Source organism: Thrips palmi, unplaced genomic scaffold (assembly GCF_012932325.1).
Source record: "Thrips palmi isolate BJ-2018 unplaced genomic scaffold, TpBJ-2018v1 HiC_scaffold_19, whole genome shotgun sequence".
Lineage (NCBI taxonomy): Eukaryota > Metazoa > Arthropoda > Insecta > Thysanoptera > Thripidae > Thrips > Thrips palmi.
The window spans coordinates 9,995,310-10,116,261 of record NW_023144628.1 but is presented as its reverse complement, the minus strand read 5'-3'; the positions used below and the strand labels follow the sequence as shown (position 1 = coordinate 10,116,261).

Below are 120,952 nucleotides of genomic sequence, written 5' to 3'. Positions count from 1 at the left end.
CCCGGTTATATTCGGCTCCAGTGTTCCAGGAGTTCTGGCGGGGAGAGGTGGAGTGTCGGTGTCTGCCGGGCTTGCCTACCCGCGCCGCCACAGGGGCGCCCCTCTGCGCGTCTGGATGCTGGCCCTGCTGGCCGTGCTGGCCTCGATGGTGGCGCGGGAGAGCAGCGCCGACGTGGCCTGGCACGGCCAGGCAAGGCCGCCAGTTCTATCCATTAACCTACAAACTGAAACTGAGCGACGCAGAAAGTTGCCCTCTGAGTTGGAGCTTCGCGCCGCCCAGTGCTGCAGCGGTGCCGCCCTCTCGGAGGCGGAGAGAGGCGAGAGGCGGCCTTGGCGGAGAGCGGGGCGCGCCGCCGCCGCCGTCGTGGAGGCCGGCCCGGACTCCATAAATACTGCACGGCTGTCTGAGGGCACCGGGAGAACCTGACCCAATGGAGTCAGTCCGTCGTCCCGCTCGGTGTTTTGCACCAGTGCAGGGAGGCGACAGGGCGACCGCGTCGCTGTTGGAGCGCTGGGGCGTTGGGCCAAGGGCAAGGACGCAGTGCTCACCGCGACACGCTGTTCCACAAAAATAAAATGAATAGAGCCACGGGATATTGATGAACGGCCCGGCGGCGTCGATACTCCGCGCTGAAAAGGGCGCGCCTGGCTGCGCCCCAGCGAGCGCGGTGTATCGCCGCCGGGTCGTTTCCGCTGCTCGTTCTTGTGCGCGCGCTCGTTGCGCGGGTCGTCTGCTCAAGGTGAGCGCGGCACGCCGGGGCACGCCGGGGCGGTAACGGCGGCAAAGGCGGCCAAGGAAGGAGCTTGTTTGGCCGCACCCAGCCCCACCCAGTAGCGAAGAAATAGAGTCGAGTGTGGCGCGACCACCGCGCTCCGGACGCCGCGGGGAGGGGAGGGGGAGGGGCCATAAACGTGGAGGCGCCGCGCTCGCGTCGAGTACAAAAGGAGCGTCGTGCTTTCTTTGCCACTGACTGCTTCAATTTATAGGGGCGGTTCGGTATTTACCGGTCGAGGATGTGTTGGCGGGGCGAGGGTCTCCAGGTGCTGGGGGTGGGGGTGCATTTACAAGTTCGATCAGCCTCGTCGACAACAAAAGAACGACGATAACATCGCTAAATTTTGGACAACTGCAACTAAGGCCGTCAGAAAGGTCCTGGAGATTCGATGGAATTTTGACCATTTTTGCGAGGCCACTGCTCTCCAACTAGCTGCGGTCAAAGCCTTTCCGAGGCAGGGCATTGAGAGAGTAGTGTCTTAAGAACATTAGAGCGTTTAGGGGGGCCTTTGACCGCAGCTAGATTGGACGCAAAGGCCACCCAAAGTCAGCAAAAACGGCTGCTTTGGAGATTCATTCACTTTTTGACCATTTTTGTGAGACCAGTGCTCCCGAACTAGTTGCGGTCAAAGCCTTCCCGAGGCGGGGCATTAAAGAGAAGTGTCTTAAGAACATTAGAGCGTTGAGGGGGGCCTTTGACCGCACCTAGATTGGACGCAGAGGCCGCCCAAAGTCAGCAAAAACGGCTACTTTTAGAGATTCAGTGATTTTTTTGACCATCTTTGCGAGGCTATTGCTCCCAAACTAGCTGCGGTCAAAGCCTTTTCTAGGCGAAATCTCCAATAATCGGTGGCTTATATAATAATCAAATAATCAAAAGTAGTCACATGTAATCAATATATTCAGTAGTCAGCGTTACATGAAAGTCTGGAGTGGGCTCACTGGTAAAACTAAAGCGTAGTATTACCCACTGTTTTCAAGCGTAATTAGTTTACGCTTGAAATCAAGCGTAACAGGCTCATTCGCCAAGATTTCCCCTATCTAAATGCAAGGGGGAATTTCCAGACTATGCTTGATTTCAAGCGTAACGTCTTCAAGCGTAACTTTATGCTTGACTCAAGCATAGAGTTACGCTTTAGTTTTACCAGTGCTACCCCTCGTGCAGTAGCTTCGTGCCTAAACCCTTCTCCGTCCCTTGCAGGCGCGACCCCTGCGCGACGGGGCTGCCCCGGTCGTCGTCCATCGACAGCATGGTGGAGGCCGTGTGGGTGGAGGCGCCGGGGGCCGCGGGTGCGCGCGGCTCGCTGTCGGGGCCCGGCATGCGGCGCGCCCCCTCGCCGCTGCTGCAGCGCGCCGACCGCGCCGCCGCCGCCGTGGCCGGGTCGCCCTCCGCCGCCAGACGACTCAAGGGCGAGCGCGCGCAAACAGGTAAGCGTCACTTTCCCTCGCAGGTCTCGCAGGCGGAGTCGGAGGTCGGCAACCCTAGGTCCGACCCAAGGTCGCCAGTCGGAACCCCTAACTTGAACTGCAAGGGTCCCAGGACCCGAGCCGAGGAGGGACCTGGGGAGACTCTGCGGCTCCGGTTCGCTTTCACCCGCTTTGGCCGCACCGAACCGGCCACTCCGCCCCCAGGATGAGGCGATGAGGACGGGTAGCGAGGTGAGGCGCCGTGGCACACCGTGGGACGCCGTGGCACACCGTGGGACACCGTGGCACACCGTGGGACGCCGTGGCACACCGTGGGACGCCGTGGGACACGCCGCCGCGCTGGAGCGCCGGAGCGCTGGAGAGCTCAAGGCTCCAGAAGATGGATGGCGCAGCGAGATTAGAACACACCACACCCCTCTCACGGCGAATGTGACATTTCTCTTTTTGGGTGTAGCACGTACACTGTAAGTGCACTTTCCTACTGGGTTCCTCCACTCTGGCGTGAATTTTGAGGCCGCCTCGCCGATTCGGCGCGAAGAACCTCATTTCCCTCCGCGGCGCCGCGGCGCTGAGGCGCCGAGGGTGGCATGCAGCGGCGTAATGAACAAAGTTTGCTTGCGCTCCAGCACGGTCGTCACGGTCGCCACGGCGGCCAGGACGGCGACGACGCGACGGCGGCCTGGTTGCCGTCACGGCGGCGTCAAGCAGAGCCTCCTCGGTGGCGGCGGGGATGCCCGCCCCGCGCGCCGTGGCGGTGCCGCCCGAGGTGACCGCCAACACATTCCGCGGCCGCGGGGCGACAGCCTGCGACAGCCCTCCCCCTCGCTGGAGTCTGGCCAGCGCGTGCCAGGTGGCAAGGGGTGGGGGAGGGGGAGGGGTGATTCTTCGCCGCGGTCTTCGGTCCTCGCCAAGGGCATCCCTGCCCGCCAGCTCGCAAGCAAGTCTTGTGCTGCTGGGCAAGCCCAGGCAAGCCCTTCCGCAGGTCTCTTCTGGATCGGACGGGCCAGGCGAGGCCGCGAGGCTCCGTCGCTCTGATGGGGCGGTTGGGGCGTTCCGCAGGGGTGCGAGGGAGACAGTGACGATCGTTCGGACTCGCTCGGTAGGTTCCAGCAGGTTGGCGGTCACGCCCTGCGAGACGCTGCCCGTCGTCTCCGCTGCTCCGCGCTCCGCTCCCCGGGAGGCGGCAGGGCAGGCGGCAGGCCGGACGGAGGCCGAACTGGGGGCGCCGGGAGCGCCGCTGCGGGCCACCAGGCGGCCGGCCCTGGCGGACGGGGTGCCTACGCTGCGGCTGGCAGGCGCTCGCCGCTCGCCTCGCCTCGCCGCTAGCCATGCCGCCGGGCTCGCCGGGGGGGGGGGGTTTCAGTCTCTGTCGCGGTGCTGCGGTGTCGCGGTCAGGGATCGGGTGGCGGCTTTGGGGCTGGGGCTTGGGGCTCCGACTCGGACATGACAGGAGAATCGTCGTCGCAGTGCCATTCGGAATCGGAGAGGAGGAGGGGGGAGGGCTGAGACAATACAAGCAAGGCAAGACGCTCAAAGGGACCCGCCAAACGTTCCATCAGTCGGGCCGACCGGGCTCAGGACTCGGAGGGACTCGCATCGCCTCCAGCGGGCTGTGTGGTGTGGCGCAAACGCTTGGAGGCGGCTGAAAGGGAGAAGGGAGGGGGAGGGGGGAAGAATTGCGGTGTGCCGGATTCCTCATCCCTCGCAATGATGGCAAAGGGATCAGTCCGCCTGACTCGATGTGATGAATTAGGGCTGGGGAGGGGGGGGGGGCACCGCGACAGGGAGACCGACCGTCCTGCAGGGACGGCGGGAAGCAGGGCTAGCAGGGCCAATCATGCCTCGGGGCAATAAGGGTGCCGAGGGAGGGGGAGGGGAGGGGCGGCGTTTTGCAAGTTTGCGATGTGACAGCGATAGCTGGGTAGGCTTGGCCCCGGCCACCCGGCCGGCCCCGGTGGAGGAGAGGAGTGTTCCATTCGCGCTGCCACTCCACAGAGTGGCCCGCCGCCCCGCCCCGCCCCGCTACGCCACGCCACGCCACGATAAGCGATGATTGCACTCGGGAAAGAGTGCTGGAATTGGCTGCATAAAAATGTTGAGCAAAGCGGGGCAGGCGGCACGCGGCGCGTCGATGTTCGCGATGAATGCGAGTCGGGGGTCGTGCGGCTCGCTGCATCTGGAGTCCTGGAGCCATGCTGGAGCCGGATCTGGGGCAGGAAACTCTGACAGAAAGGGCGGGGCATTTACACACCAGGCCACTGGGGAGGAGTATGCCGTGGAAAAACGTTTTAGTGTGCAAAGTCGCGGCAGTGCCACTGTGCCACACTGCAAGTGGCAACGGGGCTAATCCCTTTCGGCGAGTCGCTGCCCAGTGCACAGTGTGCCCGCGGGGACGGCGAGGGCCGGGGAGGGCCCAGGGCCGAAGGGGCAAGGGCCGCCGCGGGGCCCGCTGCATAGCCCAGTGTTTTATGAGGTGCGAGCGAGACGACAAACTTTTCCAATTATGGCGACGAGTCCGACAGTCCGAGGCACTGCACTGGCAGGGCCGTGGCAGTCCGGACTCGAGTCGTCATCGGGCTTTGGCCTCACTTTGACAACGAACGACGCGCCGCCGCGCCGACGCGCCCCTCGCACGCAGATTCCAGTGCAGAGCGCATTCCTGCAGTCGCTCTGTCTCTCTCTCTCCCGAGAGCGAGAGAGGAACCTCCGCTCGAACTGTTTGCTTCGCGGTGGAGGCTGGAGTGGCCAGGAGGATGAGTTTGCAGTTTGATTCCGAACAGGCCCGCTCGTCGCTCTGTCTCTCTCGCACTCGCAAGGGCATCCGGGCTGATCCGGCGCGGGCATGCCCGCGTCCATAATTACAACTATTGCCATCAGTCGGATAACGACCGAGCACGCGCGACGCGATGCGCGAAGCAGCCGGCTGGCGGCTAAGGGCCCCGGCACCCCGGGCCCGGACGCCCGCCCGCCCCCGGTCCCCCACCGGGGGACCGACCCGCCACCCCCGGGGCCAACCTCCATGGGGCCGCCATGGGGCCGCCATGGGGCCGCCATGGGGCCGCCATGGGGCCGCCATGGGGCCGCCATGGGGCTGCCATGAGGCCGCCATGGGGCCGCCATTAGCGCCCGTCGCGGCCCGGCGCGGCGTCGTTCTAATGGCTTCTCCATGGTGGCGAGCAAAGAGGAAAGTAGTCTGATCAGCTTTCCCGCCGAGTCGCTCTCGAGACGAGCACCCCTTCTTGGCGGGGCTGGGGGGGGGGGGGGAGCGACTTTGCCCGCGGAAGGGGACAGCGGGGGCCTAATCCGTCATTCCGCATTCCTCATGCAATATGCCTTATCTTCCCTTGTCCCCAAACTTCCCGACTGGCGTCGTCCCCGCCCACGTCCCAAATTATTCAACACGTTTTCGCGAGTTTTTCCCGGTTTTCCCTGTCCTGCCGCTACTTGGCCGCGGCGGCGCGGGGCGGGGCCAAGGCATGCGTGCTCTTCCCCCTGCGCCCTGCGCCTGCATTGTACCGCGGTGGACCGTCCACGGACGCGGACGCCGGCCACTTTTCAATTTGCTGCCCGCCCTCCCGTTTCGATATTAATGCGACAAGTTTTGAGCGGCGTTTTGGGGGTCTAAGTTTGTCCCTGGCTGCATGTATAAGTAATCCCCTCCGAATGGCGTCCTGCCCCTCCCGGGCCCCTCCGGATCTCTTTGGTCCTTTGGTTCGCCCGTCAGTGAAAATCGCCCTTCCGCCAGCAGCGCTCCTCGCTCCGTCTCTCTCTACGGGGCGCCCCGTGAGTGCGAGAGAGCGACTGAAACGCCTTTCGGAATCAGCCTGCAGGGTAGGCTGCAGGCCGCAGGCAGGCCCAAAAGCACTTTTACCGCTTTGGGGTGGGGAGGGCCTGGCTGCTGGCTCGGGCTGAAGCTTCGCGGGCCGGGTCCACTTTAGAGTGTCGTGCCTCGTGCCTCGGCCACGAAGAGTGTTGGTTGTCGGAACAGATCACTTCCGAGCTTTGGACTCGGAAGCTGGAGTCACGTAGAGCCCCGCTGTGTAGCGCCGCGCGCAGCCCTAGCGCAGCACCGCCCGCGGACTGCCAATAGCGATTTAACTCTTCGCTTTACTGCCAATAATGCGGCTACTGCCCACTACTACTCCCTTGATGGGGCATTCAGGCGTTCCGCTGGCGCGACCGCGTGGCGCTGTCCAGTACTGTCCCCATCAGCGGCTTCGTCGCTCCGTCTCTCTTGCACTCACGGCGCGCGCCGAAGGGGTCGAAGGGGTGCGAGAGAGACCGACCGCTGCCCCACCCTCTCCCCGTGACAGGACTCGCAGTGTGGTGCGCTCGGTCCAGCCGGGTCCAGCTCGGCCCTGCACTGCCGGTGTAGCGGTCGGGCAAGCGCCGCGGCCCAAGTCGCGACGCGACCCGACCCTCCGACCCGACCCTTGTCCGCCGGCTGTGTCTGTGTGAGTGTGTGTCTGTCGCGGCCAACGACCCGCGCCCTTCCCCCTCCCCCTCCCCCTCCCCACTCCCTTGCGCGTCGCCGGACAGACACTACAATGGCGACTCTGCGGAGCCTGGAGCCGGCGGGGAGCCTGGACCGGCGTGCTGGCAGGTGGCCGTAGAGGCCGTGGTCGGGCCGGCCGGCCGGTCGGGCCACATAGCGATTCGCGCGCGGGCCTGGAGGCAACACTGTAAGCTAGAGCCGCGGCGCTGGGTAAGGCTAAGGCTGTGGACTGGGGTAAGGCCCGTCGTGTCCGTCCGTAGTGACTGGAGCGCACGAGCCGGCCGTAGTGCGCCCAACGCCCAACCGATCCCCGCGCGAGGCTAGAGCTGGCCGCGCTGGCCGACGGTGTGCCTACGCCCTACCTGGCCAGCCGCCGCGCCAGCCAGCCGCCCAGCCGCGCCATGCCCAACACACACGGGCTGCGGGCTGCGTCCGCGCCGAAGGTCTCCTTGTTCTCCAGCCGGCGTGGCCGCCCACCAGTGCGAAAGAGAAGGGAGAGTCTCCAACGAGAGTCCCTGCGCTCCGGTCAGAGAAGTCAGAAATGTAGGTGTTCTTCTTCTTCTTCTTCTTCTTCTTCTTCTTCTTCTCCTTTGTACTCTTGTTGTGTTTTCTCTTTCTCTTCGTCTCCCCTGCGTCCACGACCGCGTTGGCCTAGCGACCCTCCTGTAAGAGGGCGCAAGCTCGAGCTTTGGTGGTCGCGGGGGAGTTGGCACCTGCGCGAGGCTAGGGTATAAAAAGATAGTCGGTCGGTTTATTGTCGCGCGTGCTCGGGCCAATTAAAATTTGTCAGGAGGAAGAATGCGGGTGGACGACGCCGGCCAGTCAGGAGCTAAAGTAATTTATTTCCGATTCAGTGCACTGCTTGGATCTGAAAATCAAGGCCAAGGAAACCTTCGCCAAATACAAAAAGTGTGCACCAAACCTCAACTCCACAAAGTTTCCGCCAGTTCTGAGCTGCAGTTATTGTTGTTTACCGCGGCAAAGGTTCCTCTCGGGGTAAATACAATTTTTATTTTAAAAATTTTGACGTTAGTTGCACGTCTTCACCAGCAAATTAAACTTTGTTTGGCGTCTTTGTGAAAAAAGCGTGTCGGCAACGCGGGCGTCTGCATTCGGGCGACTACTGTTTTCATACCCCAGCCTCACACAGGTCGTTTTTCGGTTCCCCGAGGCCCAGGGCCCAAACCCCCAAAAAACCAGGAGGCCGGATTCGGGCTCGGCTTGCGCATCTCTTAAAGGAGGGTCGCTACGTTGGCCCCTGCCCCCTCCTCTCTCCCTCGCCGTCCTTTCCCACTCGTTCTGCTTGTGAGCAGGTCTGCGGCTCGGCTGCGGTGCTGCGGCTGTGCGGCTGGAGTGGGGGAGGGCCCGTGTGTAGTTGTGTAGTAGTGTATGTGGGGGGGGGGGACGCGGACAGGGGAGAAGGAGGAGAATAACAGAAACAAGTGGCAAAGCAAAAGCCAAGAGTCAGTCTCCAGCCGCACCGGCCCCTAAGCGCACCGGTGTGCCGCTGCTGCGTGCGCGGTGCCCGGCCAGTGCAGTGCCTTATCGTCAACCGGTTCGCGTCCTCGGGGCGTGCGCGTGAGTGCGTGTGCGTGCGTGCAGGGAGACTGCTGGGTCGTGTCGGAGGCGCCACCGGGACCACCAGGACGCCGACGTCGCCGGGAGCGGAGTCGAGGCCGAGCGTCGCGCCGTGTCCAAAGGACCAAACTCCCAAAAAAAGGAAGACCTCTCCGACTCTCCGGGCCCGGCTCCGGCTGCCCAGGCAGGACGATGCGGCGCGGCTGGCGCGGCCGCTGGAAGGCTCCAGCGTCTTCTCCAGCGCCTGCTCCAGCACAGGGGCTTTAGCAGCCTTGGCTGCGAAGCGCGACCAGCGCGACCCGGTGCAGTGCGCCAGTGCATCGTAGTGGGCGTGGGTGTGCGAGTGTGTGTGCGCGCGCTGTCGCCGCTGTCGACCTGGCTCCCTCTGGCTTCACGCCCACCAAGGCCCTGTCGCTGGGCCTGCCCCTGGGCCTGCCGGGCCTGCCCTGCGCCGCCAGCGCCGCGACCATCTTCTCCTCGCAGGGAGTCCGCTGCCACCGCGTCTTCAAGTACAAAGGTAACGGAACGGCTCGGCCCGAGGCTGAGCCAGCCCACTGGACTTGATCACCCACATGTGCGCGACCAGTGTGGCACACTGTGGGACGGAAACCCGCGTCCCCGGAATGGGCGTTGTGGCGTTGACGTGTTTTGGACACTGCATTGCTGCGCATACACTCGGGCGACTATGAACACCTTTTCCACGAGTCGTGTGCACACGGTGCGTTTTATTTGCCAGCTGCATTAGAGCGTTCGGTTTGCAGTAGTATAGTTTGTTCAGAGTACTGCCCGCTCGTACCCCTGCAATGTAAGCCCGATGCCCACACCGGATTTCGGCCTTCGGGTGTGCATACTGCGCCTCGCTTCCAGGCACGGTCCAGGGTTCCTCCTGGAGGCCGTGGTGGGTCTCGGGCAGCTCTGGGAATAGCGCGTTCGTTTTTCATTTTTCGTTGTTCTTCTTTGGGCGCTGTCCCGTTAAGCCTCGGCAAGTTCATGGAGCGCACGTCCCGGCCCTACCCTACCCGGTGGGCGGCCCGGGCGGCCCGACACGGCCCGACGATGCGACCAGGATGGCCAACCGGCACGTCCGCGTCGGCCAGGCACGGCAGGGCAGGGCAGGGCAGGCTGACCTCAGTGCGCTCTGCAAGCTCTGCACCACACCGTGCGTCCAGCCTTCCTTCCTTCCACCTTTCCAGCTCCAGCTAGCGCCCAGGCGTGCCCAAGCCGTCGGCCGGCCGCGTGGCCGCGTACCTGGCCGCGTACCTGGCCGCTGGCCGGACCGCGCGCCGGCTTTTACAACCCACCTTGACAGGTCACCCTGGGGAGGGGGAGGGAGATGGGCACGCGGGCCAACGCGGGCAGGGGGCGTACTGGAGCACTGGAGCGGTGCAGCAGCGACGCAGCGACGGAACACGCACGCGCGCTTCGCTGGCTTCGGCTTGGCTCCTCAGCGACCGCCGCCCCGCCCCGCCCCGCCCCGCCGCGGTCCCGTTCCGCCGGGCGGACACCCTACCCTCCCTCCCCCGCCCCAGTGGCCCCAGTGGCCCCAGTAGCGGCGTGGCAGCGGTCTCCAGACTTGGCTCGGCTCCGATTTGTCCAGACAACGGCAGGGGGAGTGAGGGGAAGGCTACCCGACCACTTGACACTCCTGATGCAGCAGCAGCGCCGTCGTCCCGTCTGTGCTCGGCCGGCTGGGCCTGTGCCTGATGCCTGGGCCTGGGCCCCTCCCCATACGTGTTGGGCCGTTCGCTGTCCGTTGGGCCCCGGGCCTGGGCCCCGACTCGCCGGGCCGGGCTGGCCGTCGGCGTGCGGGAGGCAGGAGATGCATCGGTGCCCCATGCTCATGTTCCCCCTTCCTGTGCGTGCCTTGCATTCTGTATTGCGGGCGGGGGGGGGGGGGCGACCTTGCGCAACCCGGCACACTTTATCAGCCTTTCTGGAAATGCGGACTAGACCTCCCTGTTCATTTCGCTGGTGTAGCGCAAAAGATGGATGCGGCAGTCTTGGCTGAGATTGAGCAGCGCTGTGCCGCCCTGCAGCGCGTCGGGACGTGGGCGTGGCGGGAAGGGGGGGGGTGCTTTTTCTTCATCGTTTGGCGGACGCCCAGCCGGATGCTGGAGGGCCGTGACGCCGGCAGCCGGCCCAGCTGGCCCTCCCTGGAAGCTGCGAGGGCTGCGAGGGCTGAAAGCCACATCTGGAAACAGTTTGCCACGACGGAAGGGGTGGCCAGGATGCGGAAAAGGGGGTGGGGGCACAGTGGGCCAGAAGACCGGTGGAGGCGGCCAAAACTCTAGACGCGTTTTGAGCTCCAGAGTCGCTAACCAGGACTCGAACGGAACGTGTGACCCCATCAATGGATTCCTCGTTCGAAGGGCAATCCGTTGGAGGGGTCACACGTTCGGGTCGAGTCTCATTCAGCTACTCTGGAGCTCAAAACGCGTCTAGAGTTTTGGCCGCCCCACCGGTCTTCTGGCCCACTGTGTGTGTGTGTGTGGTGGGGGGGGGAGGAGGCAGCCCCGCCGCTGCACCCCTTCAAAGAGACTGGCTGAGTAAGCGGCGTCGGTCAGGGCGAAGCTTAATCTCACTGTACAGTTTCCTCCCTCGCGTGCACACGTCGAGCACCTGCGTCCGTATGCACGACACACGCTCAGAAAAACAACCCTCGCCCGCCGAGATTTTCCTCTTTCGGACCCTTTTTCCGCAAAGGCCATTTCCGGGCCGCAATTTGTAGTACTTCCTCGGCGCCCCGCAGGGAAGGGGACTTGTTGTGTATGAAATCGCGATCGGCAAGATCGGAGGATTGGGGCCTGGCCGGCCTGGCTGGCCTGGCTGGCAGTGTAGTCGTCGTCGATACGAATCAATGCCTGGCGGTAATTGCTGTGATCGGGTCGGGGCCGAGAGTGGAGGCGCACCGCGCGCGATGGAGTCCGCGATGACGGGGCGGCCGCGACGGGGCGGCCGGGACGGGCACGCGAATGACGCCACCAGGATGTAACGTGCAATGGCCTGGCGGCCAGGCAATGCCGCGCGGTGCCGCAACAGCAATCCATAGCGTTCCCACGCCGTGCCGTGCCGTGGCGTGCCGTGCCGTGCCCTCCACGCACCGTGCATCCCCGACCACCCCAACACGACAAAGGCTGGGCAGCGTGCGAGCGGCGGTGCGCGCGGGTCGTCTTGAACACGGCCTGCCTTTGTAAGAGTGATTCCGAGAGTCGTTTTCGTCGCGCTGTCTCCCTCGCACATTCGCGGGACGCTCCGCGGGTGCGAGAGAGACAGAGCGACTCTCGGAATCCGCTGCTGGAGGAGCTCGGGAAGACCGAGAGACGCATGCAAACGGGAGAAACGTCCGCTTTCGCCGCGCGTCGGGACAAAACGCACGCCGCGGCGCCGCGGCGCTGGGAAAGAAGACCCAGCGGCCATTCGGCCATTCGGCTATTCACAGCGCCACGCGTAACGCCGTACTGTCCATTCCCTCAACCCTGAGCCAGCGGCGACCAAAGGAAAAGTTAAACAGCCGAACCCCACCGGGGGCCTCATTGTCGGAGTGCTGTTCCGGTGCGTTATAAGGGTTCGGTCCTTTGTTTCGCTCGTTGTTCCGAGGCTGTTTGCCACACTCATGATGGCACCAAGAAAAGGCCTGCATAGCAAAGGGTCGCCGCTGGCTCAGGGTTGAGGGAATGTACAGTATAACGCGCACAGCACAATGCCACGGCGCCACGCCCTAGCGCCTCGCGCGTGGTTTTGCACTCCGCAGATCCGCGACGCGCCCGACGCTCCCAGACGTGTGCGGCCCGACATAAGCGGTTTGCGTCGTTGGGTGGAGTTTGCGGAGTATTCTGGGCGCCAAGGATACTGCTTTGGCATTGCAAAACACTATGTGATAAGTACGTCAAGTGCATTTCTTCGGCCCAAGAGCATTTTCCCGCCAAGTGCATCTCTTCGGCCCGAGAGCTGGGAGTGCTCGGACGCAGTCACAGACTGGTCGGGCGCATCCGCGCACAGTGGGCCAGAAGACCGGTGGAGCGGCCAAAATTCGAGACGCGTTTTGAGCTCCAGAGTCGCCAAGAGGGACACCAACCGAACGTGTGACCCCACCAATGGATTCCTCGTTCGGAGAGCAATCCATTGGTGGGGTCACACGTTCGGTTCGAGTCCCATTTAGCGACTCTGGAGCTCAAAACGCGTCTATAATTTTGGCCGCTCCACCGGTCTTCTGGCCCACTGTGCCGCGTCTGCCGAGCGATTCAGCCGAGTCGCTTCCAAAGGGGTATAACTCCATGCTACGAAAGACGGCCTCCTAATCGTGACGTCAGCGCCCCCAAGTCAGTGGTACCAACGTAAAGAACAGAAACTGCGGTAAAAGCGGTCTGCCCGGGTGGGTGTCGAACCCGCATCCCCCAAGCGATGTGCGGCCACGCTAACCATTGCGCTACTGAAAACGTGTCAGGCTGGCGGTCCAGCGCAGCTTCTTGGCGGACCACGCTGGGTCAGCTCCCACTTTTCGGTTCAGATGTTGGCACCTCTGCTGCCGGTGCGCTGCGCAGACGGGCCACGCGCACCCATAAGAGATATCCCCCTTTGGTCGCTTCGTCGCTCTGTCTCTGTCGCACTCATGGGGTTCTCCATAAGGGTTCGAGAGAGACAGAGCGAATCACGCGGTTGATCCTCGGAGCGTCGGTCCTCGGGTCGCGGCACTTTCGCCGCATCCCGCCGCGTGGCGCGTCGGCGCGTGTCTCGTGACGGTCGCGGCTCCGCCAGCCAGCGCCAGCCAGCGCCAGCCTCACCGCGAGGAAAGCGATAGCGGCTAGGTCTCACGCTCGCGGCTCCGCGGCTCACGCCCCCGCCGCCAGGCACGCCGGCCCAGCCGGCTTTGCTTTCCCACGCGCTGGTCCACTGTCGCGTCTTCGCGTCTTCGCCCGGACGATAGGTGTGCGGGGGCGGAGGGGGCGGATTAGGAAGACGGGGGTCATCACGGCCTCGGCCGCGGTCGTACCGCGCCTTGGCCGCGCCTGCCGCGCCGACCTCGCGGCCACGCCACGCCACACAGTGGGCCAGAAGACCAGTGGAGGCGGCCAAAACTCTAGACGCGTTTCAAGCTCCAGAGTCACTAAATGAGACTCGAATCGAACGTGTGACCCCACCAATGGATTGCTCTCCGAACGAGGAATCCATTGGTGGGGTCACACGTCCGGTTCGAGGCCTGTTTAGCGACTCTGGAGCTCAAAACACGTCTGGAGTTTTGGCCGCCTCCACTGGTCTTCTGGCCCACTGTGCGCCACGCCGCGCCACGCCGGTCCAGGAAGGCGCGCCGCGAACGGAGCGAGGCCGAAGCTGAAGCTCTACACGACTAGGAATCTAGTCCCTAGTCGTGTGAAGCTCTAGTCTCCACTCGACGGACCATTGTGTGTGACTGAGAGGCGGCCTACCCTCCCAGCGGCAGGGGCGCAGGGCAGTCCATTCACTGTAGAAAAAAATCCACGGGAAAAGGTACAGGCACAGTCTGGTAGACAATTCGCCTGGTAGCACCGTACCTCAGCCAGTACGGCTTTTGAGGTACGGATTACGGTTTTTCATAACATGGGCTCCTATGGGAAGCACGGTTTTTGGGTACGGTTGTACTGTACACCGTGAGGTACGGTATAGCCGTACCTTTTTCCTTGAAATGTACGGCTTTTTAAACAGTGTTCAGGGCCTCGCGTGTCGGCTGGCCGAGCGGTTCCGAAGAAGCGTCTCGTCGCTCTTGTCTCTCTCGCAGGCCGACGGCACCGGACGGCACGCCCCTGTTGTGCGAGAGGGACAGCGACAGAGGAACGAAACGAAAACTTGAGGCGGCCACTACTGCCACTGCAGTGCCGACCATTCTGGGATTCTGGGGGAGTGTTACTGTACCGCGCTGCCGACACACAGTGGGCCAGAGACCGGTGGAGGCGGCCAAAACTCTAGACGCGTTTTGAGCTCCAGAGTCGCTAAATGGAACTCGAACTGAACGCTTCGTACTTGGGACGGGCAAAAAGGGGCGCTCGCTGCTCCATTGGTTCATTGATTGAACGTCGGGGCAAGAAGCTCAGTCTGGGTCGCCCAATCCCGTCCGCGCCGCGCCGTCCGACGTTCATTTCGGCCTTTCGGCCCCGGCAGGGAAAACAAGTTAACCGAGTCGCTAAATGTTGATTTAGCCGTTTGAGTGGTGCTGCCGGTGCTGCGAGGCGGCGCGACGCTCTCCGCGGGAACGTCATGAATAATCGTGGGGCCGGTTAGGCCGCGTCCGAACTCGTCGCTCCGTCTCTCTCGCGCTCGCTGGGCGTGCCGTGGCGCCGTGGCGGTGCGAGAGAGACGGAGCGAACAGCACGCACGGCCTGACGTAGCCTGACGTACACTGACGGCGGCCCGACAGGGGCGTCGCCGTGGTCGCCGTCGCTGCGGCGCACCGCCCGTCCGGCCCGTCCGTCCGCGCGCCGCGCGCCTAGATGTGTCACCCGCCGCCACGCCGCCAGCCGCCACCTGCCACGGGCACTCGGGGCGCGTCCGAGAGGTCCGGGACGTCGCGACGTCCCAGATGGACGCTCTCGGCCACTCCGCCACTTACAGTGCGTGTGACGGAGACGGGAATGCTGTCCGATACGCGCACGCCCCCCGTGCTCCGTGCCGCGTCACTTTGCGACGCGTGGAGAACGCGCGGCGCGGCGGCGGTGCCCCTCTGGCTACCGCGCCGCCGTGCCGACTGCATGCGATGTCACGCATTCTGTCTCACTCGCACCCCTCACCAACACTCCACACGAGTGCGAGAGAGACTGACTTGAACCGGCCCGCCAGCCCTTCTACGGAGGTGGTGCACGTCTACGCAGTCCACGTCGTCGTCGTCGTCGGCGTCGTCGTCGGCGTCGTCGTCGTCGTCGTCGTCGTCGTCGGCGTCGTCGTCGGCGTCGTCGGCGGCGACGTTGTCGCGGCGCACTCGGTGCGCACTCCGCCTCGCCGCCAACCGCGCCACCGCGAAACGCTCGACAGAGAAACGCCGTCGCCTCGCTTGATTGTCGTGCTTTCATGTCTCATTAGTGTGTGTGTGTGTGTGTGTGTGTGTGTGTGAGCACACACGCGCTTTAGCGACAATCAGGTGGCGGTAGCGGCGAGCGCGGCGCTCCAGCTTCACGTTCCCGTGAGTGACATCGCGCGGCGCGGGGCGGGGCGGGGCGCGAAACTAGTCCGGCCAGTGCTCTCCTCGGCGGCAATATACAAGGCCACGCGTCACTCGCACGCACACACGCTCGCGTCACGCATGTCTGTGTGGAGTGCGCGGTACAGCCACGTGGGAGTGAAAACGACGTCAGACAGGCAGTCTCGGAAGGGTCCGTCCTGCGTCCCGTTCGTCACGTCCTCCCACTCGCCCGCGTTTGTTTCCGACGTCTCCCTCGCTGCAATGACACTGCAGAGTGTGATTATTTTTATTTTGTGGGCGGCCTTCCCCGGGGCGGCGACGGGGGGAAGCCCCGCCAGCCCCGCGCCGGCCGAGACCTCACCGCCTGCTGGAACGCGGCTGGAACGCGGCTGGGGTGAAGCAAGTGAAAAGCGACGGAAAACAAAACCCGGCACGCCAGCGCTACAGTGCCTTCCCCGCAGTTTTTGTCCGCCTCCTCCAATCCACCTGGCGCCCTCCCCCCCACCCCGCCCCGCCCCACAACGTGTGGAAGCACAATTCGCACAAATGGGGCGCCAAATTGGCGGCCTTGAGGGTGGCGTGGACGGGCGAGGGGGGAGGGGGGCTAGAAGTTTGGGAGTTGCCTGTAATAAGGCCCTTATTCCAATCCCCCGTGAAAGGAGGCCCTCGACGTGTCGGGTTCGGGGACAGCAGTGGGACGGCCGACGGCGCGGACGGGTCAACGAGGCCTCATCCGCGTGTCTATTCCGACCGAGCGAACACACTGTAAGGCAAATTCGCCACCCGCGTCGCGTCGCGTCGCGCGATTCGCCAAGTCCATATCGCCCATTTTTGAGGCGGCGTCGTCGACCCCGCGCCATGCGGGCCTCGCCACACTGCTGCCAACACGCTGCCAACGCTGCGGGCCGAAATGCGGGCACGCCTCCCATGCCCGTCGCTGCCAACCTCACCGAAAAAAAATGAAAATGGTGTTACGTGCGGCGGGACTGATTGTGCGGATGTGAGCGCCTTTTCCTTCTGGCCTTTCTGGCCAGATCTGCGGCCTGATCGGCTTGACAGGCAGGCCGCGCCGTCGGGCCATCGGACGCCGCTGCTCTGAGTCTCTCGGCGCACGCGGCGCCCGCCCTGCCAGCCCTGCCAGCGCCCTGCAGAGCAGACAGAAAAGAAAGGCATTCAAGGCGAAGCCCCGCCAAGCGCGGCCAAGCCAACAAGCTCGCGTGAGACCCAGGAAGTCCGAGGTCCGAGGCTGGGTCTAGCCGGGGGCGGCGTGGGGCAGCGTGGGGCACACCGGACAACTCCAGTGCAATAAAGAGGCCGGAGGAATCGAACGCGAGGAAACAGCGGGATGGCTGTTGGCATCGTTCGCTCCAATTTCTCATAACGGCCACCGTCCTTTTGGCGGGGTGGGTGTCAACGCCCTGCACAGCTCGCGCATCTCGCGCAGCCAGCGACGACTTGAACCTGGCGTCTGGGCGCCGCTCTGCCCGGCTAATCCTCTTCTAATCGCCGGCCTCATCTTAATTATTTTCCAGGACGTTCTGACATCATGGCCTTGATCTCCGGCTGCGGCCGGTGCCCCGGCTTCCTCCCCTCGCTGATGTCGGTCGAAAAGGGTTTGTTTCAGAGCTGTGCAAATCCATCCGTCGACGCCCGTTCCCATCCGCCGCCAGACTGCGGGCGGATTCGTCTTATCCGAACCGCACGCATCCGATCCGCCACTATCCGCCCGCCTTATCCGTTCCATCCGCATCATCCGCAACCCCCCACTCCTCTCCTGGCAAGCGGCAGGCAGCAGGCGAGCGGGGCGGGGAGGGGGCGGCGACGGCGTGACGTATCCATCCGCAAGCATCCGCAAGCATCCGTAAGGCGGCGGCCGGTGCGCCAACCGCCCGGTCGGCCGGCCACACTTCGTACAGCCACCGCCTGGCCGGATCGCCCTGGACCGTGCGGATAGATGCGGATACAGACGGATGGGTTTGCACAGCTCTGGTTTGTTTCGTGTTTTTGTTGTTGTTTCGAGAGGAGAAAAATGTCCCCCGTGTTGTTGGGGGCGGCGTTGGGGCCATCGGGCATGTCATGTCGTTGTGCGGTGATGCTGTGCGGGTGGGCGTGGCTGTGTGTCATTGTGGTGGTGTCGTGGCTGTGTCAAGGGTCTAATTGACGCTGAAGAGACTGACTGACTGGATTGGGATTGGAACGTGTGTGTGTGTGTGTGTGTAGGTGTGTGTGTGTGTGTGCGCGCGCGCGTGTATGTATGTGTGTGTGTGTGTGTATGTGTTTTCGACAGTGGCGGCATCTGTGTTGCGAGCGCGGAATCACGAATAGATCGCTTCGGTCGAAGCGGTGCGTCCTCTCAGGGCGATTACTCTGGCAGGGAGTGCCTGGGAGTGCCTATGGCGTTTGCCGACGCTCTTTCAAACAGTGTAACACTCGTTACAGTAAAGCCCGTGTGTGCGCACGTTTCGAAAGCAGCCTTGACGCGAGGCGACGCGAGGCGAGGCCCGATCGGGCAACCAGTTGGGTCTGGACGGAGCGCCGCCGGGCAGTGTGGCACGGTGTGGCACAATGTGTGGCACACTGTCTGGAATTTGGCGCGCCGGAAGTGGGAAGAAGCGCGACCAAGCGCCACCGGAAGTGACCGGATCGCACCGGTGCACCAGTATGGCCTGTTTTGCAGCGGCCTTGCCAGGCCTCGCCAGGCCTTGCCGACTGCTGCCGCTTTGATGTCTGCATTGGGTCACTCACACACACTCACACACTCACACTCTCTCTCACACACACACACACACACACACACACACACACACACACGGCGGTGACGAGAGGAAACGCAGCACGGCGTGTTTAGCCTTTCTCCTTTTCTGTCCTGGCAGCAGACTGATTCCGAGAGTCGTTTTCGTCGCTTCGTCTCTCTCTCTCTCACCCTTATGGGGCGTCCCGTGCAGTTGCGAGAGAGACGGAGCGGCGAAAACGACTCTCGGCATGAGTCTGCCCGGCAGTCCGTCAATGGCCGCTAGCTAGCCGCGCCGTGACACCAGTTCACAACCTTCTCGTTACGCCGCGCAGCCGCGCACTCGTTACTTCCGACCTTTCTCTCTCTCTCTCTCTCTCTCTCTCTCTCTCTCTCTCTCTCTCTCTCTCTCTCTCTCTCTCTCTCTCTCTCTGTTTGGCGCCACTTCAGACTCGCAGCTCCCACACGAGTCTCTCTCTCTCCGACTATTGGCAGGGCGCGCCTTTTCAGCCTTTCCCCGTGTAATTGTCGCTGTGCTTTCATTTCGTCTGCCGGTTCGCCCATTCATCGTCTGATTACGGTGTGCCGGAAAATTCCCCCGGTCGTTTGCGTTTGGGCTCGTTTTGCTGTGTGTTTTTCATGTGTTTGGATAATCAGTATATATATATATAATCATTTGTCTTGTGCTTGCTTGTCGTGTGTCATGTATTTGTGTACTCCGTGTTTTAATGGACTGCTGTCTTTGTGAACCTTTGGCCATGAGATAATCACCAGGCTGTTCATGTTCTGATGGTTTGGCATGCTCCTTCGAAGTCGGTCTGCCTGCATTTGGTTGGCATCCTTGCGGGGCGCATCGTGCACGTCACATGTCTCTGTGTCCGTAGTTTTATTTTCTGACTGCATTTCTAACTTTGCCTATTCCTCTGTTGCAGGTATCCATGATTTGAGTCGGCGAGGTGACTTCGCCAATCGTAAGACCGTAGCGCGTAGCTCAGCCGTAGGGCATTTTCAATTATTATTTGATTCCGTCCCGCTTTTATCTTTGCTTCTTTTTATTTCTCTCCGCCCACCTTGTTCTGATTTGCGTAAGAGAAGGGACCGGAAGGGACCGGCAGCGCGCTCGCTTTGTGCACTTTGTGGTTTCATTTCCAAGTGCGAGACCCCTCTGGCTTTTGCGGTATGGACGCCGCCTTTCTGGGAAATGAATGAGAGGAGCGGCAAAAACGACAGGCAGACCGAAACTGGAGAAACAAGAAGAGGATGGCAAAAGGAAGCAAGAATGCAACGGATTCCTGGCGCTATCTGTGCCTAAACGATGTTAAAATCCACTGGCATGTGGGGGAAAACAGCTGCCGCTCGTCATCCCCCCCCCCACCCAGACCCCCGCTGGGGCCGTTGGGGCGTTGGGGCCCACGGCGCGTGCCTGCTGCCGGAGTCTGTCTGCACACGTCTGGGCCGCCAGGTGGCCGCGGACCAGCGGACTCGTTCCGAGCGGTAGGTCTCTCTCTCTCTCTCTCTCTCTCTCTCTCTCTCTCTCTCTCTCTCTCTCTCTCTCTCTCGTGCGAGTGAGACAGACCGATGAGAAGTCCCGCTCAGCCTGCACCAACTGCATCGCCGATGCTGGCAAGGTTTGGCGCGGCAGAGCGGCTCGTGTTGTCACTGCAGGCGGGTGTGCGACGCGCACCCGTTTGAACGATCCCGCGCCCCGACTGTGTACTTCTGGATCCGGCGCGCTCGCGCGGTGCGCGGCTGCCTTTGTGCGAGCACACGCCACCAATCAGCTTGTCTGTGTGTGAGTGTGAGCCAGTGTGAGCGCGCACCCCCTACCCTCTCCACCCTATCCCCCGCCGTTCCCGCCGCCCTGCGCCGCCCGGTCTAGCAGCTGTCGCCCCCCCCCCTCCCCAACCCGTCCCCGCCCAACGGCCACGCGGGCTGCAGTGCACACCCCCTTCCGCCTAACGTCACTCGTGATGCTCGCGGCATCGTCGCGCGCTGCAGGCTGCAGTTACGTGCGCACCCAGGCAATCAAACTTCACTCTCGTTAATTTTTAGACTTTCTTCAATTTCCTCATTAGTTTTGTTTCCATGCCGGGAACTTGTGCCCCTTGGCCGACACTCGGGGCGCTGCAGTCCGTCGGGCCGAAGCCGTTGCGCACCGCGAGGGAATGCTCTGGAAACGCGTGGACCGCTTGACCGGCGAGGGCTGGCAGGGGCCAGCCGAGGCCAGCGACGGCGAAGGGCGTCGAGTCGGAGGGGCACCGAGGCCTCGACCGAGGCTGCCCCAACAAGGGCTTCCCTCTGCTTCCCCGCTGTCCTCACTTCCCCTTCCCCGCGTCTGGCGACTGACTCGGCCTTGTTCTTGGCGGCGCCGAGGCGCGAAGATGAACAACGGTGCCCGTGGCGGTGCGTGGCGGTGCGTGGCGGTGTGGTCGCAGGGTGCAGCTACGCGGGACCGGCTTTGGAGGGCGCGCCGGCAGCCGCCGCCTTCGGGGTGGGGGTAGAGATCCGGTCGCGCCGGCGGGTAGGGGAGGGGAGGGTGTCCTTACCTCGCCTTCCACACATCAGACATCACCTGGTCGGTCCAAGTTCAGTTCTTGGTTCAGTCAGTTGGAGTGCGCGTGCCCCGCCGGCCGGTCCGCGACGCCGCGACGCCGCCAGTCGCTGGAGAAGAACAAGGAGTTGGGCTAGTCGGTCGCGAAAGCAAGGAAAGCGGTTTGCTCGAATTGCTCAAACCCTTGTGGACTCTGCCGCCAACGACCCTCTCGCCAGTGCGTGTGCGCGTGTGACTTTTCAACACTGCGTGTGTGTGTGTGTGTGTGTGTGTGAGTGAGTGAGTGTTTGTGAGTGACACCCCGCCGTTGACCCGCTGGATGGTCCACCCCAGTCTCTTCAACCACGCAACGTCGCCGACGACGCCCCCGCCTGGGACAACAACGGCGACAGGAAGAGGAGTCGACGACGCCGCAGACCACCTGGACCGCGGAGACCGCCCGCAGACCTGCAGCGGGTCAGTGGGGCGGCACAGCCGTTGACCAGCCGTTGGCGCAGCTTCGCGGCTTACAGCGCAGCGTGCCGTCGGTGCGTTTGTCGCCTTCGCGCTTTGCGACGCGTCGCGCTTCGCACCATGGAGACGGCGCTCGTGGCGGGGAGCGTTCGCGCCACAGGGACGGCGGAGACAGTGCAGACACAGGACAGCTCGCGGCAGCAACAAGTCGACACCATGTCGCTGCACCGCCAGCACCACCACTAACGACGACGACCACGACCACCACGACGACGACGGCGGCCCCGAACGTGCTCCGGTCCTGGGGCTCGGACCCACCGTGAGACTCGTGTCGAATAACGCAACGAATCAACGAATAATCCCACGGGGAGGGGGAGGGGAGGGGTGGGGGTAACTTCCGGCGGCACCTGTCCACCTGTGCGACTGGTGAACCGAGCCGAACGCCTCGGCCGTGTTGCGGAAGGCGGTGCAGCTGGCCGGCCAAGCGGCCAAGCGGAGGTGCGGCGGATGTGGTGGCACGGTCGTCGAGACGGTCGTCGCCCTGTCTCTCTCGCACTCGTGGGACGAGCCGGAGAGGCGCGAAAGAGACAGAGCGACGAAGCACTGTTGGGTCTGAGCCCGTCCCTTCCGCCCCGGCCGGTCGCCGTGCCATGCACCCTGCCCCTGCCTTCGTGGGAGGGCGTGCAGCACCGCGATGAATGGACGCTCCAGGCGGAGATGGCGGAGGGGGCGGCGGTGTCCGGGACAGTCCGGGACGCCTCCCGGGGGCGTCCGGGCCGAGCGGCCGAAAAGGCCTTTTAATTAACTCGGATTGGCGTGGCACTGGAAGAGGGGGATGATGACAGGGTCGCTCCGTGACCTGCGCCGCGCGCCCTCTGTGTTAGTGTCGTGAGGGGGGGGGGAGGGGCAGTCCACCGTACACCCTAACGTTACGCGGATCCAATTTGCTTGATTGCCAATCGGCCGTAATCGCGGCGCTGGCCGTCCCCGTCAACACGTTCCGCGTCGCGCGTTTCTCTCTCTCTCCCTCTCGTGGGGCGTGCCGTAGGCGTGCCGTAGGCGTGCCGTAGGCGTGCGAGAGAGACAGTGTTCGGAATGGGCCTGGCCTGCGGGACTTCCCCGCCGCCCCTGGAGAGAGACCGGGGCGGGAGGCTTCGTGTTGCCTCTGGATTGCGCGAGGTGCGCGGGGGAATCGACGCGGCTTTGCGCGGCCAGCATCGGGATCGCCTTCGACCTGGACTTGGCTCGGCGGCGGCTGCTTGAGTTCGGGGGCGAGTTGGACACGCCCGGGCTTTGCGTCACCGTCACCCGCGCGCCCCGGCAAACAGGTGGGGTGGGGCGCGCAGTACACACTGCAAGCTGCACGCTCCACGTCATGGCTTTGGCTCTTTGCCGCTCTGTGCCGCGGGGCGCGGCCTTGGCCTTGCGCTTGCGTGGCCTTGGGCAGGGAGAGCTGCAGGGCGCGCTGAAAAATGAGTACCCACCCAGAGCCGCGCGGAACACCGCAACGCCACGGGGCTGCCGCCGGCCGTCGGACTGTGGACTGTGGACGGACTGGCGTGGCGTGGCGTGGCGGGCAATGCTGCAAATGGGCTTGGCCATGGCTCAGCCAAGGCTTGGCCAACAGAGGCCCGCGCCGCGGCGCGGACGAACTGACTTGTGGCCTCCCGGACGTACGCGGACCACTTGGAACTGCAAAGACACACTGCCAAACACACACATCCGCTGGACTGGTGGCGCAAACGCTCCTCGCGATGGAGAGCGCTGGGACTAACGAGCGATTCGCGTGGTGCGCCGCGTTGCGCCTTGTAGGATCGAGTCGCAGCCATGGTGCGGACCAGCGAGGCCAGCAGGGACGCCGAGCGCGCCGAACAGTGAGAAGAGGACACCGACGAGGCCGAGGACGCCGTCCAGGACACCATGGACACCCCGAAGAGCCTGCTGCTGCCGCCCGGCGGCGAGGTCGGCCTAGTCGGCCCCATGCGGCGGCGCCGCTCCGTCCGCGCGTCGCTGCGCATGCTGGGCAGCTGGATGGGCGGCTCCTCGTCCACCGCGTCGCCCACGGCCTCCGCGACGGGGCCGAGCAACGCGGCTCGCCTGTCGCGGCGCCTGGACAAGCAGCAGCCGCTGCTGCCCAACCGCGGCGTGGCCGCCCACCGGCCCAAGAAGGGCCAGGCCGGCCAGGGTCAGGCAGCGCACCCGCTGCCCCTCACGCCCGAGTACCAGCGCCAGCTGCACGCCGCCACCCCCGCGCTGCCCGTGCTGGACGCGGCGCTGCGGCCGAGGCGCAGGCCGGCTGGCGGTCCGGGCCGACCAGGCCGTGCGGACACATCCCCCAACGGCCCCGTCCCCGACCTGCCACCCCGCCGCGGTGCGCGGTCTCCGCCGCCCGTGCCGCCCCGCAGGAAGGCCACGCGCTTGACCACCACCAACGTGTCGACGCGGCGCCAGCGCGAGCAGCAGCAGCAGCAGCAACAGCACCCCGACTACGAGAACATAAATGAGCTGCTGCCGAGCGCCACGTCGGGCACCCCCAGCCCCGCCGCGGGCCGGCCGCCCTCCCCCGTGCGGACGTACTGCCGCGCGCCGTGCCGCCTCAAGATGATGTCGCTGCTGGACAGCGACGTGAAGCACACGTGCGTGCTGCCCACCGGCAACATGCCGCGGCCCCTGTCGGCGCTCAGCGGCCTCAACGCGCAGCCCTTCCCCAGCGGCCCCGGCGGCGCGGTGCAGCCGTGCGTCGCGCCCTGCCCGCTCAAGCTCACCTACATGCTGCACGGCGGCGCTAAGCACGTGTGCGTCAGCCGGCCTGCGCGCGCCGCCACGCCCACCAAGGCCAAGGAGAACGAGGACCCGCACCCGGCCACCCCGTCGGGCCCGTCGCCCGCGCGCAGCAGCTTCGCGGACGCGGCCCGGTCGCCGCGCCGGTGCTGCCAGGTGGAGCGGTTCCCGCACCTGGCCGAAGACTGCGGCGGTGACGAGGACGAAGACGTGGACGTCGTCGGGGTGGACTCGCCCTCCGCGCCATCGCCCACCGCCTCGTCCACGTCCCCACTGTCCATCGCCTCCGTCGCGTCGGCGGACGACGCCCACCTCGACGGCCACCTCGACGCCGGCCCCGAACAGGCGAGGTCCTCCATGAAGCGGTCCAGCTCGTCGGGCGCCCTGCCCACGCTGTACATCCCCGCGCCCAAGGCGCCCAGGGCGCGTCGCGCGGACAGGGGCAGGTTGGGGCAGCGGCGGTCTGTCTGCACCAAGAGGACGCCCTCCAACGCGTCCACCAAGAGCGACTTCGTCGTGGTGAAGCACCGCAGGAGGAGCCTGAGGTGGCCCGCACACGCTGGCCCGGCGCCAGCTTCGCAGAGTACGTCTTTGGTTGTTGTTGTTAGGTTTGGAGTTTGAAGCCAGAGGGAAGTCCGGCCAGGGGAAATGACGTAGAAAAGCGTCGCGCGTTGCCTCGTCCCTTCTCGATCCGCTTGCTAGACCATGTAGTACGATTACACGATTAGCCCCCTTAGCCACTTTTTGTTTTATGTTTGCATTTTTTTGTTTTGCTTATTGTTTGCTTTGCCTGCTTTCATTTGACAGAGCTTCAAGAACTGGGCAAGCTCCGCCACCGTGGAGAAGGAGGGGGAGGACGCCTCGGAGGGGGTGGGGGTGACCTAGGTGGGGTGGGGGGTGGGGGTGGGACCGGGATGGAGTTCCTTGTGGACGGGTTGCACCTCACCCGTACCCACCAGAAAAAGAAAGTCCCCACCACTCTCGACAAACTCCAACACATCGATATTCACTCGCATGGTAAGTGTAGCCTTCCCTTTTCAATTGCGTCTAATTTTTGTTTGCCTCCCGGTTTTTGCTTAATTTATGTTGTAGAAGTAGTGTTCGTGAGGACAACCCAGGGAATGCCCATCGTCATCCTGTTTGTTCTAACTTACGCCCTTTTTCCCGTTGCAGCTCTGTTTGCTGCTGTGGAGCAGGGCCATGTGGAACGTGCGAGGACCATTCTCCAGTCGACGGACGTCGATATCAACAGGTATGAGCAAATGATAAAGCCCCAATTATTTTTTTAAATCGAACTTGGACTTTCCAAGTGAGATATCAAAAGCAATTTTGGTGTGAGAACCTTGCATCTTTTTTAATTTGGAGTGCAATCCACATACCTTAAAAACGTGGTTTCTTTTTCCTTTTGTAGCGTCAACAGTGATGGTTTGTCTCCGCTGGACGTCTCCGTGCTGGTGGGCAACAAGGGCATGGCCAAGATCCTAATCGCCTTCGGTGCTCAGGAGGGAAACCAATGTAAGAATACCGTTATTAACAATAAGATAAGAAACAATCATTTTTCTATGTTTTTTTTCAACTTATTCTTTTGAAAATAAACAAGTGCTTTCCCATTCGATTTCCTTCTTTTCCTGATTGTTACTTTAATCGACGTGTTGCAGTTAAATGCCCCGAGGCCCTGGAGGTGCACCTGAAGCAACTAGTGCTGGAGGCGGACCTGAGGCTGCAGGAGCTGGGCGGCCACGGCGGTCATGTGTTCTCCAACAACGCGTCGGGGCCCGGGTCGAGTGCGAGTGCCTCCTCCAACTACCTGCTGTTCAACAACCTGCACAACGCAGCCTTCGCCTCGGCCGCCAGCCACAGCCGCTCGTCGTCCATCAGCGGCCTGTCCTTGGGCCCGCTCGGCTTCGGCCCCGGCAGCGGCGGCAGCGGCGGCAGCCTCCCCGCGGCCAACGGCAGCGTGCCCGCGGCCGCGGCCGGGGCCTTCGCCGCCCCGTCCTTGTCCGTGTCCGCGGCGGACTCCACCTCGTCCTCGTCCTCGGCGGCGCCGTCCTCGTCCGCGTCGTCCTCGTCGGCCGACAAGCAGCTCTCCATCTGGGATCGGAGGGTCAAGAGTCTGAAGCGCATGCTGATGGGCTTCGAGCAAGCCAGTACGTGTAGGACCGTTTGTCGACGGACAATGTTCAATTTTTAACAATTTAAAGATGCCCGTGCAAATGACAAAATGTTCTAATTTTCCGTTTTTGTCCGTTGCAGGATGTCCTGACGAACCGTTTCTCGTGGCTGTGGATGTCACTGGCACCCACTCAGTGACCGTCAGATTTCAGGAGGCAGAAACATTGGACTCACAAATATGCACAAAATTTAAAGGTTGGTGGGCAATAATTTTCGTACCAAAATTTATTTACAAAGTTTTTAAAAAAAATCTAATATGTCTTACTTGCAGTGGAATGGAGCTGCTCGCCTGACTTCAGCATTTTGGCCGGTGAAAGACAAGTTCTGGAAATTACTCATTCAGAATGTCACATCAGTGATCTAGTGCAAGGTCAACGATACTATTTCAGAGTTTCGTGTGGCAATTTGAGAGGCTACAGTAACTCAGTGCTGTCAAGCCCTCCCTCAGTTGTTCCTTCTAGTAAGTATAACGGATTGAACATAAAAATATGGGAAATGAATTTGCAATAAATCACTGTATCCTCTGCTTATGCAGGCTGGAGAGATGTAGATGGCAAGGAAGCCAGATTTACAGGAGTAAGTCTGAAAGTTCTTGATAATTTATTCACTGATATGCGTAAAGCACGTCCAGAGTTTGCTGCAGAAATTAAAGATATTCAAGAATCGTCTAGTCCAGGGGGTGAAACACCAAATGTACAAAGACGGAAGAAAACTACCATAAAACAACTTTTTACAGCTGCATCAAAATTCCAAAAAAACTTACGAAGGTAAATTCATCTCAACAAATACATAAAATATAATTTTTGTACTCATTTTACTTTTAGACATGTCTTTTACTATTTTCCTTCATTTTTTGTCTTTTTCAGGGGAGTTTACCTCTCATGTATATTGTACCATGAAGACAAAGTGCTTGTGACAAATGAAGACTTTTTACCTGTTATTGAGGTTGATGAAACATATCCAAGTTGCATATATAATGATTTTCACTGGCTCATGAAGGTACTGAATTAACTTCTCTTGTAACTTTATCTTCTTATTACTTTCATACTGTAAATATATAATTAAAATTTTTTGTCTCTCAAATATTTTTGCTGTTAATTGTTACAGGTAGCTTGTACTTGGGATGATGTTAAGTCATTACGTCAGGATATGGAAAAATCTTTAAACTCATCATCCATTCATTTTCGTATGAAATTGCTTCAAGCTGCAGCTCAAATGCAGGTATGATTATTTTTTTTTCCATCAATGCCAATCTGTTTTCTTCAATGAGCTTTTAATGAATTCTCTCTTGCTAAGCAACAATTTTCAAAGTATAATTCATGTAATTTTATTTTTCAGACTGCTCTATGTATTCAAGACCTTGGTCAACTCTATCATAAGCCACTTCGAGATTCACAAGGAACTTTAGTCATATCTATGATAAATTATGTTCGTTCTCCCAAATCTGTGTCAGTGCTGAATTCCCGGTGGTTACCCATTGGGAAAGTAGTAAAGAAAGCCTCAAACCATGATGACCCAAATGTTGGTGAAATTCTTATGGCATCTATTCAGGTAAAATAAATGTCTTAATTGTACTTGTTTTCAAATCGCTTGTGTAGTGTTAGTTGTTTGTTTTAAGTGATAATTAAAAATTTTCACATCCATTCCTTTTAGGAACAAATCATGTATCATCAAGTTAGCAGCATAAGATTATCCCGAGGGTTGTACCTGGGGTTCCTAAAAATGCACAGCTCAGTAGATCTCATTCAAGTTGTAGTGCCATCCAAAACACCAAACGTTTTACCCCATTGCAAAATTCGGGACAACCCTCATGTTTCTGCGTAAGTAATTAATACATTGTTGTTTTTTAACCACATAATAGAGGATTTACATTCAATTGAAAAATACATATTTCTTTTGTTTTTAGGGAGGAATGGGGAGGTTTGAAATGTCTTAAAGGAAAACTGAGTGTGGCTGTAGCATCTAAGTCAGAAAAGAATAACTTAGAAGAAAACCAATCTTCAAGTATGGAAGAACTTGCTTCTAGTGCTTTCCAATCGGAGCAACAAAGAGTGTTCGTGGATTTGGTGGCTTCAACAGCTAGACGGCTTTTTTCATACATGGAAATCAGTCCTGAGGAGTCTCATATGCACAGGTAAGGTAATGTTTCTAGTCTTTTTGCACGCATTGATTATTTTCCTTTAAGTTTTATAATGTCATGTGTTGCAGATTATATGATGTGGAAGTTGTTGATCTGACACCAGAAGTGTCCTTCCTGGTGGCCGTTCCCCCTGCAGAGAGTGCATGTGCAGTGCCTGGTCAGAGAGATATGCTGCTGCAGCGTGGAGATCTTCTTTCCCTTCCACTGCAAGTTTTTGAAATGGTCCATTTGGCTTCATACCAACACAACATCATTTGCCGCTACTCACGGCTTTCATGCATCCTGGAGTTAGACATGCTCTTAGCACAACACAGCCTAAGAGAGGTATGAAAAATTAAAATGGTATTAGTCTTTTCTTCAATAAATCATGAGCATGACATTTTTTTATTTATTTTTTTCCTTGTAGGCATTCTCAACTGCAGAGGTGTCCCAGGCCAAAGAACGCTTATGGAAGCTTCAAGAAATTGATTCCCAGTTGAATGCTGTTAAGAAAGGCATCAGGTGGCTTATGGACTTGGTAACTTTTACAAGAGATCGTGGTTGCCAACCGGTCAGTGGATCTCCTGGTATACCCATGAGGACCTTGTTGGCAATTGGAGCTCCAAGTAAAGGAAAAGATGGTAAATTTTAGCTTTTTATTCTAATTTATGTTAGGTAATCGTTAGAATACTTCAATACTTTTTTTTCTTATTGCATGTTTAATAAAGCAGAATTTTTTACAGGTGGCTCTTTAGGTGTGAAACGTAGTCTCCTACAGATACCGCCACGCGATCAAAAGCTTGTAAAGTCAAGTGCAAGTCGTGGAAGTTGGCCTGGTCCTGGTGTCAGTGGAGCACCCTGCTTACTTGCTACAGAATTCAGCAAGAGCGAGCAACAATTGAATACTAGTAGAAACACTGCTTCTACCACTACCATTGCCTCCCCTAGCATTGCTGTAGCGACTCTTTCCCTGTCTCCCCCACCTCCCCCTCTCCCTCATCCTCGCTCCCCCAGATCGACTCCTATTCTTAGTGGCTCTCCGAGGAAAGGAAGCGCTGGTAGTGTAGGCTCTGTCGGTGTTAATGCAGCCAGTCCAAGTTATAGTAATTCAAGCGTTTGCTCGACGAACCTAGGTGGGAATAACTCTCCAAGTAGGTGTTGTTTGTTTCGTTACCTGTAGTAATTTTCCCTCTTTTCCCTCCTTATTAACTGTGTGTTTTCAATTGTGTGTTTTCAGGCTCAATGAAAGGCCTTCCAAACTCCCGCAGTGAAGACACCTTGCTGTTATCCTCATCCCAACGAGCTCATTCTTTGGGCCACCAACGTAGTCGGTCTTCAGTTCTCACAGCCAGTGTCTCAGCCACAACATCTCCTTTGCTGTCTGTCCGGTCCTCCGTAGTTGGTGGTCAGGCAGTGCCAGTCGGCAGTGCCATGAGTGTGAGTGGGCTCAGCACTGGGAGTGGTGTCAGTGCCATATCCGGCAATATGACTGCCACTAGTGAGAGCCAACACTCCCTGTCTTCAGAAGATTCTGCAGTTGTCAATCTAGGCAACAACATGAATAAGAACCCGCCAGAGGAAGAGGATGATGAGGGAGGTGCTGGATCAGTCGTAGTGCCCATTCCATCTTCTGGAATTCTTCAGGTGATTATTTCTTTTTCTTCCCTTTTTAAAAGAGAGAACTTTTGTAAACTTGCTGGGAGCAGAATTTTCTTCAACTACATAGCAAGCCTAGTGAATCAAATGTTCTTAACAATTCAAAAATAATGGAGGGTGCACTAGTATTTTATACCTAGCTAGGTTTTAATGGTTTGTTGGCTTTTTGTTTCAAGCCGTCCACTTGAAGAGTTAGGAAGTGGTAAGTCTGGAAAAATAAGATTTCAACCATGCTCATTCTGCTTTCTAAAGACCATCATGATTTTATAGTTTTGTCAAGAAGAGATTTTGCGTGTTTTTACTGCCTTGTTCCTCACCTTTTCACCACAGTTTCCAACATTATGTAGGCAGTGATTTATCTTTTTTAGACTTGCAGCTTGTTAAACTATCTCAGGCAATGATCATTTATAAACATGTTGAAATGTTGCAGGTATATGCTGCATACAAAACTGGACTGGCCTCTGGCACAAGCCTGAAGGTTCACGTGACTCCCCAAACATCAGCTCGAGAAGTAGTGGACTTAGTTGTAAAACAGCTGAATTTAGCTGCTGTCTTAAAAGGGAAAGGAGGACCCATCTATTCAGAAGATCGACTGGACAATTTTTGTCTTGTAGCTGTGATTGGTGCTCGAGAGCGCTGTCTTCGTGATGACTTTAAACCCTTACAGTTGCAAAACCCTTGGAGGAAAGGAAGACTCTATGTAAGGCAAAAACATGATGTACTGGCTGCACTAGATCAATGTGCACGAAGACCTACTGCGTTTTTGTAGAGTTAAAAAATTTGTGATTTTATTTCATAGAAGATTAAAAATGTATTTAATATTTGAAGCAGATGTTTCCTTGTCAGTTCTCAAATTCTATTTCAATTTCTGCTGTGGTTTCAAGATCTTGACCGCTGCAAAGTAGGTGTTTTTTGTTTCTTTTCTCCCTCTCTTTTTCGTGCTTCTAGTGTGAACTTACATAAAAACTGTTAGGAAAGCTTTCCCGTCTTCATGGTTCTTTGTCTACCCATATTATAAAGCATATTGGTGTGCTGGTCAATTCCTTTCTTATAAGCAGCTTGATAGTTGAAATAGGTTGTGAAATAAATGTTTTCAGGGCCTTCAGATCAATTTGTTCAAATCAACACAAACTTCTTGGTACCAGCTAATTTAAGCTTTAAAGTTAATTTATGTTCAATTAAAACCAAAAGAATCATTAAACTGAGTAGAAGTTTATCTGAGGGACAAAAGGAATGCATTGTTGAAGAAGAAGAGTGAAATTATGAATCTGTGATATGTATATTTAATGTTAGTGGATATCTTAAAACATATGAAATATTATTGTACACAAAATGGCCAAATGATTTAATGATGTAAACCAAATAAAGAAGAAAAGTCTTCTTTCAAAATGAGACTTGACTGATTTACCTTCCTATTTATACTGAGATGTCTGAACACACCTGGGAGAGTTGATGGGCAACTGAGAGTGATTGGGCGAGAGAAGCATCACTTTTTTTACCCCTGACTACACAGCACAGCTATCGCACAAATTGTTGAGGGTTCTGTTCTACCATGGGGAAAGGGGCGGATCTACTCGCTATACATACTAGGGTTCGTTTCGCACGTCTTCCCTGCGACGTGCCAAAAGGGTGATCTACCTTCCCGGCGCGGTGAAACACAGGCGACAAATAAAATGATTTTCCCTGCCGTGACGAGTGGACAATGGGCTGCCTACATCACCGGCGCATGCTGAAATGCTACCCGTTTCTGGCCAGAAAAAGACTGTTTGGGGCCGCAAAGGTCCTCGAAACAGTGTCAGGAGTCATTAGAGAGTGCTCCATAACAACATACTCCAATTTGGGCCATTTTAAATTTTTGGACCAAAAAGTTAAATAACACTGATGGATAAATGGGGCAACGGGGTCGATAGCGGGGAAGTCCACAGTCCACCAACTCACGTTCAAGGCTTACAACGGGTACCTGAGACGCAACCAGGACACAACCGCACTTTAATTTTTCAAAGCCTAGCGCCAATATGCGCTTAGGAGTATGAGAAATCTGCGCGTACGGACTTTAAGCTATTTAAGCTACTCTATCAGCTGATAGGACAATGAACACAAGTGACGTCGTTACGCTCGTCAAGTGACGCCGTCGCTGATGTTTTCTGTTTTTTGAGAAGCTGCTGCGTTTTATTGCCTCACATGATCGCTAGAGGCCTTTTACGTCCAACCCTCGTCTGTTCCAAGTCTATAAGATGGAAAGTCAAGGACAAGCTTAGGTTTGACTTCTGTGATCAACTAGATTCAAGACCTAGTGGATTGTGGTAGGACATAAATTAATGTTTCTATTTTTATCTGTGTTTTTTTTTTTTTTTGAATAAGACTTTCTTTTAATGTTGTTGTTTTAGTGCCTTGTCATTCAAAATATTTCACTGCACAGATGTAGGAAATGTATCGTCATTAGAGATTCTTTTCAAAATTGTAAACAAATTATTTGTTTAATCATCATAGGTTAGACGAAATTGTAGAAGAATAAATCGTCAGCCAAATAAACATTTTTTTTATAGATTATTGACACTGTTCCAGCAGTCGGAATAGAAGCTTCTCATTTTCAACATTCCGTACAATGTGTTCACAAACATTGTTTGTGGGGACAAAGGACAGGTTTCAAGGAATTACGGTTGATTCTACAAAAGAGCCTTGTGAAATATTGGCTTTCCCGGACATTTTAAAAGGTAAATTTTTTATCAATTGTTTGTTTTTTCTATCAACATTTTAAATGTTAGCAATGTTTATCAAAAGGGTAGCTCAGGTCACCAAGAAACTTTGATAACCACAAAAACTACTTCATCAGTTTTCTTTTTTAATGTAGGATCCCTAAACAAATGGAGGGAAGACAAAGTAAGAGGGGTCTGGTTTAAAGTGGCATTGGCAGATTCTGGTTGGGTTCCTCACCTGGCTCAGGTATTAAAAATCACTACCCTTTGATTCAATATTAAAAAATTTAAATGCAAGATAGTGCCTTACTTTGTGAACAGAATGGATTCCGATATCATCATGCTCAAGCTTCATATGTCATGATGGTTGCCTGGTTGCCAGAAAATGAAGTTTGTAACATTCCACAATATGCGAGTACTATGGTGGGTGTTGGTGCTATTGTAATGAATGACAAGAGACAAATATTGGTAGTCAGTGAAAAGTACCGCCTTTTCCCACATTGGAAACTTCCTGGAGGATATGTAGAGCCAGGTAAAACTATCTAAAAATAGAGTTGCCAGACTGACTGTCCTAAACATTTTTAAAATTCTTACTCTTGAAATTTTGATTTGAAGGAGAAGAAATAGTTAATGCGGCTGAAAGGGAAGTTCTAGAGGAAACGAGTGTCCGTGCAAAGTTCAAGCAAATGATTTGTTTCCGGCATGTTCACAATTTTACATTTGGCTGTTCCGATATGTACTTCATTGTGGCCTTGACGCCTGAACCAGGTCAAGAAGTGCTCAAGAAATGTGACAGGGAGATTGATGCTGTTGAATGGATGAATGTGAGTATCCATAGAAAGGGTAACAATGACCTATTACTTAGTTTCATAAATTTAATATATTTTTTATTTTGTTTCATTTTTGCCTCAAGGTTGAAGAATATTTGAATCACCCAAATGTGCACTCTACCAACCGCTTTTTTGTTAGCAAGTTCTTAGAGTATGAAGCCAGTGGTATTTCATTGACCTATCATGAAGATACTCATCAAATACTCAAAAAGTCATATCTTGTGTACAGTCTCGATTTAGGCCAGCATAAAAAGATGGACTCTCCAAATGACACTATATCTCAAAGTAATAAACAGTAACACTTAAAAAATTACAAAAGAAAAGATTCAAATTTAAAAGCCTCTGTATCAACAAACTGATTTGATCCAAATCATAGTGTGAGAAGAGTTGATTGAATCAAGATAAGAAAATGTTAATCAATGCTGGGTAAGTTCATTGCATATTTGGGCATTTGGGCTTAAAATGACCTGGAAAAGGAAGGTAATTGTGATTTTAAACCGCTCAAGTGCTTTGGGAAAGTGCCAAATGTTTGTATAGCCCTCATTCTTCATGTGGTAAAATAAAATTGTCAAATACACTTACCTTCTTGTCCACAGTTACCACATTTCCTCTTACTGCCTTTAGAGCTATTACTCGAGGTGCCACCCCTACTTCCTGTGGATACAATGTCTTTTTCAGAGTAAGCTACACAAATGTACAAGATCTGGATTTGGTTCCTTTGGTGCATACCGCCTGCTCCTCTCCAGCTTGAGCTGCTGCCTCTTGCTCTTCCTCGACCTGATCCCCTGCCTCTACCGCTTCCGCCACCGCCACCTACGCCGCCTTCTCTTCCTCCTGTTGTTTGACCAGCTTCGTCAGCCCAGACAAAGAAGTTGCACTTGGAGCTCATTGGTTTAGAGCAAGCGTAGAACACACGACCTTTGTTAGGGCCATCTTTCTGAACAGTGAGGCTGCAACAGCAAGTAACACAAATGAATAAGTTGGTAAAATAAACAAAGAAAAATAGGTAGCATGTTCTAAGAACAACAAAGCCAATACCTTCTAACTGGATCACCACAGTTGCATGTTAATCCACTGCCCCCATCGCCACCTTGACCACGGTCATTAAAATTATTATTGGCTTGTCTGAGAGACCCGCCACCGCCGCCGCCACCGCCGCCGCCGCCACCGCCGCCGCCACCGCCGCCGCCGCCAGAGGCACCTTCCTCATCAGCCCATTGGAAAAATTTGCACTGAGTTTCCCTTGGTTTTGGGCAAGCGTAGAAACCACGACCTTTGTTAGGGCCATCTTTCAGAACAGTGAGGCTGCAACAGCAAATGATACAAAGAGGTAAACTTTTTGATAAAATATACAAAGAAGAAATGGTAGGATTTGCCGAAAGCAACAATGGCACAGTGCTACATATCAGCAGATACCTTTTAGCTGGTTCACCACAGTCGCATGTCACTCCACTGCCACTGCTATTATCATTATTAACATGACTGAAATCTGAAAAAGATTAGTGATCATAATTAAATTCAGTATGCTTTTTTGGGCTAACATTTAAGCAACAGTTCTGAATTCATACTACTAACTAGATAAGGTGGTTTGATGGAAATTTCTGCCCCCTTGAGGTGCTGCTTGGCCTTCATCCGCCCACATAAAAAAATTACAGCTATCACTAGCACACCTGTAAAAAGGACGACCTGCGCAAAGCGTCATTCACCTAGTTAATTAAGTGAACATCAATCCAAATTAATATGAATCAAACAAATTATAGTTATATAATGGACCTTGATTAGCTCCTTCTTTCCGGACAGTCCGCTGAACAGCTTCCACATTGCACGGGCACACAATGGCATTATCACCAACATTTGTGTTCTGCCTTCTTGGGACAAGCCCACCATTGGAGTTGCCTGAACCTGCACCTCTGGCTCCAATTGTGCTTTCATTGCCTCTTGAGGAATTTCCTACCCCCCTGGAATAAAAGCATAAGTTATGAAGATGAATTGTGGGAGCCTATCCAATTTAAACAATTATTTGCAACAGCATTGTGATAATTGTTATCAATGCTTCCATTTCTAATTGCTGACCTCCTGATACCAGAAGAGGCATTCCCCAAACTCCCAAATCCACTGTCTTGAGTGTTGGCATTTTGAGTGTTTCTAGCTGGATTCCCATTTCTTTGAACATCTAAAGAATAAGATAAAAAAATTTATGTGATTAAAAGACTATTACACTTCAAGTAAAGCAAACTTCAGAGAAATAAAATAACCTAGTTTATCTGAGTCTTATCTTTGATGAGGAAGACAGTTCAAAACGCATTACAAACCTGCATTCCTTGGGGCTAACTCTTTCAGTGAACGTATTCCAAGAAGTTCTACCAAGTTTACTTCACACCCTCCCACACAACCAACATAATTGTCAGGATAGTGCGGAGCAAACATTCTAGATTTGAATCTAAAACAGATTTTCTGAGGTCTTGTAGTACACTGTGGAAAAAGAGGAAAATTAAAACAAAATCAGTTTTAGATAATATTATTTCCATTATTACGACCAGTAACTTACATTTTCACAAACTTCATCTGAAACATCCGCCTGCTCTACAGATGCAGGGAACCAAATTGTTGCACGGCAAGCTGGATAGCCCATGCAAGATAAATAAAAGCCACCATCTCTTTTAGTCTTGATCACCATGTCTTGTCCACATGATGGGCAAGAACAAACCTTTCTAAACTCACGTCTTACAGCATTTTCAATAACAGGCTGCCCTTGTTCCTCTAAATGCACAGCTAAAGCTGCATCAATTTTAGCAGCCTGTGAATTCAATTAAACCATGCACTAGTACAAACAAAGTATAGTGAAATACGTAAATAATAACAAAATGTTAGTGGGTTTCACACCTGTTCCATGGCTTGCTCAAATACTCTCTTGTAGTTTTGAATTTGCTCTGCTAGAACCTCCTGCGGATTACGGGTACCATCCACAATCCTAAGTGGCATTGCAGATTGAATATTAGTGATTTTACACTTTATTGCCACACTCTGTCTGTATCAACAACCTGAACATACCTCTGAAGATCTGCTTCCAGCTCTGCACGTAGATTTGGTTTGGACATAGCAAAGCCCATGCTATCATACCCATCAACAAGTCCTAAACCTAATTTTCCTGGCAAAAAGTATATTTGTTCTAGACCAACATAGTCACGGTTCTTGATTGTTTCAATGTGGTCTGCATGTGTTGCATCAGTGCCTAGACAAAGGAAGATAAATTGTATAGTGTAATTGAAACAGTGGAACACTAAAATAATCAGAACATCAATAAGCACCCACCTATCCCATGCTTTTCCATAAGAGCAATCAAGTCGGCTTCAGTCAAAAGATTAGGAGGACCTGTCTCACTAGCTCCCATTTCAATCTTCGTAGGCTGGAATCTTTGACCTTCTTCGTAAGGATGGATTTCTTTCGCTTTCCAATTTTCATATGGATACACATCCAGGTAATTACGAGCAATTATTCTTAAACCACTGGCTACAAACTGAATGAAAAAGAGGTAAACAAGATGAATGCGGAGTCAAAAGCATTTTCTCTTCCTTGGACTTCTTTTATTACCTTCTCACCATTGACATCAATGTCTACAATAGTCTCATGGCCTTGCGCATCTTTTGAACAACATGCTAAAAAATGGCGCACTACAAATTCATAAACTTTCCTGTCATTTCCTAAAACAGACAAGATATGTATTTCATTCAATATGCAAAGCACTCTTTCTAAGAATGTTCCTAGCATTTATTTACCTTGCAAGTTGTCGGCATATTTTGTGGGATGAATGGGGGGATGGGCCTCATCAGATTTCTTTCCTTGGCGAGGATTCGGGCCATCCTGAAGGAGGTTCTGGGCAAATGCTGCAATTTTGGGATACAATAAGGACAATTGTTAAAATGTTCAGATGAGGATTGAAACCTGGGATGATTTTACCTCCCCACTGGTTGTCACGAGTTTGCTGTTCAACTATGTTGGGTAGGTTCATAGTCTTAGGGAAAATATTAGTTTCTGTGCGAGGATAACTTATATATCCCTGCATATACAAACGCTCAGCTATTGTCATAGTTTCCTTGGCATTAATTTTCAACTTTTTAGATCCTAATTTTTCCAATTCCTGGAAAATAAATGGTTTTTAGTTTGTTACAAATGAAACATGCCAAATGCCAGAATCAATCTACAAGAGAAACCTACAATAGTGTCTAGTGGAAGAGGTCTCCATTTGCTTTTAGGTTTGCTCACAACTTTCTCAACAATGGCTCCATTGTGCTCTTGAACCTTATCAAACAAAACTTGGCAAGCAAGTTCTTCAAATAGTCTCACTCTTTTCCAAGAAAAATTAACAGTTAATTCGTCTACAGTGTGGCTAAGAACAATCTTCCAGAAACGTTCAGGAATGAAATTTTCTATAGCTTTAAAGCGTTCCACAACAAAACCAAGAGTTGGAAACTGACAGGATCCGTAACTAATCAATTTGTCTTGAAGAGTTGTTGGGAATACCTGTCGCAGGCGGATGGTTTGAAACCTTGTAAAGGCAGCTCCTGCAAAAATGTGTTTCAAAAAGTTAAAAAAAACTGAACAATGCATATGCAACAGAGGCTAAAAAATTAAGTTGGTGGCAGTAATTCAGCGATTCACCTATTCTCAAATCTAACTCTTGTCTTACACAGACAGCCTCATTTAAAAGTCTGTTAGGAGCTTCTAAGTTGTTAATAGCCCTCTGGACAGAAGGAAGGGTTATTTCAGAAAATCTGGCTCTGAAATTGCAAGTAAATAATTAGACAATATGAATTGCGACAGGACAGGATAGTACAAAATTTATGATGATTGGTCTTACCTAAACACTTGGATATTGGGTTTAATGGCTTGACACGTTTCAATTATTTCAAATCCAATGCGCTCTCCTTCTCTATCACAATCAGTCCATATAATAAGCATTTGACAGCTGCGTACTTCTCTTTCAAGAGTTCGCTGTACACAAACAAATCTTAGAGTACTACCAGAAACACCAGCAAAAGAGCCCAAAACAAATTTCCTGAATAATGTTTACCTTGATGTTTTCATAATTTTCTATACATTTTGTGAAAACAGGGGCATCGAACAATGCAACAGGACTGCAGCCTTGCCATTGCCTGTACTGACCAGCAAAATCAAGTCCCAGTAAGTGCCCAGATACAGATGTCATAATCATTTCAGCATTTTGTCCTCGAACATTATAATTGAACTCATAAATTTTGTTAAATTTGCTCAAGCCATCTCGCTGGAATAAATAATCACATGCAATACACAATAACAGGGACAAAACCTCAAACAAGTGGTAATAACAGCAATTTTCGTCAATTCACCCTAGTGCATGTTCCTCTACTCAGCTGTTGGGCTATGTTTTTGGCCGCATCATTTTTCTCTGCGACATTGAGTATTTTCATGGTAGCAGGTGGATCACTGCAGTTTTGGTGAGCTTTGGAAAACCAGCTGCACTGGACATGCAGACTCCGCAGAAAATCTTTCCGTGACTTCAAAATCAATGTTACCCATAAAGTCATAGGTAGAGATGGTTATGATCTTGACTCCCCGACGCTGGTAACGCTAAAAGAGAGACAAAGAAAACAAAGACAATTAATGGGGAAAGTGATGAGGAAAGTGAATGAGAACAAAACGACGGTTTAGTCAATTAATAAAGTGTATTATGTTTTTGAAACAGTGGTGTGGAAGGTGTAGGGTGAAGTGTTTTGACAACACTTGTCTTGCGAGGAGTCACGCCGAACTAAAAGCGATACGTCTTGAGCTGACTGACACAAAGCCAAAAGTAATTTACCGTCACAAATCGATGACACCAATTTGTCTTTGAGCAAATTTGTGTTACATCCACACCACGAGTATTTACTTCGCCTATTTTGCTTTCGCCGCTTTGTTTGCTTTAAGAGCGCACAGCGCAATTTTTCATGCAACGGTGGAGATAGGAAAAGCGCGCCAAACTTAAAACTAGATTAATATTCACATTCAAGAAACAAGACACAAGCGACGGGCGGCGTAAGTTCGTTTGTCTTGTTTTGAGGTTGGAGCGGTCTGTCTGCTTCTGCCTCATACGGATGTAATCTATGAGTCCCAAATGTCCGATGTAGTTTCCGAACAAGTGAAGAAGTTTATTTTTCAGTCTAGTGCTGACAAATCTGAAAACGGTCAAGTGGAGACATTAGAAATTCTGATTCCTGAGGTACCCCTCGTTCCGAACCCATCTCTCGGCTCATTGTTTTGATTCATTCTTTCCCAAGCAATTCTTCCCCATTTCTTATTCCTAATTTTATGTCTTCCTGTCACAGTTTCATGTGCCCTCGTGGTCGTATTTAAATGTAGTTTAAATACGTAGTTCCTACTCTAATGTGATATCATAACCTCTGCTGTGGCAGTAACTTCACGTTCAGATGTCAGTTGTAAAATAAAATTATGGTCACTTTCAGTTGCTAGTTGCCAACATCTTAGTTTTGCTTAGAATTCGTTTCCTTTCAATGCCTTTAATTTTTGAAGCACATCCATTCTCATGAATAAGTTTTAAGTATCACTTGATGTCCTTTCAATTTGAAGTGATACGAATGTGTACAAATTGACATTGATGTGGTCTTGAATGTCACCAGTGCTTGCCTGCTCATTGTACTGATTTTCTTTCCAAATTATAATTTAATGAAAATAGTAAACAATCATTTCTGTTGCAGCAACTTCAAGCGAGTTACAGTTTCTACACATGGCCATCAGCTCCTATCCTTGCATGGTTTCTGTGGGAGCGTCGTAAGCAACTACCGGGCAAACACGTTGTTGAGTTGGGTGCTGGAACAGCTCTTCCTGGGATATTGGCTGCTAAATGTGGAGCAGCAGTTACTCTAACTGAAAGTGCCTGTTTGCCCAAGAGTTTACAGCATGTTCGCCATAGTTGTGAAGTGAATGGTCTCTTGCCAAACCAAGTATGTATTCAATGTTTTGGCTTTGTTGTCAAATGCTAGAGATTAGTTTCTGAAATTTACTCCTTGTTCTCAGGTGCGTGTACTTGGACTTACATGGGGTCTGTTCCTCAGCAACATTTTTACTCTTGGTCCAATTGATCTTATTCTTGGTTCTGATTGTTTTTATGAACCTTCTATATTTGAAGACATAATTGTCACTGTTGCGTTTCTTCTTGAAAAAAATCCAGAAGCTCGCTTTTTGTGTGTGTATCAAGAAAGAAGCTCTGATTGGTCAATTGAACATCATCTCAACAAATGGCAGCTCCGTTGTGAGCAAATTCCTATTGATAACCTTGGAGCGGACAGTGGAGTTGACATTCATGAACTGATGCAGGACCATACCATTCATCTACTGGAGATAACTAGAGTGCAATAATGGATCATCAGCCCATGAACTCTAAACTCAATCAATCTACCTCATTGAATTGTTCATTTTTCAATTGTACAAACTCTGCTTTATCTTCTATGGTCCGTAATCATTTTGGATTTAGGGTAGTGATAAGGGTTGAATGTAGTTTGAAATGTTTAACTTGTCATGAAAGTTAACAAATTTATTCATTTAGGTGAAATTATTTTTGTTGTCTTTTAGATTGTTACTTAAGTGTTAGTTAAAGCTCTGGCTAAGCAGATATTTTTCTTCAGTAGCCAGTTGCTCTTCTGTGTATTTTGTTTCTGTACATTTTTCTGTCTCCTTTTATATTAAAGTGTAAGTATTTTGTATGATAAATATGGCAGAGGCAACTCTCCTTCAGTCAGAGTTAGCAGAGGAGTTCCGGCTTGCTGCCGAACATGTAAAAAGTACTTTGGTCAGTCGGCTTGAACCTTCACAGCTCCTTGAATTGTATGCCCTTTATAAGCAAGCTACTCAAGGACGATGCCCCCCTGATAAACCGAGGTGGTACCAAATGCAAGAAAAGCAAAAGTGGGAAGCATGGAATCGGCTGGGAGACATGGAGCAAAGTGATGCCATGTCTGGCTATGTGCAGTTGGTGTCTGAACTTGATCCAGGTTGGACTGCTGAGCCAACCCAGGACCGACCTAGTGAAGGTTGGGTTACTGTCAGCTGTTTGAGTAACACTGATGAATTTATCCATGATTCGGATAAGACTGTATTTGATTGGGTTAAAGAGGGAGAAATACAGCGAGTCCGCAATGCTGTGCTTAAAGAGGGTATTGATGTTAATGCTGTCGATGCTGAAGGGATGGGACTGATCCATTGGGCATCAGATAGGGATAATGTTGACATGCTGATTATGCTAGTGTCCGAGTTAAATGCTGATGTCAATTTGCAAGATCAAGAAGGTCAAACTGCCCTCCACTATGCTGCTTCATGTGGTCATGTTGCGGTAATTAGGTTCCTGGTTGAACAAGGTGCTGACCAAACAATTGCTGATGTATATGGTATGTTACCTGCTCATGTTGCCTCGGGTGAAGAGATGTGCCATTTATTTAACCCTGTCAAATCATCCAGTCAGTAATGATTCTTTCATTGCATTCTCTTGTGGCGCAATATCATTGTCCCTTTGTTAAAAGTTGAGAGTTGTTTTGTACCATGATTAGAGCTTGTTGTGAAGGCTGTGTGTCAATGCAAAATATATCTAATTTTTATTGAACTTTTCTCCACTTTAAAAAAAAAATTCCCACCTATTTGAAGATATTTGTTTGTTTGTTGTTGTTGTTTTTTTACCTTAATGTGACCTTGAGTCGAAAATTCTTAATTTTCCACACAAATTAATGCTAACCCAGTTGGCTGAGCCTAACTTCAAATTGAAATGAGACCTGTACTTGTTTTGAACTGCCAAGACAAGGAGCCACAGCTGTATGGGGTAAGATATTTGTATTTACAAATTGAAACAAACAGCTGGTGTCTTGTCATCTTGTCATCTACTGCCAACCTTAGGTTTTAAGATTTGTGAATCATACACTTGGAAATACTAGCTTAAAATTTCTGCCAACCAATCCTCGACTCTCACTCGTACTTCAACCCTACACAGACACGAATCACATGTTTAGAACCTCAGATGATTTCAGCAAAGCGAAAGGATTTAAGGATAAAAACTCGTCGGCCTCTTTTCTCGTGCCCAGACTTGAGCAGAATTGACGCCCATCCAGACTTTTTGAATTTCCCGCGCCACGTTACCGAGCATTCCTCGCTTAGTTTTTGAAAATGATTAAAGCGCCTATATTTTTAAACCATTACACATCAATAATTTCTTTTCAAAAAAATTTGATACATTCTCCTTGTGTTCTATGGTGTGAAGATATTATGTAGACAAAATTTGAATGATGTTGACTAGGGTGGTAGGCCCCGCGCGTTCCGTGCGGCCGGTTTGCGTTTCCTTTTCCTTCATTGGAAGCTCCCAGTGGCATCAGTGCACGTACGTTTCCTCCCGTTCCCTTCATTATTTTGTAATTTCTGTTTGTTCATTTGTGGTTTTCAGGAAATGAGTCGCATTTTCTGCTTGTTCTTTATTCCATTTAAATGAATTCTGTGTCGGGAAGTAGATTATCACATCAATACGGATCGTTTTGAAGCTCGGTGGTGCGGCACCCACCGGCCCACACGTGGCTTAAGTTGTTTGTTGGTGATTCTTTGTTTCACTTCTGATTGGCTCGCTTAGAAAAGATTTTATTGCACTCATTTACCTAGAATACAGCCCGTCATACTGGTCTTTCATATTGCTTGTTTACATCTGTTCTGTCGTCCAACCATGCGCTTAACCTCAAAGTGTTGCGCGTTTCTGAATTTACATTTTGACTAGTACAAGGTCCTATCAACGCTTTGTTATAGTGTCCGCATCTGTTGCATTTGCCCACAGTTCAATTTTCTGGCTGTTTCCCCGAATTCAGTGGGATGGTGCTAATATTGTTACGGTGGCTGTTTGCTTTCAGGTTTGTTCGTAACTCTTTTCAAACGTCAAGATGTCGGGAGGAATCGACGCCCTTGCCCTCAGGGAGGAGGATGTCACCAAGATGCTGTCTGCATCCACTCACCTTGGAACGGAGAACGCCAACTTCCAGATGGAGCAGTACGTCTTCAAGCGCCGTGCTGATGGTTAGTTGTCAACAACGAATGCTTGTTGCATCCCATTGTTTGGTGGTTCTGGTATTAACGTATATATCCATCTAGGTCCCCACATCATCAACCTGCGTCGCACTTGGGAGAAGCTTCTCCTTGCTGCCCGCGCCATTGCTGCCATTGAGTACCCCTCAGAGGTCTATGTCATCTCCAGCCGCTCCTTCGGTCAGCGTGCTGTGCTGAAGTTTGCCGCCCACACTGGTGCAACTGCCATTGCTGGGCGTTTCACCCCTGGTGCCTTCACTAACCAGATCCAGGTAACGTTTTTTCATGTATTTCCTCTGTTTAACTGTTTCTATTCAACTTGTCTAATTTCAATAAATTTCTAACTTGTCAAATTTAAATACATTTCTAGGCTGCTTTCCGTGAACCTAGACTGCTCGTTGTTACTGACCCAGCAACTGACAAGCAGCCCATCACTGAGGCTTCATACGTCAACATTCCTGTTATTGCTTTCTGCAACACTGACTCTCCCCTCCGTTTTGTGGATATCGCTATCCCTTGCAACACCAAGGTATGCGATTAAAAGCTCATCCTTCATAGCATGCTAGACCATTGGGGCAAAGGGCTAACAATGTATTTCTTTTCCAGGCTCCTCACTCCATTGGTCTGATGTGGTGGTTGTTGGCCCGTGAGGTTCTTCGCCTGCGTGGTATGATCCCCCGTGAGGGTAGGTGGGATGTTGTTGTGGACCTGTTCTTCTACAGAGATCCCGAAGAAGTAAGTTCCCCATTTGGTAATCATTGTGCTAGTAATTGGCCCTTGAGCGTTTTCTGTACGTCTCTCTGATATTCTAGGCTGAGAAGGAGGAACAAGCAGCCAAGGAGATTGCTGCCCCTCCTCCAGTCAAGACCGAGGCAGACTACACCCACGCTGCCGAGAACTGGTCAGACCCTCCAGCAGCCGCTGAGGCTTCTTGGGACAACGAAGGTGCTGCCGCTGCCGCAGCACCCGGTGTGGCCCCTGCCGCCGCCGCAGCTACTGCTGCTGAGCCTGCCTTCGCTGCCTCTGCCACTCAGGACTGGGCTACTGCTGTAAGTACCGGAACATTTCTGTGGCAGTTCATGTGTGGTTTGATTCAGTATGAGCTAACACCTGTGTATGGTTGCAGAGCGAGTGGACTGTACCGACTCCTGCTGCCTCTGCAGCTCCTGCCGAGCCTGGAACCAACTGGGGCGGCAACACTCAGTGGTAGATGATGTTGGTGCAATAAAGAACCCAAATGATTCATGAGCCTTTTATTTTGTCCTGTTCCTCATCAAACTCACTGAATGGTTCAATTCCTATATACACTTGAAGTGAATTATTGGACACACTAGTACACGAGCTGAGCTCAGGAAAGATCCATTGATTAGAGGTTGACAGCTGCGTATGGACTGTTTACTCAGCAGCCGCCCCCACCGTCGCAACGCGAGGGTGTGCGCTGCTGGGTGCTGCCCCCTGGTGGCCATCTGAGGAACTGCCTGTGACTATTGATAACACCACTATCACCTGAGCTCTCTGGCCCTCATGTTCACTTGGTACAAATGTGTGTTTTCTCTTGTCAAGCTCTGATAAGAGCAGTGCAGGGCCCACCTGCTTCGAGTTGGTTACTGAAACCCCTGAGACTTCACTCAATCTTTCCACAGCGGAAAATGTCACTTGACAGTGGAGGTTAGTGCTGGTTTGTTTCCCGAGTTAAAATGTTACTCTACTAGAAGTTATTTTTCTTGCTGACAAAGTAATCTTGACCTGTCAAAATCCACCACAAATATTGTTTCTTGAAAGAAACCATCAGCAAATTGTTCATAAAAGACTCATCCTCACAATATCCGTAATGAGTTTGAAGTGTTCTCTCGTGTTTTCTTTTGAAATATGTTATTTCCAGCTCATTGATCTGGTGTTCAGCTTGTGCATTTATGCTAAAAGTGGTCCCTCTTTCAGTGTCTGGCATGCGAGCCTCTTATAGAGGTCGTCAAGATGTGTTTACGGAGGATGACTTGGCTTTCAAGGAACCAATAGGTCAGTTCAAAGAATGGTTTGATGAAGCCAGAAATAATCCTCAAATTTTGGAGGCTAATGCAATGTGCTTGGCTACATCAAGCAAGTAAGCTCATTCTTTGAGAATTACTGTACAATATATATTGTCATTTCTGGATATTTATCCTTTCTGATTCTGTGTTTTAGGGATGGAAATCCTTCTGCAAGATATGTTCTTCTTAAAGGGTTTGGCCCTGATGGATTTAAATTTTTCACCAATTATGAGAGCAGGAAGGGGAAAGAACTTGTATGTAATTTTTACTGGACTATCACTATCAGAACTTTTTCAATGTAATTAATTTTTTTATTAGTAAGTAACCAATGTTTTTCAGGATGAAAACCCAAAAGCTGCGCTGACATTTTATTGGGATGTGCTGCGTAGATCAGTGAGTATTTCATTACTCTCTCCCATGGAAAACATTATCTACAAAATTCTGATTGTTATTTTAATATTAGATTAGAATAGAAGGAAAAGTCTCGCGCTTGTCAGAGGAGGAATCGGATGACTACTTCCACTCTCGGCCAAGAGAAAGTCAGATTGGTGCTTGTGCCAGCAATCAGAGTACACCTATTTCTGGACGTGATGTATTGACTTCCATGGAGCAGGAACTTACAGCAAAATACTCTGACCATGTTATTCCTCGTCCTAGTCATTGGTAGGTGTTTGAAGGTGATTTACTTTTAATTGCTGTTGCCAGTCTGCAATCAAAATTTTGTTTGAATATTTCAGGGGTGGTTATATTCTGATTCCACACAGTGTTGAGTTTTGGCAAGGTCAGAGTACCAGGCTGCATGATAGAATCCGTTTTCGGTTACCTAAGAGCTCAGAGAAACCTGATGGAAGGCTGCTGCATCAAGGTGACAATGGCTGGGTGTATGAGAGACTAGCTCCATGAAGCGTTTGTGGGATGGATGTTTCACACCACACGTCACTGTTGGGTGTGATGTTGTTTCTAGTTGAATTGTTACGCTTAAGAATGTAAATGTCTTCCATTTGTCTTTAAGTTACAATTTTTTTTATTTTTTGAAAATACTTCAATTACACATTAAATGAACTAAATCCAACTTGCAAGCGTTCTTTCTGCTCAGATAAAAAGTGCCAACTCACTTATTTTTTTATTTTTAAAATACGTATACAGAAACAAAACAAAAGCACACTCTCAAATTGATTTTCCTTGTAGACAAAGTAAAATGTTGATGGCAGCATCTAGACGAAGCCTTGTCCAGCTCTCTGCGTCATCGCGTCTGTCACGTCGCCCCATCCGCCGCCAGCGCCGCCCTGGTTCTGGTTCTGGCCGACGCGGAATTCCCTCCACCGGCCTCTGTACGGCCACTTCGCCGAGGCCGAGGCAAGCTCGTCGACGACGTCCACTGGCGCGTCGTCCCACCACTGTCCTGCAAATGTGCATTTTCACACGTGTCAACAGTTTCGTCAGAAATGAGCCGCGCCGCCCTCCTTTCCCCTTTTCCAGCGTGCCAGCATGCCTCACCTGGGGCGGTGTTGGTGTGGCGCTCTCCGCCAACAGCGCGTCACGCAGACGGTTCTGGATCTGGACGTTGTGGTCCGCGTCGCGGTCCACGTGGTCCCAGCTAGCAGCGGCGGCATGCGCGGTGCGCTTGGCTCGGACCAGCGGGTCGCTGCGGACAAGCAACAAGTGCAGCAGGTAGCTCGCCTGGCCGCCGCCTGGTGGGTAGGCAGCCCATGCGACACCGGGTATCGTGGTGCTGCCTACCCAGCCCAAGCAGGCTGACGAGGACGATTGTTGGCTTCTCGACTGGCATCCTTTGGAGTCCTACAGTGCCTGTACTTACGGGCGAGCCGCAGCCGCTGCCTCGCCGCCCTTGCTGGGGCTGGCGGACCCTCGGGCGGGCCCGGTCGGTGGCGTTGGCTCTGTCGCCGTCCCCTGAGTGGGTGCGGACGGGGAGGGCTGGTGGGCCAAGTCCTTGGCGGCATTCTTCATGAAGCAGGCGTTGCAGTCGGGGCGTGCCAGTGCGGACGCGGCGCACAGCACCAACACCAGGGTTGGCAGTGGTCGCACCGTCATCTTGGACTGGGGCCCGGGCACAGAGAGGACAGCTTTAGGCGGCCTGCCCCGGGGTGGCGATGCACAGCGGTGCCGTGGAGTCTGGGTCTGTTCTTGCCTGTCTCTCTCGCACCCCTAGCGAACGAGTGCGAGAGGAACAGAGCGACAAGACCACTCTCCTCTCCGGAGTCGGACCTTGACGGGCGTTACGCGGCATTACGTCCGCTCTTTTAATGCGCAGCCATGGCGCGTGGCGCAGCCCACCCCACCCCCTGAAAACTGGACGCGACTAGAAGCGACGCGTCTCCCATTTGGCGATGCGCAGGGTTGGCCAAGCGGAAAGTTATGCAAATCACCCTTCTTGCCGATGGGATGGAGTAAGAAGTGGGTCCTGGTCATCTCATGGCCCCGTGCGGACGTCAAAAGTGACCCTCTGCCGAGCGCTGCCTGGGGGAGGCGCGGCGGGGAAAGCCAGGGAAAGCCTTTCGGTCGTGACCAAGGACGCCAAGGACCAACTCCGTTCTCAGCGAAGTTTTTCCTGCTCGACCTTAACCAAGTCTGTCCGTGTCCATCCATTACATTTTCCAAACGCACTTCGGGTGGACGGACCGAGCGGACGACTTTCCGAGTGACTCCTGCGGTTACGTCCCCGGGGCAGGGCGGACAGAGGTATCGACGAGGCTTCACTCACAAGGCAGCAGTCGCAGTGTAACGCAGTGAGGTGTGGCTGGGCGAGCCAAGGGGCGAGCCAAGGGGCGAGCCTCCTCCTCCTTGTGCTTCCTCTTCCACTGGCGGCGAGCGACTGGCCCTGCTGCCTTCCACCCCAGCGACTACGACTGACTGGAGACCCTTCCTTCCCTGGCCCTTTTCTATTCAACACGCGCCCGCTCCACCCACCCTGTGCCCCTACGGCCCCTTCGGTCCCTACACCGCAGGCCGCAGACAGAGGAGAGGATAATGAACAGAGCACTTGAGGCAGATTGTATGTAGTTCAGTCTCGCATTTATTAACAAACATTAACATGTAAAGTAAGATTATTATATAAAATAATGTTTACATCCTCCACTGACACTTTTATAAAACAAAAGGGGAAAAACCTATAAGACAAGAAAAAAAATATTCCAAAACATTTTAAATTATTTGTACAGTCATGACAATATAAATACCTTATTTAGTGCTCAAACGATCCAGTGGTCTCTAAACTTTGATCTATAATACATTTACCAGAAAGTATAAGGTTCAAAACAATGCATTTGCATGCATAATAACCCACTCAAATAAAAAATTGAATTAGGAATCTCCAAACCTCAGAGGAGACAAACGAGCGAGTCATATGTAAATACAGTAAGAACATAAACATATTTTATTTGTAATGGTAAAATGAGCTAGTGTAAAATTCATTTCTAGCCAATAGACACAGCCTAACTAGGCATCATCCTGTCATCTCTATGGGAATTGTCACAGCTCAAAAGCTATTATTTTAAAGAAATGAGTGGTACAATTTGATTCCAGTGTTACATTTATCTGATTCAATAGAAATCTTAAGCTTAGCCCTCATGCAAAATTGTTTCAAACAAGTCAGGATACATTTTAATTTTCAAGTGCATTTGGTAAACTAAGATCAAGCCACAACTCATACATAATTTATCACAATAAATTTTTAAAAAATAAACTAACTGCACAATCCCTCATTTCCACTGACATTCTAGCATAACACTTGAATTTTACTCCCAATTTTAACAAACTATTCATGTTGAGTAGGCTCTTAACAACTGTTGAAGCTCCTGCTGAGCGTAGTCTTCTGGAAGAGGCAACTGTGCAATGAGCTGCGATAAAGTAGTGGACCATACAGCTGACTCTCCTCGCTGCAACTGGGTCACATTTCGAACAAGGGTACAGGCTCGTTTTGCAATTTCACATTGACAAAGCCTGGAAAAAACAAAAAGATTAACGTAGAAAACCGCCTTTTGTGTTTTTAATGATGCAAGCACATATCCACAGACAGCAACCAGCTTACCTGTCTTTAGCATTGTGGCAAGGCAAGTTACTGATTCTTGCACATAATCTGCTAAGCTGGGGTTGTATTTTCTCAAGTTTGTAACTAGCATCATGATCTCTAAATCCATCTGGGTTGGATGCAACTAAGTCCATCAGCTCATTCACAGTTTTGTGGACAGCAAGATAGTCCCACAACAACGCTCCTTGATTAGACCAACCAGAAATGGTACTGCTTCTCTCTACAGGTTCCAACTCCTTCAGAAGACTCTCCAGATACACATACCTCTCATTTATTATGGCATCTGCAGCAATGTGTTTCATAATAACCTAAAATGACAAGAAACAACAGGATTTTATTTTACTGTTTTGCAATATACAAAACAGTACAACACAACGTTTGTTAGCATGCCTACCTGGTGTGCTTCATTCCACTCAGATGCTTTCAGCAAATACCAAACTTGATCAGCATAACGTTGTAAACAAGCAGCCTTCACAGCTTTTGCTTGGTAAATCCACTCAATTGGAATATTCAATTCCTCATGTAAAAATACTTCAGCCTTTGATAATTTTCTCATATCTAAAAGTTCTACATGGCGCCCCAACATATCTAGAACAGCCGACTTCCTGGCAAAATCATCTTTCAAATGAAGAAGAACAAATATGGCCCAGTACCAGAGACCATTGTTTTCCAATTGAGAAGCAAATCCTGAATGAATAATGGCTTCTGAAAGTGGTGAAAGGTGAGAATAGTCTAGACTGTTCAGAACTTGCATCAAGCACCAGCTGCAATGACAACAATATAAATATTAAATCATGAAACAATTGTATCATCTGAAAGAACCTGCAGTAGGATTGCTTGCTTACCTGAGACGATAATCTCTAGGATCATCCGTATGGGTGGCTGGATTCAATAGTTGTTCCAAAGGATGTGATCTTTCACAGTAGAGTTGCAGAAGATGATAACAGAGATCATTGAGTCTGCGTCCATGTGCTGTTTCAATGCAGTCATCAGACAGCGAGTCTAAGTATGGAGGATCTGGTCTTTTGGCATAAGCATTGCCACTCTCTTCATCTGACGCACAGAATGCATCTTGATACAGATGCAAGGCATCAGCAAGAGATGCAATTGGGCTACAAATGTACCTGAAAGAAGGAAAAAATTAGAACCATTTTTCAACAGCAGGGCTGGAAGTTACGCACAAGTAGAGAAGATCCTTACCAGAGATGAGTGGCGAAAGCCCGCTTCCAATCAAGCAAATGGCAAGTATTGATAAAAGCTTCATCACTTGATTCATAGTTAGGAAGACCAGCTACCAAAAGAAACAGACGAAGTCGTTGAGGGTTGATGAATGCATCTGCTTTAGATTTCTCCCAGGAATCTAATTGTTCACACATTAGTTTGCGAACTGCAGCACTTCCAGACAGTTGAGATAGGAGAAGAGCAGTGTGGTGATCACCTAAAGTAGATTTAATACACATAAATATCATAAAATATGACAGCTAAAGGGCACAAACATTTCAAAGAACAGCATCATTAAATCATAATGCCTACCATAATCCTGTGCTTTCTGACAAGCTTCCATTATTTGTCTACCTGACAAGAGTGACAAAATGCCATCAAGGTATTCCTCCTTGTGGGCATACTGGGAGCCTTCACTTCCAAACACACTAGCTGTTTCTGATTTTACCAGAGGTTTGCTGACTGTCTCCAGCCATTGTGATACAGCCTTTCTACGAATCATTGCAGTGTAGTGTGAGTTAACATCTTTTCCTGTAATAATAATACTTGTAATTAATAATCTCAAATGACAAGGATAAAAAAGTGCTTGTTAGTAGGATAAATTGAAACCTACTTCCATCCTCACTGTCTAGTTCAGGTAGATCACCCCAGAGAGCTGCACACAACTGCCAAACTTCGTAAGTATAATCCAAGAGTGGTTTATCATCACATTTAGCAATCTTCAGTGCTTCATCCTCATGTTGGCAAAGTGCATCTGTCCCCCTGCCAGGAGCTCGAATAGGGCAACCATTTTGCACACCACCAACACTGAACATCAGTTGGATTCTGAGGTGGCCTTCGATGGAATCCTAACAAAGAAAAAGGGAAAAAAAATTCAAGAGGTAAGTGAAAATGAGGTCCCACTATTAAAAGAAACCAGAGCAAGAGACTGGGAGATGCTTACCTTAAATTCAGATGCTTCCTCACTTTGGAGCATGTTTATACTAAGACTGTGCCCCTTAGATTCAGCAGACAAAATTTTAAAATCATTTTCTGGAGTGAAGAACATGGAGTCCAAACCCCAACCGATTTTGAAGCTTGCACCTCGAAAAAGGGTCATATCGGCTAAGCAGTCTCCCAAGATGATGCGAGGATTTATTTTGCCTTTGTGCTGTAGGACTACAGTCTTGGGTTTGTCAACTATCACATAAGGCTGACTTCTTTCTACAGGGTGACTCAAACCTACGTTCCTGGCGGGTTGAAATGCTGAACCAGTGTCCATCGATGACACTGCTGCTGACACATCAATTTGGATGCTCTGTGCGCTCATTTCTGATGGATTAAATTGGGTACGTAAAAGGCCATGTCTGGAAAAAACTGGAGCTGAGCGTGCTATTTCTTCTTCAGATCCATCACTGTACTCAGTACCATCACCAGCACCTCCCAGGCCACTGAACTGAACTGAGGTAGAGTCTAAGTAGGGGCTCATGTCAACATCATTATCTTCATCACCTCCCATAAAAAAAGAGGACTTCATTAACTGTACTTTGTGAGAAGAAGTACCACTCTCTTTGGCAAGAAGTGCCATGGGACTTGTGATTTGGGTCAAAGTTTCTCCCAACATTTCTGCCTCATAGCTTGATGCAAACTTCTTAGGAGAGGGAGATTTATCAATTAATTCTGAATTGTATGCAGAGCCAGGTTTCTTCAATCCAAGAGCGGTGGGAGACGGTGCAGCTTTAACAGGTGAAGGCTTAGGTGCAGCCCCCACGGAAGGAGCCCCCTTTCCCAAAGCAGCTTTGGCAGCAGCAATAGCTCCGGGAGGAACATCTTCTTCATCTGAATCGGTTAAACCATACTTGGAAAAATGATCAACAGTAAACACCCATGAACCTGTTTGAGGACGGTATTCCTTGAATCGTGCCTTCATCTTGGCACACACACTCCTAAGCTTTCCCTCATAATTCATTTGGGTCAAGCGGTCAGGATCCATGATAGGGTTGTGAGTAGTCTTATCCATTGGCCACACACGGTCTAATGTTACTTGAGCACGACGGTTCAATCCATTTCCAACATCAGGTTTATGTTGATCATCAGGGTAAATAACAACCTCTTTGTGACGGAAATGGACAATCTCATCCAAGTTGAGTTCAGCCACATCAAATCTGTCCTCGAAGAACACATTACCATAGCCATCTCTTCCAACAGTAAAATTGTCAACAATACAGCTGCCATCTTCACTCATGTAGCTGGTGAGTTCATCAAGAGAGGGAATGGTGTAGTACCCTACACGGCGGCAAATGATACCAGTTGGATGCGAGTCTGCATCCACCACCTGAGGGACTGACTCTTCTAGTTCCCTGCTGTCATCTGAGCTTGAACTGCTCTTGTTTGGACTGGATGGAGGCACACAGACAACAGAGGCGCTTGGTTCATCGCTACTGGTGTTTCCAGAATTTTTCTGTGTTACCAACTCATACATTGTATTGTTGGCAATAGAATCATCATGGCTTGAAGCTGCTTCTATCAGCGAACGTCTTCCGAAAGACGATGTTGCTGGCTTTGACACATCCTTCAATTTTCGGAGGAAGTCAGCACCTCCGGACTCAGTTGCAGGCTGTGACACTGGTGACAACGGAGATAAATTCTCTTTCTCGGTTTCTCCAGTCACAATTGACTGATTGGCAGCATCAAAGCTAGAGCGATTCGCTGATAAGGATGGCGTTATATTTAGTCGCTTGGGATTTGGTCGAACTTGGAAAGTCTGGCTTGTACTTCCATCATCTTCTTCTAGGCCCTCACACAATGACTTCTTGATGAGAGGAGAGTAGCCAACTTTAACTTTCATCTTGGAGCCACCTTTAGGGGATACTTTGTATTGAGCAGTAGAATCCAAAACTGCTTTTTGAGCAGCTGGGTTTGTAGGCTGTAGAATTTCGTTTGCTCTGCCAGTTGAAGGAAGCAAGTTGCGGAACAATGGTGAGTCACCAAATGGAACTAAAGCCATAGCCAGTAGTTGCTGCTGAGCAAGTTGGGAGGACTGATTGGTTGGAGCGCCACCAAGCCCACTTCCTCCAAGCATGGTGTTTCCACCCAAGTTAAGGCCAGTGCCCAAATTAGTACCACCCCCAAAGCCTGTGTTTGTTCCCAAGCCTGGGGTGCCAAAGGTTGAACCGCCAGAGAATAAACCTCCTGGTTTCTGAGCAGTGTTGCCAAAGAGGGAAGACTGTCCAAGGTTCAAGCTTAAACCTGGAATCAAGAAGATTGGTTTGTTTAAAACAGATAGAAATAAGAGAACAGATGATGAACAAAATATCAAGGCTTGCCTGTGCTCGTAGCCGGAGTAGGTCCAAAGGAGAAGCCACCCGCTGGTTTATTGAAACCAGTTCCAGTGAAGAGAGATGTTGACTGTGTAGTGGAAGGTGCTCCAAAGGAATTTGAAAATGCTGTTGTTCCAGTTGCAGGTGCACCAAACCCTGGCTGTGTTCCAAAGGCTGGAGCTGATGTTTTAGCACCAAACAACGTATTTCCCGCAGTTGTTGCGGTATTTTGCCCAAAGGAAAATGCAGAATTACTTGAGCCAAGGCTGAATGTGGGTTTGTTTTGGTTATTAAACAAGCCGATGCTCTGTTGACAAGAAGAGAAACAGAATCAGTACACTGTCGAGAGTACATTTGGAGTGAGAAGAAAGATAAACAGTCCACTAACCTGGTTTGGTTGTGTTCCAAAACTGCCAAACCCAGAGGTTGGAGTGACACCAAACCCTGTGCTGGGCTGAGATGCTGGTGCCCCAAATAGATTAGTTGTTTGAGGAGCAGCAACTGCAACAAAACAAAATATTCAAGTTAACATGGGCTTGCAGTTTGATATTATTATTATTTTCCAGTTCTGCCATAATATTAAATTTGAAATAAATACCTCCAAACGGTTTTGCAGCAGTGTTTGCAGCACCGAAAGGGTTTGCTGGTGTAGGAGCATTAAAACCAAATCCTGGGGTTGTTGCAGTAGCAGTAGGAGCACCAAAACCAGTTGTAGGCTTCCCAAATAAAGTTCCTGCCTGAGCTGTGGTGCCAAAACCAGTTGAGGGTGCTCCAAAACCTTAAAAATGCAAATTATATAATTACAAACAGCATCAGGGATTTAAAACTGTATCCTTTATCAGGGATTGTATTAAAAGTACCTATTGAGGTGGAAGGCTGGCCAAACAATGACTTGTTTTCAGTTGTACTTCCGAACAAACCAGCAGGGGTAGTACTGGTACCTGGAGCACCAAACGGTCTAGGAGCAGCCTGTGTTTGGCCAAACACACCAGCTGTCTGCTGACGACCTTTCCTATTAGCTAAATAATCTTCATAGCGTAGTTCTTCTAGTGATTTATTCTCATATTCTTTCATGGTAGAAATGCAACAGTGTCTTGTGCTAACACTTGTCTGGTGTCCATGTTTTAGAATTGAATCAGTTCCGACTGTTGGGGTATATTTAACAGTGGTACCTTGTGGTGTGGTGAATCCACCTGTTAAAAATGATCAGGTACAATTTAGTCTCACAATAAGTCGTACAAACAATACATAAGCAGAAGAAAATAAAGATAAATAGTACCTAAGGGTGCAGCAAATATACTGGAGCTCTGAGTGGATGTTTGACCAAACACTGATGTGGTTTGGGATTGCTGGGGTTGTGGCTGACCAAATAATGTGGGTGCAGTACTCTGGGCACCAAAACCAAACGTGGGTTTGCTTTGTCCAAAAGCACTTGACGTGGTGGCACCAAACAAACCACCTGCCGCAGGAGCTGCAGTTTGCTGGGTTGGCTGGCTAAATAAGCCAGTGGAAGGCTGAGATTGGAATCCTGGAAAATCAACAAAGGAAGTGAAGACCCATTACAGACTGAGAACAGTAGCTCAAACAGAAAAATCAGAATGAAACTACACTGCTGTAACTAACCAAATCCGGGTTGGGCAGGTTGCTGGCCAAATGTAGTACCCTTATTGGCAGCACCGAACAATCCACCTGGAGCAGGCTGAGCATTTTGGCCGAAGAGAGAGGTGCCTGTTGGAGCACCAAATGCAGGTGTGCTGAAACTTGCAGCAGGCTTCCCAAATGACGATTGGCCAAATGGAGTAGGGGTAGTAGTACTACCAAACCCACCTGCAAGAACAATCATTAGTACATAATGAGAATCCAATAATCTGCCATACGGAAAATGCTACACAAGTCGAGTAAAGGCACCTCCAGATGGTCTGTACTTCAAGAATTATTCAGCAATGAATACTTACTGAAGGCAGGTTGCTGCCCAAAAGGTTTTGGGAACATGGTAATAAAAATATTGTCTGAAAACAAAACAAAAATCAGATGTTACACAATTGCGTTAGGAAGCAAGGTAACAAACAAACATGTAATTTCCTGCACATTCACTGATAAGCCTTTCAACTACAGGATCAGTACAAGTAATGAGTGCCCTAGATTTTAAGAATACAGCTGTAGTACTCTCTACTCAACTCCGCAGAATATTGGTAAAGTTTTACAGACATAGCAGTCAAAACAATGCATACTTAGGAAAGATTAAGGAAACTTAATGAACAGGCATAAAACAAGCACAAAATATAGTGCAGACAAACATAAGACGCGCTGCAAACTTTAAAAATACGAAAAACAAAAATTAAACAAAATCTAAGTGAATGAATTGACGCAGTTGAGTAGGTTAGAATGTGGGTATCGTGACCAAGGACTCGGAGGCCGAAAAGCCATGCGACGAAGGTGGATTAATTTAACCAGAGCCGATCAAAGAAAAAGAAACAGCATGAAATAACGTCAAATAACATACGTTTCTAATCCTCGAGTCGTGAAAAGCCAGACCTTGCACAATGTTGTGGGCACTCCGGTGTGCGGTGTTTACATTCAGTCAACAGCGATTCCGCGCATTCCAAACGACGATCGGAAAGCTAGAGCCACGAGGGCAAATAGACGTCGAATTACCAAAACTAAACTACTTACGCCAAGATCACTGATTGATTTAGAGTTCAGTCATAACCAAAACAGCAAACACAACTTTGGATGGCGGGACAGGCGAAGACTAAGATCTCGTCAAGTTAAGATTAATCGTTAACTTGTTCGATAGTCGAAGGACTTTCGAGAGGATCGAATATGGGAAGGGGGTGGGTGGGGGTGGGTGGAGGAGTGGGGGAGGGGAGAAGAAAGAAGAGAGGGGGAGGGCTGGTGAAAGGGGAAAGGGAGAAGGGAGGGAAGGGGGAAACGCACGGATGACGCACGATTTGGTTGTGATGTGATTTCGAATCCGATGACAGTGTCTCTGTTGCGATTGTGATTTGCGTTGACTCGCTTCGGACAGTCTTTGATTGAAAAGGGAGAAAGCAAGTCGGGTACTCTCGAAGCCGAAGCATGGCAGACCCTCGCATCAAGACCATCAAAATAAAGACAGGAGTGGTGCGGCGCATAGCGAAGGAGAAGGTGATGTACGAGAAAGAGGCGGAGCAACAGAGAGGCCGCATACAGAAGTTCAAGGATGAAGGTAAGCGAGGCAGCCTGAGCCAGGGGCCGGTATTTGCTCATTCATTTTCTCGATTGTTGACCTGCCGAAGCCGCACTTGGAAATATTTGTCGGCTTTTGCAGCGCCATTGCCCAGGCAGTAGTGCCCAGTGTCACATGTGTTGAGCATGGCTGTACAATGCCACAGCTTTGTTAACTGATAGAACTGTTCAGAACTTGATCTGAATGTAGTGGGATGCACCTTTTTCGGAAATCTTGACTTCTATGTCACTTGTCGGTGTTCTTGTGAGCGGACCACCTATTCCAGTTCCTAACCCTTCTGTAGCCTGCTGAGCGTGCTACCCTCAGTGACCTTATGTTCGAATTTCTTGTGCTTACAGGGAAAGACGAACATGACATCAGGAAACAAGAAGAGGTTCTCTTAGAATCCTTAATGATGGTTCCAGACTGCCAACGTCGCTTACTCAAGGCATATGAAGATTTGAAAAACATTTTGGAAACCGAGTCGGAGTTGAAGGAGCTGGAAGAATACAAAGCAGCTGAACAGGTTCTTGAAGAAGCAACTCCTCAGCTTCCTGAGTCGTCGATAGCTCACTGTTGTTAGCTATTTATTAATCCAATCACTTCACATTTGTTTCATTTTATTAAAAAATCGTTGCTAATTTTAATTTTACTAACTATTTAATTTCATCCACATTTCCTTTTTTGATTACTTTTGAGATGTACCTTGAAATTTCTGTTGCTCTGTTTGCTCTATTTTTGATTTTTTTGATCATAGTTATATTAAGATGCCGAAATGAGGCTCCAGTATCAGTGATGCGATTCCGCTCAGGTCAGCCAGCCCCAAATCACGGTGTTGCAACGCACATCAACATCAAGATCAATCCATTCTATGCCCCAGCAAGAATGCAGGTTTGAAGTGAAGTGTTAAGTGATTTTGTGATTCAAGATTGCAAAACGTGCCATTTTCTTTAGAAAATGGATTGTAATAATTCTGTACCACCTATTGAAGGTGTACATAGTGGACATAATGAACTTGGACATATGTTCCATGGAGTGCATTCCTTGCCTAACTCCTTCAGTGCCGTCGGACCACCTCAGTTTTGGAGACCTCCGCCACCTCTTCCACCCCAAATGCCACCCCAAATGCCACCCCAAATGCCACCACCATTTCCAGGTTTTGGACCCAGGGGGGCTTTTCCTGTCCCTTTCCCCTTTCGACATGTGCCGCCTATGTTCAATGTCCCCCCTCCTCCCCTGTCTAGTGGTTCAAAGACAGATGGAGATGAGCAATGGCTGAAAAACTGGATTCAATCTCGACTATTTAAGAAACCTGCTAATCTCCATACTCTCAAGAGTGTTTCCATTTGTGAAACAAGGGACAAGTTGAAGGCATGGATGCAGTGCTTAAGGAATCTTGAAGAAAAGCATAGCATTCTACATCAGAAAGTAGAGACAGTAACAGAATGGAGTGCATTGTGTACGAATGTTGAGGAACAGAAGTCAGAATTATCTGGCATCAGCTCATCTCTAACTAAGAAGCTACTTCAAGATTTACAGAAGAAAGTCTGTAAACAAGTGAAGAAACGATCTAGAGAGAAGAGGAAGATTTCTAAGCAGCGGAAAGACTCTTATTTGGCTCAAATCAGACGTCAAAGTTTGCACCAAAAAGCCGATGCATGGTTAGCTGACATGCAGCTAGCTGTGGACAGAGTCCGCAAAGTAAGTAAATCTGTTTACATAATAGTCTAAGTAGTAAGGGAAGACTCTTGTTTTTCTTGTTGGAACTTGATAGTTGGTTTTTAACTGGGTAGCACTGATTGCGAGCTCCCAAGGAAACTAAAGGGCTTAGCCTGCTTGAGCAGGTTACACACTCTAACAAGCTTAGGCTTTAAAGGGCTTCTTTCCAGCTCTACATGCAAAGAGTTACTCTGTAGTATTATTTAAAATTCAGTGCCATAGCTTTTCTTATATTATTGGGAATATAGTGTATTGTTATTTTTCATTGTTGGTTGTTGCAGAATGAAGAGTTGAAAAAAGAAGCAGATACTGTCCTTGCTGAAGTCACACATCGTCAGTCCGAGGGAAAGCGTCAAATAGCTTTACTGGAGGCATTGCAAAAATTGCATCAGGCTCGCATCCAAGCCCTCGAGGCTCGTGGTACAAAGCTTTCAGTTGAAGACAAAACAAGTTGTGAACATTCCAATTCACAAATTTGTAAGTGCAAATACAGTGCTCTGCCAAAGATTTGAACTAATTTTTTGATTGACTCCATAGTTATTCTTTTTGTCATTACTAATATTTGTTCCTTTTTTATTTCACTATATTGCAGGCCAACTTCTTACATTGTGGTCCAGCAAAATGGAAGAGTATGCTAAAGAGGAACATGGTTTGCGAGTTATGCTGGAAGAATCTGCTGCAAAAAAAAGTGATTTAGAAATTCAAAATGTTAAGAAAGTTCTCAGTGAATGGGAAGCATGCTTGTTTGGCACAGAAAGTTCATTTACAATGGATGAGCCTTTTGATATCAGCACTCTTGTCTCAATTCGGTACGTTTCATTTATTTAGTCATCAACTTTTTTCAACCAAGTTTCTTTGCCTAACATTCTGAGTTTCTTTTCTAGCTATGCCTGGGATCAATATACAGTGCCAGAGGGTGCTGCTGTACCCATGGCGTCGACAATACCAGTGGGCTGGGTGCTCCCAACCACTCCCAGTTCTCCTGAGTGGCAGCAGTTGTTATCCAATAAGTGAGTGTTTCTTGTGTTGTAGTATTATTTTTCATTGTAAGTTTGGAGAGGGTTTCTCCTCAGGACAGTTGGTTTGTTTCCTTTCCTTATGAAATTTAAAATTGAGGCATTCAGTGATGGGTGCTGTGCTGGGAAATTACACCCAACAGTGAAGAGTTCTTTTGATTTTGTAGTAATTCAACATTAGTTGAGCTGTTGCCATAACTTTTAAGTGGATTAAGTAAGATACTTCAGAGATTCGGAGTCATTACCAATTTTCCAGATAAGAATTTGTTCTTTCCTGTCTAAACGTATGTTACTCTTGACTTTTAATCACTAATATTTTTTCAACAAATTCTCATCAAATTAATGTAATGCTATTGTTTTTCGTTACCTGCATCCTGCAGAAGTTTTATGTGAAAAATTAAATATAAAGAGTACTTATTTTTAAGAAAAATTGGATGATTGTATTTGATGCTGTCAACTTTCACTCTTGTCTGTTAAATTCTAAAAGAATAAAATATTTTATAAGAACTGTCTCTGTATCTTTTGTCAGTCACCACTAGACGCTTATGGGAGAGGATTGCTGAACTGCCACTCTAGCGGTTGAGGCTGGGTCTGGGCCATGGAAGATCAATTTACAAAGACCAGTTTAGTTGAGTAAAAGTATGATGTATATTTTCTCCATCATGCTTCTAATACGGTAAAAAAGGGCAAAGGCTTTTTTTTTTCATATATATATTTGGCATAAAATTTGAAAAGGAACATAACAAAAGAACTTCCTTTTTTCTAAATTTGAATGCAATGACAGGAGAACTGCTATCATTTTTTCTGACCACTAATAAATGGCCTCTCACATGAGCATGTTCTAAAATTCAATACTGAAAACTCTAGCTTATTCAAAGAGGACAAAAATGAAAATCCCAATTGGGAACAAAACCCTAAACACATACAGCAGGTAATTATTACAAGACCTTCAAAGCCATAATTTTACCTTTTGAAAAATAAAATGAAACAAACATAACAAAGAAGTCAAAACATTTGTTCAGGGTAAAATTTTCAAGCCTTTCTCTTACACTGAGGGAAAACAAACCAAACAATAAATAACATATTATGTTTAAAATTAAATTTCCTAATGAAGCATGCTGGTGGGCTTGGGAGCAAAGCTGCCATTTAAAAGTCTTTTCAGTCAACATGTTAATTATTAGGATCCTACCATAATATAAAGATCACACATAAGAAAACTTATACAACCTCTTGCATTCCATACAGCCAAGGTTACAAACATTTGAGACATTTTTCCATAATACTAATACAAAAACCCTACAGAATGATTCAGTGATGTAGTTTTCAGGAGCAGGATTCAAGCATATTTTCCTAAATCTTCACCCAGAACTCAATGCTACGATTGGTCAAAATGACACAAATTTGCAAAGGAGTTCCCTTGAGAGTAGAGCCATCCTAGGGGACCACAATGGTCTTATTCCGAAGCGCAAGAGCAGAAATCAATCACACAATCACTTATACGGTTTCTTTCTCCCCCATTACAGGTCTCATTAATTAGGCAGTAAAATTAATCCTGTACTAAGAGCTCGAGCTAAGTGTTGACAGTGACAGCTAAAGCTATCTGCTTGGAAGTGTGACAGAAAGCAAACTGGTCAACCATTTATGTCAAAGAAAGTTGCATGATTGTATCTTTCTTTTTACGTTCAAGTTCAGTTCAAGGCAACTCACAGGATTCACCGAGTTACTGAGCTCTGAACATTTCATAAACAGCAATATTTTTTGTTAACACCACAAAAACATCACCTGAAGTAAACCTATCCAGTAAACCATAAGTTAATAAAATATGATTTCAACAATCAAATCTCCCCCAACTTTGCGAATGCCCCATACTTGAGAGAGCAAACTCAAACAAGCAAACAAAAAACGAATAGAATTTTTTATTTCTTGAAACTCCAGCAGAAGATACATTGAGAGTCGCTTGTAATAAGGGCTATGGGAAATCAAAAGTTAGCATCTGAAGGAATGAACCTTGCTGGTATGCGATATAACCAAAGATACTTCTATGTAAGAAAAAATTGGAACAGTGCTTGTACATCGGTTTTGGGAAAATTTGAGAACAGTTATTCCATTGATTAGCAGGTTATTTCATCAATAATACTGCACAGTACGGGAAACAAAGACAGGGTGGATTTACAAATCTACTTCATCACGTCAATAAAGTAACCAAATTCTGCCATTCCTTTCTTTAAATTGGAGAGGTAGAGGGCCTTTGGGACTTGAGATAGCCCTAAATTAAATGATAACAAGCAGTTGAAATTGAAAGAAAGCTACTCATGTCCTTCAGCTTCATAATAATATGAAAGGACTTAATCTCTTACCTCAGTCAGTAATTAATCACAGATTAGCTAAAGAAGACAGTATTACCATTATCATTGCCAGAGTCCAGCATAATTACCATGTAAATTAGCAGGTAAAGGTCCGCCTGCAGAAAACAACCGGATACCTGAGGCATCATAACAATGAGTGTAAATGGCAGGGGTGTATTTCACTTGTTGAAATCCGTCCACATATTCTTCATTGGGAAACTGAAAACAACAAAATAAAATTAACAAAACCAATTTTAAAAAATAAAAAAGATGAATAATTTTTTTGAAATGTTGTTTAAGACTTGATAAATACCACATATCCTCGAGACGCTTTTAAGACAACTGTACGACTGGAGTTGATGCTGGACTCTAAGTACTTTCCGGCCCGATGGTCATAGAACATTAACATTCCCACACCAGTTCCAATGGTCAAGATGTTACCTTGAAAGCTTGCTGAGCGTATACCTGCAAAAAATAAAATATTATGAATTGGGTACCTCCAAGACATTTGGAGAAGGCATAAAGCCAAAAGGTATTGCAATTCATATCAAAATCAAAAACTTATAAATACTTACCACAGCCTGTGTAACGGGACGGTATTTTCTTGATTGACTGCAGAGTTCTCTGATCCAAAAGGAGAGTATAGGACCGGCATCCAATAGCGTACAAGCCTGAGTCAGATACTGCCATACAGACATTCTCCTGACATGATGGTAGCTTTTTTGACGACCTCTGCAAAAAACCACATGAAGATTAAACCAACTTATAAAACCGAAGTGTATGCCACCAAATGAAACAGAAGCCCTCCCCTCACCTGTTTAAAGTCGTCAGCACTCCAAATATGAATGTAACCATTAAGAGAAAGAGCAGCCAACTCCTTTTTAGTTTTGTTGAATGCTAGCGCTCTTACTTTCTGTGCTGACTTGCACTCTTTCACCTCCAATGGATTAACAAATCTGAAAACAAGTGCCATGGTATCACTAAATTAATAAAAAGGGGAGAAAAATGTACAAAATTGGAGTGGTGAGAAATAAAAATCATGAAGCAGTTCTAATATATCATACATAATACATTTAAAACATACCCATAAGTGGGAACCTCCTGCAATCCAAGTAGTTCATCTTCTTGAATTCTCCAAAGGGCCATTCTTGTGTCTCGTGACCCAGAAACAAGGAATTGGTCATCAAGCCAGCACATATCAAACACCCAGTCTGTATGTGCGTTCTGAAATAGATAAGATGCAAAATGATATTACAGATCATAATATAGTTAGACATTCCCACCTATCATGACAATTACTATTACCTGTCCTACACAAACTGGATCTAATGTGGGCAGTCTATAAACAGCAATTTCATTGGGGTTGCGAGCACCAGTGGCAAGCAGCGTTCGAGAGGGATTGATCTGGACAGAATGTATTCCAGTTTGCTGGTCTGTTGGAGGCCCTGTTATAGTCTGTCGAGATGAAGATCCCCGAAGGGAGGGTATATGATCTAGTTGATGCTTGACAACATCATAAACCATTAGCTGCACACAGAAATCAACCAATTAGAATCTGCATTGATACTCAAGGACAACAACGTGATAAGAATTAGTTTAAGATTGTTTGTACCTTGTTGCACTTTGTGCCAAACACAACCTGTCTATCACTTAACCACTGAGAGCAAAAGATTTTATTGATGTTACCCAGTTGAGGGACAGGATGCTCTTTGAACTTTTCTTGCGTTAATATGTGTCTTTGACCATAGTAATTTTTCACTGTTCGTACTTCTTTCATTCCAGATTCACGACTATTTAAATAATCCACAAAATTGTTGGAAGTCCTAAGGTACAGCTTTTCATTGGGGTCGTTTTCGAAGTCGTCATCAGAGCTATCGTAAGCCACAAAGTCCTCTGGTTTCTGGTCAGACTTCCTTGTTCTTTCTTGACGTTCCTTCTTGCCTCTTTCCACCCGATCTGCCAGTCGTGCCCTGTGCGCACAGGGAGGAGTGCGGCCGTAGACGGCCATCCGTGTGGTTTGAGCCATCCTAAAGGGCTGCTCAAGAGTGGCGTAGAAAAGGCTCCTCCAGAAAAGTCTTCTTTATAAGTTGAAAGGACGGAACTCCTTCAACTCGTCCTCGGATGAGGTTATGGCGTTATTGAGATGCATTTTGTATCACAGATTGGCGGGCTTAGAGGCACACACGATGTACACAACACTCTTCACAAACTACACAGCTGTTTTCAGTGGCTTGCGATGCTCTCGGTCCCAATTTAAGACAATAACTGAGTCTTTTAGTGGTCTCGCAGTTTGTGTTGCCACCAGCAAGCAAGCAGTGACGGAGAAAGACTACTCTCGGCCAGAATGTGCGATGTTGCCAGCTTGAGCTCACTGGCATAAATAATGATCGAGTGAAGCTTGGGAAACCAGGGAAACAAGGAGGCAGCACCCAAGGCCACCCGCGCGCAACAAACGCTCGATCCTCACTGATCATGCGACTCGCATCAGCACAACAAGCCGATTATTTGAAAAACCATCGCACGAAATACGCGCTTTCTTTCTGCTGTTCCCTTCTGCTACCGCTGTCCGTGTCGAGCACGCGACGCGAGCGCCGTCTCGCGGAGCTGGCTCGAAGCGCGATTTGGCGGGATCTTTGACAGGAGCAGCTTGAGCCGACGACCCGACGGGGAATACCCAGGGAATGCCTTACTCGCACTGCCGAGGCACTGCCAAGGCCAGGGCGGGAAGGGAATACAGACGCCACGCATGGTGATAAAATCTGCAATCAGCAAGTCCGCTGCTCCCGTACTCCCTCACGCCCTGGCTCTACCGCACTGGGGCGTCCCCGCGTCCCGCCACAGAGCGAGAGAGACAGCGGCGAAAGTAGGGACCGGAATCGGCGTCCAGAGTGGGAAGGAAAGCCACGTGCGAATCCTAGCCGAGCCCCACTCGTTGAGTCGTTATCTAGGAGTCGCCAATTAAAATAGAGCTACAGTGGCCCTGCAGCGGGCCGGGCCACGCCGGGCCACGCCGGGCCACGCCGGACCAGGCTCTGCAGGTACAGCCTGGCAGGACCAGAGAGTCCTTGCGTCGGATTCGACGACATCCCTTCCTCTCAAGCCGACCGCCCTATCCTCGTTTTCTCGGTGCGGGAGTGAGACAGTGCGAGAGTGCGAGAGAGACAGACTGCCGGCAACTCGTCCCATAGCCGCAGCACCCAGGCTCTGCTGCGGAGGCAGTGTAGGCAACCTGGCCACGCCTCGCCAGATCGGCGACAGCGTCTCGAACCTCGAACCCCAACCTGTAGTGCAACTCGGCCTCGCCGATGACGGCAGTGGCCGGCAGAGGCCCGTTTCGACGCCGTTAGGCCCCAGAGAGGGTTGCGGGGCGAGGGGCGACGCGGGGCAGCGCGGCTCTTATTGATCCTCCAGCACTCAGAACGCATGCGCGCGAAAAGGACGATCAGGACGTCCAGGGCGACGCCAGCGCGCGCCCAAAGGAGGTCCAGATCATGGTCCCCAGAACCCGCGGCCAAGTACCACAATGACACCTCGCTCGCGGCGTCCTTGACGGGAACCAGAGCGAAGCGCAAGCCAAGCCCCGCGGCGGTGGCGGCGGCGGTCATGAAAGACCGCACCGCGGGGGAGGGACGGGTGCCGTGTCTCCACCCCGAGCGAGGCCCCGCAGTGGAAGGGGATGAAGGGGGTGGGCCGCGTTGCCCGCGGTGCCCGCGTGGGGGGTAGGGGGGGGGGTGCCCCGTTCGGGCCATGCGGCCAGGACTCCATCCCCCGGGCGAGGCGGGGCGGCAGGGCGCTGCCAGGGCACTGCCGAGGCAGTCAGGCTCGGCGCGGGCGAGAGGCGTGAGGCGGCATGAGGGCTGCACGCCCCCGGGACAAGAGAGCAGCACCAGCGCGAAGGCTGGTGGCCTGGCTGGACTGTCGGGCCACCCTCGGGGCCACCCCGCGCTGCACGACTCCATGAGGGAGCCCCCGCAGCCCCGCAGGCTCGCCAGGTGAGTGGAGTGCTGGAGCACTGCGTAGCAAGTCAAGTCTGCTCGGGGAAGCAGCACGGCGATTCTCAAGAGTCCTTTCGTCACTCTCTCTCTCTCTCTCTGTCGCACTCATGGGGCTCTCCCTAAGGGCGAGAGAGAGAGAGAGAGAGACGGAGCGACAAACCAATCTTATGAATCGCTCGGCGGCGCGGCGCGAGCAAGGAGCCCCGCCCGGAGCCCGGACCTCCCTCTCTTCTCTTGAGGGGGCCTTCTCGGCGTTCATCGGGGCGGCACGCTGCGCACGCTGGCACGGCGCGGCCGAGGGGCTGGACGGGACGGGCTGGACCACCCCGATGCTTGTTGCTCGCGTTGCTCGTGACGGCCGCGCTGCCCGAGGGAGGTCCCGCAGTCCCGCGGTCCCGCCCTGCTCTAGTGCCGTAGGCCGCGCTGGGCCGCGCCGTGGGCCTTGCCCCTCGAGCGCGCGGCCAGTCGCACGGCCTAACCTATCCTCCAGTCTAGTCCGAACCGCGTCGACGGGTCTGGAGCCGATTGCTGCTTCCGAACAGTGCTTTCGTCGCTCTTGTCTCTCTCGCACTCGTGGGGCGCCCCGAAGGGGTGGGAGAGAGTCAGAGCGACGATAAGCACCGCACTGTGGGAAAAAATCACAGTAAATCCTGTAGTGATTAGTACAGCTGTCACTGTAGTTCAGCGTACAGGATTTACTGTACTTTTTTAACAGGATCTACTGTACTTTGTACGGGATTTGCTGTACCACAGGAGTGAAGTGCGGAATATCCTGTAGCAGGTACAGTACACTCAAAATATGGGGTGCCCAGCAACTGGGCGCCTTTGTCGCCCGCCCCACTTTTTAGGGTGCCAAATGTCGCCCAGTTCCTGGGCACCTTTGACACTCAGTCTCGGGGTGGACAAACCATTAAAAAACCTGCCTTCACCCATGGCTCAGCAGCGACTGAGGTGCCAAAGGTGCCCAGAATCTAGGCACCTTAGTCGCCCAGGATCTAGACACCTGAGCATGCTCTACCATGGGAGAGGGCCGGTCACTGTGATTTGTCCACCCCGAGACTGGGCGACAAAGGTGCCCAGAAACTGGGCGACATTTGACACCCTAAAAAGTGGGGCGGGCGACAAAGGCGCCCAATTGCTGGGCACCCCATATTTAGAGTGTAGATAGATACTGTAGCCAGGCACGGTAAATCCTGTGTTCTGAACTACAGTAAATCCCGGCAAAAAAATTAACGGGATTCACTGTGGTTTTTTTCGCACAGTGCGTTTGTCGCAGTCTGCCCCGCGTGGAGACTAGCCGAAGCCGAGCCACGCGCTCGCGCCTCTTCCTCTCCGACGCGACGGCAAGGGCGTGAAGGGCGGCCGGTCCGGGACGGCCCACAGTGGGCCAGAAGACCGGTGGAGGCGGCCAAAACCCCAGACGAGTTTTCAGCCCCAGGGTCGCTAAAAAGGACTCAAACCGAACGTGTGACCCCACCAAAGGAGTCCTCGTTCGAAGACCAATCCATTGGTGGGGACACACGTTCGGTTCGAGTCCCGTTTAGCGTCTCTGGAGTTCAAAACGCGTCTTGAGTTTTGACCGCCTCCACCGGTCTTCTGGCCCACTGTGCGGCCGGGACGGGGATGTTGGACGAGTCGAGAGTGGAGCGACGCCCCCCCCCCTCTCCGCCCCTCGCGGCCCCTCCCACACACGCGGCGCGCCGACAAAGGTCAGCAGGCCCCGCCAACCTGTCTCTCTCGCACTCCAGAGGGCCGACCCGTGAGCGCGTCAGTGCGAGAGAGACGGAGCCTGCAGCGGCTAGCAGCGGCGCCACGCGCCACCGCCGCACGGTCGGGGTGGGCGCCGTGCGCAGGGAGCCAGCCGCGGCGTCGGAAGCGCCGATGACGTCAAATCTGCGGTGACGCGGCGACGCGGTCGTGACGCGTGCCCGTCCTGCAGTGTAGCAGTCACCGCGGCAGGGATTCTCACTAGGGGGTGATGCAGCGCGTTGGGCCGCCGAGTGCGCGGAGGCGGCGCCTCCTGCTTCTTAGGAGTGCAGTGAGACACCGCCACACTCGAGGAAAAGGTGTTATCTCGCTCTGCCAGTCATCATCCAGGCGCGCGTTGTTCCGCTCATGAGAATTTTCCCGCCAAAAGCATTTCTCCCCGCGGAAAGCATTTTCTGCCAAGAGCAGTTTGTGACCACGCCTCTGAGGCCACAGACAGATATGTCGTAACAGACAGTGGGCTGGTCAGGCCGGTCAGCCTCGCAAGTGAAGTCAAGGAGGTAGGCAGCCCGCTCGCCACCGTGCTGCTCCGCATTGCCTACCCTGGCCTCGTCGGGCGCTAGGGCTTGGCACTTGGCCGGTTTGGCCGGCCCGGTGGATGGCGGTGGCGGATGCGGCGGTCCGCGTGTGGTACGAGCGGCGTGCGTTGCGGCTCCACGCACTGGGAAATGCTGCTGCTATTCTGCTGGCAGCATGGCCCCTCCTACTTCCGCACGCACGAACTGGGGCTAGCGTCGGGAATCGGGATATCCTCACTCAGCCTCACTCCTCACTCGCTGTCGCCGTGGTTTGGATGTTGGCGCTCGGCCGGAACCACACACTGCCACTGCAGCGCGCTGGTGCACTGTACACCGACCGGCAGGCATCGGCAGGTTGGCTGCACTGCGCTGCTCTGCCGGGCGCCAGGCGCCGCCGCCAGGCCGACAGCCACGCGAACACGTTTCAGCCACGTTCAGCCAACAGCGCGCGAGTGTGACGACATGGACAACGGAGTGGAGGCTTTCGCGGAAACTCGCACAGACTCCTCGCGAGTGCGACAGAGACGCGAAACCGGACTCGCATGGAATTGAGGTTTGGAACTCGCAGCGGAGGTTGACGGTGTTTACGGGCAGCCCCCATGGCGCATCGTGGCACCGCGGCCGGGGAAACGGAAACGGAACGGGGGGCTTTTCGGGGCAAGCTGACGGGCTGGCGGAAGGCGGGGAGAGGGAGACACTTGGCGGCAAGTGTGCGGGTGCAGGGCGGCAGGGCCGGCAGGGCCGCGACGCGAGGGCCGTCCGACCCGTCCGACGGCCAGGGGGCGGGGAGGGGGCGGGGCGCGTCGCGTCGCCACGACGGAACGGAGTAGTGTTGTCGGCGCAGCTGGCGGTTCGGTTTTCGTTTCGGTTTTCGGTTCGGAGGCTCCGGGGCCCACACTCGTTTGTTCTCGCCGGCCGCGCCCGCGTCGCGGGGCCCGCAACTTTGCTCGAAAAAAAAGCCAATGAAAAGCAGCGACATTCATTAGGCCCACGGCAGTGTCGCCACCTGGCGGGCCGAGGTGCGGCAGCCGCGGCAGCCTGCTGCTCCGAGTGAGGTAATGTAGAGCAGCGCGGCAGCAGCGTCGTCGTGGCCGACCGGCACGCACACTCATTCCCAGAGTCGGCTCTCTCACACATACACGGGACGCCCCATGGGTGCGAGAGGGACAGAGCGACGAAACGACTCTCGGAATGAGTCTGGCGGCGGGCCTGCATGTCGCCCTCCCCCCACGTCCCCCCACGTCCCTCAGTGTAAGCCTGAGACAAAGTAACGCCGCGTCAAGCGCACTTCCCCGCCGGCCGGGGATTTGCGGACCCATTCTGGAGCGTGATCCATGGCGGGGCGGTGTCCGGCGAGAGTGTGGTGGCAGTGTCCGCTCCGTGTCGCTGAGTGGCCCCCCCGCCGTCAGACCGCCGCCCGGCCCGGGCGAAAGCCGCGACGCCGCGACCGAGCTGCCTAACAGCCAGCTGCACTTATCGAGCAACACATGGCCGACATGGCCCGCCCGAGTACTGCCCCCTCCCTCTTCCCTCTTCCTTTCCCCCGCCGCCGCTCTCGCGACACGCCGCCGCTGCCTCCGGCGAATGTTCCACGACTGGACTCCGAAGCCGAATGGACATCGGGCAAAGTTTCGGCGCGAAACACGCGAAAGGCGGCGAAACGGTCACATTTCGGACATGCTTAGGTTAGGTTGGGTTAGATTAGGTTAGGTTGGGGTAGGTTAGGTTAGGTTGGGTTTGGTTAGGTTAGGTTGGGTTGGGTTAGGTTAAGTTGCCCAAATGCTCGCTTCCAGGCAGTTTCCCTCTGTTCTTCCCGTTTCTGCCTAGTATTTGCAGGCGGCGTTTGGGCGAAGGGGGCGGCCAGGCCATGGCCCGACGGATGTCTGCGGCCGGACATGCCTCCCGTCGAACTTGATGCCGCCTTGATGCTTCCCTTTGTGGCTGCCGCGGCGGGCTGTCGTGGCAGACGCGTCTGCAGAAACAGAATAACTGTCGACTCAGTGGAGCGGCCCGGCCCGGCTACCCGCGGCTCTCCGTCTCAGTGGCGCTCAGGGGCACCGAGGGGAATACTGCGCCGCCGGAGCGTTCTTCTTTTGACCAAAAAGTACAGTGCAGCAGAGACTCGCCGTCGCTCTTCGTTCCCTCCGCGTAACGAATTCACCGTGTTCAATGCACATTCACCATCCCGACTAACTTTCCATAACGAATCATCTCGCTGATTTGGACGGAACCTTCGCCGGGGCCAAGTGAACTTTAAATTTGAATGAGTGTATGCTCGAGGCGGCGGGGCGGCGGGGCGGCCCCGAGACCTCGCCCGAGACGGCGACTGCGGGCGCCCCCCCCCCCCCCCCGGGCCTGAGGCCTTGTGCGGCACTTGATGGCAGCCGATTTAGGTCAGATCCACCCCCTCGGCCAGCCCGGCCCAGCCCGGTCCGCCCCTCGCAGCCCGTTGGACCGTTCCTGCCGTCCGTCCCGCTCGCACGCTCCGCCAGCACGGCCAGCACGGCCAGCACGGCCAGCACGGCCAGCAGCGCTAGACCGACGGACGCCGCGCTAGTACGGGAGTACGAGGGCCAGCCGGGCGATTCCGAGTCGTTCGTCGCCGCGTCTCTGTCGCACTCACAGGGCGGGCCCGGCCGAGGCCCGGCGGACCGCAGGGGTGCGAGCGAGAGAGCGGCGAAACGACTCCTCGGAGCGGCGCGGCAGGGCTGCCGGGGGCGGGCCGGGCGGGCCAGGGGCGGCCAGGGGGTGGGGCGGCTGCCTTGGATCGATGACGACTAGGGTGGCCACTCGTCCCCGCGAGCGCGCGAGCATGCGGGCAGCCCGCAGGCCTCGGCTTTGGCCCCGCGCGCGGCGGATAGGGTTGCCACCTGGCTGCCTCGCGCCCTGGTTGCCCCGCGCGTCCTCCAGTATGGAAACACAACGGATTATCGTCATTTCCCTTTTCTATTTCGAGACGGGGAAGCTTCCCACGCACACTCTCGTCTCACTGCGCTCAGCGCGGCCGGCCGAAATGCCAAAGTCAGGGCCAAAGGGCGGCTTCGTTCCGTGCTCATACAAAGTGTACACTGTAAAAATAACTTGTAGTAGTAAAATATATTTTTGCCCAAGCGCGGTGCAAAGCGCGAACACCTGTCCGTGGGCTGTCAGGCGGCGTTGGTGTCTCGTTACGTGCTTGTTTAAAAACAGGCCTGAAAAAAAATCGAAAGAAAACAAAGCTCGGAAAGAAATGTGTTGAATAAAGTGTAAATTTTGTTATGTGTGGCAATGTGAGTGGTTCCGCGGCAATGACCAAACTTATTTTTCTTTGCAGGCGTGCGTGAGGGCGCGCGAGGCGGTCCATGGACATCCAGAAGAAATGGCTGTGCCCGCGCCTCGTGGACTACCTGCTGCTCGTTGGGGCGCGCCCTTCGGCCCCCCTTGGCGGGCCCGGCGGCCCCGGACAGCACCGCTCAGCCAATCAGGGCGGCTCCGGGGCGCCGTCCATCCAGGTTAGTCTCGCCCCGCGCCCCGCCCCGCGCCCCGAGCTCCAGCACGCCGTGGAGGGTGGCGGCATGTCGAACACACTGTTAAAAAAATTATGAATTTTCAAAGCAATTTTGATGACAATTTTCGGAACACGGATATGAAATTTACAAACATTGCAATTTTCAGAACTTGATGCGAAAATTCGAAACAATTTCGTAAAATTGACAATTGTTGGTAATTTTCAAACCATGTTCTGAAAATTGCGAATCTTAAGTGTTGATTTTGAGCACACAATAGTAATTTTCCGAATCCGATTGTAAATTTCATAACTAGCTCAAGAGGCGTGGCCAAGGGGCGCTGGTAGAGTCATCAGGCAGCTGACCCTCCGCCTCCCGTGGGACGTGGTAGCACAGCGGTAAAGAGCGCGCACCACAAGTCAAAGATCCCGGGTTCGAAACCCACTGATCAAAAGCAGAATCGGTTCACTAAATGACATAAGGCCGCATAGGTGTTCATATACATGAACACTTGGTCGTCCTTTTGCTTAACTGCCCTAAAATGACCTCGCAAACGCGAATATGAATTTTCATAACATGATATGAATTTTCATAACGTGATTGTAAAACAATTTACAATCATTTGTGATTTTAATTTTCATAACAATTGTTTGTGAAAAAAAATGCCAACCAATGTTATGAAAATTACAACTGAAAAAGTCAAAATCAGTTAAATACCAAAAAAAATGGAAATAATAAGGCTACCTTAAAAAAATAGAGTGAGTAGTACGGCTGGACAGCGACGCCATGAGCGAGGTCGTGTCGATTTCCTTGGCGCTTCTGCTCGGGGAAACTGGAGAACGCGCCCTCGGGACGTGCCCCTGGGACGTGCCCCTGGGACGTGCCCCGAAGCCTGAAAGTCCGGTGGGGAATAGCTGATGCCTCTCGGCTGCCGACTCCCACTTCGGGAAGGGCGAAGAAATTCGCGGTAATGCGATACCGCCTCAACGAGGTTGTTTTTGTTGTTGTTTTTTTGTTGCTTCGTGGCCGTGTGTTTTAGCGACAGTGTTGCCACCCCCTTCTGATTGTCCGAAAAGATGATTTCTCGGTGACGCATGCGGGCGCGGCTTCGCCGCTTAGGGTCCCTACTTGGTCATGCTGGCGAGCCTGGCTGGTGTCGGTCACGCTCGTCACGCTCGTCACGCTCGTCACGCTCGTCACGCCGGTCACGCTCTGGTTGTCCGCAGACGCCGGAGCTGCTGCGCCGCTACCCGCCAGAGGACCACAAGGACTTCCCGCTGCCCAACGAGGTGGTGTACTTCTGCCAGCCGGAGGGATGCGTGTCGGTGGGGCCGCGGCGGACCACGCGCAGGGAGGCCAACTCCTTCACCTTCACCATGACCGACAAGGACTCGGGTAAGCGCCACCCTCGGCCTATCGCACCCTTGTGAGACACCCCACGAGTGCGAGAGAGACAGACCTGCATCCGGTTTTGCTTGCAGGGAAGTGCCGGTACGGGATCTGCGTCAACTTCTACCGGCCCGTGGAGCGGGTGGCCGTGGGGGGCGTGGGCGGCCGACGGCACTCGTCCACCTTCCGGCGCGAGTCCTGGAGGAAGAGCATGGAGAAGAGCTCCGACTCGGCCTTCTCCAGGTGAGCCAGCAGCACCCATTCAGCACCAGTCAAACCCATTGTCATCTTTCTCTAATTTAGCAGTCTTCTCAAAGTCCAGCATTTTGCTTCAAGTTAGTATAGTAACTGACGGGTCGCACTGCGCTGGGCGCACAGTGACCACAGATCCCGGCCAAGTCGGCCTCCCTCGCGGACAGTACAGTACAGTCCGGTACAGTAACAGTCCGCCGAGAAACGCAAGCTGGCAGTCGTCGAGGCTGTCCGGGAATACCGGGGAATCCCGGGGAATACCCTAGCCGCCAGGAATGCCTCTGCAGCCGCCTATGGCCGCAAGGCCGCATGGCGGGGGGCAGGGCGCCCTTTGCTCTTGGCAACATCTATCTGCCTCGCCACGCAACTCTGCTCTGGGCGCAAAGTGAACACAATCCGCTAAAAATAAAAACTCACCCTCTTAGAAATTTAGAAAAGTCAATGTTTCTTCAATTTCCTGCCTGAGAGACCGCAAACCGACGCAAACTTTCCTGGTCGCATGAAAACTCGTTTTCCTGGTCCAAATGTCTCGCAAGTAAGGAATATTAGAGCATCATTATCTATTTCATCAGTTTTCTCAGATTGTGGGAACAGCAGGGGGTCAGACTTCTCGGCTTTCAGCTGCAGATAACGGAAACATTTCGAGTGCATTCTTTCGTCTTTGTCGTTAGGCTCGGTTAATGGGAAGCCATATCAGTCGATGACAGTGAAGCGCGAATCGGTGTGACGTGGCGTGGCACGTGGCACTGCGCGACGCAATGTGACGAAATGCGTGACGTCAGGGGCCGTGGCGTCGCCGTGGCGTGGCGGGGACGTGGCGTGACGGTGACCCTCAGGTCGCATGATTGCAGTGACTACCGCAGTAACGTCGCCCCCAGCGACTCGGACCGGGAGGCGTCGAGCTGCAGGGAGGCGGACCAGGTCCCGGGGGCGGCGGGGGCGGCGGGGGCGGCGCTAGCGCAGAAGAAGCAGGCGCGCCTCGGCGTGCTGCCGGGGGCGGCGGCCAACGACTCCGAGAGTGGCGGCTCCCACTCGCCGTCCCCGAGGGCGTCGCTGCGGCGGCACCGCGTCCGCAACCACACCCTGACGTCGCTGTGCGTCGTCTCGCACCACCCCTTCTTCAAGTACTTCCGGGAGTGCCTGTTCGTCCTCAAGAAGCTGATCGACGCGTGCAACGACGACACCTCGCCCAAGCGGGTGGGCACGTCGAACCGGCAGCAGGCCCGCGACACGGTGTGGAGCGTGCTGACGGGCTGCGCGTACGACGGCACGCCCTCCATCGTGCTGCACGACGTGCGCGCCATCGAGACCTGGGTGCTGCGGCTGCTGAGCGCGCCGGTGCCCGTGCCCTCCAAGACCCGCCTGGAGCTGGAGATCCTGTCCGCCGCCATGCAGCCCTGCATGGTGCTCGCCCTGCCCGACCACACGCGCTTCTCCCTCGTCGACTACCCGCTGCACCTGCCGCTCGAGCTGCTGGGCGTGGACATGTGCCTCAAGGTGCTCACCCTCATCATCCTGGAGCACAAGGTGAGCGCGGATGGACAGGAAAGCGTTTTCTTCTCTAGTGCTTGTCCGACGCCGTCACGTCAACTTGTGTTCGGTGCAGGTGTTGGTGCAGTCCAAGGACTACAACGCGCTGTCCATGTCCGTCATGGCCTTCGTGGCGATGCTGTACCCCCTGGAGTACATGTTCCCCGTGATCCCCTTGTTGCCCACCTGTATGTGCGGAGCGGAGCAGGTACAGTCACGGAAAGCAAGCTTCGTTTTGCCGGCTTTTGTTGCATGGGTAGACTCACCATTTTCTCTGTTTCCCCTTTCAGCTTTTGCTGACTCCGACTCCGTTTGTGATCGGTATTCCGACGAGCTTCCTAATGTTAAAGAAAAACTTTTGGTAAGATTGTTTTTGAGTTCGGGTAAGTTCGAGGGGCTAGGCTGGCTGGACACGATTAACTTTCTTTTGTTCTTGCAGCCTTCCGGACGACATCTGGTTGGTAGATCTCGACTCGAATAGACTGAACTTCCCTTCTGGAAGCGACGAGGTACCACCGCTTCCTGAACCTGAAGGAACAATACTCAAAAACCACCTGAAACAGGTATGATCCGAGTTTTCGACTGCTCTTTTTTACTAACGACAAAAAAATCAATGCATGATGAATAATGATGGAATTAAATTCATTCGTATTTTCCGTTGCGGACGCTCAGAGCCTTGATAGAGCCAACTTTGGCTGCTTTCACCGTGCATGGATTTACCGTTTGGATAATTTTGTGTCTTTTCAACTTTCTTCCTAATCTGTTGCTTGATGTCTGTTTTTCTTCTCTTCGATATTGACTCCTTTCTCTGCTTCCTCCCGAAAGGCCATGCAACTCATGGACCAGGCTCAGGTGGGTGCTGTACAGCTTTGCGTCATTCCGTTCTTCACCCCTCTCTCGACAAATCTCATTTCCATCTTCCAAGCCGTTATTTTACACATTCTACATAGAAAAGTTTTCAATGCCAGGTCTCGTAGTGACCTTCCACCAAGCCGTGCAGTAAGAATCCTCTCTTCCCCGTCCAGGCGCTCAACAGCCTGTCCCTGGGCGGCTCCTCCCCGCTGCCGCCCACCACCGCCGCCTCGCCCGCCGCGGGGACCAACACCAACACGCCGCACACGCCGGGCACCCCGGTGTCCATGACGGGGACGGGCACGCCGGGCCGCCGGCCCAGCGTGGGCCCCGGCCACCCCATGGGCCACCCCATGGGCCACCAGCAGTAAGTACCCGGCGGCGCTGGCCACACCTGTCTGCCAGCCCTGCCAGCCCGGCAGTCGCCTAACGACTTTGTTCTTGCAGCAGCGCGCCGAGCAGCCAGCGAGGGTCGGTGCAGCTCATCACGGGCACGGGCACGGCGCAGCAGGGCGCCTCGCTCGCCAACATGAACCCCTTCATCTACGGCAACGACGTGGACTCCGTGGACGTGGCCACGCGCGTCGCCTTTGTGAGTGCGAGCTCGCTGTGTCAAGTTTGAGTCGCCTCCATGCCGTCCTCCACTGACACCACTGTGTCTCTGCTGCAGGTGCGCTTCTTCAACTCGCAGAACCTGCTGGCCAACTTCACGGAGCACACTCGCACGCTGCGCCTGTACCCGCGGCCCGTCGTGGCCTTCCAGATCAACAGCTTCCTGCGGTCGCGGCCCCGGAACTCCATGTTCCTGGACCGGTTCGCGCGCACGCAGGCCGTCGAGTTCCTGGCCGAGTGGGCGCTCACGCCCTCCAACGTGGCGTTCCTGCGCGTGCACACGGGCGTCGTGGACCCGCAGCAGGTCGGCGACAAGGCCAAGTGGTTCGCGCACAACCTGGAGCCCATCCACTTCACCGTCTGGGACGAGGGCAGCTCGCTCAGCGGCGCGCTGAAGGCCATGCGCCGCACGGAGCAGCCCACTGGTGAGTGCTCCGAATACGCCAGACTGCAGGTGTCCTCCGTTTGAACTTGTCGCGCTGACTTGGGCCCCTGCGTTGCAGACGAGAGCGGCTCGGACTCGGAGGGCGCGGAGAGCACCAGCTCGTCGTACTCCTCGCTGAGCGACCTCGTGTCCGAGATGGTGTCGTCGGACGTGTCCCCGGGCTTCCTGCCGCAGCCCACGCCGCTGTCCATGTCGAGCGGGCTGGACCCGCACACGGTGTACCACCCGCCAGAGGCGCTGCAGTACCCGGGGGCGGCCGAGGACCAGGCCAACCAGGCCGCCGCGGGGCCGGGCGGTGCGGCCGCGGCGGGCGCGGACGGCGACGCGGACGGCGACTCGGGGGGCCCCGACGACGACGACGACGACGAGGACTCGTCCGACAGCGACGTGAGCTCACCGGACCGCCACCGGCCGCCGCCCGGCATGCGGAGGGAAAGCGCGAGGGACGCGGCCCGCAGGGTGAGTACGCCAGGACTGGTCCAGGACTGGCCATTGGTGGACAGCGCCGAAGTCCGTCGTCATGACCTTCCCTTCCCCTTCCAGGAGAGCGCCGACGCGGACCAGAGCGACGGGCCCGGCTCGCCGCAGCAGAAGCCTGGCACGCCCAAGATGCCCCGGATGTCCGTGTCCAGAGCCCCGGTGAGTGCCGCCCCGCCGTTGCCGTCCCCCCGTTGCCGTTTTCGTCGCTGACGTGCCCCTGGGACGTGCCCCCAGGTGCCCGTGAGCCCCAACCCCATGCTGACGCGGCAGCCCAGCATCGGGAACGTGCTCGCGCGCACGTCCAGCTTCGGGTCGCCGTCGCAGCACAGCGGCCCCGGCTCGCCCGGCTCCCCCGGCCAGGCCGGCGTGCAGCGGCAGGGCTCCCAGAGCTCCATCCTGGACCACATCACCTCGCAGGCCAACAAGGTGCTGCGGGAGTCGCGCCAGAGCAGCCAGGACGGCATCCTCGCCCAGATGGACAAGGTACGTCCAGGCCAGTCCAGCTCCACCTTCACAGCATGAAGCTTTCTGTGCTGTCTGTCCGTCCGTCTGTCCGTCTGTCTGTGTGAATTCTGGGCACTTCTCGTGATTTTTAAATAAAAAACTTAAGTTTTTTTTGCATTGTAAAACAGTGCCTCTATTCCAAACCGCATGCCATTTCTGAAAGTTTATTACCACTTGAAGGCACTCGTACCGAGCTGACTCCCGCGAACAGCGAACCGTTTGCCGCCACTGATAACGATCTTTCCTGTTGGCTCGATGTCTGTTTTTCCTGTTAGCTCGATCTGTCTTTCCTGTTGGCTCGATCTACTATTTCCTTCTTTTTCCTTCTGTCATGCATGATCGCTCAGTTAAAGGAGCAAGCCAAGGAGAAGCTAAGCGATGTGGCCATCGACGATGCGGGACTTTTCGCGCCTCTGGAACAGGTACAGCTGCCTTGCCTGTGTTGTAGCTTTTAACCACGTTACGAGAGTCGGCCCTGAATGAGAGTCGAAGTAGACCTCTTCTTCCAAACGTATAAAACACGCTAGGGCGCGCGCTGGGTTTCTAGACGCCCCAGTGAACGCTAGCTAAATCTGGCAGTGTGGTGGTGGCTTCGTTCCGTGCTAGAAAGGGCCGACTAGTTGAGGTCCGTTGACGGCCGGGCCCCTGTAGCCCTGGAAAGCCTTCTGCCACGCCGTGCCCCCTGACCGCACCTCTCTGCCCGCAGCTCACCATCACCACGAAGAAGGCCATGGGCGAGGCGCACAAGTCGATGCAGGACGTGAGCCGCAACACGCTGGGCGACCTGACCTACGTCAGCAAGAGCACGCTGGGCGACGTCACGAAGAGCGTCAAGGAGGTGGCGGCCAAGAAGGGGCTGCTGCCCCCGGGCGTGGGGCCGGCCATGGGGCCGCCCGGCAGCAACAACTCGCTCGTGCACGCGGCCGACGCGCACCGCCAGGGCCAGGGCCAGCCCAACCCGGGCAGGGACTTCCTCTCCAACATCAACGGCTTCGCCGCGCAGACCACCAGCATGTTCAGCGACCTGTTCGGCAGCAAGGGCGGCGGCAGGGGCGCCGGGCCGCGGATGCCGGGCGGCATGGCGGCCATCACGAGCGGCATCGGCATCGGGCCGCCGCCCCAGCAGCAGCAGCAGCAGCAGCAGAAGGCCAAGGCGCAGCCCTTCGGGCCCTTCCCCACGGGCCGCAAGGGGCTGGTGGAGAACTCGTCGCTCATCCGGCACAGCCCGTCCAGGAGGAGCCAGGACGACATCATGCGCCAGCAGACGTCGGAGCGCTCCACCAGCAACCAGGAGAACCAGGCCTTCCTCAACGACGTGGTGGCGCAGGTGCTGGAGGGCGAGGGCGTGGGCTGGCTCAAGCTGAACCGCCTCAAGAAGCTCATGGAGGACGAGAGCTACCGCAACCTGGTGCTCAGCAAGCTGAACCGCACGCTGGACAAGAAGATCGGCCCCGAGGACAAGGTCGACGACGTGGTGAGTGTCTGCTTCCGTACTGTCTGAAGACGGCCTTCGCGATGTGACGACGTTGTTCTCTGTTGCAGTGCGTCAGCCGGCCCGTGTGGAAGGCCATGCTGAAGGTGCTGGGCGCCGTGGTGAGCGGGCTGGAGGTGTCGTACGCCAACTACGGCCTCGGCGGCATGGCGTCCGCCTTCCAGGTGCTGGAGATCGCCCACACGCACTACTGGACCAAGGACATGGAGTCCGAGGGCATGTCCACGCTGGGCCTCGACACCACGGCCAACACCACCTCGTCCAGCATGGAGAACCTCAAGTCGCCCGACTCGCTGCCGCCGGAGTACCTGCTGCAGGGCCAGCCGCCCTCGCGGAAGTCCTCGCAGACCAGCTCCCTGAACGGTGGGTGCAGCCAGTGTTGCCAACCTCAGGCTGCCGGACTCCGGCCCGAACTTGTCTCAACTCTTCGGTCTCGCTTTGCAGAGGCTTGCTCACTGCCGCCGGAGGTGCGCCTGATCCAGGACCCCTCCGAGCAGCCCGCCGAGCTGCCCAAGTCCCCCAACAAGCCGCCGCTGCGGCCGGCGGTGCAGCCGCAGCCCGCCCCGCAGCAGCAAAAGGGGTCCTCGGCCACCGACATGTTCCGCGACATGTTCAGCCAAAAGAAGCACGCCTTCCTGTCCAAGCTGTCCTCCATCGACTCAGAGGTGCGTCGCAATCACAAACACAGCACCTCACCCGGTTCACGGTGGTTACAACTTGGGGAAGGACTCGACGTAAATTTCAATGAATTCGATACAACGACACTCGTTTGATCGCCAAAAGTATGACGGGGAGCATGGTGGGTCGGCCAGCCGTGAGGGTAGGCAACCGGCGGGCAGGCGGGTGGAGCGCACTGCCTACCCCGCGCTTCACAGGCGCTCAGGGTAGGCGACCGGCGGGCGGGCGGGTGGAGCGCACTGCCTACCCCGCGCCTCACAGGCGCTCAGGGTAGGCGACCGGCGGGCGGGCGGGTGGAGCGCACTGCCTACCCCGCGCCTCACAGGCGCTGAGGGCGAGAAAGTCGGACCTGACACTCCTTTTGTTGGCCGCGGCGCGGCGGCCTGCAGGCGGGGGGCGGTGGCCAAGGCGGTGGCGGCCAGGGCCACGACCTGTCCGTGTCCGGCAACGCGTCGGACGCCGGCTCCATCATCACCAACCCCGTGTTCAGCCTGCAACGCGGCTCCCTGCAAGCGTCCTTCCGTAGCACCGTGTCGGACAGCGAGATCGAACAGGGCAACGTAAGTGTGGACCCGGCCTAGCCATGGCCTAGCCTAGACCCGGCCGAGCGTAGCCCTGGCCTAGCGTAGACCTAGCGCTGCTCGTAGTGGCGACTAATAATCAAACTGGTACTTTAAAAAAAATCACACAACGCTTAATCATTGCCACTGCTTACATGGATCATGGCTTGCACGGGCGCTGCGCCACTCGCTACACGATTCCCCCGTCGAGACTGTCGGCCACACATAGTAGTGTTGCTGCGCGACCACCGCGCTCACGGAACTGGGGCTGTGCTTCCTGGCGTGCTCGAATGACGTCATCGATTTGCGATCACTCCTAGAGCTGCAACTCCTAACCTTCAGCCTCAAAAGAACTCACCGCAGCAGTTTGCGCGCGGATTTTGAGCCGTGTACGTTTGGTTTTGCAGTTCCCGCGCGGCGCCCGGCAGCCCAAGCCGCGCACGCCCAGCGTGTGGTCCAGCAAGTCCTCGCTCAGCACGGCCTTCAGGGGCACCTTCCAGAGCGGCAACCTCATGCCCGCCGGCTCGCCCAGCCCCGACCACGGCCGCACCTACCTGTACGAGGGTGAGTGAAGAAGAGGCACAGCAGCCCGACGGGCAGCGCGCTCGGCTCGCGATAGCAAGTCTCCGAGTTCGCGTCCCGACGGTGGCGGTTCGGTTAACTTTCCCCCTTTCTGGCGGCGTTTCAGGGGGGCTGATCGGCAAAGAGCGGTCCTCGCTCTGGGACCAGATGCAGTTCTGGGAGGACGCCTTCCTGGACGCCGTGTCCCAGGAGCGGGACATGGTGGGCATGGACCAGGGCCCCGGCGAGATGATGGAGCGGTCAGTGCAGTCCTCCAAAGAAGTAGCTCTCGCCCTGGCTCTCCCGACTGGCAAACTGACTTGATGGGGCCCGCAGGTACAACCAGCTGAGTGAGTCGGAGCGCAAGCGGCTGGAGCACGAGGAGGACCGGCTGCTGTCGCACATGCTCAACAACCTGGTGGCCATCATGGTCATGACCGCCGTGGACAAGAACGAGCTGAAGCGGAAGGTGCGCCGCCTGCTGGGCAAGAGCCACATCGGGCTGGTGTACAGCCAGGAGGTCAACAACCTGCTGGACCGCGTGGACTCCCTGGTAAGGCCCGCCGCACCCGCCGCCCAACGGCATTCGCGACCAAGGTTCCCTTTCCCTCTGTGGAGATTGACGGCGTGCTTGACGGTGTCCTTGACGGTGTTCTTGTCGCAGCACGGCAACGACATCGACCTGCGGCCGCTGGGTTCGCGTCGCGCGCACCGCCAGTCCTTCACGGTGCACATGGGCCCGGACGCCACCGGCAACATGATGTTCATGGAGGTGCGCGACGACGGCATGGTGCTGAGGACCATCATGGGCATCATCGTGGAGCGCTGGTGGTTCGAGCGCATCGTCAACATGACCTACAGCCCCAAGACCAAGGTGCTATGCCTGTGGGCGCGGCACGGCGGCCAGACGCAGCTGCACAAGTACTACACCAAGAAGGTAGGCCGGCGGCGTTGTCGGAGGCTGACGGGTCAACGGCGTGGACTGGATAACATGGACCCTGTGGGCTTTGCAGTGCAAGGAGCTGTACTACTGCATCAAGAGCGCCATGGAGGCGGCGGCCGCTCGCGGCCACGGGGTGGCCTCGGGCGCCGAACTGGGGGGCGAGTTCCCAGTCCAAGACATGGCCACCGGCGAGGGTGGCCTCCTACAAGTCTGCATGGAGGGCATCGGGCTCCTCTTTGCTCACAGCAAGGTACGTTCCGGCGTTCCCCGAGCCGACCACTACTGAGGTACTAGGCAGTAAAGCTTTACATATTTTTTTACTTAAGGAGAAAAGTTTCCATCCGGACTTGCTGTACTTTGTTCAGACTTTGTGTGTCTTTGGCCTGAAACTTTACTCCGTAGAACCTCAGATAATCGAAAGGATAAATTTTACGTCGATTCGCTGACGTCTTCTCTTAGCCAAATTTTCTGATCCCACAGCCAACGCCTTGGCTTGGCGCTTTAAAGTCTTTGTTTTTATTTTTATTTTTTTGTAAACAATCTTTCTTAATCTTGCACTTGATGCGATTAGCTCAACGTTCTTAGATTGGAAGCTATATCTGGCTCAGGTTCAATCGTTGAGGGACGTAAGGTTGTCTTCCCTTTTGCATCTGAAACCCGTGAAACCCATCCAAAAGAATGAAGAAGCATGCATTGAGACCCGGCCCGGAAACCATGAAACGCAGCTCGGAGGTTTTGCCTGCAACCACGAGCAAAGTTTCTGAGATTAAATTACAAAAGACCCTCCAATCAAAAAAACACTCCCTGACGTCACTCTCCTCCAAATTGAAAGTCCCTTAAAGATCCCTATGGAGTCACTTCCGCGGCCGAGGTAGAGCCAGTCTCCGGAAGGGCGCCCGCCGCGAACCGCGAACTCCATCGAATCGAATCAAAAAGGCATGATTCAGATGTCGGAATGTCAGCCGCCCCTCTTTACGTCATGACGTACCGGTGATATATACGCGAGGTTCTCTGTTGCCCTCCAGTGGCAAAATCACGCGAGCATTCCTAGATCTTCTTGCAAAGAGGCCATTTTGTAACATTTGGCACTTTGAGAAAGGGATTATGAAGACTTTTTTTAAGTATGAAAAGTAGACAAAAAAAGGGTCTCAATGGATGTTTGGCAATGTGCGTGTTGTGTTTAGAATCATGTATAACAAGGACCTCTCAAAATATTCCTCTTCTACTTAGTATTTCCCTGTGCTTGCTCATCTTTTTGCATCGTTGTACTCGTTTTTAAGAGTATTATTCATCACTTTTTGACTGAATCTGAGGTGGATATTCAGTCTGTGTGTCAGATAGAGAGCAGAGCCATACGAATGCGTAGTCAAACGTACGTTTCGGTTTTGCCACGTATTTTAATCTGAATTCACATACTGTGCCAGCAATATACAAAATACTTCGGTAGCTAATGCTTTCTTTTTTACTTTTCAAGTATTATTTAATCCCATTTCAAGTTGTCTGTCTTTAACATTTCTGCATGCTATTCTTTGTCCATATCCCAACCCTATCTTGGATTAAGTACATCCTTTGTTTCCAGTTCAGCCCTATTTGATTCTTTATCCACGTTGTTATTTAAATTTACATCATTCTTTTACAGTTTATCTTCACATTAATTTGAATGTTGTTTGTCGGATTTCTTTTTTTACATTACGTATAACTCTTGCTTAATCCTATGTTTATGTTTTTGTTCCACGTCTGTATATTTCACAGACGTGGATGGCCGGTATATAAACATGATTCGTTGCTTCTCCATATTCTTCTTTTGAATTATACTATATTCTTTCGTTGGAAAGCCTAGGAACTTTTGAGATGGTCCTTGACAAGAAGAAACGCACGTAATTCCATAAACAAATCTGCATTTGATTTTTAAAAAGAGCATAAAATAATGTGTTTTATTTCTTTCTTTTTTATAATCTTTTGACGCGCGTCGGAACCTTGGTGACGATTCAACAGGACTTTGAGGTACCTGTAACAATGAATCACAATAGACTGTTTCTGTAAATCACTTTGGTTTATCAATATCTATCTATATTTTAGTTAATTTTGCTTATCTAGATGTTGAGTTTTGTAGTTGATCACCTATACTTTGTTTTACTTTTGTTTTGACAATACTTACTGTAGAATTGGTGTCATTCCTATCATACTTTTTTTTAGAAAATATTCCAGACTTGACTTGGTGGCTCTTCCTCCTCCATTCCAATAACTCCCCATCGCCCCTTCCATTCCCCCTCCCCCTCATTCCTCGCCTTCCATGGGATGAAGCGCCCCGGGCGTGTTTTGCTCAATGGCATCCCAAGAATGCACCCGGGGTCTCCCACCCATCCACCCACACCCACCCCACCCCACTACTTCCTTTCCCCGTCCCACTCTTTCTCCCCTTCTCTCTCGTCCTACCTCGCCCCCTTCCCCCATCCCACTTCAACCCCCACCCCTCCCCTCCGCCGCCAATCAGAGTCAAGTACAAGTGGGTCAGTGCGGTGTTCGAGCTGAACAGACCATCTCTCAAGTGTCCTATCGCCTCCTTAGTCTCTTAGCCAGTAGCACCGCTGTGCACCGCTTGTCTGCATGGGTGTGTGTGTGCGTGTGCCGCATGCTGTGCCGCATGGTGTGTGCCTCCGGCCCCTCCGGCCCCTCCGGCCGTCGCGTGCCTTGCGTCCGTGAGCCGCGCGGTTTGGGGGCGCACGCGTCCGCACCTGTGGCGTTGGGCCCCTTCCTCGCGGGGCGTAGCGGGGCGGGGGTTGTGATTCCAGAGGACAGGCCAACGGCGCCAACGGCCGCGCGGTTTACGGACGCTCCCCTCCCCGCGTCGGCCGTCCACGGCCAGTGGACTGTCTCCACGAGTCGTTTCAGTCGCTCCGTCTATCTCGCACCTGTGAGGGACGCAGAGACAGAGCGATGGAAACGACTCTTTGATTCAGTCTGCAGGGCAAGCACGCCCTGGCCGGGCCGCCGCCTGCCTGGCGCCTGCCGTGGACGGGGTAGGCAACGCGGCGGCGGGACGCATTGGCGTGCACCGCGTTGCCTACCCCGGCCACGTCGGCTCTGATGCTTCCGCTGCATTTTGAAGGCCGCAATCGTAGCGACCGTTTGACGCTAGGTCAACTAGTGCCGTTTTGATTTTAGTGCCGGCAAGCGGCAAGGCAAATCCCCGGACAAACCATCGCCACTCCGGATAACGATTGCTCTAAAGCAGGACCTGTCCCCAGCCCTCCCCAGAGCGCGCCTCCGGTCCAGGCCGTCGCCGCGACAAGCAGAACGCAAACTTAAGCAAATCTTTGTGCACGAAAGTTAAACTTTTAGTTTTAGTTTAAATAACATGGTAAACAAGTAAGCGTGGACTGGCGCCTCTAGCTGGTATCGGGGAGCAAACTCAGAAATAGGTGGCCGAAATGGCGTCGAGTCGTGGCAAGCTTGGGCAAACTCGTTTCGACCACCCATTTTTGACTGGGGAGGGGAGGGGGAGAGGGACCTGAGCGGGAATGGCAGGACGACAGTCCCGACCGGTTCGTGAACGTCCCCTCCCGAATCTGTTGCAGTTCTTCGTGCGACTTGACCACGTGCGCAAGTGCTTCTGTCTGCAGGGTGGAATCTTCGTCCTCGAAGAATTTAGTGAGTGTCCCAGTTGCGCCTGAATGTGTGTTTCTTGTACGTAAGAACCGGTTTTGATGGACTGTCAACCTGTTTATTGCAGATCCAAAGACTAGGCAGTTGATTCAAAGGAAGTACAAATCTTCAATGGTAAGTCCTAGCCGATGCTGTGTTAGCAACAGCAACTTCTTATTTTTCAAATTCATGTTCATGTATTTTGTTCAGCAATTTTTGTTTTTGTTTTATCAATTTTTGTTAGGTTTTGCTCGTGTTGTTATTGTTTCGTTTGCATTCTTAGGCTTCTGAAGCTACTCTTTCGATGCATCGCATCATGTCAGTGGCATACGCACAACTGGTTCGGTAGCTCCCTCCATCAGCAGCTTCTATTTTTATTTTATTTTTTTGTAAGTTTTTACTTAATTTGACATTTTTCTTCTCCTCCTTTTTCGTTTTCTTTAAAAACTTTTTTTTTTCAAAGTGCTATTATTTTTTGTACCGTGGCGTGGTGCTGCAACGATTGTATTGTGCTGCACCGCATCATACAGCCGCGCGCGTCGGTTTGCCTACCTCCCATTACCATTACCATTAAGGGCTAGACCCTTACTGCCTCGAGGCCCACTTGACAACCCCTTGAGGCCTTGGGGGATGGACCCAACAGGGCCCTTGTGCGGGAGAGGGAGAAACCAAGGAAATGAAATGCAGCAGCGTTAAATCCAGATCTTTCCCTCCGTTCCAGGCCGACACCATCTGCTATTCGGTGTTGTGCGTGTTCTCGTACATCGCCGCAGGCCAAGACAAGAAGAAAGCCATCCCTCCTTCCCAGCCAGGACAGGGCCATTGAGAGATTGTGCTACCGAGAATGCTTACTATAGCCAAAAATGAAGTAACAGTATATTATTTTTCTGAAAATGTAAAAACTGCAGGAAAAAGTAGATTGAAATTTATAATTTTGCTGTACCATATGTATATTACAGGCTGTATAGTTTTGATGTAAGAACCTATTAGGTGAGCAGGTGGGTGGATTGGAGCCACAATGCTCCACGTGAAATTCTGAAGGCTATTGGATATTACAGAGAGGTCTGATCTCTTTGAGAAAATACTTACTGTAAATATGTATGTTTGGCATAGTCCACAGTGTTCCTGGGAATTCATCATCTTAAGATAGTTGCAACCAAGGGTAAATGCATCAAGAAAATCGTTTGTATTGGGAGTGTTTTATGGCTTTTATGTATACCATTTTGATATTGAGATGAACTGTTTTTGACTGTACCCCATCCTCCCTTTGGTTTGATCAGAAGAATACTGTAAAATTTGGTTTACAAATCTTACAAATTACTGTTGATTGAATTTTGAACATTATTTAATGTTCTTCAAAATTAGAGCGAAGGTGTGTCCAATCCACAATTTGAGGACACCAAACCAAATTAACTGCACTTATGCTTCATCTTTTGACAGATTGAGCCGCTGAGAGATGCACTTTGAGGAAGGATTTTAACAAAGCTAGGGTGGGCACTTTCACAAACAGATTTTGAAACCTGTCACCAAATATTATAAGGTTACGTTAGATGTGTTTGACAATACCTCACTGTCTTTGTTAGGGCAGGAGTGCTCATCTAGGCCTATGGTCGCCCCTCACATGTGCGCACATTACCTAGAAGTCCACCCCTGAGTAGCTACTTTATTCTTACTCCCTTTTAGTTATAGTCAAAAGTCGAATGAGGACTGTTCATGGAAAGATCAGACTAGGCGTCTAGCAACAGCACAAGAGGACTATCGTTTTTTTTGTAATTTGTGTTACATTTTGTACAGAGTTGATAAGTGTTGATTGTTAAATCCTATTTTGTTGCAATGGTATCAAAGACCAAACTTCCCAGCTAGAAATGTAAAGATCGTCAAAGAGATTGGCTTCCTCAGCATGCGAGAAGCATCTCTAATAATGGCTGCTAATTGTCACACAAAGGCTAAGCAGCCAAGTGTATCATTCCATCTCATTAACAAACTTTTGAAAAGCAGTAAAAGGATTCTGATCGCTATAACACAAGTTGGACTAGCCTGTTCTCCAACCCTGTCAGAGACATGTAACTAGACACTGTCAGATGTTGTCGTCTCTCATATGCCAAAGTTTTCTTCATAACAGATAATTCCTGCCTTTCAGAATGTCATGCAATATGTTAAAGAACATATCATGTTGAAATAAACCCACACAAAATAAAAGTATCCTCTTATTTTCTAACCAACACAAATTAGTTCAATCTAGTCATTTTCTAGTAAGTATGGATAAAAAGGAAACAATAATGAGAACATATTATTTTTTTATAGAGATTTTATTACCTAAGAAACATTTTACTTGATCTCTTTGACCTGGAGACCTGCAACAAGAAACAAGGGAATGTTTCAGCACACAAATGAGCGCACAAACAAGGCTGAATTTCCTCAAGGAACTTGCATTAAACTTTGACCCACCAACAAAAATAATAGAATCCACAAATCATGTGACTTCCAGACCACTTAGGTATCACAACAAAATACTGTTGCAACACATGAGCTCACCAGGTACCTTACAACCACTAAGAACTAGAAGAAGGACCCACCTGGAGGAAGGGACTGCTTCAGTTTCTCAGCCTTTTCCTTGTCGGTGATGACTAAGGTGTAGAGAAACCTGGAGCACCTGACCTTGAATTTGGTGTTCTCAGCGTTCTTCTTTATCTTAACAGCTGAGAATGTCAAAAATAAATCAGACTCTACCAACACAGCTAGCCACAAAGCAGTAAAAAATTTCCGGGAACTTACATTTGGCATCCTTTCTCCTTGCCTTGAGCAGGAAGTCCTTGATCTCCTTAATTTCCTTGGGCTGAAAGAAACAAAACAAAATTTAAGACAACTATATCCAAGACAGTTTTCAGCGGAGCTGTGCAGTCAGAACACCACAGCAGGAAAGGTCTAACAGACATAACAGGCTCAACAAGCTGCGATAACTGCAGCTGAGTGTATGGCAATTGGCTGAGGTTCATAATTTAAACCATACTTGACAGGAACTGAAAGTGTACTGTGATTGTGGGGAAAATGCCAACCAAGAATGAATATGAACAGCGAAGTGAATGCAATGAAATTTGGAAGACGAGACATGGACAAAAGTGGAAAATCTTCGCTTATGAATGCTTGCAAGTCTCGGCATATAGCATACTACAGAGAGGTGTTAGCGGACATAGAACTGGGAGCAGCCGGCAACCTAACCTCCAATGAAGTGTTTTGAACTATAGATAGCTGGATCATAGAGAAACAAGACCCAGCCGAAAACATTTAGAGATCAGATTTGCGACAAAAGAGGTTTAAACAGGACAACTAAGAAAATAAAATAGTTGAAAAACTTACCATTTTGTTAAGAGGTGTGCTGACTGGCTGTGAGCAGCGTGAAAGACACCACCTACAAACGGGGATCAGATTATCAAAGCGGCCGAATACAGCGGGCAAAATGAGACTAAATTTAGAAGATAAGGCAGATTAATTGTTTCAGATGCGGATTTCCAGGGATTCTTTCTTACCAATTGGATGATGTTCTTGCAACCGATGTCAACACTGGAAGAAGGCTACAATCAGACCGGAAAAGGCTCGAACCCGCCGGAAACGCGTTGTGTAGGATCGAATTCAAGCCAGCCAACAAGCGTCTTCCATGAGGTGTTTTCACTATTACTTGTAAAATTTGAGCTAGAACAACGGGGTTAAGAGAAACTGACTCCTAGTTTTGAAAATACAAGAGAAAAACAGTTAACCAGTTTTCAAGATAACCCTCTTACAAAAGCCTTGACAGGGTTTGTTGAATCCAGTTGGTACAATCTTCACAACAAAGAATTTTTCATAGTTTCTCATACTTCATAAAACACCTCTTTTTGTTGTTTTTGTTGTTGCTGGTTCGAAGCAAGTTCCAGCCACATGTATGAAGGGTTATGTTCATGTTCATTTCAGTCAATTTAACGTATCTGTCAATTTTGGATTTATTTCTTCAACATAAAACAATACATTCAACCTGACAAAATGGTTAAACCTAGAATAATCAAAGGCGGCAAAGGACAGTGGAAATCTATTTCCTTAGACCCAACAGTTTTCAGTGCAGCTGATTTGGATGGTGTTATTGGGATTGAGGAACTGACGGATTACTCCATAATAAACGCAAAGGTAAAAACTATTTTAGTTTAAGGGCAGAAAAAAATTGAGCATCAATTTATGATGGTCCTGTAGATTTCAATGGTTGACTTGTCTTGTCTAGCGATCGAAAAAGAAGAATCCGACAGACATAAACAATGCAAGTGCAAAGGGAGAAATGTCAAAGGAAAAGAAGGCCAAGGCCAAGAAAAAGAAACTCAAGAAGAGAAAAGGTGAAAAGCATGTCAAGTCCCCCTCAAACACTGAGGCACAAGAACCAGGGGAAGTTCCAGTGGAAACCCAAAGTGCCGAGGAAAGCAATGAGTTCAATTCTGATGATCTGTCTACTCGGATGGCAGCATGGAATGGTCTTGGCGTGCCACCAATTTTGCTTCGTGCCCTTGCTGAAAAATCATTCCTAGCTCCAACAAAAATACAGGTACTGTTGCTTAGGTTGTAGATCCTCTATCATTTCTTATTGCCAGTTTCTTAATAGTTTTTCCTTTCCAGGCCCTGACGCTTCCAGCTGCAATTTTTGGACGTAGAGACATTCTTGGCGCTGCTGAAACAGGAAGTGGAAAGACTCTGGCTTTTGGCCTTCCTATTTTGAATGGAATAATTGAAGAGCTTGAGAAAAGTAGGCTCCCCTTCTTCACTGTGTCCTTTGCTTTGTCTTAGTTTTGAAAATAAATACTAAAAAATACTTTCTATCTCTAGGAAAATTGGAGAATGATGTGCATTTGTCAGATGAGGAAGACATGAACAGTGACAATGAAAATTTTGTCAATGATGATGATGAAGGAGACTTTGATGGGAATGAGCATGAAGCAAATGATTTTGATGAAGGAACTGCTGAGGAAGATGAAGATGATGATGATAAAGAAGATGAAGAGAGTGTCGATGATGAAGATGATAAAAAAGGTGAAGAGAGTGTTGATGATGAAGAGGATGAGGAAAATAACAGCCTCAATGGAGGAGACTCTGATTGTGAGGAATATGGTGATGACTTTGACAGTTTTGATGGAACAGCTCAGTGTGTGAAAGTAATAGATAATATTACCTCTGGATTTCCAACTGTCGGAGAAAGTAATTCCAAAACCAGATATATTTCAAAACCTTTGTATGCTCTGATACTGACACCTACAAGAGAATTGGCTGTCCAGATTTCGCAGCATTTGAAGGCTGCTGCAAAATATACCACAATATCTGTTTCGGTTGTAGTTGGAGGCCTGTCCTCTCAAAAGCAAGAAAGATTGCTTAATCGTGGCCCTGAAATAGTTGTTGCTACTCCTGGTAGATTATGGGAACTTATTGAAGAAGGACATCCCCATCTTGCAAAAGTTAACACTCTGAAGTATGTTTTATGTTTGTTTTATTTGAAAAGCTTCTTAGTTGGTTGTTGTTATTATTTAATTGTGATTTATATTTCAGGTATTTAGCTATTGATGAAACAGACCGCATGTTAGAACGGGGGCATTTTGAGGAACTTCAAAAACTTTTATTCAGGATAAATGAAGATGAAGCTCACAGGAAGAAACGACAGAATTTTATATTCTCCGCCACTCTCACTCTCACTCATGCCCCCCCTCGCTATGTAGCACAAAAGAAAGGTAAAAAGAAATTAAAGAAGCCACCCTCCAAACTGACACCTGCCCAGAAATTAGACAATATTATGAAGACAGTTGGGTTGTCAGATCCAAAGATTGTGGACATCACTGAAGGTTCAGGTCAGTAGCATCTTTGCTTGCTTGTTTATTCCCCTGAAACATACATTGCAATTGTTGTAACCTAGTTGATTTACTTTTAGGAGTTGCTGAGATGCTTTCAGAGGCACAAATTATTTGCTCACTGGGTGAAAAAGATTATTATTTGTACTATTTTCTTCAGAGGCATCCAGGGCGTACATTAGTGTTCTGTAACTCAATTGAAGCTGTAAGGAGACTGTCACAACTATTTACAATACTAGGTTGTTCGCCTTGGCCTTTGCATGCTAAAATGCATCAAAAAGCTCGCCTTAAAAACCTTGAAAGGTAAAGCAGCTACTATGCATTTCTCTTATCAGCTAATCTTTTGTCTTTTGAGATTTGCATGTTCATTCTTTCCTTTTCTTTCAAAGGTTTATTGCCAGTCCCAATGGTGTTTTACTAGCCACAGATGTTGCTGCTCGGGGTCTCGATATACCCAATGTCCAGCATGTTATTCATTATCAAATACCACGCACAGCAGAGGTTGGTTCAACATTCATTTTATTGTGAGCATTTGCAAGATAAACTATCTAAATTTAGCCAAAATTTTCTTTTAAAGGGTTACGTTCATAGAAGTGGCCGCACAGCGCGAGCTCAGCAACAAGGTCTAACTGTGGTATTCATAGAGCCCTCAGAGGTGATCAATTTTAAACGATTGTTCCGGACCCTTTGTAGAGGTGAGTAAATACTTTAAAAAGTTTTGAAAAAGAACTAATGTAGTTATGGCTATAATGCATAGAAAATCTCATTTCAGACCCTAATCTTCCCATGTTCCCTGTGGAATCAGAATGGATGGCCAATGTTAAAGAAAGGGTTCATCTTGCTCGTCGCCTTGACACACTAGAACTACAAGCCAGACGTGTTAATACAGAGCATGGCTGGCTGGACAAAGCTGTCAAAGAAATGGACTTGGTACTCAGTGATGATGAATTGTATCCTTTCTCTCATGTTGGTTTATCATTCGGTAGTTTGTTGTTACACTATAACTTCTTTTTATGTGTATTTTCTTAACTATCTTAATAGACCCACATCCTATTCTCGTGATGGTGGAGACAAAGTGAAGAAGGAAGCTGCAGCCCTTCGGAAGCAGTTAAATATTTTACTATCCAAACCTCTTATTCCTAAAGGTTTCTCATCAAAGTTTCCTACACAGACAGGAAAACTGGTTGTTCCTCTGTTTCCTGGTGCAATGTCGTCTAACTCAGAAATCTATAAGGAGACTGCTGTAGATGCATTGAAACAGTCAGTGGAAGATCAGAAATCTGAAAAGAGGAAACGAAATAATAAGCGATCCAAATTGAACAAAAGAAGGAAGAGACTAAGAATGACTGAGGCAGCAGAGGAAGCCTCAAACCAAGAAAGTAATAACCTTATTTTTGATTGATATTTCATTATGAAGTGTCAGAGCGGTAATGTTTGATTCTGCTTCCAGGTAATGAACACAGTGACCAGGATTAAAGGTGTAAAATGAAGTATATATAATAAATTATGACCATTATTATCAATCTTTGTTTCATTATATTGTACCAATCATTTATCTCTGCTGAAAATTGTCCAACATACTCTTAATTTCTGGAGTATTCCTTTCTGGTAAAATGTCATGACCTGGAAAAATTCGTTATTTATGTAATGGAATTAGTTGCATCACAATTTCTTAAAAAATGGCAAACTGTGCATGTCCTTACATGAGCGCCCCCATGAATCCAGCTTTGTTGGGTCGGCACCCATGGCCAAAAGAGTTTCAACCGATTTAATCTGTCCTGCTCGTACAGCGCAGTGAAGGGGAGTTGTTTTAAAAGACCCCAATCCATCATCCGACTTGATGAGTCCTGAGAGTGTTTCAAGCATTTGGCACTGGCCAGCTTGGGCAGCCATGTGGTGCACCCTGAAATTTGAAAAAGAATTAAAGTACAAGGTAGCAAAATCAATTTACTCCAAATTTTTCAAAAATATTGAAGCATTCCCTTACCCATATCCTTCTTTGTTTAATAATGATAAATTAGCACCAGCAGTAACAAGTGTTGTAAATGTTTCAACATTTCCACTTCGAACAGCATCGTGAACTGGTGTTGCCCCACAAGAGTCCTTTGAATTTAAATCTACAGCACTGATGTTCAACAGCTGTTTCACAACCTCAGTGCAGCCATGCAAGGCTTGCAAGATAAGATGAACATATGACACACATGTTTATGTTTGGGAATCTCTTCAAATACTTCATATAGTTTTTGGGAACTCACCTGCTGTATGCAGGGGGGTTCTCCCATTGTTACTTCTCATTGTAACTTCTTTACAGTCTGGGTCAGCTTCAAGAAGCAATTTCACAATAGATGTATCACCTTCTCTCACTGCAACATGTATAGAATTCCATCCATCCTTATTTTTGTCCCTCAAAAGGGCTGAACCTCCATTTTCCAGCAAGAGCTGACAACAGGCTAAGGCCTTTTTTCCTGTCTTGGTACAAGCGAGCATAAGAGGAGTCCAGTCTGCCTGTTTTATTGCACGAGCATTAGCACCTTTGGAAACAGAAAACCAATTTAAGACATGGATTCATTCTTTTAACTTAGGAGTAAAAAATTAGTTGGTGGTGAACAACTTTCTTTACCTTTGCTGAGAAGGTATGCTACTGCCTCGGGTTGTGAGTTTTGGCATGCCTCATGTAAGGCTGTTTTCCCAGCTAGATTGGTGATGTCAACATGATTTGTCTCAGAATTGCAGACTTCACTGAGATACCTGGAGTTTCGTTAAAAAATTGTGTAGAGGGTGTCATTTGATTAATGAGAAAACGATATTAACATGATGATCAACAAAGACTAACCTGAGTACAGGAATATTGCCACTCTGAGCAGCCACATGCAAAGGAGTGTCACCTGAAGGGTATCTACATTCAATCCAGTGAACACCAGCAGACTGTAATGTCTGTTCCATTTCAGAAATCTTTGCTTTCCGAGCGAGACCCAGAATTCGACTCTTCATGTCGTTTGACATGGTTTATATTCAAAGAAACCCGCTTTCAAGAGCAGAAATCCAATTTGACAGAATCTAAATGTTGCACTGGTGCAAAACAGATCTCTGGTTTCTTTATTAACACTGTGCTGTGTCGGTCCAAAAACATAAAAAACAAGTATAAACTGTTGGGCACTACAATGTGGAAGGAACATCAAAACATCTGTTTCAAGTACGTCGTCTGCTACATCTTCTGCTACGCTGCAAGGTGCCCAACCTCTGCCAAGGATCTGTTCCGTTCCGTCGACCACGACAGCAGAAGCACTCGAGAAAGAAGAAGCCGCATCATCTAACAGAAAATAAGGATAATTAAAGTTCAAAGCTACAGACGACCGACTTTGAACGGGTGTTTTCAGTTGCGAAACACTCGTTGGATGGAGCCGCGCATCGTGCGTTGGTAGAAGTGGAGAGCACAGGCGTCGGTTGGGTTGCCTAGCCAAGCGCCTAGAGCCTAGAGCAGCGCGGGGCCGCTTCCTCCCTGTGCACTGTGCACGCAGGACGCAGGACGCAGGGCCAGGGCAGCACGCCGACGAACATCACGCTCATCATGTGCACGGCCAGCGACATCGCCAGCGGTCCCCAGGGAGCGTTTCGTCGCTGTGTCTCTTTCGCACGCCGTGCCTGGTAGGCAGCCCAACCGCACGCCCACTTATTTTCGGATCACGCTGTACCCTCTCGCGTGGGTCTGTAAAGTTAAACCATGCGCATGGATGCTTGCATGCATGCATGCATGCATGGTTTGCGGATCACTATGGAATCCACTCAGAAGGCTATTGTTTCCATCTGGCATGACCCAAGAAGAAGTTATTAGCCCTTAGAAATGTGTCAGCATTGATAAAAGTCCTTTTAAAGTGGTATTTTCAGCGCGACGCACCGACGCTTGCGTGCATGCATGCATGCACGCACTCCCGCGCTGTCGCTAGTTCTCTTCCAAACTGGCCTTTATCTTGTATGCCAATATGTTTGTAGCATTATTATGTGACAAAATGTCATTCTAACTCCTGTCGGATGACAACAACACCTTTCTATATGGATTTCATGGCGATCCGCAACCCATGCATGCATACATGCATGCAAGCATCCGTGCGCATGGATTAACTTTACAGACCCCGTGGCGGTCGCGACCGCGGCACGGCAGTGTCGTGACGAAGTTCGGCCGCACCACCCGCACCGGCACCGGCACCGGCCCTTGCCAGCATGGTGCCAGCGCCATGCCGCTACACGCGAAACGAATCCGAGATAGACAGAGACGGAGAGGGCCGCGGGGCCGCGGTCGCGGGCGAAAGTCCAGCCAATGGCGGCGGTCCGTTCGGAGGCGGCTGCGGGGACAGCCAATGGGCGCTCGCCTCGCGGCTGCTCGCGGCGCGGGGGGCGTATCGCAAGCGCGGCGTGGCGGGGGCTGCGGGGGCCCGGGCCCGGCCGGTGCGGGGGGCGGTGCGGTCGCATAGTTGCCGGCTGCAGTCGCCGGGCCCTCTAGGCCGTGGAGGCCACGGCCGCGGCGACTTCATTTGGCTCTGCCGGCTAGATTCGCCGGGCTTGCTCTGCTCTGCCACCCCACTGCCACCCCACTGCCACCCCGCTATGTAGAGACCTCCGAGGAGCCGTTCCGTTGCTCCGTCTGTCGCACATGAGATGTGTAGGGTGCGAGAGAGGAACAGCGACGAGGTGACTCCGCAATGCCTCGGCTGAGGCTAGCTGAGGCTGCAGGGCACTGCAGGGCTCCGGGATGCTTCTGCCTAGATCCCAGGGCAGCGCGTCCAGGGCAGCATGCCCATGGGAATGGGGCGAGCCTCCACGTCGAGTGTGGTGTGAGTGACTGGCTGTACTGGTTGCACGCGTTGCACGCGTTGCACGTGGCCGCGGATGCCTTGGCCGCCCCGCCCGCCCCGCCCGCCCCGCCCGCCCGGTCACACAGTGTCACACACACGGCGGGCACGCGGCACGCAACGCCGAGAAAACGGGGAGCCCGACGTGGAGACTTGAACCCGCACCCCGCGTCCCGGGTTGCGTTGTGACGTGTCGGTGCCACCCGTACCAGCACCCGGACGGCGCGGCGCACTCGACGGCCAACTTGAAAAACCTAGCACAGATTACCACGATTAACACCGCATTGAATAAATGAGTCGGGTTCATTCCGGTCTGCGCTGGTCTAGTCCGTCTAGTCCGCCTAGGCAGGGCTAGGTCAACCGGTGCCAGAGCCGGAGCGCGGGTACGTGGCTTGGTTGCCGTCCAGGTTGCCGTCCAGGCAGCGCACGGCAGTGCGCGGCAGCGCAGCCAAGCCCCTCACATCCTTCGTCTTTTTGTGGGAAAAGTGTCTGTGAAATTCCGACGACCTCCAGGTCTATAAAACGGCTGCCGCGCCACGCGTGCACACAGACATGGTATACGTACATACGCACACACACGCGCACACACACGTGCACACACACACACGCACTCACACACTCACGAACACACACACACACACACACACACACACACACACACACACACACAAGCTGGAGTTAGTGCGAGAAGCGAAAAGGAAAAGCGCGTGGTGTGGAAAGCCAAAGGGAACTCCCGTGCCGTTCGCCGCGTTCGCCGTGGCAGCCACACTGGCAGCCTGGCTGCAGCTGCAGCATGGAGAGGCGGACGGCCTAGCGCGGCGCAGCGTTCTGATTTTCATTTTCACGGCCCGCCTGGAAGGCCTGGAAGGCCTGGAAGTCCTGCAAGTGGACGCGCACCGCGCACCTTTGGCACCTTTCTCCGCGACGGGCAGCGGCTGCACGTCGCTCTGTCCCTCTCGCGCTGCTCGCACCGTGCGGCACGCGTCATGAGAGCGACGTGTCGAGCTTCTCGCAGCGAGTCTCGCTCTTGATCTACTTCCTCGCACTTCGGCATCAAGAGGATGGGACCACGCGGGGCGGGGAGTGGCCAAGGTGCCAAAGTCTGCTCGCAAGAGGCGGGAGGGGGGGGGGGGCAGCCGAGGGGTCGAGGGTCAACCCTTCTACCGGTGGGGCGGAAAGGGCGACGCGAGGCGCGGGGCGCGAGCCGCGAGCGCCCTGGGCCGCCAAACGCCATCTGCATACAATACCTCGACCAGCTCGACGTCACCGTCGTCACCGCGGGAAGGCAAGGAATGGCTCGGCCGAACTGAACGAACTGAACGGGCCGCCCCAAGGACCGGCCGGCCGACAGTGCATCAGTATACTGATTGCAAGGAATGGCTCGGCCGAACTGAACGAACTGAACGGGCCGCCCCAAGGACCGGCCGGCCGACAGTGCATCAGTACACTGATTGCAAGGAATGGCTCGGCCGAACTGAACGAACTGAACGGGCCGCCCCAAGGACCGGCCGGCCGACAGTGCATCAGTACACTGATTGCAAGGAATGGCTCGGCCGAACTGAACGAACTGAACGGGCCGCCCCAAGGACCGGCCGGCCGACAGTGCATCAGTACACTGATTGCAAGGAATGGCTCGGCCGAACTGAACGAACTGAACGGGCCGCCCCAAGGACCGGCCGGCCGACAGTGCATCAGTACACTGATTGCAAGGAATGGCTCGGCCGAACTGAACGAACTGAACGGGCCGCCCCAAGGACCGGCCGGCCGACAGTGCCCCATCGAGTGCGACTGATTGCAGACAGAAGGCTCCCCAGAGGCTGCCTGCAGCCGGCAATGTCCCCGCGGCACCGCGGAAGGCAACGGGAGGCAACGCCAACGCTCGCGGCAGTGGCAGTGGCCATGCAGTGGCGTAGGCAATCGGAACGGGCCAGCGGGGCTTCGCCATCGATTGCAGGCGGAATTATTCGACAAGCGTCTCAACATCATCTTCGTTTCAATGGGAATCAGCCTACGGCCACCGCAGGCCCACTCAAGTGACACTGCAGTGTTCGAACGAACGCCCCAACGCGTGCGACGCCGGTCGCCACGCTCCTAGAATAGCAGTGTATAAGTGGAACAAAGTTGTATAAAATGAAGGCCAGGGCGTCGTTTCGGGCTTGGGCCGAATGTCACCCGATGGTCGTGAATGTTGGATGCCGTGAGCTGGGCCCAGAGGCTGGGCCCTCCGTCGCACGGGCCGTTCGCATTGGATATCTCCCAGCAGAATCGAGATCGCATCCAAACGGGTGTCTTGTGCGCCGTGCCGGGTAGGTGACCCAACCACCCGCTGGCGTCAGCAGCGTGTCAGCAGACACCCCTTGACGTGTCCACACCTAGATTCTAGGCGTTGCTCGCGTTGCTCTTGTTTCTGTTCCTGGCTGCAGAATTGCAGGGTTGCCCCAGGGTCCAGAAAGTCCAGAACGTCCAGAAGCGGGTCGGGAAGGGCTTGTCACGCCGCGGGAAGGGGGGGGGGACGACCCCTGCCTGGATTGTGACAGTGAACACCGTTGCCACCGTCCCCGTTCCGGCCGTTCTGGCCGGCCTAGAGAGCCTAGAGGTCCCGGCCCCAAGCCTCCAGCACTTCCAGCAGTCCCAGCTGGTCCCGGCTTGTCCCAGCTGGTCCCGGCTTGGCGCAACTGGAAGGTCTGGAAGGTACACTGGCCTGGGAGGGCGCCCGGCCCCGAGGCCCCGCCGCCCCGCCGTGCCTACGCCCCTGATGACATTCCAAGCTGTTCCCGCAGCGCGGCCGGGAGGCTGTCTCTCTCGCATTCGCGGGCCGCTCCGTAGAGGAGCGAGAGAGACAGAGCGCTGCCCCGCGCGCCGAGGCGGGTGCACCCGCACCGTGCATTGAGGTCGCCGCGCCGGCCCGGCTCGCGGAGCTCGAGCCGCGAGCTTGTAGCTTTGGAGCTCGCCGAGTAGAGCTTGCGCCGCGCCAAGCCTCGCCAAGCTGAGTAGAAGAAGTAGAAGCTGCGGGAGAGCAGGAGAGGCGGAGAGGCCCAGCTGGCCTGGCTGGCGGCACAGCCGGGAACAGCACCACCAGGACTACCAGAGTACCAGCACCGCGGCGAGGCGGCCAGGCACACGGCACGGGTTACCCTTGCCGACGCCGACGCCGACAGGCCGACACACCGGCCGGCTGGTTGGCTGTCGGCCTGCCTACCTCGCGGGCTCGCGGGGGTCACTGCACTGCAGCACACTGTAGGAGTAACAGGAGGCTGTCTCTCTCGCACCCCGACGGGATACGCCTCATGCGTGCGAAGCGTGCGAGAGGGACAGAGCGACACTGCAGTCTGCAGGCAAACCGCCCCTTGTCGGACTTTCGGCTAGTGTTCCGGATTGGGTGGGCGGTCAAAACCCGATGACTCCAGAGCGACTCTAGAACTCGGCCGGTGAATGCAGTGCCGCCCGCAGGCACTGTCAGTAGGCTGGCGTAGGGCCTAAGCTATCCCGTCGGCAGTGCCTGCGGCTGGCACTGCATTCACCGGCCGAGTTCTAGAGTCGCTCTGGAGTCATCGGGTTTTGACCGCCCACCCAATCCGGAACACTATTTCGGACCCCGACGCCTGCGACTGCGACGCACTGCGACGCCCTGCGACGCCAAGACGTCACCATCCGGCGTCCGCGCGGACTGGGCGGCCGGCCTATCGATTCTCATCACATCGAGAATAGAAACGAATCGGAACGACGTAGTCACGCTGCCGGGACGACGGTCTCGACGACGGCACGCCGCGAGCTGCGTGCGGATCCGAGATCCAAACGCGGCGATCGCTCCGCTATCGTGATTCAGATCGACTTTCAGGGCGGCCTTACGGTGCGCACGCGTACCCGCGTTCGCAGCCAGGCGGATCACGCTCTGTCGGAGTATTTTGCCTATGGATGTCGATGTAGTATTCCTCGTGTACTGTACTGTACTACGCAAGAGGAATGCAAAATCCACCATGCTGCTGCCCATGCCTCCGGCGGGGCTCCGGCATGCTTCTGTGGACACATTAGGTCGTTTTGTCGTGCATCCGCGCCGCGGCAGTTTGCGCGGGGCCGCGGGATCGAACCCCGTCCAGGCGGTCTGTGTCGAAACCCGAAACCAGGAAACGAAGCATTTCGTCAAAGTTGGCAGAGCGGCGTGGCGCTGCAGCTGGTTGGCTCACTGCAGCTGCTGCAGCAGACGAAGAGTGCCTACATTTCTGTCGCACTCATGGCGCGTCCCGAGTAGGGGTGCGAGGGAGACGGAGCGACGAATCGACGAATCGGTCGGCCTGCGCGCTGGCGCCTTGCTGCACGCCGTGGGGTTGGGGTGGGGCCCGTTGGGGCCCTCGCCCTTTGTCTCGACCCGATTGTCCGAGGCCTCGAGGCGCATGGAACTTCCAACTTGAATGCGCGGCGACATAGTGCTAGAGACATAGTGCTAGAGACATAGTGCTAGAGACATAGTGCTAGAGACATAGTGCTAGAGACATAGTGCTAGAGACATAGTGCTAGAGACATAGTGCTAGAGACATAGTGCTAGAGACATAGTGCTAGAGACATAGTGCTAGAGACATAGTGCTAGAGACATAGCCCGGGTGGAAGGATCTGCAGTTAAAACTATATGACAAAACAGGAGTTTTTCTGTTGTAAAATGTATTGTTTTAAGTGAAACAAAAATTAAAAAATAAAGAAGTTAAAAGTAACTTTTAAGAGAAAAAAAATTGTAGTTAAACTATAGTCAACTGCAGTAAAACTGCAGTTTAACTATGCAAAAACTACCAGTTATTTGGAACAACTATAGTTTCTCCCTCATTTTCGTGCTAGTTAAACTGCAGTCAAACTGCAGTTCAACCTTAGTTTCGAACAACTTAAAAGCCATTTGAAATAACTAGAAAGAGAGTAGTTGGGGTTCAGTTTCCGAAAAGAGAGAGAAAATTCAAAATAGAGCCTCAGCCCCGTTACTCAACGAAAGTGTTATTTAATACTACTAGCATGTAATATTATGTTTATTTTTAAAAGGAAGGGTATATGAAGGACTTAACAGAATTACTTTGATTTGGATTTAATAAAAAAAAATCAAAACTAAGAATTTTTCTACATCTTTTAAACTACAAGCAATTTTAGAGTAATCCTATGTAAAGTTGTAGTCCTCTTCATGACAAACTTGCATTTTATGACCAATTTTAATTTTAAACTGTCAGTATAAAAAATGTAAGCGCAAAATATTTTGGACCTTTGCGACAAGTCTGTTTACGTAAACTTGTCGCAGACTTAAGGTTACTTTGTCTCTTTAGGGAGGCTAACTTTAAAAAAGGGGAAGCTTGCATAAATTTTTAAACAGCGAACAACTATACCATTTAAAGTAAAGCCAACTGTATTAGCTATAAACCTTAAACGTTTGCTCTTAACCTGATACTTTTTTTAAAGGGAGACGACAAAAAATTCAACGTAAACCTCAACTGCTTTAAAAGCAATGAAGCAGCCACTGTAATTTTGAGTTCCCCTTGTGGTATGTAACTTTTACTTGATACAACTAGAAGATTGCATAAGAAGTATGGAAACGTACTAGTTTTGAGACATAACTATCAACGTTAGTATGTCGATAAGAGAATATGTTTAGAATACATACTAAGTACGGAAACATACTAGATGAGAGACAGTTTTTGAATATTTATTTTCAGCAGTCGCTTTACTTCCAGAAATGGATATTAAGTAAATTGTAACTGAAACTTAAACTGAACCTCCAACTGAACTTCAAATCAACACTAAAACTACATTGTGAACTGACAGAAAACTACAATTTCAACTGCAAAGTGGAATTGTATTTAATCTTCAGTTTCTTTTTAAAACTAACTTTAGTTCGGGAACTGCAGTTTTGGTACTGTAGTTGAAACTACAGTTTAACGAAAGATCCTTCCACCCGGGAGTGCTAGAGACATAGTGCTAGAGATAGTGCTAGAGACATAGTGCTAGAGACATAGTGCTAGAGACATAGTGCTAGAGACATAGTGCTAGAGACATAGTGCTAGAGACATAGTGCTAGAGACGCCGGCGGCCAAGGCGGCCAGACACACGCCGAGGACCACGTTGGCGGCCGCCTCGTCACGCCCTGGTCACGCCCTGGTCACGCCCGTGCCGCGACGTGCGGAGAGTCGTGACGAGACGTGTCCGCGACGTGAGCAGAACGCGACGGCACGCGCGCAGCATCCCGCAGCCCCGGCCGGCCAGCCGGCTGATTCCGAGCACTGCTTGTCGCTCTGTCTCTCTCGCACCCTTGCGGGACGCCCCATTAGTGCGAGAGAGACAGAGCGACGAAAGCAGTGCTCGGAATCAGCCTGCAGGCTGGCCAACCCATCGCGCGACGGCGCGACGACACTGTGGCACCTGTCCCCTCCCCTCCCCTCCTCCCCCCGGAGTCGATCTAATCCCTCTCCAGGCCTACTAGGCGGACGGGCGGAGGGCGGGCGGACGGACGGGCTCAAAAGCATGTGGTTCGCCGTCCAGCCTGGTCCAGCCGCCCGGCCGGCCACACGGCCACACGGCCAGTCGGACGGGAAGCGGCAGAGCCGGGCAGAGCACATCCACATCACCTGTTCTGCGGCCGCGGCGGGTCTCCAGACTAACTCCAGACTGGCTGACTGACCGAACGGACTGTACCGCGGCTGAAGGCTGGCAAGGCTGGCTGGAGCTGCAAGTCGGGGGTACATTCTGGAGCTGGAACCTGGAACGGGCCATTCGGCCAGTCGGACTCCAGGGACCCCAGGCGGAGGGCCGAGGGGGGCTTGCCAGGCCTTGGCCCTTGCCGGGGCCCCGGGGGCCTCGCGCCCAGCCGTGGTTGCGGGCGGGGGAGGGGAGGGGAGGGGGGAGGGGAGAGGGGAAGGAGAGCCCGCGGCGTCCAGGACGTCCAGGGGGCCGTAGAAAGGAAGTTAATTCAAAAGGCAGAGATGTGGACCCGCTACGCCGCGCTACGCCGCGCTACGCCGCGCTACGCCATGCACGGGCCGCGGACCACACCGCGGGCCTCCAGTACGTATACCCTGCGCACATGCCATGCCGTACCGAAAAGAAGAAGAGGAAGAAGAAGACCGGGTGTTTGAACCCGAGCCGGCGCGGCCTGAATCCGTGATTGTCCTGTGCGCTTTGGAATGTGAATGCACGGATTCAGAGCAATTCAGAGCAGTGCCGGCTGCTGGAAGACTGAAAACATCAGCAGGCTGCCCGTGGGCCTCATTGGCTGACGCGAGGGAGGGGCGAACGGACGGACTGCGCGGCCAGACAGACAGACATTATACACGTGGGCAGCTTTCGGTTCGCGGGGCCGCGCCAATAGGCGGAGAAAAACGAAAAAAAGGAGCAGATATCACACGTGCATTTCGAAAGAACCGCGCGCCGCTGCGCGATGCGCGATCCGTAGTCGGTAAAACAGTGCCAAGGTGTCCGGGACCTCTGCGCACCGCGGCCGGGCAAACGAAAAGAAACGCCTCATTTGCACCTCGACATGGATTTCACTTGGCACCCCAGCTTGCCGTCGACCACGCCGACGAAAATAAATAAATGGATGAATAAAGGGTTCGCCGCTGAAACCGGGCGCGGACCACGTGGCTGTGTTCGCGGTGCGCGGCGTGGCGGCGTGGCGTGGCGTGGCGGCGGCCAGGGGCGGAAGCGGCTGCGAGGGCGGAGGGGTCCGCCTAGTCCCGCCCCGTTGGCCCGTCCCGAGCATGGTCCCCCAAAGGAACGAGGAGAAAGGACACCGACGCCGGAATGCGCGGTGCGCGCGGTGCGGTCTGTGCGTGTGTGTCCTCAGTGTCCTCACGGCGGGTCCTTCGTCCTTTTGGACTTGATCGCGTCTTTACTGGCGTGCTGGCGTGCCAACCGCGGCCCGTGGCGTGCACACTGCAAACCGCGTGCGTGTCCGCCGCGCGCCAGGCAGGACGGGCAGGACGGCGCGGCAGGACTCTCGGAGCGCCGGCCGCGGCCACGCCGCCGCCGCCGGTTCGCCAGGTCCGCCAGGTAGCTCTCGCCGCGCCGCACCGCGCCGCGCCGCGCATTCGGACGGGCAGGGCTTTCCCCTTTCGCACGCGGCCCTCGCCGTCTCTCTCGCACCCGCACAGCCCCGGGCGACGGGAGAGAGAGGGCAACGCCTTTGCACGCAGCCACCGGGCAGCGGCGTGGAGCGCCGGGACTCCCCGCCCCGCCCCTCGGCCCGCCCCTCGCCCCGCCCCGCCCTGCCGCGTCGAGAGAGAGCGGCACGGCGAGACAGAGCGCGAGCAACCAGAGGAGTGGAGTGTCTGCCGCGCTGTTGCGCGCTGCGTTCTTTGGCTTACCTGTGTGCCCCCTATTCTCACTTGCCGGGCCGTGCCGAGCCCAGCCAATCCCTGTGCACACCTTGCCGCTCCGCGCCGCCCCGCGCCTCTCCCCGTCCCCCTGCCGTGGGCCGCTGCCTCAACGCGCTTCAGCCGCGCCGCGCGCCGGACAAGACAACCGAACCAACAGTTGATGCGAGGCGAGGCGAGGCGAGAGAGCCGCGACGAACAAGCCCGAGTGAATGCGTGTGAACGTTGTTTAGTAACAGTGAATGTGTGTGTGAGTGCCTAGCCGGATTACAAATCGTGTGATATCAGTAATTTAGTGACATGGAAGAGGAACAAGAACAATGTGATCTGTGATACTTAACTAAGTTTGTTGCCCACGAACCATCACGCCGTATTCTGCAACCAAGATATTTATTTAGTGTTTCCCTTCGTCTAGTGTGTGTGTACTCGTGAATTTTCGTCATCATCCTCGTCGCCGCCACCGTCAACGTTTCTTCCATGACATTCTAGTCTGCAAGTGTCCTGTTCCTCAAGTGTTTCCCCTTCCGCGTTCTGCCACTTTTTTGAGGTTGGTTTTCTCGATTTGCGCTGCCGGCCGATGCGACTGCCCGGCCTGGGCCTGCCCTGCCGGGCCTCCAGGTCCACCGACCCCCTGCCCGCGTTGCTGTCCGTGGCCGCCGGGCACCGGCACTGCCGGGCACCCAGGTAGCAGAGGCACCTCCGCCGCGTCCGCCACCGCGCACGCCGACATGACACGCCGACTGCACGCCGCACGGGGCAAGCAGCAAGCATTAGCGCCCCCGCGTCAAGCAGGCACCGCCACGCACTCGCCACTCGCACCGATCTAGAGGAGGGGCACTGGAGCCCTGGACCACGAACCCCTTGTTGAGAATCTGGCCGGGCCGGTGAGATTTTGGCACCGCGCCAAGTTTGTCTCTCTCTTATCGCGGCAAGGCGGTGCGCGGTGCGGTGCGCGGATGCGGCTCCGCGACCCGCCGGTCTCCGAGTCTCGATAGTTGAATGAGATAAGACCCCGAGACAAGGTGCGCGGCGTGCGGGTCCGAGCCAAAGGGACGTTAATAGGTGCGCGAGTGGCAAATTGAACGGACCTCTGGAAAAAAAAAATCACTGTCATATTTTTCGGTGCGCCAGTTTTATTTACAAAATATTTCAAGACAGTGTAAAATTGCGTTCATTTTCAGAAGAACGATACAGTAAATATTTTTTTAAATTTTGCATCTGTCTAAATTATGAACCCTGTAAATTTTAATTGCTCAAAATTTGTTCCAATGTCAAGCTAAACACAGATTTTACATGATTTTTTTTTTTTTTTTAAATTTTGCTTGAGCTGGCTTGTCTTTTCTAGTCCCTTCCGTTCTCCTGTGTCCGGCCGCCGTTCCTTACCATACTGGACGAGCGGCGGGGGCGTCGCGGAAGGGGGCAGGGCGGTGGGCAGGGCGGTGGGCTCGCCGGTCGCGGGGCCGAGAGGGAAGTGGGGACGGGAACAGTACTGGAACCACCTCCTCAGTCTGTGGCACGGCGCGCAGGAATGAGATCGACGGTCTTCTTTTAGGGTTTAGACATCACCGTCAGCATCACCCGCTGGACCATCACCAACACCATCACCACCATCACCAACCCCAGCACCACAAGGGACATGGCTGCGTGAGCCCCAGGCCCCTCCAAGGGCTTCCCCGACGGACACGTCCCCGGCAGCAACATGCAGGGCACGAGGTACCTGTGCGTGCTGTACCTGGCCACGGCCGGGCAGCAGGGCGCGCGCCTCGGCTCGGACGAGGAGGAGGTGGTCCTGCTCATCTACGTCGTCATCGACGTGGCCGCCAACAAGGTGAGTTTCGTCCATTTGCCACCATCACTAATTAAACTTTGGGCTCGACGTAATCTGTGGCCTTAGCTTTGGCCGCAGCGGGCTGACGCCAGCGTCTCGGAAGGCTATCAAATCGGAAAGCTAAATCAGTCGTGCTCGTGGAAAAGGTTGCGCGGGTTGGCCTTCTCGCTCTGGACGGGCCTTCTTTTCGGGGGCTTAGTTTCCCTCCGCGGATTCGTGGATGCGCCGCGGTGCGCCAGCCTGCTTTCCTCGAAGGCGCGGGGCCGGACTGGGCCGCTTTGCGCCTTTCTTCGCGGTGTAGCGGCCGTGGCGCCGTGGCCAGCTGCTTTAGGCACGGCCCCTGGGGAGGGAGTGGGAAATGCCGGCCGAGGGGCCGAGGGGCCGAGGGCCGAGGCCAGTGCCGTGGTTCGGGTAAGGCTTGGACACGCGCCTTTCTCTACGCCGTGGACCTTCCCTAGGGGTGCCTGTCGCCGGCCTACCGCAACGCGATGCGGGGCCCGGACTGTACTGTACCCCCACGCCACGCCGCCACGCCGCGGACTCGAACCGCGACACGCCACGCTAGGACTCCGGCGTGGGCCACGTGTTTCTGAGGGCGGGCTGCCACCGCCACCGGGCCTCTCGCGAACGCGCCGCTCTTGCACCCCCGATGCCGCCGCCTCGCCACCGTCGCCGCAGTCGTCACAGCTGACGCAATCCGGAGCGAGGGGGTCTCGCCGCGCCCCGCCCCCCGCCGCCGCCTCGCCCGTCGCCCCTCACTCCGCAATCGGAGCGCCGCCGCCCCGCCCCCCTCCCCGTCCCCCCCCCTTCGTCGCACCTGTTGCCGGACGGCCCTCGGCTCGCCTCCACGACGGCCTCCCTCGCCCAGCGGCGCTCCCGGGGCCCAGGGAGCAGGCAACCTGTCCGGACATGACCCTTCTGGGCTGACCTGAACCACGACGTTGCTTTCCCTTTTTCTGGCAGGGGGGGGGCGCTCCGTGGGCCGAAAGGGGGACAGCGGGCCCAAACACTGTCCGGATTGAGCTTGCTTGGGCTGAAACCCCGTGGGACGGGCCACCTGGATTGCTGGTCCAAAAGGAATCATTGTGGAAGGGTTTTGGCGCTGTGCACTCTGGGCCAAAAAGCCGTGGAAATGTGGCCAAAACCCGCGCGGTTTTGGCCCAGAGTCCCCCTTAAATTTGGGACCCCGAAAAGTGTGCCCCACCAATATTGCGGCTCGAACGGGGGAATCCTTGGCCCGGGGCCACCCTCGGTGACCTCCCATGTAGCGGGCTTTGTGGAGCTCGAGGCCGCGCTGGCAGTTTTGGCCACCTGGGGCCGGTTCCCTGGCCCACTGTGCGGTGCCTTTCCCCTTGCCAGGTTGGCCCGCACCCCGATACAGTATTGCCCCCCCCACCCACAAATATCGCCGGGGCTCGGCGGGGGGTACGGCCGGCCCGCGCGACGGCCACCCTCGCGCACCTCCAGGGCGAGGTCGTGCAGCGGTCTGTGGTGGAGGCCCGGAGGCCGCGCTGGCAGTGTTACGCCGCGCACGCGGCCTCGGCGAGGTGACTGACCCTGACCCGACGGGGCGGCCTTGGCACGCCTTGCCAGGCCTTGGCCTCCAGCGCGCCGAGTAGAGTGCGCCCCACCCCCGCACAAAAAGTGGCGACCGTGTGTGTGTTGGCGTGCGTGCGTGTGCCGGTCATAAAGGCCCCCATTGTGGCGGGGCGACACTTCGGAAGCAGAACGAAGCGCTGACCGTCCTGCCCCGGCCCGCCCCGCCCCTTCCACATGGGACCGTTTAGTACGTAGTTTGTTTATGCGGCGCCAATGTTTGCCTTTGCACAGCCGTCATTCAGCCTGCGTCCAAACAGTCATTTGAAAGGCTGCCCTTTCGGACGGCAGCCCACCCACCTTTTTGAATCCACCGGGCAATTTCATTTGTCTGAAATGTGCGGGTCTCTGACCGTCTCTGACCGTCTCTGACCGTCTCTGACCGTCTCTGACCGTCTCTGACCGTCTCTGACCGTCTCTGACCGTCTCTGACCGTCTCTGACCGTCTCTGACCGTCTCTGACCGTCTCTGACCGTCTCTGACCGTCTCTGACCGTCTCTGACCGTCTCTGACCGTCTCTGACCGTCTCTGACCGTCTCTGACCGTCTCTGACCGTCTCTGACCGTCTCTGACCGTCTCTGACCGTCTCTGACTCGGTCACCGTGGCGTGGACGTGGCGGCGTGGCGGTGCGGGGGTGTGGCTTGTGTGTCTAAGCCTCGGCAGTACAACACGCTGCTGATTTGAACGCACGCCTTGCGCCCCTGCGGGGCTCTCCCCCCCCCCCCCCGGTCCGCGTCGTCCCCTGGACGGGCCGCCTGCCTTGCCCGCGGGTTCAAGGCCTCCACGGCCTCCAAGGCGCCCTGCTGGGTCGGTTTATCTGGTGACATACACGAGGTGACTTACGCGTGTACTGACTTCACTTGCGCACACACACGCGACGCGTCCTTTTTATCATTGGTTCAGATTATCAATGTGTGTGTGTGTGTGTGTGTGCGTCTCTTGCCCTTGTTTAGCGGCTCATACCCCCAGCCGGTGTCTTATCGTTTCAACACTTTTCAAAAGTGAAATGGACCCCGCCTCTTGGCGGACCGCGAACAGTGCCACGCAAGCAGGTCCTGACAATTCTTTGCGCGTCCTTAAAATTTTTTTTATTGTAAGGTTTCCCTCCCTTTCTCTTCCCCGGCCACTTTGAAGAATCACTTTGAAGCGCTGCCACATTGGCAGGTTGCTACACTGGGAGTCGCGAGGCGTTATGGTCGATGTCTCGGTGCACAATGGCGTTTACGGCCGGCGCACGTCGTCGGTGTGTCGTCGGGCCGCCGTGCCATCGCGCCGTCTCTCTCGCTCTCACGGCGGCGCCCCGCCGCTGCTTGGGGGTGCGACAGAGAAGGAGCGACGCGACGCGCGCGGTTTGGGATCGCTCTCCTGGCGTCGCCGCACAGTGGGCCAGAAGACCGGCGCAGCGGCCGAAACTCTAGACGCGTTTTGAGCTCCAGAGTCGCTGAACAGGACTCGAAGCGAACGTGTGACACCAATGGATTCCTCGTTCGCAGAGCAATCCATTGGTGGGGTCACACCATCGTTTCGAGTCCTGTCAAGCGCCTCTGGAGCTCAAAACGCGTCTGGAGTTTTGGCCGCTGCGCCGGTCTTCTGGCCCACTGTGCGCCGTGCTGTGACGAGTCGCGAGGGCGGAGGGCACAAGTTAGGTTAGGTTAGGCCTGCCCGTCCGGGCGTGGATTGCTCCGCCGAGAGCTGCATCGCCGTGCCGCCGTGCCCGCGCGGCTTGCCCGGCGTGCCGTGGAGGACAACGACCTGGATACGTGCTTGCTCTGCTTGGCGTCCGGGGCCGTCCGGCCGTCCGGGCCGTCCGGGCCGTCCACGGGGATGAGTGGGTGCGCGGTGCAGTGCTTGTCGTCAGGGTGCCCTGCCCCAGCCAGCCGAGAGTCCCTCGAGATGTCGTCCGTCGGCCAGCGCAGCCGGCACCGCGTCCCGACGTACCACAGTGGGCCAGAGGACCAGTGGAGGCGGCCAAAACTCCAGACGCGTTTTGAGCTCCAGAGTCGCTAAACAGGCCTCGAACCGGACGTGTAACCCCACCAATGGATTCCTCGTTCGGAGAGCAATCCATTCGTGGGGTCACACGTTCGATTCGAGTCTCATTTGGTGACTCTAGAGCTTGAAACGCGTCTAGAGTTTTGGCCGCCTCCACTGGTCTTCTGGCCCACTGTGCGTACTCCACGCTTGGCGTTCCCTCTCATAATTTGGGCCCCGCTGCTGTATTATGACAATTACGGCCGAGTCGCGGCGATCCAGTGTAGTGTACTGCCAGTGTACCGCGTCGCGTGGTGACGCGGCGTCGCCGCGTCCCCGCGTCGGATTGGTATTCTTCGTGGGTTTCTTTTTCTCAAAATTGTCTAGAATTATTCACGACTGGCTACGACACAAGCATCGCCGTCCCGGCGACCCTGAACGCGACCTGGACGTCCAGCCCAGCCCAGCCCGGCGCAGCGCAGCGCACACCTAAACCAAAACTGGTCCACCAGGCGCGGCACTGCCCCCCCCCCTTTCCCCCCTTCGCGTTTTGCTTCTGACGTGCCACCGGAGCGCTGGGTGCCTGAGTGTTGGTGACGTGTTCATGACGTCGGGTGCACTGTGGAAAAGAATCGATGAGGACAGTGTCACATGCCAAATACTTCCGGTGGTCTGCCGCCGCTTTTATAGGTTTAGCCGCGGTGCTAAATTCCCCGCCTCTGACGCGTTTGCGAGTGTAGTGGCGGTAATTTGGGCGGAAATGTGCAGCTGTGCCGTCGCGACCTTGACATGGCCCTCCTCGGTTCCAACTCGCTCTGTCCTTCTCGCACCTTTTCGGGGCGCCCCGCGAATGCAGCAGTGCAAGCGAGACAGACGGTCGGCAGGGCCGTGCTGGACGACGTCTTGGGCGACGTTCTTATAGTGTCTCTCCGGCGCGCGCCTTGGACGAGGAGCGCGGCCGGCTTTCGTTGCTGGCAAGGATGGCGACCTCTCTTGAACGACCTCTCCAGGTTGACTTCTCCAGAATGACCTCTCCAGAATGACCTCTCCAGAATGACCTCTCCAGAATGACCTCTCCAGAATGACCTCTCCAGAATGACCTCTCCAGAATGACCTCTCTTGAACGACCTCTCTTGAACGACCTCTCTTGAACGACCTCTCTTGAACGACCTCTCTTGAACGACCTCTCTTGAACGACCTCTCTTGAACGACCTCTCTTGAACGACCTCTCTTGAACGACCTCTCTTGAACGACCTCTCCAGAATGACCTCTCCAGAATGACCTCTCTTGAACGACCTCTCTTGAACGACCTCTCTTGAACGACCTCTCTTGAACGACCTCTCTTGAACGACCTCTCTTGAACGACCTCTCTTGAACGACCTCTCTTGAACGACCTCTCCAGAATGACCTCTCCAGAATGACCTCTCCAGAATGACCTCTCCAGAATGACCTCTCCAGAATGACCTCTCCAGAATGACCTCTCCAGAATGACCTCTCCGGGAGGGGCCGACTGGAGACACCTCACGGCCGCATCTCTCTACCCCCCTACTGCCCGGCGGCCTCCCTTTTCTCTCTATCCTCGCGCGTCGCGCGGCTCTCTAACGCCACCCCCACGCGCTCCCTCTGACACACTTCCCCGCGGCCCCGACCCCGTCTCTCTAAAGCCTCCCCGCGGAGGCGTCCTCTGTCCCTCTAACAGTTCGTGCTCCGCGATGTCTCTCTAGCGGCCCGTGCCTCGGCGACCCGGAAACGGGCAGGGCAGGGCCAGGCAGGGCGCTCTGTCTGAGGGTGGTTCGGGCTCGGGGACGGCCTCAGTGCCTCAGCCATGCCTCAGCCGCAGTCGCGCCGCCGGACTCGGCCGGACTTTGCCGGCCGGCCTGGACGCACGATTGGACCGGATACTATGTACAGTAATAAAGTGAAACTGGTTGGATAGCTCGCGGGGCTTGAAGAGAGACAGAGACGGGGGAAGGGGGGGGGGGCTATTACAGCGTTGCCAGTCTGACTCTCGAACCGGTACCGGGGTACCCGGACCCAGCGGTGGTGCCTGCGCTGGCCTAGCAGAAGAGGAACTGTCAAGATTTTTTCCTGTCTCTTAGTTTTAGTGCTGCTTGGGGTTTACTTCGCCGCTTTTACAGTGTGTGGTAATTGTCGAGCGGTTTCACCGAATCTTACTTTGGCTTTCAATTTTTTTATGCGGAGGCCGTTCCACTGAGAGACTTTGGGTGTCTCGCGATTTCATATTTTGTGGCCTTCGCAGTGATTGAGCATGAATGAAATATCTCCGCGAGGCAAATGAAGTTTTTCCACGTGGGCACGGCATTCCCATAGCGCCATTGTGCCGTGAACCGAAAGGCCGCCATGGAAAAAAGGCCAGAAAAGGCGACACAGTTTTTCCCATGGGACCGCTCAAACACGTCTCAATGCGTATCGTTGTTTTGCCTCCTCGCGGAGAAGCGGCTTCCCTTGCATCCTTCCCTTGCACCGCCTTGCACCGCGCAACGAGAGCGTGAAACGTTTGCATTGCAAAGCGGCGGTGGCGGAGGTGCACTGTGGAAGCCGACTGGCCATTGGAGAAGGTGGAAAAGGTTCGCGAAAGGCTTTTTCGAGTGTCCTGCCACCCGCACCCCTTGCCCTCGTCTCCGGGCCGCGAGGTGCCGCGAAGGAGAGCAGCGGCTGTCTGGCCTGCACACTCACGAAATGGCGCACAGCTCAACTGGCCCCCCGAGTGCGAGAGAGACAGACCTACGAGAACGACTAACTGAATCAGTCTGCTGCAGAGATATCCATAAAGGCCACCATTAAAAGTGATTCGGGCATAGAGAGCCCGATCGGTTCTTTTTCGAGCCCACTGGTACGTCCACGGTGCATGCATACGCAGTTGGCTTTGTATAGTATACTCTGTTCGCTTGTGCCAAAAAGTATTCGTTTCCGTGGTTTCGACCAGACCAGCTACTCGTCGGCGAGGCAGTGGCTGCTGGGTTCGTTGCGATGTGGATTTGGCGGCGGGCACGTCGCCACGTCCGACGGGGACCCTTTTGGCGGTAGTCCGGCCCATTCCGTTCGCGCCACTTGAAAACTGCTGGAATCAGCGAGTCAGTGAGCGTCTGGCGGGGAGGAGGAAAAAAGCAAAAAGACGCTGATTATCCTCGTGAAAACCTTGGCCGAGGTGACCCGTGCCTCTGAAGGGGCCCGGTGACGGGTGCCGAGTGCCAAGTGCCTTCTTGCCTGGCGACAGCCAATGGCAGGCCGACGTAGGGCTAGATGCGCCACATGTGAGTCTCGTCCGATGAGCTGGATAAAAAAGAAAACTAGTGCCATTGTTAGTTAGCCAGTGGAATTTCCGCGTTTAATTTGTGTTGTGGGAAATTTCGCGAACACTCGTTTACATTCCGATCGGACGACTTCGGTCGCTTTTCCCTGTATTTTGCCTCCTGTGAACTAATGCCATTTCTTTGGTCTCCCTTTGCTGCAGGTCGTGGGCGCGCAACAGTACGTCGTGAAGCCCATGATGGTGGAGCACGCGGACACGGTGCTCTCGGAGCACATCCTGGCGCACTCCGAGCTCACCGAGGAGATCGTCAACGAGAAGGGCGTCTCGCTGGGCGAGGCCCTGATCCAGGTCAGTACGAGCGGCGGCGACGACGGGGACGTCACGCGGAGGCTATACCCCGCACAACGACCGGTGGAGGCGGCCAAAACTCTAGACGCGTTTTGAGCTCCAGAGTCGCTAAATGGGCCTCGAACCGAACGTGTGACCCCACCAATGGATTGCTCTCCGGACGAGGAATCCATTGGTGGGTTCACACGTTCGGTTCGAGTCCCATTTAGCGACTCTGGAGCTCAAAACGCGTCTAGAGTTTTGGCCGCCTCCACCGGTCTTCTGGCCCACTGTGCGCTGATTCGGCGCGCAAAGGTCGCTCTGCCGGTCTCGTTGAAGTGCTCCGGCGCCTCGCGCTCATGACGCTCCTGGAGACCGCGGTCTCTCTGTCTCTCTCTCTCACGGCCCCTCACGGACCCCGCCCGGGAGTGCGAGAGAGACGGGCAGCCTGCCGAGCGCGGGAATGAGTCCCGCGAGTTCGGACGCGGCCGCCAAATCGGCGATACTCACAGTGTGGAAGTGCTGTATACGCCTGTACGTACGCGATTTTGAGCGTTTGAGCATAGTCCAAGGAAAGAAGGCCGCCAGTGCACTGGGAGCGCCGCGCTCGCCTTGACTATTTACAGTGGGGCGCTTCGTTTTTCCCCTTTTCTCTTTCTCATAATGCAGCGTACGCGTGGGGCTTTGGGAATCAACACTCCTCCACTCGGCGTGCGAGTGAGTGAGTGACTGCAGTGTGTGTGTGTGTGTGTGTGTGTGTGGTGTGTGTGTGTGTGTGTGTGTGTGTGTGTGTGTGTCTGTGCGTGTGTGTGGGAGTGCGCCACCGGCGTCCCGCGTCGAAAGAAAAGGGGGGGAAAAACCAGCGATGCAGCCGTGATGGCGGGGATTCGAACATTGGATCCCGCGGCCCGGCGTCGCGTTGCGTGGCTCGGTGCAAGGCGCGGTGCACGGCATGGGGAATGTGACCGCAAAGTAGCGGTGCCGGTGCGGGGCTTGAAAGAAGAGGGGGGGGGGGAAGGCGTGCGGCCGGCCGGGGCGGGGCGCTCCTGCGTTGATGTCTCCGGCGGCGGGGGTGGGGCCGACGAGGCCGACGCACAGTGGGCCAAAACTCTAGACGCGTTTTGAGCTCCAGAGTAGCTAAAAGGGACTCGAACCGAACGTGTGGCCCCACCAATGGATTCCTCGTTCGGAGGGCAATCCATTGATGGGGTCACACGTTCGGTTCGAGTCCCGTTTAGCGACTCTGGAGCACAAAACGCGTCCAGAGTTTTGGCCGCCTCCACCGTCTTCTGGCCCACTGTGCGACGGGGCCCCCGGGGCCGATCAGCCATTACCCTCACGACCGAATGCCGGCGCTCTGCCTGTCTCTCTCGCACCCACTCCGCGCCCCGTGGGTGCGAGAGAGACAGGGCGGCGACGGCACTGCTCGGAATGGGCCTGCCGCGCCGCGGCACCACCTGCAGAGAAAGCAGCGCGGAGTCCCTCTAGAGGAAACCTGGGAAAGCTCCAGGCTTTTCCGCAGTGGCGGTGGCGGGGCGGGCCCCGCCCACTGCCGGGCACGCCACTGCCATTTTGTGTCCCTCTCTCTCTCTCTCTCTCTCTCTCCTTTGTGGCAAGGCCGAGGAGCCAACTACCCTCGCGAAGGCCGGGTGCGCGGGTCCAGACGGAACCGCCCCAACCCAACATTGCGGTGGGAGGCTTTCCGTGCATTGGCGTGATTTTGTGACGCGAATGTTGGCAGACGCACGTGTTTGCAAGAGTGTTGGGCGGTCGGTCGGCTGGCCGGCTGCCCCGAGAGGCCGTTGCCGTGACATTGCTCCCCGCCCCGCCATCAAGTGTCGCCATTGAATGCAAATCCGGCAGCGCGTCCTCTGGCGCTGCTGCCGCTGAGGGGTTCCTGTTAGGTTCGCCGCCGCGGCAGCATGCGGCATGCGGCAGCGCGCCCTTCCCGCCCAGCTGGCCGTACGAACGAAAGGGGTGCAGTGCGGGCCCACGTCAGTCTCGACACGTTTTCGGTGTGAATGCTTCCGGCTCGCTTCCGGTGTATGCTCTTCCGGCTGCAGCGAGGCGCCTTGCCGCCTTGGTCTGGGCTGGAATCTGCGGCGGGGCGCTGCTCTGCGGCGCTCGCGGAGTGCCCGGTCGGCCTCCAGTCCCAGTCCAGTCCAGTCCGCGGCGCTCCGCGATGGACGTGCCGGCCGCACCGGGCGTACCGCGTTGCCGTCGTCGGCACTTGTTGGCGCCGGGCACTCGCAGGACGCGCCGGCCGGCAATCTGGCGCGGCAACGCTGCTCGCGGGGGAAGGGGGGGGGAGGGCGTTTATCCGCGGCAGCGAGAGACAACATGGCGGAACGCGGAGCCGCGGAGCGCCGAGCGCCACGGAGCCCGGCATGGTGTGCTCGTCGTCGCGGCGTCCTCCCTCGGCTCTTCTCGCCCTTTGAGGGCGCGAGCACCGCAAGCAGACTGTCTGTGTGGAGGGCAGGACGCGGCAAGGCAGGCCCGGGTCGCTCGCTAAGATTCGCACGGGCTTTGCCGTGCCGACGCCGACACCCCCGCAGACCGACGGGCCAGCTCGCCTGGTAACACGGTACATCGACCCGGCACTGCGGCCCGCTTCCTTCCCCTCCCCCTTCCCCCCGCCCCTCGCCGCGAGGTGTCTAGTGCCGCGGAGGGCTGCAGACAGGCTGCAGGCTTGTCAATGAATGGAGGCTGCGGCGCCGTGGCGGTGCCGTGGCAGGTGGCGCGACGGGACGCTCCTCCGGTTACCACGGCAACGCTAGGCAACGCGGGCGTGGCCGGCGTGGCGGTGCAGTGCGTGTTGCTCGCGGACCGTGTCAAGCGCAGCGAGAGCAGCCTAGTGCGACGGCGCGGTCCTTGCCTTGGTCGCGGCGCCGCGGCTCATGTTTATCCTGGTGGCCGTCCCGTGCTTGTCCTTTGCTGTCGGCGGCGGCGAAGGTGATCGACGCTCCAGCGTGCTTCCAGTTTGGCTCCAGTTTGCCTCCAGCCTGCAGCGGGTCTTGTCCGGCACAACAATGGACATTGCGGCGCTGGAGGCTCTGGTTCTGCTTGCCGCCGTGCCGCACCGGCCCGGGATGCATAGCTGGGGCTGACCCTTGTTGACGGCGGTCCAGCGACCGGGGGCACGAGTTCTCCTACAAGCGGGGCACAGTTGATGCCCCACTTGTGCGTGGGCTCCGGGTCCTGGCGTTTGCTAGAACAGCCAGGACTTGGCCGCCGTCATGGGCCCGTCCCTCTTGCCCGCTTGGCCGACCGGCACCACACGGCACCACGGCGACGCGCTGTCTCCGGCTGGGTCCCGCAACCAACGCCCCGCCCCGCCCCGCCCCGCCACTGGCTTGCGGCAGGTGGGGCCGAACACGCAGGGTGCGGACCGGGCCGGGCCGGCCAGGGACCGGCCGTAAGCCGAGTCCCGGGGCCGCATGCACCCCCAGTGGCGTCGTGACGTGGTTTGTGGACGTCCCCGATAGGCGCTTGTCGGCGTGGTGCATGCGGGCGGCGTGGAGCAGGGCCTACACGGTGTAGTGCGCACTCGTTGGCGTCGCGGCCGCGGCCCTTCATTGGCGTGTGCTTCGACTGGCGGAGCGGCGCAGCGGGCGGAGGTGTCAAGCAGTGCAGCCCGGTTTGTTGCGTCACGCCGACGGCCCAACACTCTCACACATCAAAGTCCAGCCCACTGTGCGGCGGCCGCGCCGTCGTGCCCATAGAAGACCGGGTACCGCAGTGTGGTACCGGGTGCGCGCCGCGCGGTGGCCTGCACTGGTGGCCCCGTGCGGCCGCGCGGCCTCGTACACTGCACCCAAGGGCTTGCTTAGTCTAGGCTGGCTGGTTCCGAACAGTGCTGTCAGTCTGTCTCCTCTCGCACTCCTGGGGCGTTGCCGTAGTGCGGGCGCGGTAGAGACAGAGCGATGACCTGCCGTTCGCGTCACGGCACGTCACGCCTCGTCACGCCACGCCACGTCGCGAGGACGTAAGACGGCGTTTATACGGGCGGGCGCGTGGCGCGTGTGCGTAACGGGGACGTCTTTCCGCATCATCCACCGCGGCCCGATATCCCGGCTTCCGGCTCACCGCCTGTCTCTCTCGCTCCCACGGGGCGTCGCGGCGTCGCGCTCGGGTGCGAGAGAGACGGGGCGACGAAGGGACTCCCGGAATGAGCCTGCAGCGGCAAGCCAGCGGCAAGCTAGCGGCGGCGCCTGCAGGTGTCGAAACGGCGCGCGACAGGTGCTGCTGCGGGCGGGGCGGGGCGCACAGTGGGCCAGAAACCGGCGCAGGCGGCCAAAATTCGAGACGCGTTTTGAGCTCCAGAGTCGCTAAATGGGGCTCAAACCGAGCGTGTGACCCCACCAATGGATTCCTCGTTCGGAGAGCAATCCGTTGGTGGGGTCACACGTTCGATTCGAGTCTCATTTAGCGACTCTGGAGCTCAAAACGCGTCTCGAATTTTGGCCGCCTGCGCCGGTTGCTGGCCCACTGTGGGGCGCGGCGCGGCAAGTGCAGTGGTGCCCCTTTTCGGCGCGAGGCTACGCTGGCTACGCCCATGGAAGGCTGCCGTGTCTCTGGAGAACGCCCCGCGCTCCGTCGTCGTGGCGGCGCTTTGGCGGCGCTCCCCGCGCGCAGCCGGGACGGGACGGGACCTATCTGCTTCCGGCCATCGTCCTTTGCCATTGCTTCATCCAGTGGCGGAGGAAGGGGCACCTGCTGCGCCTTGCCGCGCTCGGCGGTCGGGAAGAACTCCGGCGAGCAGACGCGACGCGACGCGGAAGAAGGACCGCGTCGATGAAGCGCCCCAGAAGGCTGATTCCACACAGTGGTTTCACCGCTGTCTCTTTCGCGCCCCGTGGATCATATTCTGGACTGCACTGCCGAAAGCGCTGTCCACTGCTAGTCCTGTGGCGCTCTCGTGCGGCTCCTCCGGGCTGAGCGAGCAGGAAGTGTGTGGCGCGGCGGCGTGGCCCAGTTGATGCAAGCCGCCACGGCGGCGCTTGGCACCCGCTCGCCCGCCGCTCCGGCTCCGGCCGGCGCTTGGGCTTGCCGCTTGGGCTTTCAGATCACGTGGCGGTGCAGCGCGGCGCCCTGGCCGTGCCTGCCGTGCCCGCCATGCCTTGGCGGACTGCGGGCCCGGGGCCCGGACTCGGGCGATGACCCGGCCAGCCTAGCCCGGCTAGCCCCGCTGAGAGGCCAGGCCCGGCTGGAGAGTGGCGCTTCGCGCTGCTTCGCCCTGCAGGCTGATTTCGAGAGGCGTTTTCGTCGCTCTGTCTCCCTCGTACTGAAAGTCGTTTCCTATAGGTGTGTGAGAGAGAAAGAGAGAGCGACGAAAACGACTGTCGGAATGAGTCTGCTGCGCTTTACAGTGCCTCGGAGTCCAAGACCAGGGAGTAGGGCGAGGGGCGAGGCGAGCCACGTGGAGAGGCAGGCCAGGAAGGTGACGGCGCTTTGGGCGTCCAAATGGCGTGCAGGCTGGAGAGGTCCTTGGCAGGCACTTGGAGTGTTCGGTGTCATTTCTTTCCGTGTCAAAAGTACAGTAACTGGAACTGTTCTTTCGCTCACCACGCACGCGACAAGCTCTGCATTTGGGGCAGGACCACTAGTGCGAGGACCAGGCTGATGTGTGTCACCACCAGTGCATCCGGTGCCGAAAAAAGAAGGCCGTCAAGTCCTTTCGGCCGGCGCCAACATGGGCAACATGGACCAATTTGGCTTTGGCGCTGATGAGTGTGTGACGGAAACGAGGCCATCGTCACTCAGGGCTCTGAGGGCCACGCGGCGGCGCGGCGACGCGGCACAGTGGGCCAGAAGACCGGTGGAGGCGGACAGAACTCTAGAACTCCAGAGTCGCCAAACAGGCCTCGAACCGAACGTGTGACCCCACCAATGGATTGCTCTCCGAACGAGGAATCCATTGGTGGGGTCACACGTTCGGTTCGAGTCCTGTTTAGCGACTCTGCAGCTCAAAACGCGTCTAGAGTTCCGTCCGCCTCCACCGGTCTTCTGGCCCACTGTGCGCGGGCTCGGCGATGGCGCTAGCGCGGTGCTAGCGCGGTGCCCGTGTGGGTTTGCGTGTGTCGTGGCTGTCGTGGCGCGCGGCAGCATCGCGTCCTCTCTGTCTCGCGGTACGCCCCCCCCCTCCCCCTTCCGGGCATTCCGAGCGCCGGCCACGCCGCGCCACGCAAGCGAGTCGTTAAAACAGGTTTGTTTCCGTTGGGCTTTGCGCTCGGCGTTGGGTTTGGTTTCCAGTCCGTAAAGACAGCCTCCTACGGGACCGCGAGGAAGCCGATCGTTTTGCGCGAGCCGAGGAGGCTGCCGATTGCCGCCTGCTCGTCGCTGTCTCTCTCGCACCCTTACGCGATGCTCCGTGAGTGCGAGAGAGACAGCGACTAGAGCGGTGCCCGGCATCAACCTAACTGGTGCTGCCGACACCCGGGCCGTCGTGATGCTGATGGTGATCCTGGTGGTGATGCTGGCGATGCCCGATGGAGATCGGGGACGCGGATCGTCGCCCGGGGCAGTGCCGGCACTGTTGTCGTCGCTCTCTCTCGCACCCTTTGCGGCCTTGCGGGGCGGCCCGCGAGTGCGAGAGAGAGAGAGCACTGCAAGGCATCGGCCTGCCGGGCGGCGGCGCGGTGAAGGGCCGCGATGCCGCCATGGAACGGTACTTGTTTTACGCCTGTGGGCCGTCGACGCCATGGTCGACGCCGTCGAGGCGGACTGCCCCGACTGCCTCCACCAATCGCCTCGCCGCTTGTTCGATTCGATCCCCTGCATACTGCCCCGCTAGCGACGCGGCGACGCAGCGCCAACGTGCGCCAACCCTTCCAGCGA

At 53.7% G+C, this 120,952-nt stretch overlaps 17 protein-coding genes and 1 long non-coding RNA gene across 39 annotated transcripts in view; 12 read left to right on the top strand and 6 right to left on the bottom strand.

Moving 5' to 3' along the window:
* The first annotated feature begins 8,184 nt into the window (after positions 1-8,184).
* On the top strand, positions 8,185-24,791 carry LOC117646133. Its single transcript, XR_004587762.1, has 3 exons — positions 8,185-8,793; positions 19,087-19,125; positions 24,747-24,791. It is a non-coding gene; the product is annotated as an uncharacterized LOC117646133 (long non-coding RNA).
* A 49-nt stretch (positions 24,792-24,840) lies between these two features.
* On the top strand, positions 24,841-31,278 carry LOC117646126 (ankyrin repeat and fibronectin type-III domain-containing protein 1). 3 transcript variants are annotated; one of them, XM_034386847.1, is made up of 18 exons: positions 24,841-24,956; positions 25,113-25,191; positions 25,351-25,454; positions 25,598-25,691; positions 25,896-26,086; positions 26,193-26,306; positions 26,383-26,571; positions 26,647-26,878; positions 26,978-27,110; positions 27,219-27,332; positions 27,450-27,662; positions 27,765-27,931; positions 28,018-28,245; positions 28,320-28,575; positions 28,658-28,871; positions 28,974-29,381; positions 29,468-29,874; positions 30,317-31,278. In XM_034386847.1, exons 1-18 carry the CDS (start codon positions 24,854-24,856, stop codon positions 30,653-30,655), a joined length of 3,585 nt encoding a protein of 1,194 aa, XP_034242738.1. In that variant the 5' UTR covers positions 24,841-24,853; the 3' UTR covers positions 30,656-31,278. The 3 variants fall into 3 exon arrangements, with proteins under 3 accessions (XP_034242738.1, XP_034242736.1, XP_034242737.1); XM_034386845.1 differs by lacking the exons at positions 24,841-24,956; positions 25,113-25,191; positions 25,351-25,454; positions 25,598-25,691 and having other exon boundaries at positions 25,937-26,086; positions 28,974-29,363; XM_034386846.1 differs by lacking the exons at positions 24,841-24,956; positions 25,113-25,191; positions 25,351-25,454; positions 25,598-25,691; positions 28,974-29,381 and having other exon boundaries at positions 25,937-26,086.
* A 678-nt stretch (positions 31,279-31,956) lies between these two features.
* Positions 31,957-33,993, top strand: LOC117646127 (nudix hydrolase 8). 4 transcript variants are annotated; one of them, XM_034386849.1, is made up of 6 exons: positions 31,957-32,189; positions 32,455-32,600; positions 32,720-32,829; positions 32,904-33,114; positions 33,198-33,406; positions 33,496-33,993. In XM_034386849.1, exons 1-6 carry the CDS (start codon positions 32,068-32,070, stop codon positions 33,709-33,711), a joined length of 1,014 nt encoding a protein of 337 aa, XP_034242740.1. In that variant the 5' UTR covers positions 31,957-32,067; the 3' UTR covers positions 33,712-33,993. The 4 variants fall into 4 exon arrangements, with proteins under 4 accessions (XP_034242740.1, XP_034242739.1, XP_034242741.1 ...); XM_034386848.1 differs by having other exon boundaries at positions 31,959-32,189; positions 32,452-32,600; XM_034386850.1 differs by having other exon boundaries at positions 31,963-32,189; positions 32,452-32,600; positions 32,738-32,829.
* On the bottom strand, positions 33,673-39,398 carry LOC117646125 (DNA topoisomerase 3-alpha). The gene is made up of 22 exons (XM_034386843.1): positions 39,249-39,398; positions 38,779-39,019; positions 38,484-38,693; positions 38,271-38,404; positions 38,072-38,190; positions 37,628-37,974; positions 37,370-37,550; positions 37,189-37,296; positions 37,004-37,113; positions 36,725-36,929; positions 36,464-36,644; positions 36,296-36,383; positions 35,961-36,209; positions 35,725-35,884; positions 35,486-35,585; positions 35,186-35,370; positions 34,988-35,098; positions 34,829-34,901; positions 34,451-34,717; positions 34,142-34,362; positions 33,995-34,066; positions 33,673-33,879 (listed from the first exon to the last, which is right to left on the bottom strand). The coding sequence occupies exons 2-22, from the start codon at positions 38,974-38,976 to the stop codon at positions 33,845-33,847; spliced, it is 3,354 nt and encodes a 1,117-aa protein (XP_034242734.1). The 5' UTR covers positions 38,977-39,019; positions 39,249-39,398; the 3' UTR covers positions 33,673-33,844.
* A 71-nt stretch (positions 39,399-39,469) lies between these two features.
* LOC117646131 (methyltransferase-like protein 23) lies at positions 39,470-40,839 on the top strand. Its single transcript, XM_034386856.1, has 3 exons — positions 39,470-39,647; positions 40,144-40,389; positions 40,463-40,839. Exons 1-3 carry the CDS (start codon positions 39,543-39,545, stop codon positions 40,802-40,804), a joined length of 693 nt encoding a protein of 230 aa, XP_034242747.1. The 5' UTR covers positions 39,470-39,542; the 3' UTR covers positions 40,805-40,839.
* A 269-nt stretch (positions 40,840-41,108) lies between these two features.
* Positions 41,109-42,041, top strand: LOC117646130 (acyl-CoA-binding domain-containing protein 6-like). Its single transcript, XM_034386855.1, has one exon. It carries the CDS (start codon positions 41,148-41,150, stop codon positions 41,904-41,906), a length of 759 nt encoding a protein of 252 aa, XP_034242746.1. The 5' UTR covers positions 41,109-41,147; the 3' UTR covers positions 41,907-42,041.
* Positions 42,042-42,663: 622 nt separating this feature from the next.
* On the top strand, positions 42,664-44,735 carry LOC117646128 (40S ribosomal protein SA). The gene is made up of 7 exons (XM_034386852.1): positions 42,664-42,806; positions 43,321-43,483; positions 43,559-43,764; positions 43,863-44,021; positions 44,099-44,227; positions 44,305-44,541; positions 44,619-44,735. Exons 2-7 carry the CDS (start codon positions 43,351-43,353, stop codon positions 44,700-44,702), a joined length of 948 nt encoding a protein of 315 aa, XP_034242743.1. The 5' UTR covers positions 42,664-42,806; positions 43,321-43,350; the 3' UTR covers positions 44,703-44,735.
* Positions 44,736-44,945: 210 nt separating this feature from the next.
* LOC117646129 (pyridoxine-5'-phosphate oxidase-like) lies at positions 44,946-46,591 on the top strand. The gene is made up of 6 exons (XM_034386853.1): positions 44,946-45,160; positions 45,431-45,593; positions 45,674-45,773; positions 45,859-45,912; positions 45,983-46,182; positions 46,257-46,591. Exons 1-6 carry the CDS (start codon positions 45,034-45,036, stop codon positions 46,420-46,422), a joined length of 810 nt encoding a protein of 269 aa, XP_034242744.1. The 5' UTR covers positions 44,946-45,033; the 3' UTR covers positions 46,423-46,591.
* On the bottom strand, positions 46,526-48,447 carry LOC117646132. Its single transcript, XM_034386857.1, has 4 exons — positions 48,242-48,447; positions 47,339-47,577; positions 47,017-47,164; positions 46,526-46,921 (listed from the first exon to the last, which is right to left on the bottom strand). Exons 2-4 carry the CDS (start codon positions 47,569-47,571, stop codon positions 46,775-46,777), a joined length of 528 nt encoding a protein of 175 aa, XP_034242748.1. The 5' UTR covers positions 47,572-47,577; positions 48,242-48,447; the 3' UTR covers positions 46,526-46,774.
* An 88-nt stretch (positions 48,448-48,535) lies between these two features.
* LOC117646124 (nuclear pore complex protein Nup98-Nup96) lies at positions 48,536-56,898 on the bottom strand. 2 transcript variants are annotated; one of them, XM_034386841.1, is made up of 16 exons: positions 56,761-56,898; positions 56,043-56,096; positions 55,711-55,914; positions 55,367-55,615; positions 54,948-55,280; positions 54,686-54,865; positions 54,476-54,588; positions 54,094-54,394; positions 51,732-54,016; positions 51,402-51,636; positions 51,101-51,319; positions 50,768-51,005; positions 50,413-50,691; positions 49,962-50,331; positions 49,568-49,875; positions 48,536-49,479 (listed from the first exon to the last, which is right to left on the bottom strand). In XM_034386841.1, exons 2-16 carry the CDS (start codon positions 56,077-56,079, stop codon positions 49,299-49,301), a joined length of 5,532 nt encoding a protein of 1,843 aa, XP_034242732.1. In that variant the 5' UTR covers positions 56,080-56,096; positions 56,761-56,898; the 3' UTR covers positions 48,536-49,298. The 2 variants fall into 2 exon arrangements, with proteins under 2 accessions (XP_034242732.1, XP_034242733.1); XM_034386842.1 differs by lacking the exon at positions 56,761-56,898 and adding an exon at positions 56,591-56,747.
* Positions 56,899-57,001: 103 nt separating this feature from the next.
* LOC117645823 (tubulin-specific chaperone A-like) lies at positions 57,002-57,942 on the top strand. The gene is made up of 2 exons (XM_034386271.1): positions 57,002-57,295; positions 57,655-57,942. The coding sequence occupies exons 1-2, from the start codon at positions 57,166-57,168 to the stop codon at positions 57,876-57,878; spliced, it is 354 nt and encodes a 117-aa protein (XP_034242162.1). The 5' UTR covers positions 57,002-57,165; the 3' UTR covers positions 57,879-57,942.
* Positions 57,943-58,100: 158 nt separating this feature from the next.
* LOC117645822 (programmed cell death protein 7-like) lies at positions 58,101-60,538 on the top strand. The gene is made up of 4 exons (XM_034386269.1): positions 58,101-58,996; positions 59,296-59,491; positions 59,607-59,823; positions 59,899-60,538. The coding sequence occupies exons 1-4, from the start codon at positions 58,253-58,255 to the stop codon at positions 60,026-60,028; spliced, it is 1,287 nt and encodes a 428-aa protein (XP_034242160.1). The 5' UTR covers positions 58,101-58,252; the 3' UTR covers positions 60,029-60,538.
* Positions 60,539-61,182: 644 nt separating this feature from the next.
* Positions 61,183-64,401, bottom strand: LOC117645821 (DDB1- and CUL4-associated factor 12). The gene is made up of 7 exons (XM_034386268.1): positions 63,988-64,401; positions 63,681-63,902; positions 63,460-63,599; positions 63,190-63,331; positions 62,951-63,107; positions 62,689-62,840; positions 61,183-62,594 (listed from the first exon to the last, which is right to left on the bottom strand). The coding sequence occupies exons 1-7, from the start codon at positions 64,399-64,401 to the stop codon at positions 62,439-62,441; spliced, it is 1,383 nt and encodes a 460-aa protein (XP_034242159.1). The 3' UTR covers positions 61,183-62,438.
* A 1,799-nt stretch (positions 64,402-66,200) lies between these two features.
* LOC117646003 (MAP kinase-activating death domain protein) lies at positions 66,201-88,282 on the top strand. Of its 12 annotated transcripts, none has more exons than XM_034386618.1 (30): positions 66,201-66,367; positions 71,969-72,146; positions 73,367-73,535; positions 73,622-73,772; positions 74,633-75,308; positions 75,388-75,519; positions 75,602-75,672; positions 75,751-75,874; positions 76,137-76,163; positions 76,337-76,530; positions 76,611-76,755; positions 76,834-77,200; positions 77,279-77,679; positions 77,764-77,859; positions 77,935-78,183; positions 78,552-78,626; positions 78,911-79,678; positions 79,747-80,059; positions 80,141-80,361; positions 80,764-80,934; positions 81,342-81,498; positions 81,623-81,755; positions 81,832-82,048; positions 82,160-82,432; positions 82,509-82,688; positions 84,434-84,442; positions 86,017-86,089; positions 86,172-86,218; positions 86,367-86,472; positions 86,805-88,282. In XM_034386618.1, the coding sequence occupies exons 2-29, from the start codon at positions 71,997-71,999 to the stop codon at positions 86,430-86,432; spliced, it is 5,655 nt and encodes a 1,884-aa protein (XP_034242509.1). In that variant the 5' UTR covers positions 66,201-66,367; positions 71,969-71,996; the 3' UTR covers positions 86,433-86,472; positions 86,805-88,282. The 12 variants fall into 12 exon arrangements, with proteins under 12 accessions (XP_034242509.1, XP_034242505.1, XP_034242510.1 ...); XM_034386614.1 differs by having other exon boundaries at positions 74,618-75,308; XM_034386619.1 differs by lacking the exon at positions 84,434-84,442.
* A 91-nt stretch (positions 88,283-88,373) lies between these two features.
* Positions 88,374-89,950, bottom strand: LOC117646009. The gene is made up of 6 exons (XM_034386628.1): positions 89,863-89,950; positions 89,611-89,773; positions 89,441-89,492; positions 88,859-88,919; positions 88,660-88,782; positions 88,374-88,437 (listed from the first exon to the last, which is right to left on the bottom strand). The coding sequence occupies exons 1-6, from the start codon at positions 89,933-89,935 to the stop codon at positions 88,412-88,414; spliced, it is 498 nt and encodes a 165-aa protein (XP_034242519.1). The 5' UTR covers positions 89,936-89,950; the 3' UTR covers positions 88,374-88,411.
* A 3-nt stretch (positions 89,951-89,953) lies between these two features.
* Positions 89,954-93,458, top strand: LOC117646007 (ATP-dependent RNA helicase DDX24). The gene is made up of 11 exons (XM_034386625.1): positions 89,954-90,241; positions 90,333-90,647; positions 90,719-90,845; positions 90,926-91,562; positions 91,640-91,935; positions 92,016-92,238; positions 92,325-92,436; positions 92,513-92,630; positions 92,708-92,885; positions 92,977-93,314; positions 93,386-93,458. The coding sequence occupies exons 1-11, from the start codon at positions 90,101-90,103 to the stop codon at positions 93,409-93,411; spliced, it is 2,511 nt and encodes an 836-aa protein (XP_034242516.1). The 5' UTR covers positions 89,954-90,100; the 3' UTR covers positions 93,412-93,458.
* On the bottom strand, positions 93,436-95,328 carry LOC117646008 (ankyrin repeat domain-containing protein 16-like). The gene is made up of 6 exons (XM_034386626.1): positions 94,769-95,328; positions 94,556-94,683; positions 94,191-94,466; positions 93,923-94,106; positions 93,639-93,838; positions 93,436-93,558 (listed from the first exon to the last, which is right to left on the bottom strand). Exons 1-6 carry the CDS (start codon positions 94,936-94,938, stop codon positions 93,488-93,490), a joined length of 1,029 nt encoding a protein of 342 aa, XP_034242517.1. The 5' UTR covers positions 94,939-95,328; the 3' UTR covers positions 93,436-93,487.
* Positions 95,329-105,229: 9,901 nt separating this feature from the next.
* Positions 105,230-120,952, top strand: part of LOC117646005 (RNA-binding protein fusilli) — a 40,787-nt gene continuing 25,064 nt past the window's right edge. For 4 of the 5 annotated variants that reach the window (XM_034386623.1, XM_034386624.1, XM_034386621.1 and 1 more), the window contains exons 1-3: positions 105,236-105,665; positions 106,671-106,946; positions 113,990-114,136. In XM_034386623.1, the coding sequence (XP_034242514.1) occupies positions 106,818-106,946; positions 113,990-114,136 (276 nt within the window). In that variant the 5' untranslated portion in view covers positions 105,236-105,665; positions 106,671-106,817. Of the gene's footprint in view, positions 105,666-106,670; positions 106,947-113,989; positions 114,137-120,952 lie in introns of all 5 variants that reach the window. The other variant, XM_034386620.1, reaches the window with a different exon arrangement.

Coding starts and splice junctions, on each gene's coding strand:
- LOC117646126 (XM_034386847.1), top strand. CDS start 24,854: ATGGAGTTCCTTGTGGACGGGTTGCACCTCACCCGTACCCACCAGAAA. Junction 28,872..28,973: donor TCCAAGTAAAGGAAAAGATG/GTAAATTTTAGC, acceptor AATTTTTTACAG/GTGGCTCTTTAGGTGTGAAA. Junction 29,382..29,467: donor AGGTGGGAATAACTCTCCAA/GTAGGTGTTGTT, acceptor GTGTGTTTTCAG/GCTCAATGAAAGGCCTTCCA.
- LOC117646127 (XM_034386848.1), top strand. CDS start 32,068: ATGATCGCTAGAGGCCTTTTACGTCCAACCCTCGTCTGTTCCAAGTCT. Junction 32,601..32,719: donor TTTCCCGGACATTTTAAAAG/GTAAATTTTTTA, acceptor CTACTTCATCAG/TTTTCTTTTTTAATGTAGGA. Junction 32,830..32,903: donor GGGTTCCTCACCTGGCTCAG/GTATTAAAAATC, acceptor CTTTGTGAACAG/AATGGATTCCGATATCATCA.
- LOC117646125 (XM_034386843.1), bottom strand. CDS start 38,976: ATGACTTTATGGGTAACATTGATTTTGAAGTCACGGAAAGATTTTCTG. Junction 35,885..35,960: donor CAGATGAAGTTTGTGAAAAT/GTAAGTTACTGG, acceptor CTTTTTCCACAG/TGTACTACAAGACCTCAGAA. Junction 35,099..35,185: donor GAAAGAAGGAGCTAATCAAG/GTCCATTATATA, acceptor CGCTTTGCGCAG/GTCGTCCTTTTTACAGGTGT.
- LOC117646131 (XM_034386856.1), top strand. CDS start 39,543: ATGTCCGATGTAGTTTCCGAACAAGTGAAGAAGTTTATTTTTCAGTCT. Junction 39,648..40,143: donor TAGAAATTCTGATTCCTGAG/GTACCCCTCGTT, acceptor TTTCTGTTGCAG/CAACTTCAAGCGAGTTACAG. Junction 40,390..40,462: donor ATGGTCTCTTGCCAAACCAA/GTATGTATTCAA, acceptor CCTTGTTCTCAG/GTGCGTGTACTTGGACTTAC.
- LOC117646130 (XM_034386855.1), top strand. CDS start 41,148: ATGATAAATATGGCAGAGGCAACTCTCCTTCAGTCAGAGTTAGCAGAG.
- LOC117646128 (XM_034386852.1), top strand. CDS start 43,351: ATGTCGGGAGGAATCGACGCCCTTGCCCTCAGGGAGGAGGATGTCACC. Junction 43,765..43,862: donor CCTTCACTAACCAGATCCAG/GTAACGTTTTTT, acceptor ATACATTTCTAG/GCTGCTTTCCGTGAACCTAG. Junction 44,542..44,618: donor CTCAGGACTGGGCTACTGCT/GTAAGTACCGGA, acceptor GTATGGTTGCAG/AGCGAGTGGACTGTACCGAC.
- LOC117646129 (XM_034386853.1), top strand. CDS start 45,034: ATGTGTGTTTTCTCTTGTCAAGCTCTGATAAGAGCAGTGCAGGGCCCA. Junction 45,913..45,982: donor GGGATGTGCTGCGTAGATCA/GTGAGTATTTCA, acceptor TTTTAATATTAG/ATTAGAATAGAAGGAAAAGT. Junction 46,183..46,256: donor ATTCCTCGTCCTAGTCATTG/GTAGGTGTTTGA, acceptor TGAATATTTCAG/GGGTGGTTATATTCTGATTC.
- LOC117646132 (XM_034386857.1), bottom strand. CDS start 47,571: ATGACGGTGCGACCACTGCCAACCCTGGTGTTGGTGCTGTGCGCCGCG. Junction 47,165..47,338: donor GCAGCGGCTGCGGCTCGCCC/GTAAGTACAGGC, acceptor GCTTGTCCGCAG/CGACCCGCTGGTCCGAGCCA. Junction 46,922..47,016: donor CCACACCAACACCGCCCCAG/GTGAGGCATGCT, acceptor GCACATTTGCAG/GACAGTGGTGGGACGACGCG.
- LOC117646124 (XM_034386841.1), bottom strand. CDS start 56,079: ATGTTCCCAAAACCTTTTGGGCAGCAACCTGCCTTCA. Junction 55,616..55,710: donor ACCTGCCCAACCCGGATTTG/GTTAGTTACAGC, acceptor TTGATTTTCCAG/GATTCCAATCTCAGCCTTCC. Junction 51,637..51,731: donor AGGAAGCATCTGAATTTAAG/GTAAGCATCTCC, acceptor TTTCTTTGTTAG/GATTCCATCGAAGGCCACCT.
- LOC117645823 (XM_034386271.1), top strand. CDS start 57,166: ATGGCAGACCCTCGCATCAAGACCATCAAAATAAAGACAGGAGTGGTG. Junction 57,296..57,654: donor ACAGAAGTTCAAGGATGAAG/GTAAGCGAGGCA, acceptor TTGTGCTTACAG/GGAAAGACGAACATGACATC.
- LOC117645822 (XM_034386269.1), top strand. CDS start 58,253: ATGGATTGTAATAATTCTGTACCACCTATTGAAGGTGTACATAGTGGA. Junction 58,997..59,295: donor CTGTGGACAGAGTCCGCAAA/GTAAGTAAATCT, acceptor TGGTTGTTGCAG/AATGAAGAGTTGAAAAAAGA. Junction 59,492..59,606: donor ACATTCCAATTCACAAATTT/GTAAGTGCAAAT, acceptor ACTATATTGCAG/GCCAACTTCTTACATTGTGG.
- LOC117645821 (XM_034386268.1), bottom strand. CDS start 64,401: ATGGCTCAAACCACACGGATGGCCGTCTACGGCCGCACTCCTCCCTGT. Junction 63,600..63,680: donor ATCCAGTTTGTGTAGGACAG/GTAATAGTAATT, acceptor TATCTATTTCAG/AACGCACATACAGACTGGGT. Junction 63,332..63,459: donor CAGGAGGTTCCCACTTATGG/GTATGTTTTAAA, acceptor ACTTGTTTTCAG/ATTTGTTAATCCATTGGAGG.
- LOC117646003 (XM_034386606.1), top strand. CDS start 71,997: ATGGACATCCAGAAGAAATGGCTGTGCCCGCGCCTCGTGGACTACCTG. Junction 77,860..77,934: donor TGTCCGTGTCCAGAGCCCCG/GTGAGTGCCGCC, acceptor ACGTGCCCCCAG/GTGCCCGTGAGCCCCAACCC. Junction 78,184..78,551: donor TCCTCGCCCAGATGGACAAG/GTACGTCCAGGC, acceptor ATGATCGCTCAG/TTAAAGGAGCAAGCCAAGGA.
- LOC117646009 (XM_034386628.1), bottom strand. CDS start 89,935: ATGAGAAACTATGAAAAATTCTTTGTTGTGAAGATTGTACCAACTGGA. Junction 89,774..89,862: donor CAAACCCTGTCAAGGCTTTT/GTAAGAGGGTTA, acceptor CCGTTGTTCTAG/CTCAAATTTTACAAGTAATA. Junction 88,783..88,858: donor AAGGAGAAAGGATGCCAAAT/GTAAGTTCCCGG, acceptor TGACATTCTCAG/CTGTTAAGATAAAGAAGAAC.
- LOC117646007 (XM_034386625.1), top strand. CDS start 90,101: ATGGTTAAACCTAGAATAATCAAAGGCGGCAAAGGACAGTGGAAATCT. Junction 90,648..90,718: donor TAGCTCCAACAAAAATACAG/GTACTGTTGCTT, acceptor TTTCCTTTCCAG/GCCCTGACGCTTCCAGCTGC. Junction 90,846..90,925: donor AATTGAAGAGCTTGAGAAAA/GTAGGCTCCCCT, acceptor TTCTATCTCTAG/GAAAATTGGAGAATGATGTG.
- LOC117646008 (XM_034386626.1), bottom strand. CDS start 94,938: ATGTCAAACGACATGAAGAGTCGAATTCTGGGTCTCGCTCGGAAAGCA. Junction 94,684..94,768: donor GGCAATATTCCTGTACTCAG/GTTAGTCTTTGT, acceptor ACGAAACTCCAG/GTATCTCAGTGAAGTCTGCA. Junction 94,107..94,190: donor AACCCCCCTGCATACAGCAG/GTGAGTTCCCAA, acceptor TTATCTTGCAAG/CCTTGCATGGCTGCACTGAG.